General features: G+C 45.7%; 7 protein-coding genes across 9 annotated transcripts; 4 read left to right on the top strand and 3 right to left on the bottom strand.

The window, feature by feature from the left end:
* Positions 1–8,014: 8,014 nt before the first annotated feature.
* Positions 8,015–23,240, bottom strand: OTOL1 (otolin 1). The gene is made up of 5 exons (XM_039713760.1): positions 23,093–23,240; positions 11,967–12,275; positions 10,008–10,097; positions 9,115–9,186; positions 8,015–8,910 (listed from the first exon to the last, which is right to left on the bottom strand). Exons 1-5 carry the CDS (start codon positions 23,238–23,240, stop codon positions 8,015–8,017), a joined length of 1,515 nt encoding a protein of 504 aa, XP_039569694.1.
* Positions 23,241–23,306: 66 nt separating this feature from the next.
* SPTSSB (serine palmitoyltransferase small subunit B) lies at positions 23,307–32,763 on the top strand. Of its 2 annotated transcripts, none has more exons than XM_039713938.1 (2): positions 23,307–23,455; positions 30,847–32,763. In XM_039713938.1, exon 2 carries the CDS (start codon positions 30,875–30,877, stop codon positions 31,109–31,111), a length of 237 nt encoding a protein of 78 aa, XP_039569872.1. In that variant the 5' UTR covers positions 23,307–23,455; positions 30,847–30,874; the 3' UTR covers positions 31,112–32,763. The 2 variants fall into 2 exon arrangements, with proteins under 2 accessions (XP_039569872.1, XP_039569871.1); XM_039713937.1 differs by lacking the exon at positions 23,307–23,455 and adding an exon at positions 23,845–23,976.
* A 10,212-nt stretch (positions 32,764–42,975) lies between these two features.
* NMD3 (NMD3 ribosome export adaptor) lies at positions 42,976–50,578 on the top strand. The gene is made up of 16 exons (XM_039713819.1): positions 42,976–43,059; positions 43,146–43,280; positions 43,808–43,904; positions 44,538–44,618; positions 44,853–44,981; positions 45,485–45,575; positions 45,711–45,789; positions 46,068–46,164; positions 46,375–46,492; positions 47,018–47,163; positions 47,685–47,797; positions 48,434–48,506; positions 48,964–49,070; positions 49,324–49,394; positions 49,816–49,945; positions 50,089–50,578. Exons 1-16 carry the CDS (start codon positions 43,016–43,018, stop codon positions 50,090–50,092), a joined length of 1,515 nt encoding a protein of 504 aa, XP_039569753.1. The 5' UTR covers positions 42,976–43,015; the 3' UTR covers positions 50,093–50,578.
* A 5,348-nt stretch (positions 50,579–55,926) lies between these two features.
* LOC120504386 (serine palmitoyltransferase small subunit B-like) lies at positions 55,927–58,474 on the bottom strand. 2 transcript variants are annotated; one of them, XM_039713821.1, is made up of 2 exons: positions 58,357–58,474; positions 55,927–56,501 (listed from the first exon to the last, which is right to left on the bottom strand). In XM_039713821.1, exon 2 carries the CDS (start codon positions 56,482–56,484, stop codon positions 56,242–56,244), a length of 243 nt encoding a protein of 80 aa, XP_039569755.1. In that variant the 5' UTR covers positions 56,485–56,501; positions 58,357–58,474; the 3' UTR covers positions 55,927–56,241. The 2 variants fall into 2 exon arrangements, with proteins under 2 accessions (XP_039569755.1, XP_039569756.1); XM_039713822.1 differs by lacking the exon at positions 58,357–58,474 and adding an exon at positions 57,617–57,727.
* Positions 58,475–72,711: 14,237 nt separating this feature from the next.
* On the top strand, positions 72,712–125,620 carry PPM1L (protein phosphatase, Mg2+/Mn2+ dependent 1L). Its single transcript, XM_039713420.1, has 4 exons — positions 72,712–73,189; positions 116,978–117,152; positions 123,243–123,404; positions 124,097–125,620. The coding sequence occupies exons 1-4, from the start codon at positions 72,791–72,793 to the stop codon at positions 124,444–124,446; spliced, it is 1,086 nt and encodes a 361-aa protein (XP_039569354.1). The 5' UTR covers positions 72,712–72,790; the 3' UTR covers positions 124,447–125,620.
* Positions 125,621–129,662: 4,042 nt separating this feature from the next.
* On the bottom strand, positions 129,663–135,314 carry B3GALNT1 (beta-1,3-N-acetylgalactosaminyltransferase 1 (globoside blood group)). The gene is made up of 3 exons (XM_039713421.1): positions 135,111–135,314; positions 134,380–134,571; positions 129,663–132,518 (listed from the first exon to the last, which is right to left on the bottom strand). Exon 3 carries the CDS (start codon positions 132,456–132,458, stop codon positions 131,472–131,474), a length of 987 nt encoding a protein of 328 aa, XP_039569355.1. The 5' UTR covers positions 132,459–132,518; positions 134,380–134,571; positions 135,111–135,314; the 3' UTR covers positions 129,663–131,471.
* Positions 135,315–137,974: 2,660 nt separating this feature from the next.
* On the top strand, positions 137,975–139,821 carry ARL14 (ADP ribosylation factor like GTPase 14). Its single transcript, XM_039713614.1, has one exon. It carries the CDS (start codon positions 138,120–138,122, stop codon positions 138,699–138,701), a length of 582 nt encoding a protein of 193 aa, XP_039569548.1. The 5' UTR covers positions 137,975–138,119; the 3' UTR covers positions 138,702–139,821.
* Positions 139,822–140,699: the final 878 nt, after the last annotated feature.

The following is a 140,699-nucleotide window of genomic DNA, read 5'->3' as shown; positions in this document are numbered from 1 at the left end:
GCTGGAAGTTGTGCTCAGCTCCAGCTCTAAAGCCGAATTCAGGGATGAGAGTTGGGATTGGTGATGCCAAAAGGATTTCAGAGGTGCCTACAGCACAGGGCTGCATCCGGGGGCAAATTCATCCTCCCTGAGCTTCCCTGGAGCCTGAAAAATCAGGATTAAAGCCTCTCTGGAGCCAGAGGGATGAATCCCACCAGGAAGAGAGGAGGAGCTGAACAAACTCAGGGTCACAACCAGATCCCAAGGGCACCACCCCAAATCCACGGGGCTGCTCCGCTTCCTGCCAAAATCCCCACCAAAAACCTCTGGGGAGGCACACCCACACCAGGGGGAGATGCACAGCAGCTCCTCCAGGAAAAAATGCCCACCCCACTTCACTCACAATTTCCCAGGGGATTTTGGGAGCATAAATTCCCAATCTGCTCTTTTCCACCCCTTCAGAAGGTTTGGCACGAAGGAATTCCTGCTTCATTCACTCCTCAGCGACCTCCTACCAGCACACATCAGGAATTCTGCTTAAGGAGCTTAAAATATTGTGACTTTCTGCACAGTTTTTGTGGCATTTTTGTGTCCGCAGCTGGATCTGGAATATCCAACCCACCCCTCAACTCCACAGCTCCAAAGGTTCATTGCTGTGGCTGGTCCCTCAAATATTTTTATTCCAATTCCCCTCACACAGCTTAATGTTATTTCCATATTTTTGTCATGGGAGGAGGGTTTGTAAATAATTGTAAATAATAAATTTATTGTTTATAAGTCCATTGTAAATAATAAATTTATGAAATTCTTCATAAACCCAAGTTGCCAATCTACCAGCAAAGCCTTGCAGCTTGCCAGAATTTCCCTGAATTCCTTGTCAAATAAATTAGGGATGGAGGTTTGGGGGACTCTCACCTGTACAGGAAACCCTCATTTAAAAGCTCAAATTGAATTTTACAGCAAAAAGAGCAGAGCTCATCATAAAGATTCAGTTCTAAAGGATTTAAGTGACACCAATTCCCTCTGCCCTAAAATCACCTGGTCTTTGAGAGATGAGGATTAAATTCTATCAAACCTCCACCTGAGGGATGAAGAAAAATCTTCATTTTATTCTTTATTTCAAATAAATATTATTTATTTAAACATTTTTGAGGTTATGCTTGACTGAAGTATTAGGAGTTAAACCCCCAGTTTAGAGCTTTTTGGGGCCCCAACTCCAACCCAAAATCCAGATTCTAAACAGATTTTGTTATTCCTTCAGCTTCTCAGCTGGGAAACTGCACAAGACACAGAAGGAATTTAGATCCAGAACTATGTAGGAAACGTGATAAATTCATATATTAATAACCATTTTAATGTTGATAATTTGCATATTAATTTGTCCAAAAGAGCTTCCAAAGTCCTGTTTACATCTGGAAAAAGAAATAACCTGGCTATGGAGTAGAGGCCTCAGTCTGTAAAATGGATTTGAGAGCCCTGACTCGGTAACCACAACAACCCTGCTCTTCCAAAGGACTCCCAAATCTCCTATTTTTCCCCCAAAAAAGTTGCTCCAGAGCAAAAGAGGCACCTGGGAGGCACCAGCACCTGCAAAAAATATGTTTTCCTCTTTCTGCAGGTGTTAAAGGGGAAGCAGGAGCCTCTCTCTCACTGCAAACCCTCTGGATTTATTGAGGATTTGGGTTCCAGGAAGCCTCATGAACTTTTTTTCTCTTTTTAAGGAACACCTCTAATTGTCTACCACTAATTTGCCAGCAAAAAATCAATTGCAGGTGGAGATAACAGCATTTGGCTGCCTAATTAATTGATGAGAACCACAAATCAGGGAGGTGGCCAAGCTTCTGTTCCATTTACAGTTTCTCTGCCTGCTCATTATACACGTGTGGAGGCACCAAAAATGGGGGAATTTCAGATTTTTGGTTGGTTTTATTAGCTCCAGAGTACCCCATGTGGTCACAGACTTCTTGGGATTACTGAAACTGGAGAATAATTCCCATATTCCATTAATTCACATATTTCAAGCTGAGGTTTTTGCTGCAGCTCTCTGCACCCAGACCTCTCAGTGTGGACACGGATTCTCAGTGATAAAATAACATTTAAACCAAAATAAACACACTGAGAGCCCCCAGTAAAACATGAGCCACCCCACTGTGGGCCCAAGTTTGGCCTTTCTAAGGCATCAAATCCTAAAGGGACCTTCCCTAAGTGGAAGGGACAGGCTGGGAGTATCCCCCCATCCCAAAATCCAGGAGCCCAGCTCTGAGGGGACACAAAGAGCCTGAGGATGGGGACAAAGCGGCTCCTGAGCAGGTTCACAACCCATCCCTCCCACCCTATGGAAACAACAATCCATCCCTCCCCCCCTATGGGAACAATCCAGCCATCCACCCATCCCACCCTATGGAAACAACAATCCATCCCTCCCACCCTATGGGAACAATCCAGCCATCCACCCATCCCACCCTATGGAAACAACAATCCATCCATCCACCACATCCTATGGAAATAACAATCCATCCATCCATCCCAGCCTATGGAAACAGCAATCCATCCCTCCCAGCCTATGGAAACGACTCATCCTTCCATCCACCCTACCCTATGGAAACAACAATCCATCCATCCACCACATCCTATGGAAATAACAATCCATCCATCCATCCCAGCCTATGGAAACAACAATCCACCAGAAAACCACCCTAATTTCCTATTTTTCAACCCGGCCTATGGAAAACCCATCCCAGCCCCAAGGCCGGCTCCTCCCAGCAGCGGCCTATGGAAACAACAATCCATCCATCCCACCCTATGGAAAACCCATCCCAGCCCCAAATCCTGTGCCCAGCCCCAAGGCCGGCTCCTCCCAGCAGCGCTCCTCTCGATTTCCCGAGGAATTTCCGTGCGAATTCCCGGCTCCCGCTCGGTTCGCAGCGCCACATTGCCATCTGCTGTCCCTGCTGCGTCCCCAAAACCCGCGGGGAGCGGATCCCGGCCGGGCTGAGCCGCTCCGAGCTCCAACAGCTCCCCGAGCCGGCACTTGGCAAACGGGTTTGAAGGTTTTAATTAATTAATTTTAATTAATTAATTAATTGAGCTACAAGAGAGGCGCTCCGTGCAGCACCAGAGCCGCTCCATCACTCCCCGCTCAGAGGGAAAACCCAGGAATGGTTTGGGGTGAGGGAAGGACAGGGAGGGGTCACAGGCAGGGCAGAGTCCACGTGGGGAAGTTAAATTATCACCAGAGTTGGGCGATGAGAAATAAAATAAATCTTTGAAACACTTTCATCCCATTCCTCCCTTCTTTCCGGGCTCAGCCTCACTCCCAACAGAGGGATCAGGGAATGGGGGCTGCAGTCAGCTCATCCCAGCTTTTCCCTCCTTCCTCCTCAGGGAGAGGGCTCCTCACTCCTCCTGCTTCTTCCCAGGGATCACCCAGAGCTGATCCATCAGGGAGAGAATTCCCAAGGGATCCCAGCCTCTGCCCTTCCCTGTGGGGGCCTCCCAGGGCAGCAGAAGGATTTGTGCTCCTCCATGGACTGGATTCCAAAGGGGATCCAAAGGGATCTCAGCTCCTGCCTCTCCTGCACCAGCTTCAGGGGCTGCTGCTCCCGCAGGTTCACACTCCTCTCTGCAGCTCCCGTGTTTTCCCCCCAAAATTCCCGAAACCTTTATCCCAGACACTCAGCCTCATCCAACAACAGGACATGCAGGATCCATCCTGGATCCAGTGCCATTGGCTCCATAGGACTCAAGGGAAAATTCTGGCAGAGAAGCCCCTGTAGTCCCCCCACTCCCAAATCCTTGCCCCACAAGGACACAGTTGGATGGAGAGTCCCAAAAATAACTCGGGAATTAATCCTGGCACATCAGTGAGCTGTGCATGGCTGCAGCACTGCTCACACAGCTCCTTCAGCTCAGCCCCAGCACCATCAACCACAGCCCTGCAGCTCACAACATCTTATTTTACCAGCCACACGCCCAACACGAGTTTTGAAGTGGCTCCTGGGGTGCTGCACTGAGTTCTCTGCACGGATTCACCCTCCTGCTGAAACCCTGCAAGCACAGCCCAGCACCTCTGCTGCAAACACCCTGCACAGCTCTCCCTGAAAAACCTGCAGAAAAGTCCATCAAACACAGGTTTAAGGTGGGATGAAGCCAGCTGGAACCTGGGTCTTAATGATTGTGGGGGGAAATATTCTTGTAAAATATTAAAAAATATTAAAATATTTTAAATATATTAAAATAAATATATTTAATAAAATATTTTAGTATATTTTAAAATACTTTTGAAAATATTCTTGTAAAATCCCACCGAGTTCCCTAGGCATGGAAAGTGAGGGGGGGAAATTCTTCCCCAGGAGCACCAACAGGAACACAGGGAAAACAAGGCATGGGGCTGTCCTTGCTAATCCAGGCCTAACCTGCAGCCTGCTCCACAGACATTAATCCTCCCTGCAGCTCCCAGCACCAGCTCAGGAGGGAGCAAACAGATGGACAATGACTTATCATTGGAGAGACTTGGATCAGCAAGTTAGAAATTCAGATTTCGACAGGAAAAGCAAGTTAGTCATCCAAACAAATGGATATGCCCTGGGGAGATGAAAAATCTGGATAGAAATTGAGCTAAAATAAAACCTCAAGAGAAATAAAGGCTGTGAGTTTGCAGAGGGGAGAAATAAAGTGAATATGAGGAGAAAAGAGCCACACAAAGCACAAACAACTCTGTTAAAAATGCTCTTTTTTTGTTTGTGGGGCCGCATTTATAACACAAGGAAATAAAGACTGATCTTACAGGCACTGAGTGGATTTGTCTCTGTGACATCTAGGGCCATGTATTTGTGTTTCTCCCAATATTTTACTGTTTCCTGGCTCCAAATGCTGCAGAGGAAAACTGAGGCTGCCGAGCTGTCAGCTGGGATAGGATACTCAGGATAAATTCCAGTTCAGGATTTTGGATCAAAATTATTGTGGGTGGGAGCTCAGAAAAGAACTTTCCTGAAGCAACTCCTCCAAAATATTCCAGGGGGAGCAGCCATACCAAGGCAAGGATGGTGTGGGTGAGCTCATCACCCCTCTCTGGGGACTTTGGGGGGCATTCCAGGTGGGAGAGCTCAGGAACAGCAGGGGCACCTCCTGATCCCTCTGCCAGATCCACAATCTGCAAATCCCAGCGAGCTGGAGGCTCCTTCAGCAGCAGCACAAAGGGATGAGGTGTGCTGGGATTCACCTTTCAGAGGGAAAACTGGGGAAAAAGCAGGACAGGGAAATTGAGAATTCCCAGCAGGAGCCTCTCTGGCATCTGGGTTACACCTGGCTGCTAAACTGATCCCAGCCCTGCTTCCAGCCCCTTGGGAAATCTCAATTTGTTGCCGTTTCCCACCTCCCTGGACAGGCACAGCATCCAGCCCAAAACCCACCCCAGAACCATTAAAGCAGCAAAGAGCTAAAGCTTTATCTTCAGGTATTCCCACCTGGAAGGTGTTAATACTCATGTTAATGTTTGTGAATTCAATAATTTAAAGCAATCAATGTTTCCTCTGGCAAGGAAGATGGATGCACCAGATGCAAAGATGCACCAGAAATTCCCCCATAGCTGCTTCTAAGACAGAAGTAAATGAGTGTTTTAACATCTAGAAAAGCCACACTTACATTGATCTTTCATCAAAAAAAAAAAAAAAACCAGAAAACCACCCAAGAGCTGCTTTTTCAATCTCCCCTCTCCCAGACCTTTACCTGAGGCTCAAGCAGACCCCACACCCCAATTCCTTCACAAAGAAAATAAAAAGAAAACCTCTTTTCAAATTATCTCCTAAAACCACTCAGGAGCAAATCCTTCTCATTTCCACATTAAATCTTGGCCTGGTGCAGACACTTGTGGCCTGAAAGCCTTTCAAGGAATATTGGTGAAACTCCAGTTTCCACAAGACCATGGCAGAGCTTTTCCTGGGAACAAACACCAGTGGCTCCACCTGGAGAACACCCTAGACATTCCCTATTAAGCAACATTTTACAAACTATTAGAAAACTAGCAGTGCTCACACCATAATCCACTTTAATTCCCATCAAAAGGTGGTTTTCCTCCTTTCAAAAGGGAAAGCCTCTCAGCAGCCAAGCAGCTGCAAGCAAAGCCACAGAATTCCATAAAAACCAAGGCACATTTCAGCTGAAATGTAGAAACTTGGATTCTGATATTGTATTTGCAACCCTGGTCTAAATCAATTAAATCCATCCATTTTCATCCAAATGAAAGTAAAGCAGAACCAGGGGCTTACCTGGGAATGGAAACCCAGGATGGAAGGAGCAGGAGCTGAGCAAGGATCCAGCCTTTGAGCAACCAAGAGCAATTTCCTGATCCCAAATAAATACAGAATTCCCACCTGGCCCATATCACCCTTTAATTAACCCCCTCAGGCTGCACAGGAGGGGTTTGTTCTGGGGCAAGCACAGCTCAGATGGGATATTCCTGATGACAACAGTGGCTTGGGGACACAGAACCCCTGGAAAAACCCAGGGCAGGAAGCACAGGGGGACACCAAGCTCTGCTGCTGATGTTCCTCTGGCTCAGAAACCCAGTCCTGCCCCTAAAATCACAGAATTAAGTGCTAACCTGTGGAACATTTGATTAAAAACATGGAAAACACCACAAAAATAGGTGTTTTTATGGGTTTGGAATAATTTTTCATAATTACTGACAAGAGCTGCTGGCCTGATTAGAACCCTGAACATTTATTTTCTTCCACCAGTGTCAAAATGCTTCACTGCAGCCTGAAGAGGGGACAGTTTTACCAAACAAAATAAAAGCAGAAGTGAAAGGGAATAAATATTTTGACATTTTTTTTTAACAGGGCTGTATCATGAGACAAAGCACATCCTCAGTCAATCCACTGTCATCCTGCCACAGCACAAAAAAATGAGGAAAAACAGCTCAAAATGAGGGATTTTTAAAATATACTTCAATATTTTTAAGGTGGAAACCAGCTTGGATTAAGGTTTTCTGGTCAAATGATCACTGTGAGGCTTTTTAAACATTCCCACAAATCCTCTGAGCCATCACAACACCTCAAGGGAGTTCCAAAGTCTGTTCTTGGCTGCTTCCACCTCCTCCTCCTCCTCCCAGCAGGCCAAAGATGATCCCACAGCATCAGAGGCTCAGAAACTGCTGGTCTGAGTGGACCAATAAAGACAAATATTCATCTCTCAGCTATGTTTTAAAGTTTCAGATTTATTTTTTGTTTAAGAACAAGATTTAAGAGAGTTTTTTACACTGATCTAATACTCTTTTAGACAATTTTTTATATAATTCATGTCCAAAACTAAAGCACTAAATAATACTGATTCAAGGAAAAAAAGAGCTTTAAATCTTTTCAGGTGATTTCAAGGAGCCTACTGCTCATGTTCCCATCTGGCTGATCCCAAGCATTAGGTGAGGATGATCCCAAGGATGATCCCACAGCATCAGAGGCTCAGAACCTGGTGGTCTGAGTAGGCCAATAAAATAAAATATTCACGTCTCAGCTACTTTTGAAAGTTTCAGATTTATTTTTGTTTAAGAACAATATTTAGGAGGGTTTTTATACTGATCTGATATTCTTTTAGACCAAGACTAAAGCACTAAATAATACTGATTCAAGGAAAAAAAGAGCTTTAAATCTTTTCAGGTCATTTCAAGGAACCTACTGCTCGTGTTCCCATCTGGCTGAGCGCTACAAATCAAACCCTGGCATTTTATCAAAATCAGAGGTGATCAGAACTGATTCCTAGAGGGAGCTTGTGCCATGCAAGGACTGCAGGAGCTGGGGAGGAGTTTAATTCCATGATTTGAATATTCTAATTACAAACTGTGCTGGGAAATGCCCTTCCCGTGCTGGTCCTGTTGGTGCTTGGACAACAGGCAAAGGATGTGTGACTTCTTCAAACTAATCCAGGCCTTGCAAATATCAACATTGTTGTTAAAACCTCCCAAAAATAACATCTAAACCAAAGTGCTGCCCTTTTCTCCTCTCACACCCAGAGGGAAAAGATGTTCCTCAGGGTTATAAACTCACAGAAGAACCTCAAAACCATCGGGGTACAGCAGGAACCCCGTGAAGACGCTGTCGTCCTCCGCGCCAGCGTAGAGCCCGTTCCAGTCCTTCCCAACCTCCAGCCACACTTGGTCACCCACCCTCAGCTTGAGGATGGTCAGGAAGGAGGCCTGGTCGATGTCCTGGCCGTAGAGGGTGTCCCTGGCCTTGGCCACCCTCCTGCTGCTGGCCACGAGGCTGAGGCGCGCGGGGCGGCCGCGCACGGTGACGTGGTAGGAGAAGACGTAGGCGCCGGGCACGCTGCAGTTGAACTTGCCCGTGGCGGGGTCGTAATCGTGGCGCTCGTCGAACCACACGCGGTCAAACCTGATGGGCACGTTGGGAGGAGGGAAGGGCCGCGACAGCGCCGCGCTGAAGGCCGAGCGCGGCGCCTTGGGGACGTCGCCGCGGGCGCCCTTGGGCCCGCGGGAGCCTTTCCTGCCCGGGGCGCCGCGGCCGCCCTTGGCGCCGGCGTCGCCCTTGGGCCCGCTGGGGCCCGCCGTGCCCGCGGGGCCCAGGTCCCCTTTGTCACCCTTGCGGCCCTGCTCGCCCTTCTCTCCCTGTTTGCCAGCCGCCCCCCGCATGCCCTCGGTGCCCGTGTCGCCTTTGTTGCCCTTCTCCCCCTTGGTGCCACCTTCCCCTCTGTCCCCCTTGGCCCCTCGGCCCCCCGGCTCCCCACAGTATCCTTTTTCCCCCGTGTCCCCTTTTTCTCCCTTGTCCCCCTGTTCTCCGCCCGCTCCCGGCTCTCCAGGATCGCCCCTGTCCCCTTTGTCTCCTTTGGTGCCATTGTCACAGGTGTCCCCTTTAGCCCCCTTTTGTCCCTTCAGCCCGGGGAAGCCGTAGCTGCCCTTATTGCCTTTAGCTCCAGCTTCACCTAGGGGGAAAAAAGAAGATCAAAACCAATAAAAAAGAAGATTAAAACCAATAAAAAAGAAGATCAAAACAAATAAAAAACAAAGATTAAATCCAATGAAACTGGATTGCTCTGGAGATGGAAGGACTATCCAAAGGGGTTGGTCCTTCCATGCTGCTGTAAAACCCAGAAAGGTCAGAGCAATCCTGGATTTTCCACACCTACCTTGCAGCCCAGGTTTCCCTGGATAACCGGGGCTTCCGCTCGCTCCTCGCTCCCCTTGCTCCCCTTTTCCTCCTAGGACAGTCCAGCATTGATTAATTACTTAAATTAATGGGTGCTGGTGCGTGCAGCACAGCAGACATCACACCCCGCTGGGACCATCTGCGTGTGGCCCTCACTTCATTGATAAAACAGACGTGAGCAAGGTGGGTTTTGAGGAAACACCTTCAGGAGCCTCAGCTGGCTCACTTTGAGATTTCTGCCCCTCTGCAAGGCAGCTGCTGCTGTTTCATGAAAGGTGGAGAAGGTGACAGCTCTGCATCCCTCATTCCAGGCTGGCCGAAAAGCTTTTTCCAGGAGAAATCACTCCCTAAGGGTCTGCAGGGACTGAACAGCACCAGGCTCTGCTGCTGGGGCCCTGGGTGATTCTCCAGAGGCAGCAGCAGGATCCTGCCAGGATAAAGCTGCTCCAGGCCCCGGATGAAGGGCAGGGTTTCCTTTCAGGAATACTGATGGATAATGACTGCTCAGCATCTTAACTGAAGTTCTTTTGCCTGAGAGATTGGAATTGAAATGCAGATTTTACACCTGCACACAAATTCCATGGTGGCTTTTTCCTACTTCTGTCCTTCACCCAAAGCAAACTGAACCCAGATTTCAAACTCCTGTTCAGAACAAGAATTTTTGAGTGAGATCTTTATGAGCAGCTGCTCCTGTTCCACCTGAACAAACACTGCCACCACCTGAGTTCCTGTCCCTGCACTGATGCCAGCTAAACCTCTCCAGGGCTCTATCCCTATCAGAAATCTTCTTTTGCTTTGAAAAATATGAGGGGTTTTAAAATAATTTTGTGGTATTTTATGAGGACAGCAGGATTTTCCGTTAGTCTGGTTTACCTCTTTCTCCTTTAGATCCTTTTGGACCTTGAGGGCCAGGAGTTCCCGGCAGCCCGGGCAGCCCAGCATCTCCCTTCTCCCCCTTGGGACCTGTAAAATCAACAAAATTATCTCAGTAACTCCAAGGTTTAACTTATAAATAACATTTTCATCAATACCTGAGCAATGTGGTATTGAGGAGTGTATATTCCATCACCTTGGGAAGAGCTGCTTGTTTTATTTGACATCATCAAATCTCACAGCTTTGCCTTTCACTCTGGGCCGTAGTTAAAGATTTTTTAAAACCAACTTTGAGCTGCCTCAGAGCCACAGGAGCTCAGAGGTTCACAAAACATCAGAAATTAATCTGTCTTTAATATCTGAGCACATCCAAGGAGCCGCCAGAGCTTTGGAATTGTCCCTTTCCTTAAGGAGAATTAATTCTGCAAATATAGAAGGGGAACCTGAGGGCCCCACACTGCAGAAAGGAGGGATTGAAATACTTTCCCTTTTCCATCCCCCTGGGAATCCAGAGATTCCCAGTGCCTGTCTGGGAGCATGCTATGGCACCTTCAATCACCACAAGGACTTTCCCATCAAGAGGTGAGAGATCAGACTCCCTTTACAGCCACCACAATGTCCATGAGCCAACCTTTCCCAAGCCATGGGAAGTGAAAATCCTTGGAGTGCATTGGATTAAAGGAGAATTATTTCATTATTCTCCCACCTTTCCTCAGATGAATAGCACCTTTCTCCAATATTAGTGCTATTAAAGTGGACTTTTGCAGGCTAATGCACTATTCATTAGAGCAGGAGCACAATTAGGTGTTCTGTGAATTTGCATTTTAGCCGCAGAAAGAAGACACAAAGTGTATTTTATTAAATATTTAGGTCCTTTGTAGAGAGCTGCTTCTTGTGCCTCATTTGTTTATTTTTAAAATTGAACCCAATTTTTTTTTTTTAATTTCCTATTTTTCAATGGGGAAAAAAATAAAAAAATAAAAATTAAAGAAACCTTCAGTAAAGATGCAAAATTGCTTGAAGGTAGTTTTGGGGGTCATAAAGCCATGGTTGAAGTGAATGTGGAATTAAAGATGTGAATCCAAGGGGCTCAGGGCAGGGACAGAGAATTGAGGACCGTGGCCTCCTGCCAGCAGGGATTTGGGATAGTCCCAAAGGAATTCCCACTCACACTGCTGGTTTGTAACTTCCAGGATGTCGCTGACATTCACTTTTCTGCTCTGGATTTGCACAAATCCAGATCACATCCCACATTTCATAGAATTACAGAATCACAGAATATCCTGTGCTGGAAGGGATCCACCAGGATCACCCAGCCCAGCCCCTGGCCCTGCCCAGAAACCCCAAATTCCCACCCTGGGCATCCCTGGCAGCGCTGTCCCAACACTCCTGGAGCTCTGGCAGGTTTGGGAACGTGCCCATCCATTCCCAGGGGAGCCTGGGCAGTGCCCAGCACCCTCTGGGGGAAGAGCCTTTCCCTAAAATCCTAATATCCACCCCAAACCTGCCCTGGAACAGCTCCAGCCCTTCCCTGGCTCCTGTCCCAGTCAGGGGAGCAGCGATTGGAGCTGCCCCTTGGGAGAGCTGAGGCAAAAGATTTAGGGGTTAAAGAGAGCTTGATTAGGGGTAACTGAAATCGGAGCTGCCCCTTGGGAAGAGCTGAGTTAGGGGTTAAAGAGAGCTTGATTAGGGGTAACTGACTCTACAATGTATATCACTTCACATTGACTGTGCTTGCAGAAGGCAGATGAGAGAATGCAAGGCTGTTGTGATGGGAAAGAGAAGAAGAATGCAGGGCTGCTGGGATAAGGAGCCCTAAACCAGCCAAAACCACCCAGCATCAGAGCTGCTGATCGCCGAGATCTCCCCCATGAGCTGCACAAACCCTGCCAAATGATTTCCCAAGGGAAAAGCCGCTGGATTTGGCGTTTCCAGCCCAGCAGAGAGGGCTCAGCACACCTGGGGGTCCCTGCAGGCCCGGCTGGCCCCGAGGCCCCACCACGGGCGGGCAGCAGTCGCAGCAGTTGAAGAAGAACTCGGCCGAGTCCAGCGTGGAGTTCTCCAAGGGGAAAAGCGTGGGGAATTCCGCTCTGCCCGGCGCTGCTGGGAATGGGATTTTCCCGGGGACTGACGGGGGAGCTGCCGGCGGCTGGGAAGGTTTGGGCTTGGTGTAGAGCACGGCCGGGGTCACCTTCAGCGCCGCCAGCGCGGGGACAGCGAGCGCCAGCAGCAGCGGGACGGGCCGCGGGCAGCCCGGCATGGCAGCAGCTGTGGGAGACACGGACAGGCGGTGAAACCTCCCTCTGGATCATCCCTGTGCCTCAGGTCTCTTTACACAGAGCAGCAGGCACAAGTTTCCCAAGGATTTTTCCTGGGGTAGGCAGTGAGAACCTCAGAGAAGAAGAGAAAACAATTCTGAGCTCTGTTCACTGTTTTTGCACATGCGGAATGTGTTATGGAGATTGTATACCCAAAGTGATTTGGTTAATTGGACATTGAAAGTTGTTTTGAGTGATTAGCCAATCACTCAAACTGTGTCCTGGCTGTCTCAGACAGTCACGGGTTTTTCTTTAGTATCTTTTAGTATCGTATATTTTAGTATCGTGTCGTATCGTATCGTATCGTGTCGTCTCTAGTGTTGGGGTATTAGTTGGTTCTTTTGGGTTTGGATTGAAGGTATTTGAGATGGTAGCTTGTGTTTGATCGTATCGTCTCGTATCGTCTCGTCTCGTCTCTAGTGTTGGGGTATTAGTTGTTGGTTCTTTTGGGTTTGGATTGAAGGTATTTGAGATGGTAGCTTGTGTTTGGATTTAAGTGTTTATTATTTTTTATTAGTAAAACAGTTTTACTACTGTGAGTTTGGTAGTTTTTTTATTAGAAGGCACAAAATGGTTAAGAATTTTTCGTTACAAAGTCTTTTAAGACTAAAGTATTTAATTAAGAACTGACACTTGGATTATTTTTTTCTTTTAACTAAATAATTGATCTCAAAGACCCCGCAATATGGACTTTTCTGTTTAATTCCAAAATGCCACCCAAACCCATGAAGAAGAAGGAAGAAGAAGCATGAAGAAGAAACCCAGGACAACACCCTGTGGCCTCCATCTTGCTTCCATCCACAACATATTAAAAATCCTAAACCCTAAATTTCTCACCAAGGGATACACCTACACTACTCTCTATAATCTATTTCCCACTTTTGTGGATTCTAGTCCATCTTGAAGTCTAGGAAACTTTCTCCATGAATGAGGGTCAAAGTCAGTGCTGCCCTGGGGGTCAGGGCACCCCAGAGCAGACAGAGAAATATTCCCTGTGCCCTGGGTTCCACACTTTAGTTATAATATAGTAACCCCCCTTTGGTCCTGGAAGGATTTAGAGAGAATTCCATAACAATTTCAGAGTCCAACACAACTACACAGAATAAAAAGCTTTTCTCTAAGAGAAAAAATGGAAACAAAATGAAACATCAAGTTTTCCAAACTCAGGTACTTTGGAATGAAAAGTATCAAGTGCACCAAAATCTTTATAATCTTTATTTTTTTCCTTTATTTCTGCCTGATTTTCTGGATTTTCTAGTGTAACCTTTCACATCTGCTCTTTTTGTTTTTCAAGTGTTGATTCAGCTGAGCCAGGGAGAAAGGACAAAGGCAGAAGGCCCCGATTTTTCCTATAGGCCAGGTACTGCCTCTCAGGTGACCGTCACAAAAAGCACTTTTGTTTCTTTTTTAAAGCCAGGTCCCCCTGTAAATGCAGATGGAACAGAGCCCCTTTCTTGCTGGAGCTGAAACCCAACCTTCCTGAGGAGCCACAGAATTCCACAGCATGGGAAAGCTCCAGGAGAGACCCCCCCACCCTGTCAGCCAGAGGGCAAGAGGAGATCCAGCTCCACACCCGGCATTTGGGGCTGCAGCAGGACCTTTCCATCTTTAACAACTCCCTTTTAGATGAAAGAGTGGGGTTTTTGGTTTTTTTTCCCTCACCATTTTCAAGCAAAATGAAATCATTTAATGGAAAATCGATTCCCCACATAAAACCCCCAGTGGTCACTGCTGGACATTGGAATCTGTTGAGGATTTTAGAATTTAGCACTGACCCCCAAGAGAACACTGCATTTGACCTGAGGCTGTAGATAAAACTTCTAAAATTAAATGATAAAACTAAGGTTATAAATGTGTGGTTTAAATAAAAGTGTCTAAGATCACATAGTAAAAAAACTTAAAGTTTTAGAATATAATAATATATATATATAACAAGATGAAAATTTTAAAGCAGAAGCAAATCCTTGTTCTTCACCTTCTTCTTCATTTATTTAAGTAGTATTGTATAATTAAATAAAAAATCCACATTACAAGCCACAAGTAGCTAGTTATTAAATTAAAAATAAAAATAATTTGTGTCATTTCTTAATTAAACAGTTTATCCTTAAAAAAATATAAAAAGAAAGATACAACTCCATTTTTAATTTTTTAGAGTAAAATACTATAAAACTCACAATTTGTGAAACTATAATCTAAATAATAAAACTAATAAACACCTAAATCCAAACAAAAAACACCATCTCACACATTTTATGTCAACCCTAACAAAAAATAAAATAAAACTCAGCAGTTTCTCCACTGGGACCATTCAATCCATTAGGATAAATTATCTCTTTTCTCTGTGTTTAATTAGAACGGGATTCCACAGCCAGATTTTGCTCCAAGGCTGGGATTTTTTCCCTTACCATGAAGAGTTTTCCTGGGAAGTTGGTGTGGAGGGAGATGCTCAGCACGGGCAGGCAGGGAGCAGCCAGAGCCTGCAGCTGCAGCCACACAGAAAAAGGAGGAAAAAAAAGAGAAAAAGCACAAAAAGGATCATCTGGAAAAAGGGGGAAAAAAAACAATTTCTCCCTTTGAACAATATCCTCACCGCAGCACTGAGTTTATATCCCAGTGCATCCTGAAGCAGCTGGAGATAAGTAAATAAACCCATTATTTACACACCACACCCCCAGGGATTTCAGGGATTTAATAACTTTATGGGGAAATCCTAAATCAGCTCTCAAATCCAAACCATTCCTGAGGAAAACTCACAAAACCACCACAAGCCCCAAACCCAGCCACTCTCCAGTCCGAAGCCAGATTGATTGATTGCTGTCAAACACTGCAAAAGCATAATTAATAAGCAAATTACACCTCAGCACCCTGAAAAAATTAAATCCTCGGAGCAAGGAATCACTAAACTTTTCATTTTAATGGGCAAGACTGTTCCTATATTAATTATTCTTAAATAATTATTAGGATTTCTTTTTTACATGCCAGCATATAGGAACAAGAAGATCTTTAAGGTCTCTTCCAACCCAAACCAGTCTCTGATTCTAAATAAATGCACTTAAATAAAACTGAAATTTTGAGTTTCTTCATTGCATTAATTCACCATCACTGAATATAAAATCATTCATTGGAATCCCCCCACTAAAATTATAATTAACAGAACACAAAATAGGAAGAATTAAGCTTTGCTGCAGTGCCATATAATTCATAAATTAATCCACATTTAATTGGTTCTGAATATCTACTAATTATTAACATATTTCCCATAATAAAATGGTAATAATACACTTTTTTGTGTGTGTGTGCTCTCTAAAATTCTAGACATTCCATTTCACAACAGGAATTTAACCCAAATTCATCAGTTTAAAATATCAGGGAGATGACTGCACTCTGTCTTATTTAATTATTTCTAGTTCTTAGATGTGTGAGGAAAGAAAAACCCTAATCCCCATGCAGTTATACATTGATTATAGACAGGAATTTTTCTGCAGACAAATCCTATTATCTTAAATTCTACGACTCTCTCCTACCTTATAAACAGTCCTGCTCCCAGGAGGACCCCCCCTCCATGGCACCTGGAAAAAGGGAATTTATTTTGGGAGAGAATCAGTTTTATTTTGTCCCAACTGCTGCTGTGGCCAATGAGAGCCTGCAGGAGGGACAGGGGGGATTGGCAAAGTCCCTGCAAGGAGTGAGGGGACACTGAAATCCCAGAAATCCAACCCTGGCATTGGCAAAATCCCCTGCAAGGAGCACAGGGACACTGAAATCCCAGAAATCCAACCCTTCCCTCAAACCCTGGGATGCTGCTGGGATGTTCTGGCTCTACCCCAAAGATTTTTAGGGATTTTAGGGATGCTCCTCTTTTATCTCATTGGGTACCACCAGACTCAGCAGGAATTTGTCTGGACAGTTTTGAGGAGAGTTTTGACATTTGAGGACTCAAAGGAGAAGGAATTTTTCCATTTATTTTTGCAAGGTCCATTTATTTCTGCAGTGGAGTTTGTCCATTTATTTCTGCAAGGTGCATGTTTCACTCTGTATTTAAAATGCAGATTTTTGGCATCACAATCCCCTCCCTGAGCTGGGAGTGTGGAAAGGGGTAAAGGGAAAATAAAAAAGCTCTATGGGATCATGATGGCAACACATGCTAAGTTCCCTTTACTAAGAGCAAATTTGCATGGTAATCTGCTTTTTTTTTTTTTTCCCCCTAAATGATCAAATTGTGAATTAAATGCTTGAGAGAAATGAACCTGTAAACTAACGAGAAAATAATCTGTGGGTTTTGCCTTTCTAGTTGTTCTATTTTCAGCTTAAATTTAGGGATGGAGGGGATTAATTTGTGATGAGAACTTTAAATACTGCATGGAGTAAAAATTATTTCATTTACATAGCAAAAGAGCAATGGTTCATGTAGGATTTTAAATGCTTGACTAGACAAAATACATGGAAAAATAGAAAATACATACTAGAGAAAATATCCCCCTCCATAGGGATTTCCATTGGAATCAGAGGAATAAAATGATCTCTCTGTAAATTCAGTCTCGTTACATTTGCTGTTACTAAAATTCAGATATCAGGGGGAAGATGAGATGGGGAAAACCTGCATCAGTGTGTGCCAGGGCATCCCACAACCCCTGCACCAAATGTTGGTCCAAATCCCCTAAATCTGCAGGTGCACCTTAATAGGGATTTATTGCTCTTTAAATTTACTGGCTAGGAGATCCAAAAGCTTCTGTTTCCCCAAAATAACCATTTGGGGAGTTATTTGAGAACCTCCAGGAGTCAATCCCTCTGAGAGTCCCAAAATGCAGATTTAGAGCACCAGAAACATGCAGTTATTTATGGGAGGCACCAGAATTACAGCTCAGGAATTATTCTGGGCTCACCTCCCACACCGGGGCTGGGTTTTGGAGCCTTTTGGGATGTAAAACATATTCCCCCAGGTGTTACCCCAAACCCTGCCCCAGGATTTCCTTTGTCGGGAGGTCTGGGCTGAGAAAAGCATCCATTGTCTCCTCTGGAAACTGGAGCCAGCCAAAGGGAAAAGGGATAAAATTCCCTGGCTCCCCTTTTCACCGAGGGGTCCCTTTGTGAGGCGGCCCCGGGATGTCATGGACACCCTTTTGTTCCTGGGAATGTTGTTTTCCTTCTGTGTTTGGGAAACAAAACCGTCCTCAAGAGCCCTGGCTTTGCTTTTTGGGGTTGTTGCCCTCCTTGTGGCCAGTGCCAGATTCCAGGGAAAATGAGCGGCTGGGAAAGAATGAGGGGGGCTGGAATTCCAGGCTGGAGGTTCCTCTGGGGCAGGGCTGCCATTCCCTCCCCCAGCCCCAGCAAAGCCTCTGGAATCATCACTTAATCCTGGCAAATCCATTCAGCATCAGCATTTTATGAGAAACAGGGCTCGGAGATTTAATTCAGGAGAGGATCCTGCCCCGTTCCTGTGGCACAGAGTCCCTTTGCAGGGGATTTCAGCCTAGCAGGTGTTGCAACACTCCTTGGGAATAAGGAAATGGAAAGCTCTGGTTTCCTTTCACCCAAATTCTTCTTGGGTCTGGCTAATCTGGGCTGTGTAATAAAATCCAGGGCAGAGTGCTGCAGCACCTTCAAACCACAGCAGGAAGCAAAAATCTGGGAATAAAACTGTCTGTGTGCTGGACTCAAAGAATGCGGGGGGTTATGGTATTTAGGGAATTAAAAAGTAAAGGAGAGTGAAAATTTTATTTTTTCTGATCTACAAACTCGCTGCAAGGGCTCTGGATCTGCACTAAAATCTGAGAGAAGATTCCCACTGATTTCTGTGGAAGAGATGCCTAAAACCCTCCACCTGCTCTGCAACTCACCCAGAAGCAGCAAAATATCTCCAAAAAATAAACAGACGGATGTATAAGAGTAATAAATTATAAATAATTGTAAAATATATTGTATTTGTACATCTCCTGACTCAAATCATTGAATATCCTGAGCTGGAGCAGATCATTAAAGTCCAACTGCTGGCTCTGCACAGGACATCCCACCAAGAATCCCACCAGGATTAGGCCAGGAACAGAGTGACTTCATTTCCATCTCTTATTTTTTATTTCCATCTCTTATTTTTTATTTCCATTTCTTATTTTTCATTTCCAGCTCTCATTTTTCCCTTGGAAAGGGAGAGGGAACAAAAAGTGCAGAGCTGGGAAGGATTCCCCCAGTTCCATGGAGGTGACAGCTGTGCCAGATGTCACCTGGTGCTGGAATGGGGGACAGCAGAGGGGGTTCCAGGCTGGCAGGTGGAGCTGGGGAGGAGCAGGGATGGGAGGGCAGGAGTGGGATGGAGAAGGAAAACCCAGGAGGTTTTAGGAAAATTTAGAAATTGCTGCTCCAGGTGAGGCTCGGCACAAGAGGGAGCTCCAGGAGCTCCCAACAGCTCGGCCAGGGACGGGTTTGCAGCTGAAGTACAAAAATCAGGGAATATCCCGGCTGGAATGGCCCCACAGGCATCATGCAGTCCAGTTCCTGGACAGGACACCCGAACAATCCCACCCTGCCCTAAGAATTAATGACACACACACCCCGAGCCACCCTGATCCAAGCAGGACAAGCACAAAGCTCAAAAACAAATATTTTCCCAGGATAACTTCCCAAAATGGAATTTTTTTGAACACAAAAATCAAGTTTCTGAGACCTGCACTGCTTGAAACTGTTTTCTTTGGGAGCAGTAACGTATATAGGGGAAAACACAACAAAAAAAAACCCCAGATATGGGAAGAATTCCTCATTTTAAGGCAATTTCCTGTGGAGATTTGATGTTAGAATGAGTAGGATTGGTCTCAAAGCCTTCTCCAGGTGAAAATCTTCTCCAGCCACAGGGTGGGATGTGTTCAATGGGTGATCCCTCCCAGAACAGCTGGATTTTCCTCTGGAACACTTGGGAACCCAGGCATTCCCAGCCCTGGGGTGGGGATCCCCACCTGGTATCCCCGTGAGGGTGGCAGTATGGGCACGCTGGGATCTGCAGGTCAAGAACAAATCCCAGTTATCCCAGTTATCCCAGTTATCCCAGCAGATCAGACACTTTGCTCATCCAGAGCCCAGCCTGGCTGGAGCAGTTTAACATTGGCCAAGGGGCACAGCAGGAAGCAGAGATGTGAAAATGTGACTCACCCAGCACTGGAGATCCTGCCCAGCCCTTGTTCTGATTATTCCTTTACCTTCTAATTACTTGTTCCTGATCCCAGAATTCCACCCAGCCGCTCCCCCAGCTGGGTGCAGGCCAATTAACCCAGAACATTAATTGATATTGATTTATTGATATTGAGGAGAACAAGGCCGCTGATAAATAATCCCAATTCCCATAAAACAGAATTTCTCAGAAGGAGCCACAGGACTTTGGCACAAGGAAAATCACAGCACAAGGGAGGGTCAGACCCAGTGTCCCACGGAGCAGTGCCACCAGCCCCCAAAACAGGAGCTGTGGTGGCACACACGTGGAGAGATGATCACCCACAAAGGGCTGTCACCACACCCCACGGGGCTGATGGCTTTATCCAGCCTGCCCTGTCATTAGATAAAAGGGTTGTTCTCTAATTTGTCAGGAGAGGTGGCTGTGGACAGGATCACCACACGCCAAATTAGTTGGGAACACAATTAGCAACACAATCACCTCAGGTTTAGCCGGAGCATCACCCCAGCCCAGAATATTCTTCAGACTCTGCCAGATTTCCTTGCTTACCCTGGAAGTTTCCATTAATCGAGGTGGCCTCACCTGCCAGCCAAAATCCGAACAGACACATCCGGATCTCTCACTGCTGGAAAATGAAGAGTTCGGGTTGTTGCTTTGCTGGGTTTGCAGGAGCATCCTCAAGTCTGCTGAGGTAGGAGGCTTAGATCAGATTTTAGGGAGGAATTCCTCCCTGTGAAGGTGGGGAGGGTGCCCAGAGCAGCTGGGGCTGCCCCTGGACCCCTGGCAGTGCCCAAGGCCAGGCTGGGCAGGGCTTGGAGCAGCCTGGGACAGTGGGAGGTGTCCCTGCCATGGCAGGGGTGGAATGAGATGATTTTAAGGTCCCTTCCAACCCAAACCATTCTGGGATTATATGAAATTGGATTTTCTGTGAAATCCCCTGGTGATCCAGGCTGGGAAGAGTCTGGCCTGTTGTGAAGTGTTCCTGCAGGGCTGGGACAGCCCAAAGGCTCAGGAAACACTCCCAGACTCTACAAATGCCATGCTGGCCTTTGTGGCAGGGCAGGGATTTTATTCCTGTCTCCAGGGGCTGAGCTGGATGTTTCCTGCAGCAGCCAAAGCCACGCTGGAATCCCCAGCAATAATTAACACAAATCCCCAGGGGCCAGACCAGAAAGGGATCAGATCTTCCAGAGCAGTAGCCCCTGGGGAGACAAGGAAACAAACTCCTGTATTTTTATCTACTTTATGCAGGTAATTTGGTCTGATTTTCACCATGACAAGCACAAGGCTTTTAGGGGAGGCTGAGGTTCAAGCAGGTCTGGAGCAGGAGGATGGTAACCCTGAGGAATTAAATGTGGTTGTGTTCCTCATCTTTTATTAAATGTGGTTGTGTTCCTCATCTTTTATTTTATAGGCCTGATTTTAAGGAACTGGGAGGTTTTGGGGCTCCTTTGCTTGGTGCAGAAGGATCAGCCTACAGCAAGGATTAGGTTTAAAAATAAATTTATTTATCCACATGAAGTATCTCCTTTTCAAACCTTTCTCTAATAGAAAAGTTAATTCAAAAGTTAATTCTTCATCTCCTTTTTTTTTCCCCTGTTTTGTTAATTTGCTTTTCATTCCTTGCAGGGGACAAGCCAGAGGCTTCTCCTGAGTCAGGGAAGGAAGCAGCAGGAGCAGGAAGCTCAGGAGGAAGCAGAGCCTATCAGCAGCAGGGCCTGATAAATCAAACCACAGCCTCCTTTCGCTTAAACCCTGTCCTACTTCTGAGAACAGAGCTGTTCATCCTGAATTCAGGCAGTTCTGGCTCGGGAGGTTCTTCCCTCTGGAAACACCAGCAGGGCCTGGCAGGGCCCCTCAGCCCTGTCCTGTCTCAAGGCAAACAAAACTCCACTATCCGAAAATCTGAAATTTATTGTGAGGCAAATCCTTCTCCGTTTGATAAGCCAGAGCGTGCCAAAGGCAAACTGAGGCATTTATAAGCACGGAACCTTCCTCTGCAGCCACTGCTGAGTTCACCTGGGGGTGAAGGGAATGGAGCCCAGGAGAGGCTGAGGGAGCCGGGAAGGGAATGGAGCCCCGGGAGAGGCTGAGGGAGCTGGGAAGGGGCTCAGCCTGGAGAAAAGGGGGATGGGGGGGCCCTTGTGGCTCTGCACAGCTCCTGCCAGGAGGGGACAGCCGGGGGGTCGGGCTCTGCTCCCAAGGATGAGGGAACAGCCTCAGGTTGAGGCTCAATTTGGATTTTGAGAATAATTGCTTCCTGGAAAGGGCTGTCCAGCCCTGGCACAGCTGCCCAAGTCCCCTGGTCTTAGGAACCTCCAGGGACTATTGGAGTCCCCATCCCTGGAGGGATTTAAAAGCTGTGGGGATGTGGCATTTGGGGACAGGGTTTAGTGGTGGCTTTGGGAACACTTGGACTCAATGGTCTTGGAGGTCTTTTCCAAGCAAAATTATTCCAAGGTTCAGGGATTCTGTGCCCATCAGAAGCAGGGCAGCAGCAGCTCATCAGGGTACTAAGGAGACTGTGGGACAGCTTTTTGTAAATTCCTCTCTGGAAAGTTCAGCCCCTGGAATAAATACCTGAAATTAAACTGGTGTGTGGAGCTGATGCCTCAGGTTTAGCTTTTATAGTTTTCACATTCTGTGGTGCCCTGGTAACCCAAAATGCTTTTGCCAGGATTTTTAGGGGACTGGGTGACACCCACCCACCCATCGCTGGCAAAACTACTCTGGCCATTCCAAGCTCTGCCTGCTCAGGGATTTCAGCACCCCGAGTCGTGCCCAGACACAACACAGAGCTCCGGGACAGGCAGAGCCCTGCTCCGGGCTAGAAAGGGACACAACCATCTGTAAATTTTGAACAAACCCTTTGTACGTGATTATTTTAATATCAAAGGCTAAGCAAGCATCAGTTCCACAGTCAACATCCATAAAAATAGCAGCGGCAGAAAGAGGCACTGCTGGGTTGGGAATGAAAGCGTCACATCCTGATGGCCCCTTTGTCACCTGCGCAGCCCTGTTTGTGTAAGCGCCTTTTAAAGGTGCTCGCCGTGGAAAGAGCAGTTTTAAAGCATCGTTAAAACGTGTTCAAACAGGAAAAGAACAGCTTTAACCCCAGCTGTTACATCTGGCCCTGAAAAGGTTCGCATTCCTTTGTGGTCGGAAGGCACCGGTGGGTGCCAGAACAGCGACGTTTTGTTTGGTGAGGGAGATCGTGCCTGGAATCCGGCTGCTCCAGGGGAAAATCGGGGAAAAAGCACTTCTGACGCTTTTATTCCTCACTTAAACTGCAAAGTTATACTCTGAAGTAGATGTTTGGGAGCGAGCAGGACACTACATTAAGCTTCTTTATCTCTGGGACAGAATAAACTACACAAAGCTGAGCCTCATGATTGGCGGGGTCCTGCTGTATTCCACGGGATTTCAGATCAAGTCTTGCCAATTCCTGTCCATCCCTGTCTCTCCTTTCTGCAGACCCCTCACCTGACACCTGGGGGTACCTGATCAGTGTGAAATCACCCCAAACCCCCTCTCCTCCCGCTGGAACACCGCGCTGCCGCTCCGGCTCCTTCCCACTTGGAGCCGGGATGCTCGCAGGCACCTGCCGGCACCCTTGGCAGGATAACCGCGCTGCAGGGGTGTCTGTCGCGATGGAGGGGTGCCATATGAAGGGTGTCTGTCGTGATAGAGGGCTGCGATAAGAAGCCGCTCTGTGCGGGGCAGCTCTGGCGCATCCCGCAGCGCGGCCGCCGAGCGCATGACGCCAGCGCCGGGAAAAGCCAGGGAAACACGGCGCTCCGGGGAAACAGCTGGCGTCCCGGAGGTGCCAGCCAGCTCCATCCCACGGGTTTCCCCGAGCCCGGCTCCGCCGCTCCTCCTCCCCCGCTCCCCGGCGCCGCCAGCCCCAGCGCCGCGGCTGCGGCAGCGGGCGGGGCGGAGGGACCGGCCGGGACCGCGGGGACAGCGGGCGGGAGGTGAGCAGGGGGAGGAGGGAGGAGGAGGAGGGAGGGAGGAAGGGAGGGGGGAAAGGTGGGGATTTAAGCGCGGGTAGCGCCGGGCTGGGGAGCTGCGGTGCGCGGAGCGGAGGTGAGGGAGGCGCGGGGCCGCGGCGCGCCGCATCCCGGTGTTCTGCATCCCGGTGTTCTGCATCCCTGTGCGCTGCATCCCGGTGTTCTGCAGCTCGGTGAGCTGCAGCCCGGTGCCCTGCATCCCGGTGCCCTGCATCCCGGTGTTCTGCATCCCGGTGAGCTGCAGCCCGGTGAGCTGCATCCCGGTGTTCTGCATCCCGGTGTTCCCGCAGCCCGGTGCGCTGCATCCCGGTGCTCCCGAAGCCTGGTGCACTGCATCCCCGTGTTCCCGCACCCGGAGCTCCCGGTGCCGGCGCTCATCCCCCGCCCAGCTCGGCTGGCCCAAGGGCATCGCGGCGGAGGCGCGTCCCGGAGCATCCCCAGCCCGGGGCCGGTGACCTTGGCGACGGCGAGTCCCCGGCGGCTCGGTAAGCGGCGGGGGAAGGCCCGGGGTTCTGCGGGGCTGGCAGCCGCAGGAGCCCGGGGGTTGCTGCGCTGTGCCTCCCTCGGGGGAGCTGGCGGCGCTCCTGCCGCACCTGCAGCACCAGCGAGGGCTCCGCGCTTTGGGGCGTCCCTGCCCGCGGCAGGGGTGCAGCGACAGGAGCTTCACGGTCCCTTCCAAGCCGGACCATTCTGTGACTTGTTGCTGCAGCCCTGCAGTCGGGGATTTATTTCCCGGTGGCAGGAAGATGGTTTGCCTCGGGGATTCCCCAAAAGCGAGTCGAGCACCCCGGAGCGGGAAGGTCGCGCTGGGTGGGGGGGATGGAGGAGGCTGTGCTGCTCGCACCGCTCTGCTGGGAACGCTCCTCGCCGGCAGATTTGTCCTCTCTTGTTTTCTAAGAGTTGCTGGTGGTTGCTTTCAGTGGGAAGCAGGTGCAATCCTGCCTTCCCCGTTGGATGAATGCTGGATAATATGGAGGAGAATCCCTGCAATAAATGCTCAGGCTCTGCTTAGTCAGCACGAGGCACTTTGAGGGATTTTGATGTGGATTTTAAATGCTTTAGGAATTGAGATGCTGGGTTTTCTTTCTCTGATGAATATCACAGGTATGGTACAAATAACTGCAATTCCAGGAGTGCTTGGAGTGATTTCTGGTGCAGGTTTGGTGGGGAGAAAAGCAGGGAAGCTGTGCATGGAGCATGGATGTTATTCCAAGATCCCAGCTGGAATGGAAGATGCTGAAATGCTGTCTGGGGAGCAGCCTGGGCCCATGGCAGTGCTTGTGCCATCCCGCTGTGCCCAAAAAGCCCCACAGCACCAGGACACAGCTCCACTGGCTGGGAGGCAGCCAGGGCTCTGCTCTGGGTCCTGCCAAGCCACATTTTATGGAGCTTTTCATTTGTTTTATGGGTTTTGTGTGTCCAAACCTGTTTGCTCACAGCCAGGAAGTGCCTGCAAAGGAAGCTGTTCCTCAAAGCATAGATGGGGTTAAATCTGTGAAAAAACTGCATCTCCCTTTTTATTTCTTATCTGTTGCAAGCATCTCAGTCCATTTTTGCTTTTCCCCTCTGGAGCAGTCACTGGAGTGATGCAACTCTGCTTCCTTTAATGAGATCTGAGGGAGATGCACTTGCACAAGAGTTTGGTCCCACTAATACCTGTCATAGCTGTGACAATATTCACTTCCTCATGTTGCACACTACCCAGGCTGTTACTTTCAGCTGCCTCAGAAATGACTCAGAGCAAAGCAAAGAAGTCTGAATAAAATAAGGGCCACAACTGAAAGTCAACCTTATTTTAGAGCCCAGACATCTCAGTTATTTTGTTGGTAGATTGATGTGTTTACACAACCTCTTGAACTTGGAAGGCTTCGAAAGATGTAGATGATGTCCCAAATCTCACAAGGAACTGAGGTTTGTCAGCAGGAGCAAATGCAAAACCCCTCTGAGATATTCCTGGAACAGCTCTTTGAGAACTCTCGATTTTTAAGTGTTTGCAATCTAAACCTGGTGCTGGTCTCTAGTCCCAAATTTGAGGTTTTGGTTGGGAATAGTTCTGTTCAAAACCCTGTTCCTAAACTATATTTACACTCAAAAGAGAAGGGAAGGTTTCCCTTCCCCTGGGATTCAATTTGCCATTTTCCCATCTTCTCTGGCAGAGCTGCTCACCTGTTCTGCCCCACGGTACAAATCCTGGCACAGGGGGAGGGCCCAGAGCACAAACCAAGCCCAGGCCAGGAAAGCTGGAAAGGAAAGGATCTGTACCTAAACTGCAAGGAGCAGCTGGTTATGTAAGGAAACCACTGAGGAAACTTCAGGGGAGGGAAGAACAGGAAAATTGTTGAAAAATTAATTTAGCCTTGGAAGAAAATGGGACAGAGCTGCTCCAGGAATGTTGTTGTTACAGAGAAGCTGCATCTTCTCCTTTCCCTGTGCCTGAGTAAGGAGGGGATTGGGCACTGATCAACCAGCCAGGCTGCAAAGACAGGGGCAGCTCAGTTATTTAGAGCTGTGCCTTTGCTGGGAGCAGCCTCCAGCTGTCAGGGGCAGGTAAGGCATGAAATCAGCCCAAACTTCAGCTGCCTTCAGCTGCTGGGCTGGTGCTGAATGCTGAGAAGCTTCTCTCCAAAGGAGACCCCTGTGGCTGCTGCAGAGCAACCTCTGCTTTCCTGAGGGTCAAAAATTTCTGGATCTCACTTGAAAGGACTTTTCCACATGGTTGTAGGTCACCATAAACTCCATCTGTGTACACATCTCAACTGGAGGAGAAAATTCAGCGACGCTCTGGCTGTTGTCCTGTGCAGCTGGCAAGGCAGGCCGACAGGAATCCTCTGCTCCAGGCAGAGATGCAGCAGAATTCCAGCACCAAAGCCCAGTTTGGGAGCCCAGAATTGCTGCAGGAGGAGCACACACACAGATCAGGGTCCAGCTGGAGACGAGGAAGTCGGCTCAGACTTTGTGCAGGCGTGGCACTGCCACTCGAGGAGGGGTCTGAGGTTCCCAGAGGTAACAGGAAGTTTTCCTGGACAGGGAGAGCTCCTGGGCTTGCTGTGCATTATGTAACATTTGAAAGAACCAAAATAGCACCTGTGTGCTGCCACTGAGGCCAGCAGGAAGGAAGTTGGGGTTAAAGGTGAGGAAGATGCTGGAATTCACTCTCCTGAGCCAGGTAAGAGAGAAACAGGGCTGAAAACAGCATTGCTCTTCCTGCCTTAGCCCTTCCACTCCTGGAAGATTTTATTTCCAGCAAACCCCACAGGCTCAGCCAAGCCGTGCTCACCCACATGCAGAATGGCTGAGTCATGTGCAGCACCAACATTTCCCCAGCTCAGACCCTCATCCTGGCGCTGCAGGACATATGGAAGGGATCTGCATTTCCTGGAGCTCTCTAATGGATGGCCAAGGGTGCTGAGGGAGAGAAACCAGGGCTGCTTCACTCTGCTGTGCACTCCAGAATTCCAGGATATTAGCAGGACAAACCCATTGAACACAGTGAAGTTACAAATAGGAACAGGTCCACATCAATAACTTGCAGATAGGATTTCTAGTCCAATCCCAAGGAGGTGGTCGCCCTTTAGGAGCTAAAATCCAAAATTATTTACAGATCAGACAACTTGAAATTCAGTCTGGCACTTTGCCTGGCTGCACCTGCTACATGTGGGTGCTCAGGGCTGTGGGACTGGAGCCCGCTCAGGGACTCGTGGAAGGATTTTATTTAAGCTCCAGCATGAGAGGATTGCCTCAGGATGCACTTTTAGCCAATTGAATATTTGTATTTTGGGGATGGATTGATAGTTTGCTGCTTTTACTTCTCATCTCATCCCTACTTTCCATTCAAAGCAGCAGAGGTCACCTGTTGAATGATCATGAGGCCATTTCCAGCTCCAGGCTTTGTTTTTCCCCACTCCAGATGAACTTTTCCTGAACATATGTTGGAAACCCTTTTTCTCTGGATGTGTAACTCGGCCAATTCCTCCTGCTGAGGGCATCAAGTGTTTTTCAAGCATTCTTTGCAAACCAGTCTCTCCCAGTTCCCCCACAAGAATGTTTCTTTCCACAGGAATTTCCCAGCAGGAGCTGTCCAGCCACGGGTCAGAGTTGCAGATTGAAAATGTGACCAAAATTCCCCAAATCCCAGCTGCTCAAAGCAGAAATTACATATTAAAGGACCTAACACTGGCATCTTCTAACTCCCAACTAGCTCTGACTCTGGAAAATAAGATCATTAATAAAGAAATTTGGGAGATTAAGCATGCTCTGAAATGAAACCTTGATATTTGGATGATGATTTATCTTTTCAGCTGCCCTAATCAGAGACATGTGTCAACAAGCAAGAAAATCAGGCAGCCACTTAAAACACTAAAAGCTGCTTTACAGGTTTCTCTTCTCGCATTTTTTTTTCTCTTGGAGGTGCAAGTGCTGAAAATAATCTGAATATTGCTTAACAGGAGCTGAATTCTCTTCATTTCACTCATAGCTGGCTGTAACAGCCCCGTGGCCTCTAAACAGGAAAGCATTTCCCCAGCACCTCCAAATGTTTCAATCCAAATTTGTAGACAAATGAATGTTGAGTTAAAATTGCATAAGAACAAATTATCTCCTGCTCTGGAATAGTGGGAACTGATGAGTGAATAACTCAGGGCCCTTTCAAGTGGGAGTGCCAGCTGGAATGGAATAAAACACAGACATGGAAGTGAAGCCTCTCTAGGACGAATCCTGTTTAAAATACAGATTTAATTTAGCCTCTGAAGTTTGCCTAGTAATCTGCTATTCCCTTTGATTGCTGCTACAATTAATTTGGGTGGCAAAGCTGCCACAGACCTCTGGAGGTGTGGAGATTTGGGGCTACTCCTTATTCCTCATAATGGGCCCAGAGGGATGCAAATTGTCCCTTCCCCAAGGGATCTGTGTGACAATGCCACCGGGGAGCCTTGTCTCTCATTGCCTCAGCAGCTGCTTTCAAATGGCTTTTCCCCCTTCCTCTCCTGTGTTTTCCTTTATAAATTATGCAGCTGGAGTTGTGTTATCCCTGCACAGCTCCCTGCTCTCGCGCTGCATGAAATGCAGGGGAAGTGTGTCAGTGGTGAGGGCACAGACTGTAATTTGCTTTTGCCTTTTACTTATCTCAACCTCCAGCATTCATTAGGAGACCACAGAGCACAAAGGCAGCTGTGTTCCTCCTGGAATTCCAGAGTGCCTGGGGATGGAATTACTGCCGTGCACTGAGAGCTGGGAGAACCAGAGAAAGCCAGGCTGTGCTGGGGCTGCGGGGAAATGCAATCCCCAGGCTGGAAAAAAGGTGCCAAGGGCTTCGGTTAAATCCAAAGGGCTGCTCATCATTTTAACTGCCTCATCCTTTATTCATGTGGCTCTCCGAGGGGTGATGGTGAGGCTGCAGCCTGGAATATCAGTAAAATCAGCCTGGGGGATGTTTTTCCTGCCTGTGGCTGTCCTTAAGCAGCTCTGGATGGAGATGAACAGGAATGTGAGCAGCTCTGGTCACTCAAACACCCCCAGCAGTGCTCCTGCCTTGCAGCTTCTCCAGGCAGGGGTTGCGATCAGCAGGGATTTACCCACGGAAGGGATGAGTTTAACCAGCACAGCCCTAACCCCAGTGTAAATCCCATAATCCTGGAGAGTGTGAGGGGGCTCTTCTCCTCCTCCTTCTCCTTCTCCTTCTCCTTCTCCTTCTCCTCCTCCCCACTGTTCAGGAAAGGGTTTCCCCCCTCAGTGGACAGCGCTGCTCTTTTTGCAGAAAGTCTGAACAGAAACAATTTTGGCTCCCAGGGAGTCGCACTTTGCCAGCTGGGCCACTTTCACTGAAGGCTCTGCAATATTTCCAAGCCTTTAAGGGCCTCTCTCTCTCTCTGGAGTTCTGCCTTCCAATAAATTATCTGAAAGGAATCAGCTTCCATTCATGCCTGGCCAGGGAGCAGCGGTGCCTTTCTCCCCAGCCTGAACCCCTGCAAGAAAAGCTGCTCACAGAGACAGCCACTGCTGCATTTGAAATGTTGATCTGTCCCCCAAAACTGTTGTAGGAGCTTTCTCAGTCTAGGAAATATGGGAAGATGGAAGTGAAGGAAATGCTTTGGGAGAATTAAGGGGGAAAACTTCCCTTTGGTAAGTCCCACATCTCCCCAGAACAGAGCAGGAGAACACTGAATATTGGAATATTTTTGACCTATATCAGTGGTCCATCCCTATTTTAATCTTGGGCTGCAAATTTCCCAGTGCTGCTTTAGGATCTGTTGCTTTGAGGGCCGGCAAAGTTCTGCTGCCCCAAACTCACTGTGAACACCACACTGCAGGGATGTGATGTGGCCAAGCCTCTCTGGCCTGGCATTTTAGGCAGCACAAGTGTAGAGGAAATGGGACATTGGGAGGTTTTCCAGCAGGGACTTGGATCCCTATGGGTTCATCTGCTTGGAATATCCTTAAACCCCAAAATAACAGAATCCCTCTGCAAAACCTTCAGCACTTTCTTATCATTCTGTTTTCTCTAAATAGATGCTTTTAGCCTGCATTTAAAGATTGTTTCCAATGCCAAAAAGCACATTTAACAATGAACAGTGGAAGCAAACCCTATTTCCTATTTAATTCCTGCTCAGCCATTCTCTTTCCCAAGTAGAACCGGGAACAATGAATGCATAAAGGCATTACCCAAGAGCAAAATCTTTCCTAGACTTGTAATTTCCATTAAATATTCTTTTAATCTGTAATGTTTTTCATTTCTTTGGAATGAGCTGCAAAAAAATCCTTCTGCAATCAGAGATTACTTTTTTCTCCCTTTCTCTTTTGTAACCTGGTTTTCTTTGTTCCCAACAATTGCAGAGCAATAAAAACGATTATCAAAAGTAAGCAGAGAAGTTTTTACAGGGCAGTTGTTTTAATCTTATCTTTATTCTGGGGCATACATGGAACTTACGGAACATTTCTGGAATTTATGGAACATTTCTGGAAGCTGGCCCAAAGCCTTTCTTTTTAAATGCCTATTTCCCTGATTTCCACAGGGAATGGATAGGAAAACACACTTGGGATGTGGAAATTGGTAGAGTCACAGGAAGATTTGGGTTGGAAGGGAGTTTAATGACCCAGTCCCACACCTGTCATGGGCAAGGACACCTTCCACTATCCCAGCTCGCTTCAGCCTGGCTTGGACGCTTTTCAGGGATGGATCAGCTTTTCTGGGAAGTGGGAATACCCAGCTGATGCATCTCCAATAACTGAGCAGCAGCTGCAGAATCCAACAGCTCCCTTTGGTTCAGGGGAGCTGGTGGCACCGACACCTCAGAGAAGGAGTTTGTGTAGTGGTTCCACAGGACACCCCCGCTGTAATCCCAATTTCCCTGTCATTCCAGGTGCCCTCCAACCCCCCTGGAGCTGAAGATGGACGTGAAGAGGGTGAAGGACTACCTGTACTGGCTGTACTACCAGTACCAGCTGGTGACGTGCAGCTACGTGCTGGAGCCCTGGGAGCAGTCCATGTTCCACACCATCACGGTCACCGTGCTGGCCATGGTGGTGTACACCGCCTACGTCTTCGTGCCCATCCACGTCCGCCTGGCCCTGCAGTTCTTCTCCCAGATCTTCGGGCCCCAGCCCGAGAGCGCCGTGCTGAACTGAGCCGGGCCCAGCAGGGCCCAGCAGCTCTGTGAAATGGTTCACAAATGGTTCGCGTTGAGGTTTGGCTCTTAGGAAAACCCTGCTTGCTTCACCTGCGGGGCTGGAGAGCAGAGCGAGGCACCGAGCCCTGTCCCGTGAACACTCTGGGAATGGCACACAGCTCCTGGAATGGCACAGGATCCACGCAGCTCCCACCTCCAGCAGCAAACCCCATTTCCTGTTTCATTCTTGCTCAGCCAGTCTCTTTCCCAGTGCTGCTTTAGGATCTGTTGCTTTGAGGGACAGCAAAGCTCTGCTGCCCCAAACTCACTGTGAACACCACACTGCAGGGATGTGATGTGGCCAAGCCTCTCTGGCCTGGCATTTTAGGCAGCACAAGTGTAGAGGAAAATGGGACATTGGGAGGGTTTCCAGCAGGGAAATCTGATGAATTCCCTATGGACTGATCTGCTTGGAACGTCCTTAAACCCCAAAATAATGGAATCCTTCTGTAAAACCTTCAGCACTTTCTTATCATTCTGTTTTCTCTAAATAGATGCTTTTAGCCTGCATTTAAAGATTGTTTCCAATGCCAAAAAGCACATTTAACAATGAACAGTGGAAGCAAACCCTATTTCCTATTTAATTCCTGCTCAGCCATTCTCTTTCCCAAGTAGAACCGGGAACAATGAATGCATAAAGGCATTACCCAAGAGCAAAATCTTTCCTAGACTTGTAATTTCCATTAAATATTCTTTTAATCTGTAATGTTTTTCATTTCTTTGGAAATGAGCGGCATCCAACCACTCTGGCAGAGGCTCTTTTGGTGGCTCCTCACACCCAAAGTTCTACCAACACAGTGCAGGGGCCAGGTTAGAGGAGACAAAAAATGAGGATCTCCAGCAGGATTGGAGTGATGGTGTCTGGCTGGTTGGTGACTTCCAGGCTTCAATGGATGGGAGAGGAACTTGGAAGAAAAAGCAACAGAAGGATGAACTCAAATCCATCTTTTTTCACGCCTAAGTTCCTGCGTCTGGGTTCAGATGGTCTAACATATTTTCTTTTTGGAAAAAAATTCTCCACCTCATCTTGCAGTTCAATGAGGATGACAGGAAGAAGCAGCCCTGCTCTGTCTCAGTGCCCTCCTGCCTTCTTTGATGAAAATCAAAATCTTTTCTTGCTGCTCCCACTCACCAAGGTAGCAAAGTGCAAATCAGCACCAGGCAAAGAGGATCCAGAGTGGAAATAATATTTTAATACCTGCAGGGAAGGCTTAGAGAGATCTCCTTTACAAAGAAGAAATTAGATTTATTACCATTGCCTGTGGGGAGGTTGTGGAACAATGGGAGGTTTGTTTGGTTTTCACTCTACACAAATCAAACGTGGGTGCCAAATCATAAATTACAGCTGCACTCTGCACGTCTCTACCAGCTGATGCTCCCGTTAGTAGAAGTGAGAGGAGCAAAATGTAAATAGCTTTCAAATGATGTTTGCACAGTTCTAGATTAAAAAGAAAACCCTCTCAACTCCTTTCTCAAGCTGCAGTGGGCTCCTGCATGCTTCAGAGCACACATTTGTTTGGAAACGAAGACATGTGGTGAAGGTTGCCCAGATCTGAACATGTGTATGCAGTTTTTTCAGCCAAAAAATAAAATTTTATTCTTCAGAAACGACCTCTGGCTGCGTGACTCAGCTCTTCTGTTTTCCACTCATTCATAAATATTCTGGATGTGTGTGGGCCAGGCTGGCACTGTGGCAGAAGGATTATTTTGTGGTGAATGTTTTGGGGCGAGGTTTGAGAATCCTTTAAATGGATCTGGGGTGAACTCCAGCCCAAGAGCTCTCCTGTTTCTGGAGGGAAAAAACCCTCTGATCTGCTTCAAATTAAGGCATTAACAAATACCTGAATGTGCTGAGGGCTCAGCTGGGAGCTTTGGGCTCCAACAGGAGCTGTCCTGACAGTTTATCACAGTTGGGAACCTGCAAACATGAGGTGCCAAGCTGTAATCACACTTTGAGTAATGAACACAGCACTGGAGGAGATGAAAAATGGCAAAATCTGTGACAATTCCTCTTGAAAGTGTCTGTAAAATAGACTAAAAGTTCTAATCCCAACACTGGAGGTGAAAAGTGAGAGTATTTACTTGGCAAGTTGGTATAAATTCTATCTCCAAGTGGGTTTAAACTCTATCTGCAAAGATTGTGCTCATCTAGAAAACATGATGGTGTCAGTGCCAGGCACCTCCTCATCAGTCCTGTTCCCATTGATTTTTATTTCCTTCAAGAGTGGATTTCTTCCCCATGACGTCAAACCCAACTTTCAGAGCACAAGGAAAAGGTTTTTCCAGGAATGCAAAGGTTGGGGCTCCTATCTCCAGGAGCACACACCCGATGGAATATTGCTCTTTAAACATTTCATTTGGCAAACAGAACATGGAGAGGACTTTGTTCAGGATTTCCATGGCCCTCCCATGGTGGGATCCATGCAAAGCACTTTTCTTCCTTATTGTGCCTGTTCCCTGTGTTTGGCTTTGGGAGGTGCAGGAAGTGGCAGGGAAACAGCAGCAGGTGTTTTTGGGAGGGTCCCTGCAGTTTTAACCAAGTAAAAACCTCTTTTTTTGTGTGTGAATTCTTCACCTTCTTTACTAAATTTTAAAGGGTTTAGGCAAGAAGTATTTACTAGGAAGGAAAGAAGCTGCTGAAAACAATCTCTGCTAAAAAGCTTTTGAGATTTCCCCAGCTCTTTTCACTTCTCCTTGCATCCCAAAAAGCTGGGATAACTCTCCCAATGTAGTATTCCAAACCACTGGGTTCCAGCAGGAGACTTCAAAGGATTTCTGGCACTCAGCAGGGAACAGAAGCATTTTTTTTCCCCAGCTGAAAGAGAGAGGAGGTGAGATAACACTTTTGACAGCTTGAGACCACATCACAGCTTAGGAAACTCTTCCACATCTGAAATCCTTTTCCCTGGACAAAAAAAACACCCATTCCTGGACAATGGGAAGAGATTTCCACGGGATCCCAGCTGCACATGAAGGTGGGAGGGTGGAATTTTGGAGCTCCCAGTAACACCAGTATGCCCAGTACGTGGGTGACAGCTCTCTTGGGAGGGTTATGATGCCAGACTCTTTATAAAAGTCTCTTTTCTCCTGCTCCATTATAGTTCCATGTTAATTGTAGTTAATTGCTTCACTGGGCTAATTGTAGCACAGCAGCTGGAAACGTTCACACCAAAAATAATCCAAATAAAAAGAGCAAACAGAACCAATAATCCAGCAGTGAAAAAGGGAACAAAAGCAGAACAGGAGATGATCCAGCTCCAGCTGCACTGACCCTGAAAGTACAAATGCCCCATTAATTTAAGGAATGAGAAATGTTGGGGCTCAGCTGGCCAGCACCATACACCTCTTGTTTAAAACCCATTTTCTTAATTTCATCTCATCAGAATTCTCATTTATCCTGCCATAAAGGTTTCCTGCCCAATTTCATGGATCACCTCCCAAACCCATTACCGAGGGCCACAACACACCGGACCATGAACATCCAGAACCTTCCTCCCAAGGCCCCTGAGGGCAGCTTTTACCCAAAACTCTCAAAAACAGCTTCCCAAGGACCTTTTCCTTAGTGCTGCTCCCCAGGGAACCCAGGGATCAGGATCACCACCGGTGCCCCTGCACGTCTGAGTGTCCCATTTACTCAGAATTCCAGGGAAAATTCCTGTGCTTGTGGAATTTTGAAATCTTAAACAAGTTGGGGTTTTTTTGTTTTGTTTTTGCTTTTTTGGTTTGTTTGTTGTTGTTGTTGTTTTCTGATTTTTGATATTTTTTTTTTAAGGTTTTCTCATAATTGTGATTCTGCCATAATCTAAAATTCTTACTTTGGATGCTCCAGTTCTAAATTTAATTCCCTAATTACTTGGAAGTTAGGGAAAAAAATTCACACAACTATTTAAGCCATGGTAAAAGAAGCCCAGCAGGTGTAGGAGAGTCAGCAGAACCACACTAAGAGCAAATTACAGTCGTGCAGCACCAGTGAGAGCCAAAACTGGGACAATTCTCCCAGATGAATTGCTGCACCCCAGGGCACAGACATGGACAAGTGGCCACGTGCCAGGCTGAGCACTGAAATTAAAGCAGAACAGGCAGATTTGCAAATGAAATATTACAGAACATGGAATAATTAACTTTCTCTTAATCACACACAATGATCAATATTCATGCAGCAACAGCAGCCCTGTCCTCTCGCCCTTACCCAAATAATTTCAGTTATTTTTCTCTCAAACACCAAACAACAGCTGAATATCCTGAAATCCCACCATGAACTGAAAAACTGGGAGGTCAGGAGCAAAGCCAGACTCAAAGTGCAGATTCTCAGATCCAACATCAAACCACCCAAAGCAGCCCTGCTGCAAACTTGTCGTGGTCAAGGGAGTCAAGGAGCTGAAGCTAATGAAATGTTCAGGGGAAATAATCTCAGGAAATTGAGAATTCAGGGTTTGTGAGCTGACAAAGGAGGGCTGATGCCTCCTGAGGTGCTCCAAGGGCTGGATCTGAGCTTGTCCCACAACTCCACCAGGAACAGATAAAAGGACAGGGGCTCCTCTTGACTCTGTCCTCACATGCAGCGAGGAAAACCCAGCCTGCACCAAACAAAGCCCCTTGCTTCAAAGCACCATCAACTTTGTCCTTCACATTCCTCCCAATAAGCAATCTTTTGTCTGAATTTGAGGAGCCCAAATCCTGAGAATATCTCCAGGCAACTTCCATGGGAACTCCCTGGCTGGAAGGCTCTGATTCACGGGTGGAGGTCAGAATTAGCTCCGAGAATTCCCACTTGTCATCATCCCTGCCTGCCCCACCCTTATTTCAGCAGTTGCTCCATCAGAACAGGTAAGAGTTGATAAACTCTGCTGATCCTGGGGTTTCAGGACAGCCAGGACATCCAGGGCCTCCTATTTATTGGAATAAGGAGGTCCAAGCTCAAAATAGGCTATGGAAATTGTTTTATGTGGCCTGATGTAAGTTAGAGCCCTCCTCAACCAACACACATTAGTCTGGGTTTAAAAGTGAAATTAAAACCATGCACCCTCTGCATCAAAATAAGAATCTCAGTGCTGGAATATGCCCAGGCAAGAGGAAAAAATCAGGAAACAGGACAAAAAGGAGAGGGCAAATATCCACGTGACATTAAATAGGGTAAATCTGGCAAATGCATATTAAAAAAACCCAAAAAAACAGATTCTGCTTTTCTTACAATGACTGAGCAAAGAGGGAGGAAATGAAGGTAAATTGTGGCAGGGTCAGGAATAGATCCATTGGCAGCCAGGCTGCTGTTCCCGTTATTTTCTCTGGCAGCTCCTATCTTTGCTTTGTAATCATGGAGCAAATCAGAAATCTCTCTTTATTTCAAGGTCGTACTCAAGGATGAGTTACACTCTGTGAATTTTTTGGAGCTTCAGGCACTTAAAAGAAAAAAGAACAGGGGGAGAAAATGCAGGTAAAATGTTCATTATGGGGAATTTGACACGAAACAAGTGAAGCCGGGCTCAGGATAAAGCAGCTGGCATGGAAAGGGCTGGGATGGGATTGCAGCACCCTAATTAAAGATGGGGAGCAACAGCCTCGCCCATGAGGCTGGCAGAGGAAAGGGCTTCCAGCAGCTCCTTGCATTTCCCACAGCCACAAATTGCACAAGAGAGAAGCTCACTGAGGCAGTAATTATCTGCCAAATGCACAGAGATTGAGTGATTTATAAAGGAACAGCTCAAAAAAAGATGCTGTAAACTAATTCGGCACGTCCAGCTCTGGACATGATGGTGCCTCGCTCAGGGGAAGTTTGGGACACGTTTTGTATTTCACTCCAGGTAAATAATGCATCCCAAGAAGTTTTCTCCACACATTTTTGATTTCCCTTTCCAATATTTCTCCCCATGTGAGAATTAAAGGTGAAATCAAGTGGAATCAGACTGGTACTGAGGGGTGGGTACCTACACCCAGCAGTCCGTGCTGCCTCAGCCTTGGTGTGGAGACACATCAAAAAATTCCAAGTGCTTCCCGTGCCCAAACCTTCCACAGCTGGCTACAGGTGCCTCATGAGCTATCCAATAATCTGACGTAATTGGTATCCAAATTTTGGCTAGTCTTGATATCCAAAAGCTCTTTCTTATCATAGATGTATTTTAGTGGCACCACCAAAATACCTCACAACCCCACACCCAGTTCAGCATCAAAACTGGATTTTGGGGAGAAATCCTTCCCTGGAAGGGTGGGGAGGGCCTGGCACAGGGTGCCCAGAAAAAGGGTGGCTGATCCATCCCTGGAAGTGTCCAGGGCCAGGCTGGACAGGGCTGGGATCAACTGGGACAGTGGGAGGTGTCCCCACGGCAGGGGTGGCACTGGGTGCGCTTTAAGGCCCCTTCCAACCCAAACCATTCCTCTCCAATCCTCTCCATCCATGCCAGGAGCTGGGCACTGGAACAGCCCCTCGCAGCAGCCCTGGCTCCGTGGCCTCTTTTCCCCGAGAAATCTTCAACTGCCGAATGAGCATCGCTGGGATCATCTTTCATATAAATGCAGATACTGCTAAATAAATAATGAGCTGCAGCAGCGGGATCAGCTGGGGAAGTTTCCACTCCCTTGGCCGTGCAGCGAGTCCTGGTTTTGCAATGTTCTGGCTGAGCAGCACCTGCACAAACACCTTTTCCCAGGGATGTGTCAGCACTCCGTGTCGTGCTGTGCCAGCGAGGTGGGAGCGGTGGGGAAGGATCCAGCCCACGACAATTGCGACATCTCCCCCCCTAGGAGTTTATCTCCCTGGGTAATTGTAACATGCAAATGCCATCAGAGAGGACTGGAGCAAGCAAAAAGAAATAATGAATAGTTAAGAAGAAGGAGTTAATTGTCATTTAGCAAATTTCATTTATTTCAGCACATCTTAGGTTGCCACTGGGAAAATGCTTTATGTTAAAATGCCCCAGTGGTCTGGTGAAGCCCTGGGTGGACAGAGTGTCCCTGTCCTCCTCCTCCTCCCACTCCTCCTCCTTTTTCCATGTGTTCCTTCCCTGACTGTTTAAGAAATCTTCATTCACTGAACTGTATTTTTGGCATTTTCCCTGTTTTTTTTCCTCCAGCCAGACAGAGGCAAGAAAAGTCAGGAAAGTGAATCCGGAAATGTCAGCTCACTCCATAATTTTTATGTGCAGCTTTTGAGCAGGAATAATGTCCAAAATACTTTTATCTGCATATCGTTCTTCTCACGGTCTCTCATCAGAGGACTCAGAGTGAAAAATACACTCATTTTCCTGATCACAGAATTACAGAATCACTGTGGTTGGAAAAGATCTCCAAGATCATCAAGACCGACCTTTAACCCACTAAACCATGTCCCAAAGTGCTGTTTGAACACTTCCAGGGATGTGACTCCACCACTACCCTGGGGAGTCCATTCCAATGCTTGACCACTCCTTCAGTGAAGGACTTCTTCCTGATCTCCAGCTTGAACCTCTCCTGATGTCCACTCTTGTCCTCTCCCAGCAGCTCTCAGCTCACCCCACCCCTCACCAGGATTCCTTTAATGGGATGAGATGTTTTAGCTGGCACACGGAAGATTACCAAAGGCAAGTGGAAAGCAAACAGCTCCTGTACAATCATCCTCAGGTCCCTCTTGTGTTCTGATGAGCAAATATTTACCTTTTTAAAACAATTATTTCTTAGTCTGGGGTTCATGCCTAGTGCAGCCTAGTAACAAACACACCAGGACTAAAGCAACACCTCCTGGCTCCTGTCCCTGCTTTGCCTTAAAGTGAAACCTTTGCCGTGGCTGTTCGTGGTTATCAAGGATGGATAAGCCATGATGTTTGAGTGATCACAATTTCACAGAATCACAGAATCCCAGAATGGTTTGGGTTGGAAGGCAAATTAAATCTCATTCCATCCCATGGGCAGGGACATCTTCCACTGTCCCAGGCTGCTCCAGCCCCAGTGTCCAACCTGGCCTTGGGCACTGCCAGGGATCCAGGGGCAGCCACAGCTGCTCTGGGCACCCTGTGCCAGGGCCTCGGAGGGAACAATTTCCCCCTCATATCTAATCTAAACCTGCTTTCATTAACCTGGGATGTCTCCTTGTTCGAGCAGCTCAATACGGTTTGGGTTATTTTGGTTTATAAAGCTACAAAGGAAAATCCCACTGCTTGTAAGCCCACAACAGGCACAGCAGGAGTTTTTTAAAGGTTCCAGGGATTTAGGAAGCAGGGGGTGCTGTTTGTTCCCCTGACTGCACAAAGCCAACAGCTCTGCCTCTGAGCATCCAGCTATTCCCAGCTGCCTCAGCAGGGCTGGGAGTTTTCCCCCTCTCTGACACAGGGCAGCACTTCCAGAGGTGTCCCTGAACTGCATCCAACGTGTTGGACGTGCAAGTTTCACACACACATGAAAAGAAAGCCAACCCACGGGTATTTGTGCCGTGACAACGCTCATTAAAGCTGGTGATGCAACACAGTTTCACCTCCATCAGCTGAGACTGGAATGTCACAATATCCCCATCCCTGTCACAAAGCTATTTTAAAGGAGCTCTTCTGGCTCCTTTTGCTCCTGCCTTGAAGTTCAGCAGTGATAATGCTGGTGTAAATTGGATTGCTAATTGGATTCCTCACAAGAACTGAAGAAACAGGCAAGAACTGGAAAATAACTGGAGCATTATCCCAGTACATTTAGTGCAGGTGAACACACAGCAAGCAGCCCCTGGAAGTGCTGTGTCCCAGGGGAATCAGGGAATGTTATTCCTCCCGTTCAGACCACAGAGGACACGTTGAAGCAGCAGCCCTTGCTGAAATTACCAGTTTGCAACCTCCCAGCTGCAATCCATGATGAAAATCAAGGAGATCCCTGCTTTCCAAAGGAATAGACCTCTTGGAGATGCCTGATTCCAAACTGGGAGATAGATCCTGGCTTGGAATAAATGTGGGAGTTGCCACCTCACACCAGGGCAGGCACAATCTGTTCCTGCCCAAGAATGTCTCCAGTGGCACTGGGAGCTGAAACAGCTCCTGTAAAAGGCCCTGCCTTTAATTCCCCTCTCTGAATCCTGGTGACTCTTTGTTAATTCCCCTCTCTGAATCCTGGCTACCCTTCTTTGTTAATTCCTCTCTCTGAATCCTGGTGACTCTTCTTTGTTAATTCCCCTCTCCTAATCCTGGTGACTCCTCTGTTGTCAGAATGGAAACTGCTCAACTTCTCTAAATCGTGGCTTCCTGCAATAGGAAGAGGAGCAAAATTGTTGCTCTGTTGTTATTTCCCCTCTCTGAATCCTGGTGACTCCTTGGTTGTTAATTCCCCTCTCTGAATCCTGGAAATTCCTCTGTTGTCATAATGGAAACTGCTCAACTTCTCTAAATCGTGGCTTCCTGCAATAGGAAGAGGAGCAAAATTGTTGGGAATGTGTGAACACTTGTGAGAAATAGATTTGTAAAGAATTCTAGAATAGATTTGTGAAGAAATACAGACTGGGTGTCTCCAGGATCCTCCTCAGAACTAAATTGGGCACCAGAAGGGTGATTTATTGTTATTGCACAGCCCTTCCCATGCTTCCATCTGGACACTGTTACTAAAATCCTACAGTTAAAGGAGGATGTTTTTATTGCTTGTGACGTGGAGGTGCTGTGCACACTGCTCTGAATCCCCAGTTTATATGGGAGTGAATAGGAAAAAATAAGTGTAAAACATTTTTTGGTTCTGTTCTTAAATTCCTGGAGTTTTACACTGAAATGAGCACAGGTAATGAAAACAGCAGCCCAGAACAAACCCTCCTTGGGGAGGTCAGAGCAGCTCCTCAGGAGGAGAAGTCCAGGAGGTGATGGAGCACCTCCTTTCCTGGATCCAGTGAATGTGAGGGAACAGTGACCTCAGGTGTCTGTTCAATTAATCACAGGGATATTCCCCGTGAATTTACCATTCCGTTGGACATTCCCACTGAAAATGAAGCTGCTGGGAGCTCTTGTCACTGGCACAGTCTCCTGGTTTTTCTGGCCTTGGCACTTGAGCTTTCCCAAAAACACCTACAGGGATTTTCTCGAGGGCCCAGCCACCTGCAAAAAAAGCCTGAGAGCAAATCTATATTGAAACCTGGTTTAAAATAGTGTGAAATTTTTAAGTTTTACATATATTTAAATATATGTGTGTGCTCGCTGTCCTGGCCTATGACACAATTCCTTTAAATGCTGTGAAAGAATATGGCAGTAGAGGCAGAAAACGTCCTTATAAAATCAATAGAACACTTAATATTCACTGAAAATCACGTAAGAAATAAGTACAAACTGATATGGCTTTCACTAGGAGTGAGATTCAGGCTGCTTTGCTTTTTGCTTCATTTTGTGCAAGAATATAAAATCCTTCAGAAGTGGTTGTAACACAGTTTAAAATACAAATTTTCCATGGAAGCCAGGTAACCAGAGCTTGCAGAGACAACACAAAGTACCTTGATGAGTACAAAGAACCCAGTTCTGATATTCACAGAGGCTGTGCCTCGAGCTGAGGTGGGATTTGCTGTATTAGCACCAAAATTAGGTGGAGAAAATAAATCTGCAGCTGAAAATAAATCTGCAACTGAAACTCTTCCAGCATAATCAGGATTCAATTCTCCTCCCAGTGACTTCAAAGATGTGGCTTCCACAAAGGACAGGCTTTGTCCTTCCCCTCTCCCAACGCCACTCCCCAAATGCCAGCCTGGAAGTGTTTTATTTCCTAAATCAAACATTGAGTGATTCATCAGAGCTTCAAAGCAAAAACTATGTAACACCCGTTGTGTAGCAGAGGTTCTGAAACAAAACTTCAGAGCAGGGAAACTTTTTTTTTTAAATTGTGGGGTTTTTTTCATTGTTTTAATAATATGGTCCAGTGAGTCTCTAGAGAGGTCTGCAGAGAAACTTAATTTCAAAGGAGGAGAAGTAACTGTGTGAACACAAGCAGCACACTAAAGAAAAATGTGTCAAAGAATTATAAACATGGCAGACAGCTTGACAAGCTGTGATTTTCAGTCCTCGAGTGAAAGAACTCTTCATTTCCATCAGGATGTTACCACATTAAATAAATCCCACACAACGTGTTGATGCAATTCAGCTTTATTTTTCTCCAGCATAACCTGCAGGAAACAAATGCTGATCCACAAACAAACCTTGGTGTCACAGAATCATCAAATCACAGAATGCTCTGGGATAGAAACGACCTTAAAGATCATTTAATTCTCACCCCTTGCCACAGCGGTTCCTCCTCTCCACAGGGTGCTTGTGGTACATCACAAACGGAATACAAAGTGAACAGACAGCATAGGCTTCTCCTTGTAAATGAAAATATAATTTAATGCCTAATTAATGAATTGTAACAGCGTACGTCCCTCACGGTTCCCGCCTGCTCCATGGCTCCCTCACAGCCCTTTCCGGGCTCCCTCAGGGCTCCTCCATGGCCCCCTCACGGCTCCCTCACCGCTTCCCCTGCCTCTCCATGGCCCCTCACGGCCCTTTCTGGACTGCCTCACGGCTCCTCCATGGCTCCCTCATGCTTCTCCGTGGCGCCTCCATCACGGCGCCCTCACGGTTCCCTCAGAGCTCCCGCCCGCCTCTCCACAGTCCCCTAACAGCCCTTAACACGCTCCCTCTCGGTTCAGCCATGATCCCCTCACGGCTCCCTCACCGCTTCCCCCGCCTCTCCATGGCCCCTCACGGCCCTTTCCGGGCTCCCTCAGGGCTCCCCCACAGCCCCCTCACGATCCCCGCCTGCCTCTCCACGGCTCCTCCCGCACCTCTCCGCGTTCCCGACAGTTCCCGCCTGCCTCTCCGCGTCCCCCTCGCTCCACCCTCCCCGGGCCGGGCTGGGCTGGCCCCGCCGTCTCCTCCCCTTCCTCTGCCGGCCGGAAAGCGCCGCGTGTTCCGCAGCCATGGAGTACCTGCCGGCGCCCGCGGCCCCGGCGCAGGGACACATGTGAGCGGTGGCGGGGGGACCGGCGTTCCCGCTGGCTCTGACCGTGACCGTGACTAACTGTGCTTCTCTCTGTCCCCGTGTCCCAGCCTGTGCTGCCAGTGCGGCGTCCCCATCCCGCCCAACCCGGCCAACATGTGCGTGGGCTGCCTGCGGGCCCAGGTGGACATCACCGAGGGCATCCCCAAGCAGGGCACGGTGCACTTCTGCAAGCAGTGCGAGAGGTGAGGAGCCGCGAAATCGCGGGGGATGGCAGCAAAATGCCCTCGGAATGCATCGGTCTCGGGATTTAGCGAGGTAAAAGCACACGGGTTTGGTGAGGAGGAGCTCAGCCTGGAGAAAAGGAGGCTCAGGGGGAACCTTTGGCTCTGCACAATTCCTGACAAGAGGGGACAGCCAGGGAAGAGTTAGTTTGGATATTGGGAAAAGTTTTTCATGGAAAGGGATGTCCAGCCTGGCACAGCTGCCCAGGGCACTGGTGAAATCCCCATCCCTGGAGGGGTTTAAAAGCCCTGTGGATGTGACGTTTGGGGACGTAAATTATATTTAGTGGAGGCTTTGGCAGTGCTTGGCGAACGAGCCCAGTCCCCTTAGCCACTTTGCCATGATATTCTTTGATTCTAAAAGTTGTATTGGTGTTACTGCATTGGTGTTACTAAACTGAAAGCTCTGGAAGTAGCTGCTCATCCTTGGAGTGATTTAAGGTGCTCAAGCAGCTTTAACTTGCTGTGAAATGCTGCCTGCATCCCAGGTACCTCCAGCCTCCAGGAACCTGGATCCAGTGTGCCCTGGAATCGAGAGAGCTCCTGGCTTTGTGTCTGAAGAAAATCAAAGCTTCCCTGAGCAAGGTGAGAAGCTGATCCTGCTGGGGTTTCACAGCCTGGCCACAATTGTTGCTGTAGAGATGGGAGCTGAGCAGAATGAACTGAGGGAAGTCAATGTGGTTTTAATGTACTTAATTTCAGAAGTTTTTGCGCATTTGAGAAATTATTTATGCAATATTCTTTCTCACTGGCTTATATGAAAAAGGGTTGCAGAGGTCTGTATATAGATTAACTCAAATTCACATGTTTCAGTTGAATAAAGCATCCCTTAGGCGAGGGATGATGATGTGGTTTTAATGTACCTTAATTTCCGAGTTTTTTTCACATTTGAGAAATTGTGCAATATTTATTCTCACTGATTTATGATGATATGAAAAAGGATTGCAGAGGTCTGTATATAGATTAACTCAAATTCACACGTTTCAGTTGAATAAAGCATCCCTTAGGTTCAGAATATTATTAGAGGGAAGGACCTGAGATTGAACATCTTGTTTTTATGCCAATCATCCTCCAAGTTCTAGCTAAGCACTATTAAATGGATTTTGGATATTAATATATCTATTTTTAATTAAGATTATTCACTTCATTGCTATAGACCGTTTGTGTTTGTAGAGTTAGGCTTGGTTTTACTGAGCTCTTGTGCTTCCCCACGGGCAGGTCCGGCTGATTGATGCAGGATTCATTTGGACAGAACCACATTCCAAGAGGCTCAAGCTCAAATTGACTGTTCAGAAAGAGGTAACTGGAACATAACCTTCTCCCTTTGGCTTTTAAAAAGCTTTCGTGGCAAACAACAGGATTTTTAAATTATTATTTTTCTTAAGATTAAATTTCATCCTGCCTAAATTTTGTCACTAAAGTGCCATTCATCAGAATGAAGAAAGTTATTGTCTGCTCCAGTAAAGATGGGAAAATACTGCAGTTATTTGTGACCCAAACAGAACTTAAACCTTGAACACTTTGGTTTTGCAGGTGATAAATGGGGCAGTTCTGCAGCAGGTGTTTGTGGTGGAGTACGTTGTTCAGTCTCAGATGTGTGAAGACTGTCACAGGATTGAAGCCAAGGATTTCTGGAAAGCTGTGGTGCAAGTCAGGCAGAAGGTAGAGGCAAACTGAATTTTTATTTGATCGTGGCAGAACAACCAGGCAAAGAATTGGGTGATTTTCTGGATTTCTCAGACAAAAATGTACTCACACTTAGGCACAGGGATGTGTTTTATGTTCAAGGTTATTGAATTTTTTCTTACTCAGTGTAGAAAACCTTTCTGCTGTCCAGTGTTAAAATTCTTTAAAATGATGCTGGCAGGAGGATCTTGTGTGCATAACTAAATACCCTCCTGTATTTTAAGGCAGTTTGGAAACAGTGGGATAAATACTTAATTTTTCTTTAAAGGAAATAGATTTCTCTAGCAACCAGTTACACAAAAATGAGAAATGGAAGCTTTCAATAATTTGGTATAAGTAGAGCACTCTGAAATCTTTGTTTACTTGGATGTTCTTTCTGTAGGTGATCACTTCCTATAAATGTTTATTCTTCAGAGATCCTGGTTTGTCCTGGATGCTTCTTAAATAATCTTGATGCTTTTGTGTTTGTTTGGCTTTAGACTGTGCACAAGAAGACTTTTTACTATTTGGAGCAGCTGATTTTGAAGCACAGGCTCCATCAAAACACACTAAGAATCAAGGAAATCCACGGTGAGTGGGTCTGGAGGCAGAATAACCCGGATTTATGATGGATGTTTTCATGTGTGTGTGCTGGGAGCTGTGTAGAGAAAAGCTTATTAATTATATTTGATAGAATAGAAATAGATTTGTTTCTTTGCTTTTCAGATGGCCTGGATTTTTATTACTCTTCCAAGCAACATGCCCAGAAGATGGTGGACTTCCTTCAGTGTACAGTTCCATCCAGGTACAGCTCTCCTGTCCATTGCCTTGAGCACTCAGAACTTTGGGGAACTGTCTTAAATCCTTCCTTTTAAAAGAATTTTGTAAGGGCAAGTGAAAGGAATCTGTATTTTAATCAAAACAGACTAAATCCCTTCTACAAAAGCCCTGTATTTTCCACTTAGCCATGGTAAAATTTACCTCTGTTTCCTTAATATTTGTGATGCAGACACTTTGTTCCAAGGATCTCCTGTTCCAGGTGTGTCTCTTGTTTCCTGAGAACTCTGTTTTTGTGTTTTACAGATCCAAATCATCCCAGCGTTTGATCTCCCACGACATTCACAGTAATGTCTACAACTACAAAAGCACTTTCTCTGTGGAAATTGTTCCCATATGCAAGGTAGCTTCCCTCTGCTTCACCTTTAGGGTGTTGTGGGAAGAGCTGGCATTTGGAGATTGTAGGGTTTGGGGGGTAGGGAGGGATCCACACAGGAAATGCAGAAGTTACTGGGGCTAGAAAAATAAAACCACAAAGTTTAAAATTGTATTTCAGAAGATTTGGTTGAAAATTGAGGAAATGGGAATGTCAGTTGTTTGTGTTGGTTTGCAGGACAACGTTGTGTGTCTGTCACCCAAGCTGGCCCAGAGTCTGGGGAACATGAGCCAGATCTGTGTGTGCATCAGAGTGACCAGCACCATCCACCTCATCGACCCCAGAACTCTGCAGAGTGAGTTTGGGTTTTCCTCAGCCCCTGATTGTTCTGCTGGCACAATTACTGTGGGTTTCTTTCCACAAAATCTTGGCTCTTTGGACCTTACTGTTGTTAAATTTGTCTGTACAGTAGAAATTTCGTAATGAGCTGAGAGTTCTCCTAGCTTGATTCCCATAGGATCCTGGGCAGAATGTGCAGGCTCAGTTTGAGCTCCTGGATGTTCTGAGCATTTACTTGTGTCAGCTTTATTCCCCTGCAATTAGATGGCATCTGGATTAAATTTTCAGCCACTTCAGTACCAGAAATTCTGTGCTTTGCTTGATGTGTGCTGGTGCGCCTGGGCAGCAGAATCCCTCTAAAAGGATGGATCCAGGAATAATTCCTTTGAGTAAAGTCTGGCACAGATCAGCTGCTCCTGCAGCAATGTGGGTCATGTCCTAAATAACTGTTACAGAGATGAACAGAACGTGTCTGGCAGTTCCCTTCATTTTGGCTAATGGGTTTTTTTAACAAGAAATTCTCCCCCTGATGATTTTGCAGTTGCTGAAATTGATGGGAACACCTACTGGCGCCACCCCTTCAACAGCCTGTTCCACCCCAAGCAGCTGGAGGAGTTCATCATCATGGACATCAACAGGGTCAATGAGAGGAAAAAAGGTGCTGGGGCAGGGGCTCGGTCAAACAAGGTGAGAATGTCTCTGTTTCATTCATGTTTTGGGCCTTGTGCTCAGCTGAATTCATGATCTGGGTCTGCCTGGCACAGTCAGGCTGGGCTCTTCTGGGTCTTGCCACTGGCAGAAGCTTTCCTTGGGACCATTTGGTTTGGAAATGGCACAGGCAGGATGTGAATTCCACTTCCAGGAATTCTGCTTGCAGAGTTTAAACTCTGCTTGTTAGTGGGGATAGAAATATTAATTTTGCAGCTTTAATGACTGAATGGGTTTTGTTGAAGAATTTCTTTTTAATCAGAATTAATGGATCTTCTCAGTTAAAAGCTAAAATATTTATAGAAATAGACTTTGGGAATTCGTGGGAGTTGCCATGTCCATTTCCTTACTTTTATGGAATGAGAAATGAGAAGTAGCAGGGGATACATTGGATATGTGATGCAGAAACACAAGATTAATGACAAGTGGAGTTTAAATCAGTGCAGATGTTGGGGTTAAGCTGGGTTTGGTTAAGAAATGTTTATTTTTCTCTCCCAAAGCACACTCTGGCTGAAGCCTGGGTCAGGAAAACCTCGGAGCTGGACACAGATCACCAATATTTCTGCTGCACTCACCTGGGGCACATCCTGAGTCCTGGGGACCTGGTCTTGGGGTCTGTTCTTCTTCTCTGAAACTTCTGTTGAATGATTATTTAATGACTGAATTCATGTGCTAGCAAGAAAGTGTTGAACTGTTCTGAATTCAAAATGAAGGCAGCAAAAGGGGTGGAATCATCCTGGTCCTAATCCAGGAAATCTGTTTTCTAGAAGGAGTTTTCATGTAAAATTTGTTAGAAATAAGAGAGCTGATTGCCTTCAGAGTGCAGCTTGGAATCACAGTTTAGCCACAAATAAATGGGAAGTATTTTTAAAACTCCAATTAATTATTTATTTGCTAATTAATATCATATACAGTGATAACAAATGTTAATTCTTTGTAGGATTAGGCAAATAAAGTGATGCTTACAAAGGTTTAAACATGAATGTTGTGAGCCCAGCAGAACTTCAGTGGATGTTGCAGTTTGGATTCCAGAGGTTGGGAAGTGCCAGCAGAACAGGATTTGGGAACAGCAGCTGCTCAGACTTAGGAGAGCTGGACAATTACCTGGATTTTTATTCATTTCCCTTCCTCTGGAAATATTTCTGTTCCTTAGGAGCTGCACCTTACACTGAGCTGCCCTTTAGCACAAACATGATGCATTGAGGTTGGGTTTTTATAAAGCACAATAAAACCCCTGTTTCTATTTTAGCTTTGACTTGGCCAACTGCAACCTAAATGATGAATTTGCCAACAAGATGAACCCCCAGCATATTCCTGACGTGGTAAGAAAATCCCTTTCTCTGTCCAAAGTTCCCTCCATCACCCAAGCCAGGAGGGAATGTGATTTTATAATGAGCAGTGCCTGAAGCAAGAGAGGATATTAACACTGAAATTTGAGCATCATTTGATTTTGAAGGATTATTTCCTTAAATATTTTAGTGATAGTTAAGTTATACATTTATTGTTGGGTTTTTTCCAATTGCCATGGTCAGATAATACATTAATTGTTGGTTTTATTCCAATTACCAATCACTGGCTGCTGAAATAATAACTCCAGTGTGTGCCTGTCCCTTCAGGACCACTTCCCAAGTGTTTGCAAACATTTGAACCAACAAGCTCCCTGTAAATTCAATATAACACTGCTGCGTGCCAGTCCCGCTGGTTCTAGATGCCCAAATGTGGATTTGGGTGCTGGTTTGGGATTTTGGGAGGTGGAAAAAGGAGCTGCTTTCCCTGCAGGTGCTGATCAAGAAGAGCTACGACCGCTCCAGGCGGCAGCGCCGCAGGAACTGGAAGCTGAAGGAGCTGGAGAGGGACAGGGAAGCCTCAGACACAGATGATGAAAGGTTCAGTATCTGCTCTCCTTGTTCAGTGACAAAGCAGCTTCTAAATAACCCCAGCTGAGAGGAAAAAAGGAGAAAATGGGAGATAAATGAGTTGGGAATTAATAGGTGAGGGTAGAAGAGCGGCGAGAATGAGCTGGAAATGTGGGGATGCTCTCAGGTCTGCTGGAGTTTTGTTTCTCTGATTTTACTTTGTTGCATGAATTTCCATAAATCCAAAGGAACAGGGATTAAATACATCCCACATCTTTTACAGACAATACCAGGACTTCCTGGAAGATCTGGAAGAGGATGAGAACATAAGGAAAAATGTCAACATTTACAGAAGTAAGCCCTTTCTAACTCCTTCAGTGGGTGTAATTAAATCATGTTTGAGGCAAAACAGTTTTACTGGAATTCTCTGTTTGCATTCTCCAAACTCTTCATGCCTGGAGAAATGCTGTAAAGTATTTCACAGATGTGTTTCCCCTGATGGGTTTTGTTTCCTTGCCTTTAAGTGAAAGAGAAGTTTCCTCTTGTACCCAAAATCTCTGCTGGGTGAAGGATTTGATACAGAATTCAATTTTTTTCCATGAGGGGACTGTTGAGTTTTTAGGAGGAATTTTTGGGTTTTTGTTTTGTGGTTGGTTGGTTTTTTGGTGTTGTTGGTTTCATTTTTTCCCCCATTTTCCCTTGGGGTTGCTCTGGTGTTTTGGGGTTTGTTTTCTTTGCTTAGCTGTTTCTTTGGGGGGTTTCTTTGTGTTTTTAGATGCAGATATTCCAGTGGAGAGTGACACAGATGATGATGGAGCTCCACGGATCAGCCTGGCTGAAATGCTGGAAGATCTCCACATTTCCCAGGACGCCACTGGAGGGGAGGGAGCAGAAATGCTGACAGAGTAAGGACAGTGCCTTACATCCAAGAAATATTCCCTTGGGGAGGAAAACCTCCCCAGACCATAATTAACCACCACAAGGCCAGGAAAAGTGACAGAACTCCCACTGCACCCCAAAATAATGGCCTGGAATTCATATTTTACAGATGATATTCCAGAGAATCAGCAATTAAAGTTCAATTTCGGGTGGAAGCATTGCAATATAAATTCCACAAGTTCCTCCCATCCCTGAGGGATCTTTCCATGCAATTTCTGCAGTGGAGAAAATAAGGAAGGATGTCCAGAGGGAAAGATTTTATTCCAGTTTGCTGGATTTTAGGTAGAGTCCCTACCTACTGTTACAGCTTTAATTTCTCACATGGGGAAGGTTTTCCCCATTTTTTGGCACAATGGTTTGAAGCCTTTTATGATACTGGTAGATTATTCCATATATCCATATTTGAGGAAGCTCAAGACTAATTTCTGTTCCCTCACACGAAGAAAACTTCCCTGCAAAGCCCTTGATCAGAAAGATTGTAAAATCCTGTGGAGTGTGATGAGTATTGAACTCTATCCCATGTCTGGATCAGTGGATTAAAAGCAACATGCTCAGCAATTAATTAATAAACCAGCTATAAAGGATTAAAAACCTCTCAAGATACTTTAATTCATCATTTTTTAGTTCATTTTCAAATCCAGTTGCACTGTCCAAAGAGGACGAAATAATGAACTCCCTGTTGGTGGCAGGTGATGGGGGAGTAATAAAATCTGGGTTTCAACTCTGCTGTTTTCATCAATCCTTTTCCTCCTCCCTGTTTCCCTTGCTGGAGTCTCTCAGGAATGTTGGATATTTGCTGTGCTGTCTCATCCTGTTTATCCCTGGAGATCTCCCTCTTCCTTTCCCCCCTTCCTTGCTCTGCTGCCAGCCTGGAAAAGCTTTCATGGGTTTTTCAGCAGGAGATCTTGTGCTGCTGAAGCCTTGACTCCAAGGATTGCCTGGGTTTGTGGGGTTTGTTTGGCTGGGGCAGCTCCCCACAACCAAAGTTGGGTCTCTTTGTAGGTTCCCAAGTTTCCAGTGCCCCTTTGGGAGCTCAGAGGGGTTATGGGAGTGTCCAACAAATTAAATATTTGCCAGTATTTTCACTGCCACTGGAGCTAACAAAGGCATTCATTGTCATGGATAAAAGTTGCCACTTGCCCTGCAGCTCTTCCTGAAAATCTGTGAGTTAAGCCACAAAAAGCTCCTTTTATACAACAGAAATCCTTCAGGATTTAAAGTCAGACCTGCTCAATGATGCATTTCCACCCAGATGTTGATGAATTTTGAGTTGGAAGTCATGGGAGAAGCTGTGCAGAACTTTGGAATTATGTTTTGCTCACAGAAAATGGTGAAAAAATGTGTTGTATAAGTCAGACCTTAGAGCACAAAAGCTGGATAATTGAGGGAAAAATGAACAGAAAAAGGGGATTGGGGTGTGCAAACATTCATTTTTGATTTATTTTTCCCTAGATAAAAGTTTTGTGTGTTGATGACGAAAAGCTTAAGGTGATCATTTCACCTTTAACTGCTTTAAAAACCTGTTAGTGGATGGCCTGATGTAACTCCAGGGGTCCCAAGTTTTCCCAGATGGAAATTGCTGAGGTGAAATATTGATGGGAAAACACTTTTAACCCCGGGCCAGGTGCCTGAGCTTGGCTGCACTCCAGGGACAGCTCCTGGGCCAATTTTGGGAGCTTGCAAGCCGAGGAACTGAGACACTGATCTGGTGGGGACTTCAACAAAATCCGTGTTATTTCAGTGTCTTACTCTTGGAAGCAGCTTAAAATAGGGAATTCTGGAGGATTATTGTGTCAGGAAGTTTAACATAAAAAGTTAGACAAGGAGACAGATTCCTTCTGTTGGATTTTTGGGATTTGGAATCATTTCACTGGAGTGCCAGTGGGAAGAATCTGGCTCCATTTCCACCCTGGGACTGACAGAGATGGATCCATTCCCATCTATTCCCGTTCTCCATGGAAAAATCAGGATGTGCCTGTGCTGAAGGTGAGAGCCCACCTGGTGTCACTGTTCCTGCATGCCCAGGAGCTGCTCCCTGCTCCGAGGAAAAGGGGCTGAAAACTCAGCAAAAACTCGTGATGCCCGTGCAGTTCTTGGTATTTCAATTCAAAATAACACCAAGCTAAAGGAAAATGAGACAAAAACTGCTTGGAACTTTGTGTTGGAGGGTTTAATGTCAGCAAACTGCTCCTCCTGCAGACTGATCTCAACTCAGGGCCTTTTGTTTCAGCTGCACCTCCCAGAGCAGGTGAAAGGAGTGGTGGCAATTGGAAATCCAGAGGCATTTGGGAATGTTTCCTGGAGCTCGTTCCAGGACATAATCATGCAACAAAGAATTTTGTCGCTGTCAGAATCTCTTATTTCCTCCAAAATACAAGATATGAACCTGGTTAAGCCAAGTCAGAAAGAGAAAATGAAGTTTAAAACTTGTCCGGGTTTCAGTTCCAAAGAAAACCAAAGCCTGATGGTGAAGCAAGAAACTGAAGGGATTTTGTGCAATTTAAATATTCACCTTCCTAAAATGAAAGCATTTGGGATGACACAAATCCCCAACAAGGACTGAAAAGCCTTGAAAGCCAATTTTAAACTCATCTCTGGTCAGTGAGATTTGTGAGATGGAAGGAAACTCCTGAAGCTGTGAAATATTTGGTGCTGTTTGCACATCCTGCTGAGAATTTGTGCTCTGAGGATGGTGCTTCACACCTTGATCCCTGGAAAAAATTCCTGGAAAAATATCAAAGTAAATCCTATTTCATATGACATCTCTGCTCTGTACTGGAAATGTCAGCAGTAGAGGTAGGAGCAGTTCCTGTCTTGGGGAGACTGGAACTCAACTGTTGCATGAAGCAGTTTCAGCTGAGCAGGGAATTCAGCAGAAACTTTCAGCCAGGCAGGACAGAGGAATTTCAGGTCAGCTCTGGAAAAGCAAACAGATCTGCAGAAACTCCCCCCTGCTCTGAGCAATCCCTGCAAGATGGAAATGGCCCGTGGGATGCAGAGGCCAGGAAGTGCTGACAGGTTCATTCTGCAAGCAGGATTTTCAGGTCAGGTAATGGAGAGCAAAGATAAGAACTGCAATTACACGTGGCTGGAAAGAAAGCAAAGTGCAGCTGTTGGAGTGCAAAACAATGACAGTAACAAGGAGTAAGAATTACCTTAGAAAGTTTCTAAAAACTGAAGTGACCAGCAGCAGAGGGGCTGAAATTCCACATGGACAGAAACATCTTTAGTGCCTTGAGGGAGTGTAAAGTCTTTGGGTCAATAAAATTAAAGTTTAATGGGAGATAAGGTGTGAAAGTCCTGCAATAAAATCACTCCTAAGGAGGATGCTGGGAATCCAGCTGGATGTTCTGGCTGGAAACATCAAAGGTCTCCTGGTGAGCAGCACGGCTCCATGGGAATCCAGCTGGATGTTCTGGCTGGAAACATCAAAGGTCTCCTGGTGAGCAGCACGAGCAGTTTGATTTTAGCAGCTGGTTCTTGTTCTGTTCTTTAGTTTCACTCTGGTGAAGCAGTGTGGGTTAAGTTGTGCAGTTTGAATATTTCCTTTTCACATGGCAGGGATCTGAAAGGTGCTGAATGTTACCCTTGCATTCCTTCATGCCAGGACAGAAACTTCCCTGGGACAGAGCCAGCTGAGCTTGGCGTGCTCAGGGAAGGGTGTGCAGGGAATATTCCATTTCCCATTCCTCTTGGAACGCTTCCTGCTCCAGCCATGCATTCATTCATTCATTTAGGTTTGGATCATTGAGCATCAGGTGGGAAAAACTCAGTGTTGTGGCCACTCAGAGCAGCCTGTGGAGCTGCTTGGAAAAATCTGGAGAAACGTGGAAAGAGCCTGTTCCACCCCAAGAATCCCAGCCTGGGCATCCCTGGAGTGGTGCCCAATCTCTCCTGGAGCTCCAGCAGCCTTGGGCCATTCCCTGGGGAGGCTGGGCACTGCGCAGCACCCTCGGGGGGAAGAAGCTTTCCCTGCTCTCCACCCTACACCTCCCTGGCCCAGCTCAGCCTGATCCTGATCCCATTCCCAGCCAAGCCTGACCTGACAAATCCAGACCCCTCAGGCTCCCGGTGCTCCAGCAGGAACCTGCCCAGGCAGTGCTGGGAACTGAAATGGGATGAAATGTTTTCAATCCTGGAGGCTTGGGACAGGCAGGGAAAAGGGGGTGATGAGGACAATGAATCAGGAACTCTGGGGAGCTCCAGCTGCCACTTGGCCCCTTGTTTCCTCTGCTGGATTTTGGTGCTCTCCTGGCTCTGTCCCGTTCCTCCAGCCCAGCTGGGATCTGGGGATGGGAGCAGAGCCCCACGCCAATCCCATCCTAATCCTACCCTGTTGTGAAAGAGACACCAGGCACTGGAGGCAGCCCCAAACCCCACGTGGGAAAGAGCAGCAGTAACACACCCAGAGCAAAGGTCCTGCTCCTCCCGCCTGCTGTGGGATCCCTGAGTGCCCAGAAATGCTCAGGATGTCCTTGTGGAGTCCTGCTGGAGCTGAGGCTGCCCTGCTCCTGCCCTGGGCTCACTCCCAGGCACATCTTGAGCAATATTTATTTACACAGTCTTGAGAAATACAGATTTTGTACCTGTAATGCAAAGTACTGCCTGTATTTCTCTGTATTAGGGACTGACAGGCTGGGAAAAAAATCAGTCTCCAAGTATAGTCTAATGATTGATATAATTAAAATATTGTGTGCTCCCTCTTGTTCCTAAACATCAGTAAATACAAATTATATTGATAAATATCAGTAAATATAACATACAGGATAAGCATGAAAGCAAATCTACACTAATCACTACTTCAACCATTATATTACTTGAATAAAGCATCCCATTGGATCCAAATTCAAAAGTATTGATTTTTCTTTTTTTTTTAACAAACTTAGAGACACTTGGGCATTGTTCAATGGGAGCTTGAGCACAGCTATCCTCATTTTCCCAGAGAAATTATTTTCATCTCCTGCCTTATTTCCCCATAATTATAAACTGGGAAAGCAGCTGAGGTGACAAATGACATAATTGATGTCTTCACTTTGTTTTGTCGCCTCCTGTCACCAAGCCTCATTCCCTAATTCCCTGGATTGCCACCTACAGCAACAACCCATCCTCTGGAAGGAGAGGACATCCCAAGAGCTTGGAAAAAGTCCCAAAACTCACCTCAGTGTGGGTGGAAAATGTGGATTTGTGTCACCCTGTGTGTCCTGCTCTGCTCCCTTCATCTCCTGAGGATTCCAAACCCCGACTCTCATTGCCAAGCTCATCCCAGAGCAGCTCCTGCCCACTGCAGGGAGCTGGCAGCACAGGAATCTGATGGTTTGAAGGCTAAAAACTCTTGGAATTTGGAACAAAATAGTCCCAGCCAAATCCAGCGTGTTATTTACAGCTCAGGAGTTTGTGGTTCAGGCACTGCTCAACAGGGAGAGTGTGAAAGGTGAAAAGGAGGGATTAAAGGGTTACGAAAAAAGGAGACATTGTATTTTTACATTTTTAAGGGGTTTATTTTCAGCTGAAACCCTATCACAAGTGAACCTGTAGTGTTACATTCTCTATATGATGCACGTGATTTACTCATCTTCTAATGTAAACCAAAAATTATGTTTTTATAAAGCCCAAGAATCTGAGAATTTCATCAGAAATTTTCAGAGCAGCACATCCTCACATGAATCAGTGGCATTGTTTGCATCATGATAACGAGCCAGCCAAGTAATTCATTGTATAAAACAATCAAGGAGACTGAATAAATCATGAAATCATTCCATAAAAACACAGCAAGCTCAGGGAAGCAGCTCCCACTCGTCCAGGATTTTTGTGTGCACGTCTCTTCTGGCAGACAAAAACAAATTCTGTCTCATTTCTCAGATGAAAACTTCCCATGTCCAAGCAGCTTTCCCTGGAATAACAGAACAAACTCATGCTGTCTCATTTCTCCAGGTGAAAACTTCCCATGTCCAAGCAGCTTTCCCTAGAATAACAAAATCTTCAGGGGGGTTGTTCCTTCCCCCTAGGATAACAAAATCTGCAGGGGGGGTTGTTCCTTTCCCCTTGGAATAACAAATTCTTCAGGAGAGTTGTTCCTGTCCCAATCCCAGCTCTGTAATTCCAGTGGGTCATTAAAATTGAAAGCTCTTGAAGAATCAAATAGTAAAAACATGGATTGATTGGAGCAAAAACAATTTGCTATCAGAGCAAAACACAGAGAATAAAGCAGAGTTTGCTGCTCCTGGACAAAAATGGGATAAGGAAACTCTTTGATGCTGAGGTTTTACTTCACCACAGAAAGAGCATTTTCCCGTGGGTTTCCCAGGAAGCTGCAGAGGAGCTGGAAGGCCGAGCTGGCGTGGAAAGCCAGGCAGACGTAGGTGGTGTAGAGCAGCAGCCCCAGCATGGCCAGGTTGAAGGAGTAGAAGAGCACCTTCTCCCAGGGCTCCATCAGGTAACTGCAGGTGATCAGCTCGAACTGGCAGAAGAGCCAGTACAGGTAACTCGGGGTGCTCTTCACATCCATCCCTGTCCCAGAGCTCCCTGTGGGATGAAGAGTGGGGGATCACGGAAAGGGGAACCTGGAAATGGGAACCTCACCTTGCACCTGAAAAATGGGGGATCATGGAAATGGGAACCTGGAAATGGGAACCTCACCTTGCACCTGAAAAGTTGGAGATCACAGAAATGGGAACCTGGAAATGAGAACCTCATGTTGTTCCTGAAGGGTGGGGGATCACAGAAATGGGAACCTCAGGTTGCACCTGAAAAATGGGGGATCCTGCAAATGGGAACCTCACATTGCTCCTGAAGGATGGGGGATCATGGAAATGGAAACCTGGAAATGGGAACCTCACGTTGTTCCTGAAGGGTGGGGGATCACAGAAATGGGAACCTGGAAATGAGAACCTCATGTTGTTCCTGAAGGGTTGGGGATCACAGAAATGGGAACCTGGAAATGAGAACCTCATGTTGTTCCTGAAGGATGGGGGATCATGGAAATGGAAACCTGGAAATGGGAACCTCACGTTGTTCCTGAAGGATGGGGGATCATGGAAATGGGATCATGGAAATGGGAATCTTGAAATGGGAACCTCACATTGTTCCTGAAGGAAGAAGGATCATGGAAATGGGAACCTGGAAATGGGAACCTCATGTAGCACCTGAAGGATGGGGGAATCACAAAAATGGGAAGCTCACGTTGCACCTGAAGGATGGGGGAATAATGGAAATGGGAACCTTGAAATGGGAACCTCACGTGGTTCCTGAAGGATGGGGGATCATGGAAATGGGATCATGGAAATGGGAACTTCACCTTGCACCTGAAGGATGGGGGATCATGGAAAGGGGAACCTGGAAATGGGAACCTCACATTGCTCCTGAAGGGTGGGTGATCATGGAAATGGGAACCTGGAAACGGGAACCTCACGTTGCACCAGCCTCACCAAGGAGGCTCCCTGGGAGATATTTCATCCACGAGCTGTGGCAATTCCATTCCCCAGGCCAAGATCTGCCAGAATTTCACCTTGCACTGGGTTACTCAAGGCTCTGTTGGAGCAGCTTAATTAAAACTCCCATTAAACCCTCTCTCCTTCCTCCTCCTCCTCCTTCCCACCTGTGGATTTCTACACAGAATTTGCTACAAGGCTGATTCCTACCACTGCAGACTGGATTTTATGTCTCGTGCTCCAGTTCCAGGTACAAACTGAGAGCATGGAGAACTCCACACAAACAGAATTCCAATAAAAGGAAACTACATCCAGGTTACCCAGCTTTTTCTGCAGTAGGGATTGAATTGATCTGTTGCCAGAATGAAGAAAATATTATATATAATATATGAAAATGTAAAATAATAATTACAATAAATTTCTTTTAAAGAAGAAATAAATCAATGGTAGTAGTTACTGAGTGTTGCATTATGGCACCAGCAGGACACAGAACTGGAGAGGAAAAGGGAAAGCAGGACTGTTTCAGTTATTGAAACTTTCTGTCCTTTGGTGAATAAGAGGAAACAAACCAAAAACTCTGATTTCCCACTTTTTAATTGGGAAGTAAAGAAATCCTGGTGGTGTGGAAAGAAATGTATCCCTCAGAAATTACATGCCATTAACTCCATAGCCCCAAACAGAGTGGGGTTTTACCCTAAAAAAGCCACTTCCCAGAGATTTTAGTGACATTTGGCTTCCATATCTCCCCCACCTCTTTTCTTCCTGCCAGGTGAGCGAAACAAATGCCTCTGTAGTTTGAAATATTAACAATTACTTGTGGCAATATCCTCATTAACCATCCCATTTCTGCCCTTACACACAGTTTTTACTAAATCAGGTGGCACCTGAGCCTCTTCCCACCAAATGCATCACTTTGAGGAAAAATTGGGGTTATAAAAAGCAGAACTCACCTGTGCCCCAACACGGCCGGGCAGGGGATGCTGTGGAGCCTGGCAGGGAGCAGCTGCTGTGTGGACGGAGAGGCAGAGCCCAGGAGCTCTGATCCTCAATTAGAGAGCGTGTCCTCCACTCCCCGCCCTCCTCCTCAGCTGCTGAAATCTCCTCTGGCCACAGGACTCCGATTTATGCAATAATTCATGCTCTGTCTGCACCACGCTCAGGACACAGCACCTGGCTCTTGGAGCTGAGCCCAAGCTCAAGGACTCTGCAGGGAGGAGCACACCAGGCAAAAAAATATTTACAGTTAATGCCTTCCTGATTTCAAACCTCCCAAAACACCTCTGCCCCTGTGGGGCTTTGAGCTCCTGCAAGGGGCAATTTAATGTCTACACAGAATTACGGGGTTAAGCAGCCACAAAAATGTGGCACAGGAAGGTCTGAAGTGAAGCCACCACCTTCTTTTGCAACCTCTGATCAGAATCATTTTCAAACAGCTCCAAATCTCTGCATCTCCCAAAGCTCATCCAGAAACCCCAGGGTGGAGGGAATTTGGGGACAAGGAAAAGAGGGTGAGTTTTCCTCAGAAAAGCTGCAAAATAAGAGCAGGCCACAAATGCTGGAGGCATTTTAATGATCTAATTGGGCAAGTAAACGAGGCAGGAATCTGCATAATAGATGGTGTTCTAAACTATCTGCCTGCAGCCAGATCATTTCCAAATATGAATCAGCTTCGCATGGGGACGATGTGCCACAAGCCATGTCTGAGCCTCACCTTCCCTCCCATCCCAAACACAGCCTGAGCTCACCTGCCAGCAAACCCTGCCCTACTCCCTCAACCTTCTGCTTTTCCCCCTCATCTTTTCCAACAAAATCAACTTTTCTGTTTAAGAACTGGAACTTTTCTGGTTAAGAAAAGGAAAAATAAAATATGGTTTAGGTCCTGCTACTCTAGCTAAGCTAGCAGCATCTGACTATCAGCTTCTCACAGAATCCTGGGATGGTTTGTGTGGAAGTGATGCCTCAGGTTTGAGCTTTTCTATATTTCATGGTTCCAACAGCTGGCCCATCAACAGAGGATGTCCCCCTGGAGTTATGAGGGATGGGCCATGGAAGAGATGAAGAACATTTCTCCACCTGGTTTCAACAGCTGGTGTAGAATAGACAGCTCTGGTTCCATCCTGCACTGCAGCCTAAGACAAGGACACCCCACAGAAACTGGATAAGGAATTTCTGACTCGATCAGGAATTAATCTGGGCTGCACTGCTGGGGCTGACTTGCTGCTGTTTGGGATGCAAATCCCAGAGTTTAATTAGGGCATTGCTGCCTGCCTCAGTCACCCCATTTCCCACAGCTCCCCACACCCGCCAGACCAGTCCAGGAGCTTCCTCAGCTCTGCACCAAGACAGGTCATTAACCAAGTGAGAGCATGGAGCTGGGATCTGCAAAAGCACAGGGATGTGCATGGAATATGCAAGGAATTGGCCCAGAGGATGGGACACAGCCTATTTCAGCTCGAGGGTGACACTGACAGTGTCACCAATGAGTGTCCCATAAAAGTTGGCCAGGGAATTAGGGCAGCTGTGAAACCCAGAACTGCCCCGAAGGCTTTCAAATAAAGATCCCCTTTCCTATTACCTCCTTACTAAAATTATCTCAAGTTTCATTTCCAGGTTGGAGAAAAGGCAACACCTGCTCAGCTGGGCTCTGCTTTCTCCGAACTGGCACCAATATTTATTCCCCTCCGTTCTTCCCCCATGCTGCCCGGGCTGGGGCATCACTCACCTGATACCTGCTCTGCTGTCAGGGGCAAAATAAATTAACTGGGAAGGAAAAGCTGCCTAAAACAGGTTGAAATTCAGAATGGCACAGATACAAAGCCCAGTCCCACCCTGGGACTAGGAGCTGATTAAACTGGGAATTCTTGAGACCAAGTTCTGACCATGCTGTTCTCTAATTTCTAGGATCATTCTGGATTTTTACTTTAAATCAGGGATGATACCACCCTTGCTATCTTGCAGATCTTCAGAACACATTGTACAAGAACTGACTGAAGCAGTAAGAAAGAAAATTTATTTGCTTCTAGTAAAAATATAGCAGCATTTTTATAACAGCTTTACACCTGTAGTGGAAATATTTGTAGTCCTAACAAGCACAGGTCTGTCAAACGCTATGGGAGATTTTATTAACAGGATTTTAAAGAAAATGAAGTACATTTGGAAGTGTTCAAGGCCAGGTTGGAACAGCCTGGGATAATGGAAGTGTCCCTGCCCATGGCATGGGGTGGAAGTGGATGAGCTGTAAGGTCTCTTCAACCCAAACCAGTCTGGGATTCTATTTTGTGATTCTCCACCAGATCATTCATTCAAAGAATGAACTGGAATATTGAAAGACTGTTCTTCCTGTCATTCATCCGCAGAAAATTCCTTCAGAACACCCTGCTAAAAGTGACAGCCCAGGATGGGAATCAGGGATTTTCCACTGCTCAGGGATCTCACATTCCTTCTCCCTGCCATTGCCTCTTGTTCCCTCTCCTGCCCTCATTCACCTTGGAAGTTATCAACAGTGGGAACAAACACGCTCCATCCCTTCTCCAGGATTTCAGCTGCCTGGTTCCATCCCCAGAAGTGCTCCATCCTTTTTCCAGGAGGATTCAGCTGCCTGACTCCATCCCCAGCACCGAGGGAACCCCAAAGCTGCCACAAAACCCAGCCCAGCTGCAGCAGAGACTGGAAGGGCTCTTTAGAGAGCAGCAAGGAATTTTAATTCCCTGCAGCACGAAACCTTCCTCCAGCTCATGCTGGGATCACGGAATGGTGCACAGGGCCTGGAATGTGCAAAGGAACATTCCAGCAGGGAATCATCAAAAGGACATTTGGGGGTTAATAATAATATAAATACAAAATAATAACGGGGTGTGCTGGCTTCCCTCTCCCAGCTGTGTCAACAACCACGGGCAAGAGCTGAGGATCCACCTGGGCAGTGCAGAAAATGCCTCTGGGAGATAAATCAGCACAGAGTGAGGGCCAGGGAGCTTGTTTTAGGAGGAAAGACAGGGAATTGAAATTTGGGCTTTTTAGGAAAATATTCAGTGATTTTTGAATCAGCTCAGTGATTTTTTTTTAGCCCCCAAAGTGGCCACATCAGCCTGCCTGTATTTATCTCAAACTTGTCTTAAAACAGTATTTATCAATGTCATCAGAATGAACTATTCCTGAGCTTATTTAAACTAAATTTTCTTGTATCTCCCTGCTTTTAAAATTCTGTTTGGATCCCTGGTGCTTTGTAACTCTGAGGAAGCAGAAAATTCCATGGAGCTGCAGAAGGAAAATGGGGTGTAGGTGATGGATAATAATGGGGAGGTTGCCAGAAGTTTCTCTCCCACTGAGGAATCAGCCCATGGGGGAGGCTAAAATACACAGAAATACATCATTTGCTAAACTATTTTATATTTCTTGCTCTCCACACCCCACAAATTTGGAACGTTCAGCTGTTTTCAGTCAGCTCTGGCCATGCTTGGTGGGAACACCTCTCAGAAAAATGGATCTACCTTCTCTTTTATTTATCTACCTTCTCTTTTATTTCTGGGTGACAAAATTGATTAATTGAGAATGAGATTTTTGAGGCAGATTTTTTTAAAATCTTGATTAAAAAATTCTTGATTTTTCTTGCAGAATTTTCTTAATCTTGATGTATTTTCTTGTAGAAAGCAAATCTTCTGCATTTCTGCCCTGCCAACATAATCAGCACTGCTGCTGCTTTATTCATATTATTTTGACAGAGCTTCAGACCTTTCCCTGGATATGAATCCTCTTTATTTAGATATTTCTTTTACACATGTCCTAGTTTTTCTGGGGCTGTGGTCCAGAGAAATAAACAGGAATTTCTTTCTTCTTCTTGTAAGAAACAGGAATTTCTTTTCAGTGTAATAGTGGGTATTTCTTCTGTGGGGAAATTTTCCTGGTCGGGTATTTATTCCCATAAAATCCTGCTTTGTGTGAAGTTTCCCAGGTTTTATTGCTGTCTTCTGGAAACTCTTTCACACTTTGCAAAACAGAGGTTTCTGTTGTGCAGATTTATTTGCAATGGCATCAAGCACTCCCAGAGGGGAGTTATTTCTCTCCACACAGCTAAAATGTGGATTTTTTGTTAAATATGATGCAGTTATTTGGTAAATTAATTAATAAGAACTGGAATTTTGCGGTTTTAATCTTTGTTCTGCCTCGGCCCCCTCAGAGCTGCCACAGGGATAATTTTTAACATTTCTTTTCTTTCTCCCCCTTTATATCCTCTTCTTATTAAGAGCCATTTGTCACTGTGGAATTTTCAGAATTTTAGTGTAGATGTAAAAATATCTTCTTTTGTACATATCCATCTTTATGATTAATAACAGACTGGCCTAAAAAGAGCAATTCCTTTCAGAATTATGAAAGGCTTTCATCCCATCTCCTCATCCGATCTGAAACGAGGACATTTTCACTCCTGGAAAAAATAAATGAGGTGTTGCCACTCCTCTAAATCTAAATCTGATCTCCCAGGCTCATTAAATCACCAGAGAGGGGTGGAGATTTCCTGGAAAACGCAGCCCTAGTGATCAAGTGATGGATAACTTCAGCTCAGGGCTAAACCTCACCTCAGGACAGAGAACTGCAGCAGCCAGATTTTACTTCTTTATTTTATTTACTGCCAGCCTCTCCAGTGGAACTCTCCCAGATGTTGAGTCTCAACTTCTTTTTTGCCAGGGTTGGGATTAAATGTGTGAGCACCACAGAAAGTCTGGAATTCTCAGCAGCCAGAGTTCCAGCACCCTGGCAAACCTTTCCCACCAGGAATTCATACCCAGAGCAGAGCTTTTGGATCCTCAGGGATTTATGAACCACAATCAAATCCATTTTTAATCCTTCCCTCACACACACAACACTTTTATGGCCTTAAACCATAAAAATGGGCTCTGCCACTCCACAGGGACTGATTTTTCCAAGACTTCACAGAGTTGCTATTAAACCCATTTTGTGTTCCATAAATTTTTATATCCAGCATTCCTCCCTGGCTTGCTTTCCTGTCAGAGGAACCTGCTGGATTTTATTTTCAAGAGAAATCCAATATTTTCAGCCACGTTTTCCTCGTGCCAGGTGTAACCCTGGAGAGCCTCTGTGAAATATTGTTTGATGGGGAGAGAAAATAAAGCCCATTTTAATAAAAAAGAGAAAAAATATCCATAGTTTGTCTCATTGCTACCTAAATGTGGAGATCTTCCTCTGCCTGTCTTCATATGCAGACTCCAACTTAAAATGAAGGATATTTATCAAAATAATCTTAATTTTCTGGGGAAAGGGAGAGCTTTGAGTACACAAAATTGTCCATTTTAGCCAAAATTCTTCCACAGATTCATGTATTAGGCCAAGATTTGGATGTGATTGAATGATCTTGATGTTCTTGCAAATGATTTTTATTTAAAAGAGGGCCAAGAAACAGTTATCCACCAAAAAATACCAAAATCAAAACAAACAAAAAAAAGGTAATTTTCAAATGTTTCAGCAAAAAATTAGGGTTTTTATGAAAGCCCTAAAACCAATGTAAGTGATTCCTGAAGCAGATATTTATAGCAACTTTAAATCTTCTACACCCTCTTAAAATAGTCCTAAAGATCTAAATTAAAGAGCAATCCCAGGCCTATTTTAAAACTAAATCCTGAGGCTGTCAGGAGGCAGAGTGGGGTTAAGGAGTTATGTGGGAACAGTGAGAAAGCAGAGAGCAGCAGCCTCTGAAATTCTGGCACTGAGGAAAAACCCAAGATATTTACACCTTTACACCATGTTCTTTTACAACTTGGATAGAGTTAAACACACCAAAATACAGCTCAAGGGGGAAATTACACTATTTATCCTTTAAACACACAGCTATGAATGTGATTAAATAATGGAGCAAATTGCTGTCAAAATATATTCTGTGAGAAGAGCTGGTATTGAACAGAGATGCAGGAGTGTGGAAAGAATTATTAAATTGGATTTTTTTTTTTTAATTTATGCACTGGGCTGTACACATTCCACATCCCTCCCAACCAGCCCCACTGATTCCCCACATTCCCAGGAATCCAGAATTGTGTGGAGGAGGACACAGGCTGAAGGTCACTGGGGCTATTTCTGTGCTGAAATATTTCCAGAGCAGGGTCTCAGTTAAAAACCTTTCCATTTCAGATTGCTCAGCAGAACTTGGCTGTTTGGAAAAAGCCATTTTAAGCCCCAGCACTTCATTAAATGTCTCTTGGTACCAGAGAGGAATAAGTGAACCTTAAGGAAGTAATAGAGCAGCTTGAGAAATGGCAACTTTTTCAAATCTGCATTATTCCACCCCAATGTAATTTAGCCAATGTTTAAAATTTATTTTCATTTAAAATGAGGCTTTCTTGCTCCTTCAGAGAGGTTCTGTCTGACTGATGTTTTTTTTTATTGCCCCTTCTGCCTCGATATTTGTCCCTGTAAGACTTCTCAGACATTTAAGAACCCTTTTTATTGGGGTCAGAGGCCTTTCTGAGCTGCCATCAAATTCCCTGGACAAGGACTCTTGAATTTCCTCACATCTTCCCAGCTCCTGACTCCAAACTGTTTGGGAGGGAGCTCTTTGTGGTGACTCAGAGATGAAGGTCACACAAGGCAACATTTACTGCCACTGCTGCAGCTCCAGCTCCTGCATTTCATCTTCTCCCTCCACCCCAGCACTGCAGATGCTCCTGAGAGTGAGAAACTTGGGAAGATAAAGAAAAATACCCTAAATTCTTACAAATTATATGTAATAGCTACTAGAGGAACAGAATATTTGTGCATTAGGTGTCAGTTGTATTCATTTCTCTCATAGTATTCATTTATCTTTTTTCTCTTATGTATTCATTTCTCTTCTCTTTTATTCATTTCTTTTTAATTTCCAATATTTAGTTCTTTTCCCCATGGTTCTGCTGTTCCATGTGTGACTGAAGCAACTCTTGCTGAAGGGAACACTTGAAAAAACACTGAAGGAGTGGGGTCTTCTTTCTCAGGCTGCAAATCCATCTCCCTCCACTTCCAAAGACTTCTGTGAGCCAAGAATTCTACGAATTTTCAGCTCTAGACAGACCAGATAAAGAAAAACAGTCGAAGAAAGATGGGTGAATCTGCAAGCACTCCCCAGATCCTGCACATTATGCTGTGTTTTGCTTTTCTGTCCTCACATACATCAAGTCAGGAATTAATTCCTGTTGCTCCTGCTTGGGAACATAACCATCAGAACCCAAATTTTGGCTGCTGGCCCAGCTCCTTTCACAGAAGTGCCTCAGCCACCTCCTGTTCCGTTACAAATCCACAGCAGCACGTATTTGTTACACACAAAGTGCTGTTCCTTAATGCTCAGCCAAGCTGGGAAATTGTTTCTTGACTCCTTTGCTTTTCCCATTACAGCGAGGAGCAGAAAGGAGAAACTGCTCCATGTGCACGCCGTTCTCTGGTTTTGCTTCCAAAGCCCAGGATTAATTCTCTCATTAAGGTGTTTCTGCTCAGTTGAGCTCCCTGTCCTCAGGCACATTTCTTATGCTCAGAAGTTGAAGTAGAAAAGAATCCTTCCCTGTGAGAGTGGGGAGGGTCTGAAATGGAATTCCCAGAGAAGCTGTGGCTGCCCCTGGAATCCCTGGGAATGTCCAAGGCCAGGCTGGACAGGGCTTGGAGCACCCGGGATAGTGTGAGGTGTCTGGGTGGGCTTGGGGGTCCCTTCATCCCAAACCATTCTGGGATTTTGTGGCAGCCTGTGGAGGAAGGGCTGTGCTCTTCCTGCTGTCACTTCTGGTGACACAGGAGAGAGGGGTTGGTGCTCCTTTCTGTAGCAGGTCAAGTCTGGACACCCTGAGCCACGCCAGCACCAGGATGGGATGGGAGGAACCAGGGGGAAAAAGGGAATTCAGGGAATGGGATGGGAGCAGAGCCTTCCCCTCCTCGGGACACAGGGAAATCCTGGATCACCCCTCCAGCAAACAGCAGCACCTCCATGTACTGCAGAGCTTTCCTCCCTGGCTCCTGGGGACCATGAGACCCCCGAGCATCTCCAGCCTCTGTGGTGCAGAGTCTCCTCAGCTTTGGGATGGGGAACAGGGTGGGACACGCTTGGATTCCAGAGGTGGCTGGGTCCCAAAGCGCTGCTGCTGTGCAATGGAACTGCAGCCCCAGAGAGTGAGGGGGTGAACCACTGAGGGGACATCGACCACCCTGAGGGGACATCGACCACCCTGAGGGGACATCGACCACCCTGAGGGGACATCAACCACCCTGAGGGGACATCGACCACCCTGAGGGGAACTAACCACCCTGAGGGGACATCGACCACCCTGAGGGGAACTAACCACCCTGAGGGGACATCAACCACCCTGAGGGGACATTAACCACCCTGAGGGGCACTAACTACCCTGAGGAGCATTAACCACCCTGAGGGGACATTAACCACTCTGAGGAGACATTAACCACACCCCAGGACAGCTCCACCTTTTCCCCACTGCCAATCCCCCTCATCCCAGCTCTTGGGAGGTGTTTGGAAGGGCAGGGATGGGATCCAGGCCAGGGCAGGATCCCCTCTGCTGCAAACCCCTCACTGCTCTAAGCCCAGCCCAGAGCTGGGCTGGGTTTGACACTCAGCAGGTTGCAGAGATGGACAAAGAGCCTGGTTCCTGCTTTCTGTGGTTTTTTCCACAGAATTCACAGAATCACCAGGTTGGAAGAGACCTTCAAGATCATAGAGTCCAACCCATGCCCTAACACCTCAACTAAACCATGGTATCGAGTGCCATACCCAGTCTTTTTTTAAACACTTTTTAGGAAGCAAAAACTGATTCTGCCAGCCAGGAAAAGTGCAAATCCCTGCTCCTTATTTGTGGGGCATTACTCATGGATTGGGAATGGGCTGCTGGGAGCCAGAGCCCCGGGCTCAGGAGCTGCTGGTGTCAGCAGCTGATCAGGTTGCTGCTTGTGTGTCCTCACCTCCCTTATTAAGTGAACTTGAGGTGATTTTCTCTCCACATCCCAGGTTTCCTGGTTGTTCTGGAGAATCCCAGCTCTCCACAGTGACCAGAATTGGTAATAAGGCAAAAAAAGCATGAGGCACAGCATGAGCAGTGGACTCACAACGCAGCAAGAAGCTTTCCCTCTGTATTTTAAAGTTTCATTTACTTGGCAGAGTTGCTCTCCTAACTTCCAATTTAAACGGGAAGGTCAGCACAGAACAATGTTTTTGGAGAAGTCACGAGCTATAAATAAATCCCTTCATCCAGCAGATAAACAGCAGAGGGATCAGTGGAATTACATCCCAGCCCTTCCACTGCTCCTCCTTTTTTTGTTCCTTCTCCACCAGCTGAAGGAGCTGCCAGTCATTCCCCCCTTCCCAAACAGAAACTGGGAATGTGGCACGTTCTGGGAGCTGGGAATGCTGAAAGCACTGAGGCAGGCAGGGAGGAAGAGTGGGTTTAGGTTCATCTTGCTCCCACCAGTTTTTTCCACTTGCAGAAAGGAGCTGGAAGCAGCAGCAGGGAAGCCCACAGATGTTTGAAGCTCATTGCTGCATCTGGTGGCAGCTTCTGGTGCCTCAGGAGATCGAGGAGTGATGTGGGAATTGGAAATTCAAGCAAAGTCATGAAATTAAACAGCAGTCAGACGATTCCCCCCGTTCAATCCCAGCTCCAATGCAGCAAATCTGCATCCTGAGGAAGCAGATGGTGCTGTGGATGCAGATCTCACCACGTGGGGAGGAGGAGAGACAATTCTGACAGCTGAAGGCACCAGCCCAGGCAGCTATTTTGGGCCAAAGCATGCCATTCCCATCACACCCAACATATTGCCCAGGAGAAGCCATTCTACTGATGCCTAAGGTTTTAGCTTTATATTTTTCACATTCTGTGCTGCTTTAGTGTGCAGTTCTGAGCTTCACATCAGGGCATGGTGAGCTCTCTGCACAGAGCAGGGACACAAAACAATTCCTGCTCCAGCTGGGCACCAAGGACAAATGATCCCAATCTCAGCCCAGGAGCACAAAGCCCGTGGGCTGCAGAGAGAAAAACAAGCAGGGTGGGACTGCAGGGGCTGCAGTGGGATTGGACACTGAACTGCAATGTGCACATGGAGCAGAGCTGAGCCCAGGGAGAGACCCCGGCAGCGCTCGTGCATTTTGGGGCCATTTGGGTTCATCCTGGGGGCAGCCCTGGCTGGGCTCTGGTGCTTATTCATCTGCCTTGCCTGAGGAAATCTAATTTAACCCAGAGCTGATTTGTCTCAATCCTGCCTCAGAAGGCTTCACTTTCTGGGTTTTATGAAGAATTTGGTAAAAGGAAGGCATCAGGGCTGGAATGAACCTCCGGAATAGCCAAGGCACTTAGTGAAATCTGGATTTTAAACTCTGCAGTCAGCTGAGGGCACAGCTAATTTTAGTCTCAGAGAAGTCACCAAAAAAGGCACCTGTAACCTCAGCTCCCCCCTCACCTCTGCTTTGGGACAAGCCTGGCCTAAGGATTTAATCCTGAATTTAAGCCTGTCATGTTCTGCATCCAAAAAATGCCTCAGAATGAAAATGTGAGGCATTCAAATGTATAAATCAATTTTGCAGCCCTTTGCTTAATGCAAATTAAACAGTCTGCACCACAGACATGAAACAGCTGCTAAACAGAGTAAAAATTAATGAAGAAGAAAATGAAGATTGCTTTGCTGCTGCTTTTTTATCAATTTGTGCCCAGATCTGAGGACGGTTTGTGAGAACGCTGCCAGTTTGCAGAGCGATTCCAGATTGCTGGGCTCCTATTTCCATTTTCCTGGCGTGTCCTGGAGTTCTCTGGGAAAGTGGGGAGTTTGTGAGGCATTAACCCCCCAGCAGTGCTCCACAAACACTCCCTGGAGCCTGCGCTCTGCAGCAGTGCTGCTGGGTAAACCAAAGATCACCTCGGGGAGCAGCTCTTGCTGTCAGGAGCATTTTCAGCCTCACCTGCTGGGTGTTCTGGTGGTTCCTCGGTCATTTCCCAATTTTCAGGGAGTTCACACCTGGAAAATGAGTGGGAAAATCTGTTTGGAATCATCTCTGTCTCTCAAAAGATGTCATGCCCTGGAGAGGTGGACTCCAGTATTTTGGGGCTCGTGCTGCCACCAGGCAAAGACTCCCAGTGACTTCAGTGCCCAAATTTTTGTGCCAGCTCCAGAACTGGGGTAATTCAAGGCTCTGTAAGTTGGCAAACCCCAGAATTTTCTTCTGAAATACATCCCAGGCTAAACTTTTCCATGAAATTAACATTGGCATCTTTCCTCGATTGTACCACCAGGTAGTTTGGCTCTGATATTCAAAGTCAGTAAGAAGATGTAAAAGTTAATAAACAACATCCCGTAGTTTACTTGGGAAATGAGATAAGGTTTTGTTTTATTAAAATAATGTTAATTCCTGGTATAATTTACATCTTATAAAATGAAAAAAATTATATTTAAAATGAAAATTCTATATTTATAATCAAGAATTATATTCCCTGAGTAAGGCAGGTGTGGTATTTCCACCCCAGGCACCTGCAGGTATTTAACCCGGATGTCTTAATTTTTATAATTTATATATAATAATTTCACTGCTAATTTATAACTTCATTATTATATATAATAATTTCACAATAGTGAAATGCATATATTTCATTGTATATGTTATATATATTTAATTGTATATATTCTATATAATAAACATAATAATTTCACACACTGCACTGTGTTTTGGTGCATGCCATTCCACGGCAGAATAATGTGTTTAGTAAAAGATATTAAAACATCATTCAGAAATCTCCCTGAGCCTTTCCTTCCACAGACACCAAGGTCACTTGATGGTTCTGGGAAACAAATAAAAATCAGATTTTACACTTGAAGATGTCCTGGGATTGAGAATGCTGGAAAAGAGAAAGGAGCAACTTGTGTGGAAAATTGCTGTTTGCATTTCACATCTGCAAATGTTCCTCTTCGGGGGAGATGCAGAACAGGAGTGCTGGGATGAGACTTCTCAGGGGGAGGCAGAATTTCCCTGCAATTCCCCGTGTTTGCTGCGAGGTGAAATCCTGGCAATAACATCAGGAAATGTCGTTTATATCAACAGAGATGAAAGCGCTGCCAGGAGAGCTCAGGCTCGTTTACTGTTACCCAAACTGATGCACAGAGCAGGTTCTGAGATTGCCACCGAGTTATTCCTCTGGAGAGCTGTGTCACCCTGAATATCCCAAAATCAACTTTTACACCTATCTGGAAAGGAAAGCACAAGTTTTATTGCATTGCTTTGCAGTCCTGACATGAAAAACTCCACTTTTACAGCTGTTATTATTGGTGCTGATTCTTCTATTCTGATTTTGTATGTCAGCAGAGGAAAGAGAGGTGAATCCACAGGTTTGGGGGAATATTTTGCTGTAATATTTTCTAATCTTCAACTAGTCACATTATTGTGCACATCTGATTTATTACAATGGAAGTATTTAAACCTGAAAATCCTGAGAAAACCTCTTAACTGGGCAGCAGAATTCAGCAAACAGCAACAGCAACATCCCCCAAATTTTAGCATCCCAAGAATATTATAGAACAGATACCCTCCAGATTTTGGGAGTACTTTTACAAGGAAAATCCAGCAAATTAAATGTTGTAATGATTTTTGGCGACCCATCAGTGTTGTGTCCTCACTGCTCATCCCCAGGGTGAAATAATGGTAAATTCAGTTTGCAACTGCAGGAAATTAAAGTTTTTCACTGTTGTTATTTTTATTTAAGTTCTCTTTGTAAGTACATTCACAAAATGAGGCTTCTTCCAGTCAGAACTATTGAATTTTATTTCATACAAGCAAGAAGTGACTATGATAAAAACGCTGGTATTATTCAGGCTAGCAGATAGGGAGAGTTTCTCCATTATCTCACTCTCTATTTTCATTCTGGGTACCACAAAAATTGCCTAGAAAAGCTGAATACTGCTCTGGGAAAATTGGGAAGATAATTCCCAAGTTTATTCTGTTTATAACCCACAACTCCTGTGTACGTGAATTCCCGTTTGCAGTATCAGATTATTTGTTTCTGTAGCCAAAATATAAAAACAAATGATGCCCTGATGGTTTCGCGCTACGGGCGAGCAGGAGGAGGAGCTGTTGAGCAAGGAATGCTTTTCCCAGTTTTCCAAGCGGATAATTCTCTAGTTTATTCACAAACCTGGCTCAGAAATCGCTTTTCATTCCTCTCACAAGGGACCAAAAACTAAAATTAAATAGCAGCTGATACCCCGAATATTGGTGAGGTTTTTGTTGCTGATTATTTTGAAATAATCTGCGAGTGCTGAAGTTCTGCTTCGCCCCTGGGAAGAGCTGCTGGAGTGCAGAACGAGCCCTGAAATTGGGAATTTTTGGCACAAGCCACTGGGCTGGCTCAATAATTATTATGTTTTTATCTTCTTGTTTTGTTTGTGTTAGGGTTGGGATTAAAGTGTTTGAGATGTATTTTGTGTTTGGTCTTGGATGTTTATTATTTCTTATCTGTATTACAGTTTTATAGGTTGTGAGTGCTGTGGTGTCTTATCAATAAGTTAAGTCTTTTAAGGATAAACTGTCTAATTGAGAAATGACACAAATTTTCCCCAACAAAACGCTACCTTGACAAACGCTACTCTCGGTTTAGTAACCGACAAGATCCTGGTTTGTTTCGGTTTTGACTGCGAGCTTGTGAGGGGACCTGGGCAACACACGAGGGTGAATTTCATCCTTTAGAAGAATCCCAGCACGGCTTGTGCTGGAAGGGGCTTTAAGGGGCATCTATCCTATGGGCAGGGACACTTCTCACTATCCCAGGTTGCTCCAACAACACTTTGATTAAATAACTTTGATTAAATAACTTTGATTAAATAATTCTTAATTAGACTTTTAAATAATTTTGATTAAATTTTTTATTAAGAATAATTTTAGTTTGATTAAAATCACTTTGAATAAATAATTTTAATTACATTTTGATTAAGTAATTTTGATTTTAAGGTTTTTTTTTTATTAAAATTACTTTGATTAAATAATTTTTTTCATTTTCCTAGCTCTTTTCCTGGCCTCTCCCAGCCTACAACTCCCAGCATGCCCCACACGCCGCCCTCACCGCCGCGCTCCCGCGGGGGCTGCCGGGATTTGTAGTTCGGCGGCGCGGCGGGGGCGGCGGCCGGGACGCTCCGCCCGGGTGGAAGGAGGGCGGGCCGGCGGCGGGCGCGGGGGGCACGGGACGCAGGTACCGCGGGCGGCCCTGGCAGCCTCCTCCCGGCCCGAGCCGCGGCACAAGCGGCGATCAGCAGCCATCCGGCGGCGCAGCGCTCGGCGCATCCATCGGCGGGCCCGCGCCCTCGGCCGAGCATGCACTGAGCGAGCGGCGCCGGGCTCGGAGCCGCCCCGCTGCATGGTGTGCGGAGACACGGTCGCGATAATAAATGATAGAGGATACAATGACTTTGCTGTCTCTGCTGGGTCGGATCATGCGTTACTTCTTGCTCAGACCGGAGACCCTGTTCTTGCTGTGCATCAGCCTGGCACTGTGGAGTTACTTCTTCCACACGGATGAGGTGAAAACCATTGTTAAGTCCAGCAGGGATGCGGTGAAGATGGTGAAGGGCAAGGTGGCCGAGATCATGCAGAATGACAGGCTCGGGGGTTTAGACGTGCTGGACGCTGAGTTCTCCAAGACCTGGGAGTTCAAGAGCCACAACGTGGCTGTCTACTCCATCCAAGGCCGCAGGGATCACATGGAGGACAGGTTCGAAGTAATCACCGACCTGGTGAACAAGACTCACCCCTCCATCTTCGGGATATTTGATGGGCACGGAGGAGAGGCAAGTGCTCAGCTGGAAAAAAAACCAATAATACAACAACACCAAAAAAAAAGGGGGGTGTGGGAGGGAGGATGGTCCAAGGCATGTGTTCTCACCCACCAGGTTTGTGTGGTTGTCTTGTACATTGTGGGGAGGGGATTTCCTTGCTTTTTGGAGGGGGGTGGATGTCTGTAAAAAAGGGCTGTGTAATCCTCCCTTGCCTTTATCCCTCCTTACCCCTTCCGGGCTCAGCACGGCACAAATGTGCCTCTACCCCCTTTGCCCTCTGCAGTAGTAGAGGTTCAATTGAAGGAAAGGCTGCTGGAGGTGGCTCTGACGTGCGTGGAATAAGGATGATGAGCACAAACTCCCCGGAGTCATCTTTTGTTACAGCCAAGTGTGGTGTGATGTGATTTTGGCAGCGGGCTGCCTTCTCCCCCGGCCACAGCCGGCAGAGGTGAAACAGCAGCGCTGCTGGAGGATGCTGAAGTGTGTGTGTGTGTAAAATGTGCTTGGGGTGATTCCCTGTCCAGGGAGGAGCGCGGTGTTTGGGAATTGTGTGGAGTTCGTGCCATGGAAGCGCGCTGTCCCTGTCCCTGCCCTGCTGGCATGGTGGCACTCGCCGCCGGGCCGGGCAGGCTGAGCATGGGGATATTCCGTGGGCTGCGGATGACAAATGTTGGAGCTGCAGCTTCCTCTCTGCCTTTTAGGATGTGGTGCTGCCACGCAGCTCTTGGTGTGGCACAAGGCACGCGTTTCGTAACTGTGGGAAGGACGAGGAGTTTGTCCTTGTGTGGCAGAGCTGGGTGTGAGGGAACCTGCTGGGCTGAGGGGCAGAAATGTTGGGCATTTTCTGTGAGAGAGGCTGTTCCTCCTGCTGCTCCCCCGGATCCAAGAGTCCAGATCCTTCCTGGAAAAGCTCTGGCAGTGCCCAGACACTCACGGGGCACAGGGGTGGCAGCTGCTGCCCTGCGAAACCTGGAAGGGCTCCTGGAAAATCCAGGCCGTGGACTCGGCATCGGGAACCGCTGCCAGGCTCGGGAAGGGACCTGGGCTCTCCTCGCAGTGTCACCTGTTTTTCACCCTTTAAATTAACACAACTTCTTTGGGTATTGAGGATTGTCAGCTTCATGCTGAGCCCTGTTTTGGGGTATTCTGTCTGATTTCAGGTGGGGCACAGCAGTGCCAGCTCCTCCTGGCGTTCTCAGGCCGATTCCCTGGGCTTTGGAGGAGCGTGAGTGGCAATGTCCGTGGAACACGGGTGACAGTGTCTGTGGAACACGGGTGACAATGTCCATGGAACACGGGTGGCAGTGTCCTTGGAGCATGGATGACAATGTCCATGGAACACGGGTGACATTATCCGTGGAACACGGGTGACAATGTCCATGGAGCATGGGTGGCAGTGTCCGTGGAACATGGGTGGCAGTGTCCGTGGAGCACGAGTGACAATGTCCATGGAACACGGGTGACAATGTCTGTGGAACCTGGGTGACAGTGTTTATGGAACACAGGTGGCAATGTCCGTGGAACACGGGTGACAATGTCCATGGAGCACAGGTGGCAGTGTCCATGGAACACGGGTGGAAATGTCCGTGGAACACGGGTGACAATGTCCATGGAACATGGGTGGCAATGTCCATGGAACATGGGTGGCAGTGTTTATGGAACACAGGTGGTACTGTCCGTGGAACATGGGTGGCAGTGTCCATGGAACACGGGTGACAATGTCCATGGAGCACAGGTGGCAGTGTCCATGGAACACGGGTGGAAATGTCCGTGGAACACGAGTGACAATGTTTATGGAACACGAGTGGCAATGTCCGTGGAACACGGGTGGTAATGTCCCTGTGTCCCAAAGCATTCCCAGCTTTTCCCGGAGGAACAGGAGCCCTGAGCAGTTCACTGGGGCCATCTGGCTCTTTTGTGCCCGGGAGGAAGGTGCCGGGGCTCTGCCTTTGTGCGAGCCGAGTTTCCTTGTGGGAACCGAGCAGCCCAAACAATTGGGGATGTATCTGAGTGGTGTTTTTAAACAGAGTATTCCGAGGCTGTGGGATCCAGGGTGAAAGGGGGATCTGATTTCTTTCATTAATTTTGTAGCTTGCCCTGCACGAGATGGCAAGCTGAGGGTATTAAATAACCCCCAACTAACACAGGGAATGTTGGCATTTAGCTAATGTGCCCCGTGGATATTGCCTGCTTTGTTGGGCATCTTGAAATTCCATCCGTGGCATGCATTTATGTGGGATCCGTGGAAAACTCACTGGCCTTTTGTATTCTGCTTCCTCAGAACTTGTTCTGATGGATTCAGTGGCAAAGTACAGGGAGGTTTTTAATTTTGAAAGGTTCAGCAGAACTCTCCACAGATCTTTCTAAATTTAGTGGTTTATAAATGTATCCGTCTCGCATCTGTTATTCATAATGGAATCCTAAGTGTTCTTCATGGCCTTTACTCCTACAAAAATAAGTTGAGGACCTAATTAGTTTCAAGATTTAAATTTTAGGTAAAACTGTTTCAGAAGAACATGAGCTGCGTGCTGTGCATACAGCAAAAATATATATATATATAATGTGGAACGGGGTTTATTCTAAGCAGGTTTTGTAATTTTGAGTAGAAAACAAGGGAGAAGAAAAAAAAATTATGCTCTTATTTAATCCCTAGTACATAATAATACATTTCAAGTCTCTATTTGAATGAGGGGTTTGTATGTCTTCATTTATTTTAATTTTTTTTAAAAATCAAATACTCTGTGAAACACTTATCTGCGCACGTAGCGAAGCCTTTGTGAAGGTTAAATTTTCCATATGGACTCCCATTACATTTCTTTATGTATATTTAAATAAAGAACAGCTGATCCCTGGGGTTACATGTGAAACAAACTGTTGTATATGGGGAGAAATTTGGTTTTCCAAACAGCCCATACCAGAAATGAGATGCCAGATTAATTATTTCCGGCTACATGGAAGGGAGCCTGTCTCCATTAATTACTCCCTGCCATATCCCATTGAAGTGGAAGGATGGAGGAGCATGATTCAAGCAGCTTCAATTACTGTGCACTGCTAATTTATGAAGATTTCTGAGCTTTCATATCCCAAACATTTTGCATAAATTCGACTTTTCTCTTATGTCATTTCCTCTTCCAGCTTCCAGTTTTAGCCTGGGTAGGTTGGCAGACATTGCTTTGGATTTTGTGGGTGGCTTGAGAAAGGAGTAAGCAAAAATACTTATTAATGCTCTGGTTTGCTGCAGTAACTTCTGAAAGGCAAGAATATTTCAGAGAGAAAATTGGATGTGGGGTGTGTAATGCAATGTTTTATTAAAGCTTAGTTTCTTGGAGAAACTTCTTTTATTAAAGGTTAGTTTCTTGGAGATATAATGGTGATGATGATGATGATGATGATAATAATAATGATGCAGAGCAGGTAGAGGTCAAAGAAGACCTTTCTAGATCTTCCTTTCATCCTTCTAGATTTAGAAAGAATAAAGAAGAGTTGCTGCCTGTTGTCTCACTGAATGACTTTGGCCAAAGGATCACCCTTCAAGGTGATTGAACTTATAAAAGAACAAATTTTATTTTCTTTCATCAGCTTATTTTTAAGGTTTAAAAATTGCTTGAATGGTTTTTTTTCCTTGTCCTTTTTCCTTTATTTAGGAATTTTGGGGCTGTCCAGGTTGGAAGATGGAGCAGTATCAAACTCCACAAATGACCAAATAACAAATGATGAGCTGGGAAGCTGAGCAGAGGGAAGGCTGGCTGCTTAATGAGAATGATTTCCCTATTTTAACTACCATTTACTCTCAAATATTTAAGGTTTAAGCACGCAGTTTAATGAGATCTCAGCATTAGACAAGGGCAAAATAGCTCAGCTCCCATCTGCAGTTTTACAGTTATGGCTCTGCTGTAAATCATTGGTTTTTTCCTAACCCTGTGGGGTGAAGGTTTTAAAAATAATTATGGTAATAGATAGTACCTTTCCCTGCCTGGGCTTGTTTGCAGTTGTAAACGGATGTGGGAAATTACAGCTCAGTAACTGTCTCATAAAAAATGTCTCTTTTTATTTCCCTCCACCTCCCGAACGGGGACATGGCAAGACTTGTCCCTCATGATGTGGAGCTGTGGCTAAGAGCTTTTTCTGCCTGGAATAATTGGGTTCTGGAGCTGCTGAGCCAGTGTTTTAGGATGGAAAACACACCTTTTTATTTTTATTTGTTTTTCCCAGCACAGGGAAAGGCTGGGGAGCAGGAATGGGGAAGGAGAGAACGGTGTGGAAGTGGCTCCGTGGGGCTCAGGACCTCGATATCAGCAGCCCCAAGTGCTGGCAGAAGTGTCTGGTTACTGATTAACTAAGAAAGACACAAAAAAAAAAAAAGAAAAGGAAAAAAGGGAAAGGTCAGAAGATAATGGTGGAGAGTCCTGAGGAGCCTCGTGTGAGGCTGTGGAAACGGGAATGCTGAGGTGAGGCCTGGAGGAGAGGGCACTGTGCCAGCTGTGTTTGAATCAACCTGCTGTGCATTCCCATCCAGCTCTCTGATCCTGACTGCAGAAGGTGTTTGTGCTGTGCTGAAAGAGGAGAAAGCTGCCAATTTCACAATTTTAGTTCATTTTTTGGTGGTTTTTTAATCTGCTAATTCTCATTCCAGCCCCATCCCTGTGATGCTGAACTACTTAAGCAATCTCAGCAATGAAAATTTTTCTATCAGGCTTTTGAGTCAAGGCCGTTCAGGATTGATGGCTTGGGATTTTATAAAAGGTAGGAATAAATCAAACAAAGGCTTTGGAGTTTCTCTGGATGTTACAGCCCAGTTGTAAGGAGAAGTCTTTGAGGCTTTGCAGTTTTTAAACAGAAACTGCCAGCATGGTTTTCCTTTTATAGTAATTTCCTTTGGTTTCTAATCTAGAATCCAGTGCAGTGTGCCCAAATCTTTGAATAAATATTTACGTAGGTGAGGTCATGTTGATAGGCAAGTCCCAAATCTGCTTATGAATTCCCCTCCAGTGGCCTAAAACACAAGTCAGAAATGATCTACAGGAACATTCCTGTCATTTTGTTTAGTTTATCTAAGTTTTATTCTTGCACACCATGCCCTAGGATTATGATTTTCACCCTACAACACCATGCTGATTCGATTTAGGGTTAAACTCTCCGCTCATTTGCTGTACAGAAATTGATTAAAATGCTGTAAAAAGCTGTAATTGGAGGGAGGAACTTTAAATGCTGCCATTCAGGGCTGTATCATTGGGTGTAGGATTGAGCCTTTTTTCAATTTTGATAAAAATCAAGAACTTGATTAATTTTTAATGTATTTTGCCAGCTTTGTTTTAATCGGTGTTTCCCTGTCTGGGCTCTCAGGCTGCCAACAGATTGCCACTGGTTTAATGAAATCAATTTTGATTATGAGATGCTTTCAGATTATGAAAGTCATTGAAGTTTTCCCCATGAACTTGAGGAACTCAAGACTCCTCCATGGGACGTGTTCCTGTTGGGAGTTGCTGTGGATGGGGAGGAAACAATCTTGGAGCAGTGGGATTTTAATAATTTCTGTTCCATAGCTCAGGAGTTTGGATATTTTTGTGTTTAATAGAGTGAGAGAGAAAAAAATCACATCTTCTGTCATGTGGGTTAGTTAAACCAGCAGATTGCTCTGCCTCCAGTGTGGTGTTTCCAGCAGCTCTTTTGGAGCAGAGTAGGATTTCTCCTCCCCCCCTTTTTGCTAGAAACCCAAATATTTACGGTGTAAATTGTGCCTTAAAACTGTGATTTGGCTTCTGGCAGTTTCACTTCTGAAACAATCTCCTGGCACGTGGTTGCTGTGTTTTGCTGCTGGCTGGTTTCTGCTGGTGGCTGCAGTTTCCTGCAGCAGTTTTGGCACTCTGGGGATGTCCCATGCTCATGGCAGGATTCCCGTGCTCTGCTTTTGGCACTTCTCAATTTTTTTCTTCATTTTCTCAGGACTTTTCAGCTCTGCCCCTCTTCATCTGGGGTTTTGTGTCTTCCTCAGCACGCAGGTATTGCCTGCACTGAAGTGAAATTCCACCTGTCCTCAGCCCCAGGAGCCTTTGGACACGTTGATCTGCTCAGAAAGGAGAGGATCGTGCTGTGAGATCAGCCAGTTTTTGGGATCCAGCCCTGGAAGTGTCCAAAGGCAGGGTTTGGAGCATCCTGCTCTAGTGGGAGGTGTCCCTGCCCATGGGATGAGATGGGCTTTAGGATCCCTTCCACCCCAAACCATTGTAGGAAAGGCAACCCAGAGGTACCTGGCACTCATTTTTCTTAGGTCTCAAGGTTCAGGTCTTGCTCTTCCCTCACAGCATAGAAGCCTTGACAGATCTGGGAAAAGGAACAAAATGCTCGTGTGCTCCTCCTGTTTTCAATCTCTGCCCTTGCAGGGAGACTTCCCAAACCTAATTTAAGGGCAGCAGCTGCTCTAATTATGCACAGAAAGTCACACGCCTCTTGCTCCAATTTTTCACTGCAATATTTGGTGAATTCTCCAAGTTTCAGTGAAGTCAGCACCCTTTGGGCCCTACTGCACCCCCTGCTCTGTGTCCCACACAGACTCCTCACCCCATTCCTCATCCCTGCCGGTCCTGTGGCACACTGCTGTCCCTCATCCCACAACCCCTCAGGGAATGCTGTGTCCCAAGGAGCTGTGCCCATTCCAGCCCTCCTGGGATGGATTGTGTGCTGTAAAACAGAGTTTGGAACTCCAGGTTCCCTTTGGCTGCTCTGCTGCTGCTCAGGTTCCCCAGATCCCAGCCCAGCTGGCCAGACCAGTTCCTCTGGCTCAACCCCAGCCCAGGAGTTCTCCCATGGAGGAGAAGGTCATGAACATTTAATGACCCTTTTCCTTTATGAGCCTGTAGAGTTTCACTTCACCCAGAAGGTCAGGAAACAGCAAAGGCTGCAGATAAGGCAATCCCAAAAGGAAGTTTTCATCCTGACAGAAATGTCCCTGCTGGATCTCCAGGCTGTTGTCATTTGTGTGTAAAATCAGGAGTTGTAACAAGCTGCAGATTTTTTTTCTTTCTTTTGGGCTGTTTTATCTGCGTTTACTCCTGTTTTTTAGCTGGTGTTTAACACTTCAATGTTAAACACTGGTGGTTTTATTAAAGCAGTTTAAAGCTCGTGCCAAAAGTAGGTTTCATTTGAAAGCAGCGTAGCTTTGAAAAAATGCAAATTTCATTACAGTTTACAAGAGAAAAAAGGTTTGCAGGCGCCAGGATACTGACAAATACTCAGGGTAAGTAAGACTGGTGAGAATGGTAAATTTTAACTGAAATAACTGCTCATTCACACCGTGAAATTGATGTTTATATGGCAAATACAGCTTGGACCAGATCAGGCCTGATCCAGGAAGGATCAAGGGAAATATTTTGGTCCCGCTAAAAACCAGAAAGAACAGAAGGTCATTGTTAAGAGCAGGCTCTCAGGTCTGGAGTGGTTTGCCATCAAATAATGTGGATGGAGGAGAAATCCGCCTTTCTTTCTGCTCCTGTGGAAAAGCCATCCCAGAAAAGCAGCTGGTGGTGGATACACGGAGCTGGGATCTTGGGATTGGGGTGTTGGGAGAGGGGACAGGGGGAAAGAGGGGTGGTGAGAAAAGGGGACAAAGGGAGGGAAGGATGAGAGGAAGAAGGAATGAGCAGAGTGGACAAAGGAAAAGAGGGGTGAGCAGAGTGGACAAAGGGAGAGAGAGATGAGCAAAGTGGGCAAGGGGAAGGAAGAAGGAATGAGCAGAGTGGACAAAGGAAAAGAGGGGTGAGCAGAGTGGACAAAGGGAGGAAGGGATGAGCAAAGGGGACAAGGGCAGGGAGGAAGGAGTGTCACTCTTTGGGTTAAGCCCATCACCAAGCCCCGAGAGCAGCGTGGCAGCACAAAGGACTGTCCTGCTGCTCCTACAAACTGCCTGTGGTGCTGGAACATCTCCTGCTCTCATCATCTGCGACCTTGCCTGCTCCCCAGCTGTGGCAGCAGCTGACATCTCCAGCCACACAATCACAGGACGTGTTTTCACTGCCAAGCCACATCGCAATTAGCCACGGCTCCTCGTGTGGGCAAACCTCAAAGCTCCCCTGGAGAAATGAGCTCTTATTTGCATTTACTTTCAGCACCAAAATGTTATCCCTTGCAAATTTGCTCATTGTCATAAGTGTTGATAAAGCCTTTTTTATTTTTTTTCCCCTCCGAATCCCCTTCAGGGGTAAACATTTGATTTTATTAAGTTCTGTTATAATAGCTGAAGCTGTCATACAGCACTGCTTTCAATCAATATGCTTTTTAATGTGATAAATCTCTTTACTTTTTCATTCTCTTCCCGAAAGAAAACTGCTGGAGGGTGTGAAATATTTCTTCTGAGGGAAAGTGTGTGGCCCATAATACAGCTCTGCGCTGTGCCACTTCTTTAAACTTCATTTTAAATGGGAATGTGATTTATTTCCAGGTAATGTCTGCATGCACTGCATTTTCCCTGGAATGTGTGCTCCCTCCAGACAAACACTGAGGCATTGAAATATCTGATTGTGGTTGGCATGAAATAAAATCTCTGTCCAAGGCTGTGTGCTTCAGGAATGAAGTGTGGGAGTAGGAGGAAGGGGAGAAGGAACATGCTTGTCTCTTTAGTGCTCTTCATGTTTATACCCCTGAGCTTTCATCTGCTTTGCTGCTTTGCAGAGTGAATGGGTTTTTTCTGATTTTTATAGCTTTATTTTTTATTCCTCAAATGGTTTTGGAGATGTCTAGGACATTATGTAGGATGTAGAAGGTGCTTTTCGTGTTGGGTTTTTTTAACGTGGCATATATGTGACGTGCTTCCCGTGGTTTTATTTCTGCTGGGAAGCAGGGAAGTGGGGCAACAGTCTGGATAATCCCACCAAGCAAAACTAATTTTTCATTGGATATTTATTCCTAATTACCTGAAGTTTGGCTGTTCATTGTTGTGGGAGAAAAGGGGAACCACAGCTGAAGAGTGGCCCTTTGTTGGTGTGGAAATAAAGGGGAATCAGACCAGGAGAAGTAGGAAAAACCAGTCTCCAGCTCCCAAGGAGGAGAGAAGCAGCAGCCCTGGGAAGGAGACAATTCCAGTTCCCCAGAGTGGAGTTAACAGGGATGTGCACTTCGGTGGGAGATGCCAAACTGGTGGAATCCATCCAATTCCTGAGGGGCTGGATTTATGTGTGAGGTGATTCCTGGGTCAGGATGATCCTGGTTTTATTTGGTACCGGATTTGTTTTAGGTGATTACTGTGCCAGGATGATCCTGATCTTATTTGGTGCTGGATTTGTTTTAGGTGATTACTGTGCCAGGATGATCCTGGTTTTATTTGGTGCTGGATTTGTCTTAGATGATTCCTGGCTCAGGATGATCCTGGTTTTATTTGGCGCTGAATTAGTTTTAGATTATTACTGTGCCAGGATGATCCTGATCTTATTTGGTGCTGGATTTGTTTTAGGTGATTCCTGGCTCAGGAGGATCCTGGTTCACCCTCAAAGCTGGATTTGTTTTAGGTGATTCCTGGCTCAGGATGATCCTGGTTCTATGTGGTACCAGATTTGTTTTAGGTGATTCCTGGCTCACATGATCCTGGTTTTCCCTCGGTGCAGGCTGGGGGAAGCAGCAAGCCCCCTGTTTTGGCAGCACTCCTTTGTGGCTCTCCCAAAAGCCCTTCCAGTGCTGTAACCCCGGGTGTTTTGGGCACTAAACTTTGCCCTCTTTGTTCCTGCCACATCTCTGCCTTGCTGGCACAAATTCCAGCCGCTGTTGCTCGGGACAGAGGGAACAAAGAGTGGCAGCAGCTGCCTGCTCCATGGTGCCCGTGCCAGGTGGCATCACCCAGCAGAGGAGAGCCCCAGGCAGCCCCCAGAAATATTCACGTAGTGCTGCTTCATCTGCAGAGAATTCGGGGTGACACACCCTCGTTTTCCTGAATGTTTGATGCTCTCATAGAAGAACCATCCCTGGAGTTTGACTTTTCGAAAGCCTCAGGACTGCAGTCACAGGAGTGGTTTGGGAGTGAAGCAATGACGGAATTCTCAGAGGATGAGCGTTGCATGAAAGATTTGTAATCCTTGGCAATTAGGAAATTGTTGCTGAGGTTAATGAGGATATTATTTTTAACTTTGAGGGCAGGAGTAATCTCCTGCCTCCGGGATAGAATTATTTCAATCAGTGCTTTAAATAAGCACTTTCTGGATGGTTTAAATTGACAAACATTTAAATCATCAACCTGAATTCTTTTTTAGCTGTTATCTACCCTGATATATTCACATTATTTTTTATTTTGCATTGAGGCAGAATGGTATTTACTATCAGCGTTTAATTGTGTGAGGTTGGGTTTTTTCCGTGTTTTGTTTTTGTTTTTTTGGGTTTTTTTTTGTGGATATCATTGCTGTAAATAAAAGCAGAATGAAAAGCTAAATGGGAAGCCAAATACTGTGATGAGATCAGGAACCTTCTCCTCAGACTCCATTTATAACTGGAATTAGAGACAGACAATAATTCGAGATAATTCTGCTCGAGGTAACCCATCTTCAAAGAGAATGATGGCAAAATAATCAATTATTTTTAAAAACCACTTTTTTTCCCCTGCTTTTAGAAGAAACTCCTAGGAGCTGGTTCCCACTTCAATAACTATTTTTCTTTAACCTTCAGAGGCAAATATATGCTGTTTACATCTATAATTCTAATTGATTATCATATTAGGGTGATAGAATATATTCTCAGGCTTTGAGAAATACATTTTGTTAATAGTTTTATTTTTAAGCAATTAGAAAAATAAAGCAGCTTGTGTTCCTTTCTAGTGTTGTATCACAGCTCTGGGCAGTAGCTGCACACGGGGTCAGGCTGCAGCACCGCGTGTGATGAGTAGGAAAAATACTCCAAATAAATTTAAGGAATCCCTTGGGATGTACTGGAGCACTCCAGGCTTTTGAGCTGCCCGAGCTGGAGTTTGTGTGCTCTGAAGTGTCCCTGTAAACATTCCACTGAGAGCTGAACTGCCACGGCAGAAGGGCCAAGGAAAGCGTTTCCAGCTGCAGATGCAAGGAGCTGTCTCAAGTGCAGGCTTTAAAAGCCTTTTTGGCACAGTGGTGTCCATCTTATTAAGGAAAAACCCGTCAGGGAGGGAAGATGGTGTGGATGAGGAGTACGAGAGGCTGTAACCTCAAACCTATTTTAGAAAAGAGATATTTTTACTGGAATGTTTTGTTGCAGAGTTTCCCAGCACCTCCAGTTGACAGGAGAGCTAAATACAATTCCAGTGGCAAACACCATTCAATTGAGACTTTTTTTTTAATACACAAATTGAAAACTTTGCAGTTTTTTCTGTCTGAGTGGCTTTAATTGACCTCCCCGGGCCTCTGATTCAAAGTCTCTCAGAAGTGAGTCACAAAAACATGTAATACCTCTGTGAACAGGTGTTTCCAGCTCATTTTACAGGCTCCAGTTCCTGCTAATGTCTCTTGGCTGCTCTCATACAAGCCAGGAACACAAATCAAAATAGAAATTTGTAGCCCCTCTCTTGTTTTCTCCCAGAGGCAACTGCTCCCTTTTTTTTTCTTTTTTTTTTTGTGAGACTCCCCGTGTCCCTTCTGTTATTTAATGTGACACCAGCACCTTCCTGCTGGGCTTTGCAGTCCCAGCTTCTTTGTTTAATGGGATTATTAAGAAATTAATGGCACCTAAGACAGGCCAGCACCAATTCTCATACCAGATCGTGGATCTGGGTGGTTTTTTCACACCAAAATGAGAAACCCTGGTTTGAACCTGGGCCAAACTGAGCTCTTGGTTTGAGGTGCATTTTGGTTTGAAACAGAGGTTTTGGTTCAAAAAGTGATGTAAATAGCCAGGCAGGGGTGGGGAAGTGGGGCTTTGTTATCCCTGCCTTCCTCTTTTATTTGCAGAATTTATGGCATTGTGGGACACCACAAAAAGAGCTTGACTTCTTCATTTATCAAAAAATGAACTGAAGGTCTCAGCAGCCCAAAGGGAGCTTTGGGGGAAAGTTTAAAAAACAACAGTGAAACAAGTAAAGTCTCTTCCTTTCTAGAGGTGTGGTGGTTTCAGGGCACCCAGAAGTGAATTAACCCCAGAACTTCTCTTCCCTCTGAGAACATCACCCCTGTGCTCACCTGTTCCTCGGGAAAAGGACTTGGTGTTCCCTCTCCCTGCCAGCAGGAGCCTTTCCATGCAGGCAGCATTTGAAAATTCGGAATAATTTGCCCTCTCTGGAGCAGCACAAAGGAGAATGTGCAAGAAATGAAAGTGTTGCCTTCGGCTGAAGGCTGCAGGTGCTGCAGGGGGGTTCCTGGGGCTGCACTCTTTCTTCTCTCTCATTTTCTGCTGTTGGGACTTAAAAACATGCCCTGGAAAAACTAAAACTCTCCTGGAAGCTTTTGATCCAAGAGCCAAGCTCCTCAGAGAATGGGGATGTGGGCAGTGTGCTCTGATTTAAATAAGGAAAAAAATGTTAAATTAGGGAACATAACAGGGTTTATTCTTCTGATAAAAATGCCCCAGATCGAGTTAAGTGGGTTTTTTTGGTTTTCTCTTTCAAAGTTACCTTAATAAAACATTTAAAGCCTCCTGATCTGTCTTGAATTAAAGTTGTGTGTTGCAAGAAAACTGCTCTTAGCAGTGAGGGGCATTTCAAGGTGACCAGGGACGAGTTGGGAACAATAAAAAGAAATTAAATTAATTACATTGTGGGTGAGCTTGCCTGTGTTTTATCCTCCCTCTGTACAGCCACGTGAGGAGAGGAAATCAAATGAAGACAGCTGAACAGGATTTTATTATTGCCTAAAGCTTAGACAACTCCACACCACAGGAAAGAACCTACAGGCATTATTTTTGTGCTGCAAGAATTGGAAAAAAAAAAAAAAAGGTAATGAATGGTCAAAAGCAGCAAATATGTAAATATTTTGTAGGGAGAAGTAATTAGTGGTAGGAATGAGCTCACACTCAGCCCTGGGCTGCCAGAGCATCTCAGTTCCCCAAGAATCAGTTGGAAAACACATCAGAGGTGCCTTTTTTCCTGCACTCATTAAGCTGCTCCAGCCAGGGGTGGCATTATTGAAATGTCAGGGTTCAAGAGCCTGCCAGGAAAGCGTTCAGGGCAGGGAAATGCATCCAGACACTCCAGCAAAGCTTTTTGTGCTCCCGTGCCTCTGCAGGTGGCCCCGTCCTGGAGCTCAGCTCCCATCCCTGTTCCCTGGGGATCTGTGGGAGCAGCGAGTGCAGCTGATAAAGGGGAATTGTCACTGTGCCCTGCCCTTCTGCACGGGGTGCAAGGCCAGTGCTGGCTTCACTCCCCCAGGGGTGACTGATAATTGTCAATATTGTCAATATCCCAGGCCATTTCAGCCTCTTGGAGTCAGTAAATATTTTAATTCAATCATTTTCAGGCCACAGAGTATATTCTCAGGCTTTGAAAAAAAATTTTTGTTAATAGTTTTACTTTTAAACAACTTTTTTTTTTCCTTTAAAGGCAACTTCTTTGCCTTTTTGTGTTGTCACAAGGGTCAGGCTGCAGCACTGCATGTGATGAGTAGAAAAATACTCCAAATAAATTTAGGGAATCTCTTGGGACGTATTGGAGCACTCCAGGCCTTTTAGCTGCCCAAGCTGGAGTTTGTGTATTCAGAAGTGTGCGTGTAAACATTCACTCTTTCAGGTGTGATGAATTTCAATATCTGAGGCAGTTTGAACTTCCTGGAGTTAGTCAACTTTTAAATTAGATCTTATCTGCATCAGCTGGCTGAGAGTGGAGCTGTTGTAGATCTCAGCTGGATTCCAGAGGGGCCAAAGTCAGGCTGGGCTGAAGTGCCAGGTGCATTCCTTGGATACCTGGCACTGGAAATGGGCCTTTCTGATCCCTGCCTTCCTCTTTTATTTGCAGAATTTATGGCAATAAGGGACAGCACAAAAAGAGCTTGACTTCTCCATTTATCAAAAGTAAACTGAAGAGCTCAGCAGTCCAAAGGAGGTTTGAGGGAAAGTGTAAAAAACAAGAGTGAAACAAGTTAAGCCTTTCCTTTCCTTTCCTTTCCTTTCCTTTCCTTTCCTTTAACCAAAATCAATCCATTTGTTAACTGAATTTTGATAAAGATAAGAATATCTGGGTTAAATTCTGCTCTGTGTGAGAGATTTCAGTACTAATTACTCATTCTGTGGGTATTAGGTTTTCTTATTTTACATGCAGCTTTTTAAATCCTTATGTCTCAAAAAAACCCGAATTCTAGATGGAATTGAACAATCTGGATTTAGATGGTTTTGAAGCATGAGCAGGGAAGTTTGCAAAGCACTGTCTCTGCATTTCCTCAGTTAGCAGTGCATTTTTCTGGACGAGGAATTAGCACAGAAATTCATTTCATGAATGAAGCGTGGGGTTCAGAAGCATTTGTGGGTCACGGTGTGGGTGTGAACAGCAGCAGCCCGGGCTCCAAAATGCTCCTGCTCTGCTGTAAAAGCAGCTTGGTTTTTTACCCTGAAAATGCATTTATTAGAGGTTTATGGACAGCTGAGAGGGGTCATCTTTAAAGTAAAACCAGTTCTTACTTCTGGATTGTTTCAGAAATAACCTCAGCAATCTGGGCTGGTGGAATGAGGTGATCTTTGAGGTCCTTCCTAACCCAAACTGTTGTAGGATCAGTGATTTTTCATTTATTTATTTATTGTTATAGGTATGCAAACCGATGTTTGTCCTCCAATCCTTGCTGTGCCAAGGCAGCTGCAGGTGGGAGAGCTTCTTGGGAGCAACTTTTTGCTCCCATTTTGTAAAGATTACTTGAAACTTTGCCTTAAAATTGAAATTCATCCATTTTTCAAACTGCCCATCCAGGGAAAAAAGTGTAGGTTTATCTTGGGTGAATAATGCATGGCTCCCTGGATGTGATCCTGGTGCTGCTTCCCTTGCAGGGCATTGATCTGGATGAGATGGAAACAGAACCTGGAGACCAAAAAAAACCCAAAATTCAGCCAGGATGTGAGGAGAGCAAAGAGAGGCTGGGGCTGAGCTGGATCCACTTCATCCCGGCTGGTTTTTGGGATGTCCAGCACTGCTGCCTGTCCTCTCCTGGTTCTCCCAGCTGGAGTTTGCAGCCCTTGCTTGGCTGACAGAACTGGAGTGGAATGACAACAATTTCTGATGTCAGGGAACGCCCTGGAACCTCTTCAGAGCCTGCTGACCTCGTGGGTGTCAGTGCAGCAAAACAAAAACATGGGGGAAATACGGGGGAAAACCCAGCTAAACAAAGCTTGGTGCCTTATGGAAGAAAAAGTGGAGATTTCTGTGGCAAAAATTAAAAATGCTCCAAGGAAACGTTGTGATATTTCCCCAGCGACAAGAGGTCCCACTGAAAAATTTGAATTTATCAGAGCCAAATGTCAGGGGTTGAAATCAAAACCATGTAGGAGATGAAGCATCTGTGGGCAGTGTTGGTGTTCAGGTCTGTTAGTCGAGAGGGGCTGGAAGGTTTGTTATTTTCAATTTGTTTATTTTTATTTTAAATTGCTCCAAGTGGATTGGCACATGAGGGGCTGAGCTTTGTGATGTTCCTGCCTCCAAAATGGGGTGGTGATCCCAAAACCTCCCCTTTGATCCTTCCTGGGCAAACCACAGCTTGCTTCCCAAATATTCTGAGTAGCTGTTGTAAACACGGGCCTTTAAAACCATTTTTGTATTGCTGGATTTATTAGCCCCCATCTGGAATTAATCCTGTTTTAAGATACAAATTCTCTTCAGAGAAATAATGCAGTTTAATTTTTAAAACGTGGAGGTGATGATATTCATTTTATACTCATTTTATACTCACTTTATACTCATTGTTTACTCATTTCATACTCATTTTTTTGTCATACTCTGATTATTTGATCTCCCTCAATCTCAATAAATAACAGGGGTCTCTTGTAGTGCTTTGGGGTTGTTTGAGGTAATGACCATCCTGTGGCAAATACTGATTGCAGAGCTCAGTGCACATTTCCTTTTTGAAAAGTTAACCTTTGAAAAACTTGCAATTATTTCCACACTGAAGGAAGGTGGAAAAGAAGAGAAAATTCTGCTGAAGTCTAAAGGCTGTTCATCTGTAAGAACTGCAGGTTTTCAGTCTCAGTTTGATTCTTACTTACTGTACCAAAACCATGCTGTTATTACTATTTTATGTTTCTGAACTTAAAATTCTTATTATTTTAGTTTATTATTTTTAATAATAATAATAGTAGTTATTATTACTATTTTAAATTCCTTAACCACTCTGTAGAAATCATGCAGATGAAACATTTTCTTTAATTTTTAATTTTTAATTTAATTTTTCTCTTTTCAACTGAGCAGCTGTGTTGCATGCAAACATCTCACTCCAGGACCCATGGAAATACACTTTTTGGGAATGACCATCACAGCTGTGATACAAACTGGAGCAACTTCCTATCAGAGCAAGAGTGCCTGCAAATTAATTTTTTTTTTTTTTTAAATATAGAAATGAAAACAACCTGAAACAAAAGCCCTGTGTAATTTGATAATATTTTGACTGGACAAGCAGTTTCCTTCAGCCCTCAACAGTCCAATATAAACAAAAGAGCAGAATTGCTGTTCCAGGAGGTGTCTGCAGCAGGATCTCCTTGGGATGAGCTCTTGCTCCTTGTTTTTCCTGGCAGAATTAATGGGATGTTATTCCTTTTTTTCTTTTTTTTTTTTTTTTTTGCTTTCTCCTAGATAAAAACCTTCGTGGTTTTGTGCAGCCCTCATCCTCTGGTGGTAAAGGGAGAAAATTCCCATATTCTGGGAGCACCTCCAGTGCCCTGAGTGTGACAACACATCCCAGTGATGGTCACAAATAATCCCTCCCTTGGGCTGTCTTGCCAGGGACAAAATATCCTTTATGGTGCATAAAACCCACTTGGTATTCTTAAATATGCATGAAATTAAATAGATATTTGTCCCAAGGCAGGGTTTTTGTACAGAGAAATAAATGCTTTGCTAGAGATGCTCCTTGCTTTCCCTGCTGTGGAGAAAACCTGCAGCAGGAATGTTGGACATTAGTTTAAAAAAAGTTAATATGTGTGAATTAATAGAAATATTTAGTTAAATATTTATAATTAATAATATTAATTAATATAAATATTAGTTAAAAGATAATATGTCTGAATTAATAGAAATATTAGTTAAATATTTATAGTTAATAATATTAATTAATATAAATATTGGTTAAAAGATAATATGTCTGAATTTTGGAGTTAGAACATTTGAAACAGGAAAACTTCAGCACGGGCTGTGGTGGATTTTTGGGGGAGTGAGTTGTAGTTTGTTTCTTTAAAAAGAAGGGAAATGGTGGAGAAGCATTTCAGAACAGGACAAGTGGAAAATCCCTGAGTGCAGGGGGTGACCCCAGCCCAGGATATTCCAGGTATCACCAGGAAATCTGCCCCATTTGTGGGTTTTGCTTCCTCCACTGTGCCAAAAACAAAAAACAAAAAGGGAGCTGGCATTCCTAATTCCACAGTTCCCCTGGGGGCTGCCCTAATAAAAACCCAGCAGGGCAGGCTGGAAATGAGGTTGGTTTGTGCAGGGGGGTTGGCACTGCCTCTTCAAGTCAAAAAAACTCTGTGGTTTGGGGGTTTGCTCTTGATTTTGGGCTGCTTTGTCAGGGGAAACAAGCACAGAAAACCCCTGGATGGTATTCCCTGCTGACCCTTCCCCGTGTTTATTTTGTTGGCTCTGGGTGAGGTTTGAGTTCTGGGAAGCTGTGGGAGAACCAATGGATCCTTCAGCAGCTCCAAGAGGTTTTTGAACAGCAGAATTCGTCCATAATATCCTGGGAAAGGCTCTGTTTGGTGGGCAGGAGGCAGGGTGGGTAACTCAGGTGGTGTTTGAGCTCTGAAATATTTTTTTCTTTTCCTTTCCAACCCTTTCGCTGCCTCCAAGGATTATTTTAGCTCCTCCAGCCTTGGTTTTCCAGGTGCTCCCTGCTGACCTTTTTCTGTATTTATTTGGTTGGATCTGGATGAGGTCTGGGCATTGCTGGTGGGTCTGAATTCTGGGAAGCTCCAGAGGGGTGGAGAAGATTTTAAACAGCAGAATTCATCCATAATATCCTGGGAAAGGCTCTGACTGGTGGGCAGGAGGCAGGACGGGTAACTCAGGTGGTGTTTGAGCTCTGAAATATTTTTTTCTTTTCCTTTCCAACCCTTTTCCTTCCTTTTTCTCCCCTTCTCTTCCCGTCCATTTCTTGTCCTGAATGCACCCCACTTTGTGGATCCACATTTCCTGCTGCCATCCCTGTTCCTGCTGAATTCTTCTGTTCTCTTTGTGTTTCCACATTCCCTCTCCAAAAACTGAAGGAATTAACTGCCTGGGGATAAATACTCCCAGCTAACATGAATATTAAATAAATAGGATGATGAGATTAGTCCCATTTGATGTATTATCAAAAGTTTGTTTGTCCTTTTTGTAATCCTGCAAATGAATGACATCAACCCTTCTCCCTCCATGGCTTTGCTTTTGTGATAAACTCTGCAGGAGAATATGGAAATAATTTGAAAAAAAAAAAGGCATTCTGGAACAATTCTTGTCTTAAAAACTCTCAGCTTTGCAGAGTTTTAAAGCTAATGAAAGTTGTAAAAACTTTCAGTCTGTTTTCAGTCTCACGTGGAGGATCCCAAATCCTGCTTGGCATGGTGGGCTTCCTTCTTTCCCTTGATTTATCCAATTCGCTGCACACTGCTTTAATTCTGGGGCCTGAAATGGAAAGAAATATATTTATTTATTTCAGGCCACACTTCTTATTTTATGTAAAATTTAAGCACAATTTTTGGTAGGCAGTTTTCAGTTTATGTTGTTTATTTATATGTTCTGCTTTTGTTTTGCTGTTTGGGTTTGGTTTTTTTGTTGTTGTTGTTTTTTTGGGGGGTTTTTTTGGTAGATTTTTTTTATGGCTGTTGAGGCATTTAAGATTTTTTTTAATGGCTGAAAATTTGTCTGACAAGAGCTGCTGTGAATAACTTCCAGAAGCAGCCAAAGTTACAGCCCTGAGCCTGTTGCAGTGATGTTCAGGGAGCAAAACATGCAGTTTTTCTGATAAATACAGTCACTTTTAATTAGCCAGCCTTAATGAACGGCAACTCAGCTTTTCATTTACAAATTGCCAGGGCAGAGCATGTGGGGTTTGGTGGAATAATTGTGGCTTTCAGCAGGAAAGAAGAAATGAGGAGAAAATGGCTTTTTGAGCCTGTTCCTATGGAAGGGCTGTGGCAAACAGCAGCAGTGTTAAAACTCCTTTTTGTGCATCTGTTCTATAAACATCCCCTTCTTGAATAATCTGATTTATTAATGCTCACCGAGTGCTTGAAGGCTCAGTGGTGCTGAAGAGATGGCACTTGGGTATTGCTCTCCTCAATAAAATCCTGAATTTGGATTCTTTTGTTTGCCATCCCTCCAGACAAGATTCCCTGGGCACTTGGGATTTTTTGTGGGATTTTTTGGCTGTTCAGTGTGGCAGGGAGTGATGTCCCCAGGTCAGGTGGATGTGCCTGGAGCCTGGTGGGTGACACAGCGCTGCAGGGAATTTGCACTATTTATAGAGTGGTTTTGGAGCCAGAAAGTTCTGGTTTAAAAGATACCATTCCGTGAGTTTTCTCTTTTTCCTGCCTGGCTTCACAGGGAGGGAGAGGAAGGAAGGAGCCTTTGGGCAATTAGCTGTGATTTAAACCCTGACTTTTCTGAGTTATCAGGTGAGGAATTCAGCAGAGTTTCAGTTTAAAAAGGCTCTTTTTTCCAAAAAAAGATGAAATCAGTGGTGGTGGCACTGCCTGGCACATTTTTAACCCTTCACTCCAACCTCACCCTCAGAAACTGCCAAGGTCCATATGCAAGGAAAACTCCTTGTTTTGATGAACTTGAATCAAATAGGTGCCCAGGCTCATTTCTAACCCGTTTAAATCAGTTTTTCAAAGATATTTTGTCTATCCTGACCCAAAACAATTCTCTAGTGTTTATACAACTGCAAAGGAATAAGGTCTGCATCTGGAATTTGTATTTGTCTGGCTAGTTTGGTTGGAGCTTAGTGAAATAATGTGTTTATCCCTGCTGGTTTTGGGGCAGTCTGGGACACAAACCCATTTTGGAAGTGCTGCTGGCAGCTCCTCCTGCTCTGCTCAGCTCTCAGCTCAATCCCCCCATCCCTCCTGGGGCCAGGAGTGTCCCACTCTCCCTGGATTCAGGGTTTTATCATTGGCAGGGTGAATATCTGAGTTACGAGTGGAAAACACTCCCTTGGGATCTCCAGGAACACCAATGTCAAGTGTTGTATCAATGGGAGAAAATTATCCTGAAAAACAAATTACTTGGCATCAAAACGAGGCAGGCCTGGCTTTTTTTGGGGCAGAATTTCCCCCAGCTCCTCTGTCTCTGTCCAAAGTGCAGACTCTGTGGTCTCAGCTTTAAAAGGCTCCTCAGCTTCCCTCAACCAAGGAATTATTCATAGCAGAATGTACACCAGAGCTATTTTTAGAATGTGCAGTCTCCAGATTATTCATTTTATATTTACTTGGGGATTTGGATTCTGTTTCATGCTGGGGAGCACGGAGTTAAAAAACCCTGTTAAAATATAAAATACCCTGTTTAAAAACCCTGTCAAAATATAAAATACCCTGTTAAAACACCCTGAGCTCTCAGAGGGAGGGAGGCAGCAAACCCTGGGCCTTGAGGGGTGCTTGGTGCATTATTGGAAGAGGCTTTGGTCTCCTTAATTAATTTTCTGCTCATTACAGGAAAGAGAGACAACCTTAAGTGAAACACCAGCTCCACAGGAGGCACTGCCAGTGGATAGACACATCCCCACTGCCTTTATCCCGTGTTAAAAGCAGAAATGCCATGTTTGCAAAGAGATTTTGAGCAGAATTGGGCCCTGGATGTGTAATTTGTGTTTTCACACAGGGTAAATGGCTGCTGTCCAATATTTTTTGGTCTCTGCATCCTTTTCTCAGAGCATGGGGTTGCTGATGGTGTTGTGTTGAACACTCAGAGAAGAAATCCACCTTGCACAATCACCCCTCAGAGTGGGCTTTTCTTACCAGCAAAGAATAAAAACCTGCATTTTGCAGTTTCAGGAAGAAAAACCTGCATTTTTCTGCCACAGAGATGCTCTCCCCACACATGGCAGCTCTGCACCAACCCCAAACCCACTTTTGTACAAGCCTTTAAATGGCACCGAGGAGGAACCCAAGCAAAGCCTAGAAAATATGGGGAAAAAACTTTAAAGTGAAAAAAAAAACCACTTTAAAGGGTTATTTAGTCTGAAATAGCTGCAGAGGAGTCACTGGAGTGTTCCCTCCGTGCTTGGCCATTAATATTTATCTTGGAGGAGCTGAGGAGGCAGAAAGGGAAATGCTTTGGTGCTGCTCCATTAGGCTGGAGGGGAGACAGGAGATCACTGGAGGTGCTCACTGACCCTGCATGATGTATTTCCTGCAGTAATAGGAATATATTCCTATTTTTGGGGCTCCTGAGGGAAGCTTTTGTGTTAATGGCTTTTCCTGGGTTAGAGCTGGGACCTGTCAGCCTTCCCGGGCAGGCCTTGGGAGGGCAAGGCTGGAAAAAGAAAATGGGAAAAGGGAGATGGAAAAAAAGGAGATGGAAAAAAAGGAGATGGAAAAAAAGGAGATGGAAAAAAGGAGATGGAAAAAAAAAGGAGATGGGAAAAAGGAGCAGGAAAAAAATGAGCTGAAAGTTTCTTCCCAGGCCCAAAAGCCCCCCAGGGTCAGAAATCCACCCCTGAGTTAAATCTCTGGAGGAATTTGGTCTTGAGCGAGCCCAGAGTTGGTTTCTAGGCTGTTCTGAATTTGCAGCTGGAGCTGTTTCTTTGCAGAGCACTGGTGTGGGTCTGTGCAGAGCCAGCTTTTCTCCAGGAGCTGGTTCCTAAAAGGAAACAGAAATTCCTTTCCCCGGCTCCAACATCCTGACAAAATCATGAAATGGTGCCAGTGATGCCAGCAACATCAAATAATGCCCAGTGATGACCTTGACACAGAGGGTGCCCTGCTCTGTGGGGTTTTCTTGGGATTACTATTTCCAGTTCCTGTTTTCCCTGGAATTCTGTCACAAGACATAAAAATAAAACACACCTTGCGTTCACAGCTGAGGTGTGACTCCCTGCAGAAGCCCAAAATGCAGTCATTTATTAAAGGTGCTTTGAGGAGGTGCTCCCAAAACCAGAGTTTGGAATATCTGTCCTTTATCTCTCGTGTTTTGCAGGAAAATCCGTCTTGTCAGCTTGGCTGTGCTGTATTATGGCACTAAACTGAAAATATTGATATGTAGGGATCCTTGCAGTTGTGTGCCTGGAGAGCAGCTGCAACACCACGGGCAGCAGAGTCCTGCTGAGAATTAAAAATCACACAAGTGTTTTGAACTCTCCAGACTCCACTGCAATCACTGTGGCCTGATAATTATTTGAGTTTTCTTGTTCATTCTTTATGAGCAGCTGCAGAGACTCCTGTAGTACATGTATATATATATATGTGCATGTGTATATATAGATATATAAATGTGAGTGTATATATATAACAATCTGTGTATATCTATAAAAATGTATATATATAAATGATATATATACATTTTATATCTGCATTTTAATATATTTATAATTATACAGATGTTTCTATACTTCTCTTATAGAAGATTATATATATAATATATAATTATATCTATTTTTATATAAAATATATTTTTCTTTTATATAAATTAAAATATTTTTCTTACACATAATAAAATATAAAAATATATAATATATAATATATATATTTTTTTATTATTTATATATATCTGTGTGTATGTGGATAGATGATAGATAGATAGATAGATAGATAGATAGATAGATAGATAGATAGAAAGAAAGAAAGAAATATGTTGGGGTTTGACCCTCTGTGGCAGAAATACCAAATTTTGGCTCAGGGGCTGCCTGGATATGTGGAAATTGGATGTAATACATTAATTTTAAGTCAGTAAATTTCCCCTTTCCCTTGAATCATCCCATCCCGTTCCTTCTTGCCCTCCTTCCTGTGGTGTCCCTGTGAGGGAGGGCAGCTCTTATTCCCTTTTTTCCCAGAATTTTCTTCCTCCTGGTTCTCTCCTCTCCCTGTGCAGACACTTCCCTGCCCCAGCATTTCTCCCTGGCAGGGAACACCCCTTTGCTGGCTCAAGATTATTCATTTGATGTTGACTTGGGGACACTTCCTGGCAGTTTTCAGGCTGGGATCCAGCACAGCAGCTCTGACACTTCGTGTTCAGCAGGAACCTGCCCTTGGGTGCCATTAACAGTGTCATTTGAAATTCCTAATAATCAGCCTGACAGCTTCCCCGGAACAGGAGCTGCTGCTGCTCAGTGTGCCTCAGATCCCAGAGTGGGAGGAAGCTACGGAGGGTTTAAACTTCCCCAAAAGTGCCTTTCAGGGGGTGGGTTTTGCCCTTGCTCTCAGCAAACCATCAGCTCTGCACTGGGAGCTGTCCCTGGGAGTGCAATCCTGCTTTGCCACAGGAGTGCCAGGGTGGGATTGGGATGGTGGCGCCTGGAGAGGGTACCTGGAACAGAATTAAAGGAATAAAGCAGGGATTTATTAAAATACCTCAAAGGATGGCCCTTGCGCAGCACAAGAGCCTGGGCAGAGCTGCACCCAAGACAGACCCAAGATGGGCTCTGAGTCACAAGTTCTCACCCTTTTATAAGTTCTGGTCCGTTTCCCTGTTGGGTTCACTGTCCAATTCCAGCCCCAGGTTCTGCACTCCCACCCGCCCAGGTTGCCCTCCTCCCCCCCCTGCTGTTTGCCCTTTTGGGTGTCCTTGGTTCTGGGCTGGAAAAGGATTGTTCTGTGTGCCTGAGCTGAGAGGAGAGCTGCTGGCACTGCGTGTGGAGTTCAGAGTTACACATGTACTGTTACAATGCAGCACAGAACCTGGAAAACACAAAAGTTACAAACTAAGGCATCAGTAGGACAGAGCTGGTTTTGGCTGTAGGAAAATGGTCATTCCAGTTGGATTTGTTGGAATTCACCTTGGCCCCAGCTCTTGGTACTTGGGCTGTTCAGGGAGTGGCCCCCAAGTTGTGTGCACACATTTTTCCTGCCCTGCACAAGTCCAGGATTGTTGTAGGTCCATCCCATCCTTTCTCCTGGCGTGGTTTCCCCAGGTGAGGTGGATTCCTGTTTGGGCAGGAGTTGTTTGCTCTGCATGGCTGAATGGGCTCCAAGTGTTCCTCTGTCTCCTGTGAGAGGGTGAAGGGGAAAGCAGCTCACCCTGAGGGCTGAGTTTTGAGTTTCCCCTTCAGTTTGGGGGGATTTGGGGAGTAAAAGCTGCTCAGGGATGATGGAAAGCCTGGCTGTGAACAGCTTGCCTTTTATTGCAATTTATTGTTGCGTTTTCCCTCAGTAATTATTTTCTGTGGTGGCCCCACATCAGCACAGTAAAGCCAAGCACCAGGATTCTGGAGCTGATTTAATTTGTGTGGGTATTTTGAACAGCAGCATCATCAACCCCAGTGCCAGGCTTGCCCTGATAAAGAATTTATGAAAACAGATCATGTTACTGCAGATTTACCAGGGAGCTGATTTTGTGTACACAAGGTTTGTCACTTTTATATCCTGTCCCAACTCCAGCAGCTGTGTTTAAGTCCATTATTTTGGTCTTGAAAAGCAAAATATAAATACAAATGGCCTTGTGTAGATGAAAGCTCATCAGTGCTCACTGTTCCTCTGGGTCCCATCACAGACATAAATCCTTCCAGTTCCTGCATCACCCCCAAAAATGGGCAAAATGCTGCAAATTCTTCTTCTCCAAGTGATGCTGGCAGCATCAGGAATAAATGTTGTTCCTGGCATAACAAACCCTGGCTTCCCTGTGCCACTTCCAGGCTTCAGATTGGCACCAAGGGCTACAGAGCACCAAGTCCCCAAAATACTCCACAACTCCTACTCCAAACCAAACCCTCTCCTTTTTCACTCCACTGCCATGTCAGAAACAACAAAGCAGCCAGGAGGAGGGAGAGCACTTCCCTGCATTTCCCTCCCAGCTTTTCTGGCAAGGGCTGCACATCATTTATCTTTAAACACTTTTGCTCTGCTCTGAGTTGCCTTTGGAGTTCAAAGAGACGACAGCTTTGGGGAGAGGAATTTTGTTGCAGTGTGTGTAAAGCAAGAAGGTGTTTGTGTAGTACTAGCCTGGCGCTGGAGAGGCTGGATTTATTATTTATGTCTGTGTTACAATACAGATAGACAGAGGATGTGTTTATTAGAGCTGGTGTTGTTCACAGGGAGGTAAATCCAGCAATATTCCGAGGGCTGCTGCCCTCAGTGAGGTGCAGGCAGCTTTAATGAGATTTTTGATGGCATTAATGTGGTCAGGGATCCTGGGAGCAGCATCAGCTTCCTGTCACAAACATTTTCACTGGTCACTGCTGGAGCCACCGCGTCCCCAAACGCTGCTCTGGGGGCTCGTGCATGGAGAGCTGGAGAAATCCACATTTTTGGCAGGAAAACCCCAAACCAGCAGCTTCACCTGTGCTGGTTTTGTCGTCCCTGGAGCAGCAGCAGTTTCAGGGTGCAGAGGGAAGGGCCATGAGCAGGAGTGGGGCTCTGGATCCATGCCTGGAACCACAGCCAGACCTCTCCTTCTGCTTTTCTCTTGCTCCATCTCCAGAGGGATTTTACAGAGGGAAAAAGTTCATCATCTCTGATTTTTAAACATTGCATTGCAGGGCAGCACTGGAGGAGCAGCAGGTTCCAGTGGCAAAAGGTGCAAGTTGTTCTTGTCTTCCTGAAAGGAATAAATGGGAGGTCTTCCTTCATCCAGGAAATCCAGGGATTTCTAGTTCATTCATTTATTATTAACATCTAGGAATGGTGCTCAAATCTTCCAAAATGCTCAATTCTGGATTGATACATGGCTTTGCATTCACATCTGAAGGAAAAAATTATATCTGAAATTCAAATCTTAACTCTGTCCCAGTGTCCTGAGATCTCTGCTGAGGTTTTCGTTTGGGTTCTGGAATCTGTTTCTAAAATATTTGAGCCGTTATAAATTCAGGGAGAAAATCCTGACGTGTGAGTTCCATGTCAGCAGCAATTTGGGCACTTTTGTCAGGAATAAAACCCCCCTGATTAATGAGTTTTAAGCATTGCATGTTATGTGCTCAGTAAACTCTGCAACTGCAGAGGTGAAGGCGCTCACAATTGTACTGAGAGTGAGAAAATGCCCTTTAATTTTTGCTTTAAATGATTGAAGAATTAGAAGAGCAGAGTTAACATTCTTAAGGCTGCAATCCCCTAAATTTAAAAGTGGAGTTAAGTTTCTGCTCTTTGCAGTGTGTCCCACACTTCCCCCACACTCATTCTGTGCTGTTCACACTATTAGATTTCAGTTGTAGGGGTTTTTCTTTTTAAAGATGCTAATTTTGCATTAACAGAAGGGAAAAAAATCCTTCCAGCTGATTGAATTGAAATGCATGGTCGTGATTTCTTCTTGGCTCTGTGCTCAGGGTGAAGCTCCTGAGGACAGGGATGGGTCAGAGCTGTGCCCCTGGGAGGGAATCTCTCCTCAGACATTCCCAAATCACAGTTTATTTCCCTGTTTTCCCTGGGATTCAGCCTTCAGGTGTGCCAGGAGAGCCAACAGCAGCGCCAAGCTTTGCCTGCAGTCACAAATGAATTCAGCCAAGCAGTTTGTGTTGGGCTTTCCTCAGTCCCAGGGATTTAATTCCCGTTCCCTCTGCTCCACACAACTGAACTGGCCTCCATGCCAACACCAGTCCCACTGTTGCTGATTCCCTTGTTGATGGAGTGGAGAGGAAATCCTAAATGCCAGCTGCTTGTGGGGCCTGCTGATTCCCTTTGGTATTAACCCATCTTTGATGGAGTGGAGAGGAAATCCTAAATGCCAGCTGCTTGTGGGGCTGCCTGCTGCAAGCACGGAGGGTGGGGTGGCTCTTTAGGGCAGCATCCCTGGGATGGCCAGGAGCTGGGATCTTCATCATCACCATCACCATCATCACTAGAATCATCATCATCACCATCACCAGAATCATCACCAGCATCATCACCATCATCACCATCACTACCAACCATGAGGAGCCTCCTTAGCCCCAAACTTCAGCTCCTCCTCAAGGTTTCCATCTCCTAAGCATCTCCAGGAGCTCAGAATGAAGCAGCTCTTTGGTTTAAGCATGAATTTATCCATTTTTCTGCAGCCTGCTCATTAAATTTTAACTGCTGCGGTCTTTTCCAGAGGAGCAGGATTTTCCCTTTGCTGGGATAAATGACTGCTCTCTGGAGATGCTGGGGCTGTGGGGTGTTGAAGGGTGGTGTTGCACAGGTTCTAAAGCTGGCAAACACCATTATATTTATTGAATTAACCTCTGAACTTGCTTGAGAATAGCTCAAAACACCCAGCACAGAGCAGACAGCTTTTTTTTGGTTTATAGCCACAGTTTGGGTACAATTTACTTCATTTGTCATCTTCTGTAATTATTTTTCTAATGCTGCATCTACTGCAGGGACAATATGTGAATTTGAATAAGCTGTGAAAAGCTGCTCATGAGGGGAATAACAATTTAGAAGCGTGGAGGTAGTTACTTACACTCATTCATTTCTTTTTAATGGAGTTTCTTTATCCTCTTTATTCTCAGCCTTTATTATTAATAATGCTGTGGCTTGTCCCCAGACGCTGCAGGGGGTGTGAGTTAAGTGTTATTGGGAGGGCAATTCCTTTCTATTAACCTGAATTAGCTAAAATGGTGTCAGATCACCAGGCAGGAACTGGAGCTGCTCACCTGAGCAGCAGAGCTGAAATGAGGAGCAAACCTCTGCAGGGGGCTGTGAGAGAATGGAGAGTCTGGCAATAAAGTGCTTTAAAGGTGGAGCCACCACCCCTGGAGTGTCCAGAAAAGGTGAGGATGTGGCACTGGAGGATGTGCTTTAGTGGTGACTGGGGTGGTGCTGAGCTGGACTCAATGGCCTTAAAGATCTTCCCCAAATTTAAGGATTTTCCGATGAATTTGACCCATCCTGGTCAGTTTCTGGTGTGTTATTGGATCATTCCCTGCTCATCTTCCAGCCTTTTAAACTCTGGGAGGGGTGGTGTGCAGGAGGCTCCACATCTGACAGGGAGATGGTTTTAAACTGGAAAGGGAAAGGTTTGGATTAGGAAAAAATCCTTCCCTGGGAATGTCCCAGGCCAGCCTGGACAGGGCTTGGAGCAGCCTGGGACAGTGCAGGGTCCCTGCCCCTGGAATGGGATTTAATGTCACCTCCCAGTGTTCCTTGGAGCAGCCTGGGACATGGATGGGGTCCCTGTCCCTGGAATGGGATTTAAGGTCCCTGCAGTGTTCCTGGGAGCAGCCTGGGACATGGATGGGGTCCCTGTCCCTGGAATGGGATTTAAGGTCCCTGCAGTGTTCCTGGGAGCAGCCTGGGACACTGCAGGGTCCCTGCCCCTGGAATGGGGTGGGGTTTGGGATCCTTTCCCCCCAGCACTTTGTGACTCCATGGTTCTGCTCCCCTTGTCTCCCAGCAGACCTGCAGAGCCCAGGTTTTTGGGCAGACCTTTGGTTTCATCCTCCTTTTCCCTGGCTGGGAGGTTCTGTCGGGAGCTCGGAGCCCAGCCCAGCTTTCCCTTCCTGCTGTCCTCCTCCTGCTGCTCCTGAGCTCCTCCTGCCCTTCTGCTGCTGAGCCAGGCTGTTCTCCCTGCTCCTGCTCCTGGCACTGCTTCCCTCTGCTCTCCCAGGCTCTGACCTTCACAACTGCACCAGATGCCTTTTCTTCTGTAACTCATAAATCACTTCCTATTCTTTTATCAGGTTTTTTTCCCCCTCATCTCTTTTTTTGCCAAGTGCAGGGCTTTATTTTCCAGCTGTCAGCACTTATTTAAAGGGTACCAGTGTCACTCCCCCTGCAATGCTGCCAGCTGGGGACAGAACTTCCTTATCACCTGCTCATCTCCTCCTGAAGTATCTCTCTACACAGATTTATCCCCATTTATGAGGATCTCTCATCTCAGGTTCTTTATTTAGCAGAAACTCAACAATTCTTGTGTTGCTGTGACCTACAGGAGTTTTGTTTTATATTTGGATTTTACAGATCTCGTTCTTCATGGAGGAGAGACCAGGTTGGTCTCTCCTTCTCTCATTTCTCCTTGAAATAAGATTTAAAAGCATTTATCCAGAGGGATGTTCCCTGCAGGAATCTGCACTCTGAGCAGATCACAGCTGGGTGACTCTCTCTCCCCATCTCTCCTGTTTTCCCACTGAGGAATTATGTGATTTCCATGGAGGAATTATGTGTTTTGTTCTTTTCCCCAGTAAAGAACATTTCCTCAGTCTCACAGGACTGAGCTGCACTCCTCCTCAGTCAGGGGCTTTGGGCAAATTCGCTGACTGTTCTGTTTCTGCACATTCCCAAACCCTTGTGGCTGCACTAAAAGGAAAACAAAGGAATTCTGTCAATGCCATTCACTAAATTTGATTTTCCTTTCCGTCCCTTTCACCTCATGCTGTGTATTGGAAATGTGGAACGTGCAATGCAATTAAGACACAACACAGTTCATTAAAACCCACAACAAAGCTCTGGATTTTGGGATTGACTCACAGGAGCATCTTGGAGCAATCCCAAGTTTCAGCCCAGCCCACAACACCCTTTGGAGATGTTCTTGGACAGCACCACACCAAGTGGTGATGATGAAAAGCTTTCATGGCACAAATCTCCTGCTGGCTAAATACAGAATTAGGAGGGCTCTTCCTAAAATCTGGCAAGTCTCTGCCTGGAAAATGAGCGGAGATTGGGATTTAGTGGGAAAAGAAAAAGCTGGGAAAAATCCCTCATGGACTGCTCGAGGGTGAGGAGCAGCAGAGGTGGCACTGAGGGATTATTCACATGGAATTTAGCCCGTCCAAGGGCAATCCTTTATTTTGGGTGTGATGTCAGTGCCATGGGAACGTGGTGGGAAGGAGCAGGGCTGTGCCTGAGGAGGATAATTGGTGTCAAATCAAGTTGGTCTCGATCTGTGTGGGAAAACCGCGTGGCCAAGGAGAATTTTGGGACAGAAGTGTGGCCACGGGGCTCCCTTGGTGTTTTATCAGGTCACATCCCTGTTTTTCTGTGTCCCTTCTCCTCCCAAACCGCCTGCATTTTAACAATTCTTGGGTTTTTAATCATTTGCCACTCGTTTTTCCCATTTTCTACCAGCATTCCCCTGCTGGATGTGTTCAGGCTCTGTTGCCCAAGGTCCATCCCTGTCTCCGGGTGTTTGTTGGATCTTGATGGGACTGGGATGTGAAAATCTACCCCAGGCTGGATTCTGGACCAGGAATCTCCACGGCCTGAATGTTATCCCGGTTTTTATCCTGGCAGCTTCCAGGCAAAGCCTGTGGTTTGCACATCAGGACACAATAATTCCATTTTCAAATGCAGAATTCACAAACATCCTGTCCACTCATGTGGTGACACCGCTTCCAAAAATGCCTCCTGAAATAATCCTGGAAGGGACACATCAAAGAGGGACCTTGGCAAAATTTCCCCCAGAAATAAACCTGCAAACAAAGCCCTGGCGAGGATGTTGGAATTAATCACATTTTGTGTTGTTTCCTTGAGAAAAGATCTGTGAACTTCAAGGTTTGTTATCTATTTATAAAGCATTTTCTCTCTCAGTGGTTTCACTACAGTGGATTTTAATTTGATTTATGGGTTATGGTTAAGGTAGGCTGGCTTTTCCCTCAGTTCCACATCTGTGTACAGGCAGTGGTGAAAAATTAATTAAATTATGCTGCCCATACTGATTACACTGTTCCCTAGAATGGGATACCACCAGGAATAGGATGCTCCAAGCACTTTATTTAGAAATTATATATAAATTATCTACATGCATTACAACCATAGCACATCGTGTTCTCTACAGGAAAATGAGAATTTTTTCCCTCTATTTATTGAGGTTTAGGAATCTATCAGATATCCTGTTCTGCTCACACCATTGCTCTGGAGCTTCCTTCCATTTTCCTTCACTTCCAAGGAATTTTTGAATCATGGCCACTCCATTTTTTCCCAGGAAACCTCCATGCAAGCTGATTTAAATACTCATGTCCTTGGTTTTGTCTTTCTGTGACCTGGTGGAGCTCTTTAATCCTGCAGAACGAGGCCAACCAGGAATAAACCTCCAAGTTTTACCCTGCCACATCCAATGGTGCCACCCAGACTTCAGGCAGGCCAAAACATTCTATTTTTAAACCCAAAATAATGCTTTGAAGTACTTATTCCATCCAGAAAAGGCACTGGGATCAGCACAAACTCTATTTTATTTATGCCTGAGGTACTAAATAGAGGTTTTTGCTCAGAGACAGGCAGAGATTTAGGCCTGGAAATGGGAATACTTTGATTTTTTTCTCCTGCTTAGCCATGCCTTGGCTAAAGGATTTTTTAGTTTCTTCGCTGGTTTCTTGCAAATGAAAAAATGGTGCCACAAAGCTCCCACTGACATTTGAATTGTGAATTGTGAATTGTGAATTGTTCTTGGTATTAATGCAGATTTCAGCTGGTCAGATTGCCAGCTGTCAGCACATCTGGTTGATTTATATTCCTTTATTTTATATACACAATATATATTGGATATTGTGTATATTACATACATATTATATAATTTAGAATAGGTAATATAAAATATATAAAATATAAATATACTATAATATATTCTCCATGGGATTTTTCCCCAGTTCTTGGTGGGATTTATCCCAAATTCCTGGTGGGATTTATCCTGAATTCCCCGTGGGATTTATCCCAAATTCCCTGTGGGATTTATCCCAAATTCCCTGTGGGATTTATCCCCAATTCCCTGTGGGATTTATCCCGAGTTCCCTGTGGGATTTCCAGCTCGTGGCATTTTCTGTGTGAATACTCAGACAAATTGCATGGAAATGATTTTATTTATTAGATGCCTTTCAAGGCTAAATGCCTGTTAGTCCTTGCAGAAAGGAGTAAGCTGCAGGTTATTTTGGCAATATTTGGTGAGAGAAAAACAGATTTTTCTCATAATTGATTTGACTGTAAAAAACCACGACGTTAAATCACCAAGAGTTGTTGTTTGAGTGGGTTCCTAGCTCGGTTTCTAAGAGAAAATCTGATTATTTCTTGGCCACCTACCTATGAAAACATTTTAACAGCTTTTTTGCTTGACCCTGTAGTTATGTATTTTATTTTAAATAATTCCTGTGAGCACTGAGAAAGGCCAAAGAAAAAACCACAGGAATCAGCAGGAAAAAGCATTTTCTCTCAAGCACATCCTCCTGGTGCATGTAAAGTACAATTTAAAAAGATTTTAAGGAGTTTTATTCCACCTCAGTTATACCCCCTAAATGAAGTGCTCAGAGTTTGTTTTTTAGGCCCAGCTGAGCTTCACTGTTTTATTTATTTTCTGTTTATTTAATATATTAAAGAACCACAGAATCACTTAGGTTGGAAAAGACCTTTAAGATCATCAAGCCAAATAATACTCAGCAGATCATAAAGCCCCAAAATCTACAAAATACACTTTAATATTCAAAATTCATGGTGCAAAAATAGCACAGTGAGAACCAGAGGTTGGGTAGCAGTGTTTGGGCTCTGCTGGAAAGTTGAGGCCTTAAATTCAAAGTTTTTAAGGACTTTTAAGGAGAATAAAATGAGGTTCTGTAAGAAAGGATGCAAATAACTGGGATTGGGGGAGGAATGGGAGTGGGAAGGCTGTGCAGAGAGGCCAGGGGCAAAAGCACAGCAATGAGAATAAAAATAGCAGGATAAAGATCATTCTGGTACCAAAAAATAGCCTGTAGCTCCTCGTGTGCATGTGAAAGGGGAATGGTGACCAAAATAACCTCCATGGAAAAGAACTCCTGGATGTTTCCCCAGCAGCTCTCCAGAAAATCTGTGTACGGATGGGAGTGAGGAAACATCTCTTTCTATCCATAAAACCCAGAGAAACTCCTTTTTGATTTCTTCATTTGATTGCTGGGGTTAAATATTTCATTTTTCAGGTTGTTTAATCTGCAGGTCTTTAAAAATATAACATGCCCTAATTGTAGCCAATGAAAACATTCATTGCATAATTTTGTGTTTGGATTCATTCAGCCTCTGATTTCCACCTGATTTCCAGGCAGCAGAGTTTATTGCAGAGCTTTAGAAAACCAGATTAGAATATTATTTTAAGTGTCAGGAAGCATCAAGCATTTTATCATGATTTCTTGCAGTCGTTGCTCTTGCAAATTTGATTTCCCACTTCACTAAAATCCACTTTAGGAAAATAGTGCAGCCACGTGTGGGGAAAGGGAGTTTATGGGCTCCAAAACTGGGATAAGGAGTTCAGAAATAGCCCTGATTCAATTTCCCTGGGCTTTTTGCTCGTGTGTTTTGTTCTGGTGGAGCCTCTTAGGTGGGAAATGAAATTAAATGTTTCCTTTAAAGCAGGATTTTCACCTCCCAGAGCAGCACATTCATTTGCTCCCAGGTTTTCCTCCTGGGATATTTTTGGGTTGGTAGAGGAGAATCAGCAGCTCCTTAAGGTGAGGCTCACTCTCACTGTTTATTTTGCAGGGGATTTTCTCCTGACTAGAATGGGATGGAATTAAAATAGCCAAGATCCAATCCCAAAGCCAACAAGGCAAAATAATCTGATTTTGAGCTGCTGAGCTGGCACCAACTCCTGGGCAGGGATCAGCTCCAGGCTTTTCCTGGGGCTTTGCAGCTGGAAAAGCCACCTGGAGCTCCCAGTTCCTTCCTGAGCCCACCTGGAGCTCCTGTCAGCCCTCACCCCAACCAAGGGGCTTCTCCCAAAAAATGGATTTCATTCCTGTCAGGGCACCCAGGATTTGCCAGCAGGAACCTCCCAGATGCTGGAGCAGCAGCAGGAACATCTCAAGCCATGATTTCCCTTCTCCTTGGGGAAATGGGAGTGGTTTTCATGGAACTGGAGGCTGGTGTAAGGGTTTGGACTCTCCAGAAGGGCCATGGATGAGGCTTGGGAGGTTTTCATGTTTAGCACCTCTCCTTTTTTTTGGCCTCTTAGCAAAGCTCATCCTTAAAGGTGTCTCCCAAATCTCCCTTTCCTTTAACTTCCCTTAAATCTCCCAAAATTCCCTTTCCTTCCTCTCCCAAACTTCCCTCTCCTTTAACTTTCCCCAAATCTCCCAAAATTCCCTTTCCTTTCACAAGCTCCTTGGTGCTCAGCCTTCCCTTTTGTCCCTTTTCCTTCTTCCAGCCTTTCTCCCTCAGAAATGCCATTATTTGCCTGTACCATCCTGTTGGCTCCAAAATAAGTTTCTCACTCTTCTGCACACCAGGTTTTTCCCCCCCTCAACATTTCCTGCTGGTATTTTATTTGTCTCGATTTAGATGAGTTTCTATCACACCCACAAGATTCCCAAATCCTCTTTTTACCCTTTTTTTGCTCAGTGTTGGCAGCATTTCTTTGAACCTCAACGATTCCTTCAGATGTTGTTTTCTCATTCCCTGTTTGTGTCCCGCCGTCGGTCGTCAGGAAACAAACCCACTTTTTTTGGGGTGGAAAGCTGCAATTCCACGCTTTCCTGCCCAAAATTATTCTCTCACATTTTTTCGTCCCGATCTCTCGAGACACTTCAAGCTGTTGAGATTTTTTTTTTTTTTTTCCATTCCGCTCTTCACTGGTTTCACCACAGTTCATCCCTTTAGTGTTTACTTGCTCCAAGGGTTGCTGGGAATAAATCTGGATTTATTATTTAAATGTATTTATTCCAGCAGCCGGGATCAGGCAGTGCCTGGAGGGAAGGGGCTGTGGAGGTGGATTTAAAAGCAGCTGCACCTGGAGGTGATGTGCTGGAAGGTTTAGACATGGTTTAGTGATCAGGTGTGGTAAACTGGGCTCAGGCAGAGATAACAGCTTGGATACATCGTTCTGAGAATAATCCTGGAGTTCTGGGGGATGAGAGGATGGAAGATTTGGAGTGATGCTCCCACTGCTTCATCTGGAGATGTTCCAGAGAAGCTGCCTGGCTTGGGTTGGAGTTTCAAGATTGGGAAGTCAACAGCTGGGAGTGGGGCTCAGCCATGACCCTTGCCTTGGACAACTGTTAGGGAACTGTCTGGAAAATTATATGGAAAAACTGTCTGGAAAATGATGGAAAATCTGGTGGAGTGGGATTATTTCTGTGGAGATGATCCCGGTGGAATTATGGGCAGCAGGGGGAGGAATCCCCACAGAGCTGAGGGATGCAGTGAGGGAGCAGCACCAAAGAGCCCAGGGACTTTGGGGAGAAATATTAATGATTTTGGGAGATAATAAATCAGTGCCTGAGTGGCAGCAGAACATTGATTTGCTAGCAGCTGTTTTTCTGGGAAATAAACCTGATCTCCCCAGCTGCCACCTCAGAGGCTGTCAGAGACCTGGCTCAGGACTTGTTCACCACCACGGCAGGAAAGCCCAACCAGCCCCTGGGATATCTTGGGTTTCTCTGAATTTCAAATTTGTTTTTCTTCTGAAACCTTGGCTCAGGTTTGCTTAAATTTCTGTTTAAACTCCTGGAAGTGCAAGGTTGAATATTTTTGGGAACGTTGCCAGAGTATGAGGCTGTGTGAGTTGCTTTGCTCCACGCTCCCAATAAAAGGTATTTGCTTTTTGTTGTCTCAAGGCTTGCCATGAAATCTGAAAACTCCAGGCTGTGTCACTTTAATATACAAACACTCCAAGCAATACAAAAGCCTTAAAATCAAAGCTGTGCTGTTATCTCTTCAGAGCAGGAGCTTTTTTCAAGGAGCTTCTAATGCAGGAGCAGAATCACTTCCAGTTGCTGCTTTGAAGTTTTTTATAGTGTGCTATCATGGACCTTTAATCCCTGCTGGGGCTGCTCTTAAAAATAGGAGGAAATTGCAAAGTGAAGCAGTAAAGGGAAAGAAACAGCTTGGACATTTATTCAGCCTCCCTTGGGAGAGGGCTGGTGCTGTCCCCGTGAGAGGGAACCTGGTCACTTGGAATGGCCCTGTCTGGGTGCACTGCGGCCTGGCCAGGAATAAAGAGATAAAAAGGTGTGATAAAAGGTATAAAATCTGCTCAGTTATGGCTACAACACTCTGATGTCACCCAGAGGGTCGGTGCTGGGGGTCTCAGCTCACTGTTTATTCCCCTTTTCCCCCTCAGCTGCTTAATTCCCTGTTCAGCCCCCCATTCTCCATCCGTTCAGAGATGAAAATAGCTGGGAACCTCCTTGACCTTCTGCTTTGATAATGAGTGCAATTAATAGTCCTAACAAGCTGGAGAAACATTATGACTATGTACCATCTTATTTAATTAAACTGTGTTTCAGGAGAATTTCCTTTAAATGCCCACTTATATGGCCATTTAAAGGAAAATATTTCCCTGGTGTTGAATCACTGGGGTTGGAAGAGATTTCCAAGACCATCGAGTCCAACCTGTGCCTGATCTCCTCCTTGTCACCAGCCCAGAGCACTGAGTGCCACCTCCAGAGAACTGGTCTCATCTTTCCTTTTCCTGATCATTCCACTTCACTCACTGTTCTCCTTCCATCAGTATCTATTCTTTTTTCCTACATCTGCCTCCTCCCTCCTTGTTTTCCCATCTTTTGGAATGAACTGCTCAAGGGCTTGAGGAATATGAACAAAAACCCCTCCAGACCATTCCCTGCTCCCCACTGCCTTTGGGCTCAACACTCAGAGATGTTCTGATCCCAAAAATCCTTTTTGTATTCTTTCACAAGTACATTTGTAGAGGGAAGAAGGAATAACATCCAGGCACTGGTGTTTGTCCTGGCTGGGGCCTGATTTATGTCCCTCCTGCTCTCCAGGGTGCAGCTCTCAGAGTTTGTGTTGTGAAATGCCTCCAGAAAAGGAGCAGGCTTTGGGAACTATTTATGGATTCCAATTGGCTGCTGTTCTATTTAATGAAGTCCCTGTCTTTGAGCCTCTGCCATTTAATTAAGTGCTTTATATAATTACTCTGTGACATCAATTCTGTCCACTCTGGAAGGTTTGTCTGTTCTTCCTGAAGGAGGTGTTTGGTCCTGCAGCTCGGGAGGAGAAGCTGAATTCCACGGCAGTCACTCTGTAGCAGGGTGGGATCTTGAAATCCATCCTTTTTTTCCTGGTCATTGGTGTCCCTGAAATTTCTCTGATTCCTCCTGTTTTTAGGAAAAGGAGCTGTGTCACTACAACCAAAGCATCTCTTCCCTCAGAGCCTTCACATCCTCACCTCTCTCAGCTCATCAAAGTTTCCTTTTCTGAAAAAAAAAAACTTTTAAAATAAATTTTCCCCTTTATTTATTGTCTCTTGAACCCTCAGCGACTCTCTCAGTTCTCAAATTCCAGGTATAACAAGCAGGGTTTTCCATGAACAATTCCCCAGTCAATCATTATTACCCCACTATTTATACACCTCGGCATTCCAGGAGCCTTTTAAGCACTAAGTTGTGCCACAATCTCGTGTTTCAGCTGCTTATCACCCACATGATCCCAAAAATCTCTTTTCCTGGCAGCCTGCTGTTCCAGGAGAGGACACAAAAGTTTGATTTATTCCGGATTAGTTTTGCAGGGACCAGGAATGTGGCCTGTCCAAGTGTTTTCCTGACTGGGAAATGGGAAATAATTGGGATTTCATGGATCACACCTGTGTCCCTGCAGTGTCACTGAAGGTAAAAAAATACCTGCTGGGCACAGGGAGAGCAGAATTTATCATTTTTCCATCCCAGCTCTTGTTGACTTCCTTGCTCCAGCCTTTCCTGGCTGCCTCCAGCTCATTTTTCGGGTCAATACAGTGGATTTTTCAAACCCAAAGGGAGGGGAGGACCTCAGAAAATAACCATAATTACATTTAAGCAGAGCTCATCGAATCCGCAGTTGTTCCCCTCAGAATTTTTAATTCCTGAAGGGAAGTGGGATTGCACCTTTTCCCTGTTAACTCTTTGTGTGCAGGGTTTGTCCCTGCTGTGGAAGGGACAGGGCCAAGTCCCGGTGGTGCCTCCATTCCTGGGTCCCTCTGGGATGAGCCCTGAGGCTCCCCAAAAGGTTTTATCTCATCTCATCTCCTCCTCAAAGCTTTGGGAGGAACACGAGGCTAATTATTAATGGGATTTCTTCGTAGAGAACTTTTTAAGGTCAGACTTCAACAGAAGCTCGAGGATTGCTCCCAGCATTGGATTTATCTTGTGTAGGAAAAGCCTTATCAGGGCCCCAAGGGACAACATCCCCTGCTCCAGGAGCTTTCCTGCTTCCCTCAGGGGGTTTCTAGCTGGGGAAGGCAAAATGATAATGTTTTATACATTAACACTCTGCCGTTATTTGAGAATTCTGTGTGTTTGCTGCTTGCTGAGCTTTGGGGTTGTGCTGGGTGGAATTACAGAGATATTCCACTTGGAGGTGCTGGGAAGAGTGGGAGACAGGTTTGCGAGCACTGCTGAAATTCTGAGCAGGTGAAAACAGATTTTTTGGGGTTTTTTTTGTCTCCTAACTCACCCAGACTGAATCTTGCCCTCCTTGGTTTCTGCTTGGCACAAAGTGAAGTCTCTAAATCAGGAGAGACCATTTAGGCTGAAATATTCCACTGCTCTCCCTCGGTGCCGGGAGGGAGAGAACAATGGCAGAGAAAGATGAATGCTTCTTGCTCTTTAATTGACTCTAATGGGCTATAAATACATTTTTTCCCTCAACTACAGGAGCAGAATGAAAGGCTTCTGGTAAAACTGGTTTTTCACTTAAAAAAACCCTGCTCTTTGGAAAAGCTTCTGCACAGAGACACCTGTGGAAATCCCCTGGAGTAGTTTTAAGGCGTTTTAATTCCTAATAAAAGCTTTCAGTTCAGGGGCTGTGTTGATGCAGGGTTACAGAGTTGGAAATGTCATTTCGACTTGAGTCATTTTGCAAACCTCCTTTTATTTTTTTACCTTCAGTGCTGAACTTGATGAGCTCAGTGAAATCCAAAATGCAGCATTTTGCTGTATCAAAAAACGAGCAGTTCAACACCTGTGTAAATGCAGAGGGTTTATGACACTCTGAGCATTATTTTTAGGGTTATTGCTCTTCCTCTCTCTTCTGCCTGTTTATGCCAATGTAAAAAATGACCCCTTTTGCTTAGATTTGATTACAGGGATATAAAAAATAGTTCAGTTAATCCCGCTTGGGTGAAATGCTCCTGGCTGGCCTTCAAATGCAATCCCTGCTCACAAAATTTAGGAAAAAAAATTTAATTTGGGACCTGGGTTTTTCTACATTGTTACCTGGTGATGGCCAAGTCTTTTCAGGCATTTAAATCCTTTTTTTTACAGACCTTCATTCCATATTCAGCTCATCTCCGTTAATAGTTCCACCCAATTAGCATCAAAATCAGGTGAAATCTTGACATCCCTAATTTTTTTTAGCACTTCAATCACACCCATTTTGCTTTGTGCCATAACTAAACCGAGACCTTTGGAAAACTCAAATATTAGACATGAAGGTCTTTTCCTCGTGGTGTTTGCCAGAATTTTTGTGGGACCCATCCCCCCTAAAGCAGCTCCAGCTCCCCGCGTGGCAGAGCTGCCAGGACTTGTACCAAGCACCTGCTCTGGGCCTCATTTGCACTTCCATTTCCCCACTAATCCTGATTTTTCTCCTAAAATAGACTTTCTAATTAAGATTCAGGGTTTGTGTACAGTTTAAATGCTGATGCTTTTCTTTTTGCTGCAGGATTACTCTCATTACTCATTATATTCTTAATTTTGGGGGGGTGTGTGTGGTTGTCAAATGTTCAGGGTGGGATAACCCAGCCCAGCTGGGGTTTGATATTTCCATATCAGATGTGGGAAATTTGGTGACTCCGCAGCCTCTCAGGGCACCCTGTTTGACCAGAAAAAAAACCTTTTTATTTAAGTTTCAATGGAATTTTCTGCATTTCAGTCTGTGCCCATTGAGGATAAACAGAAATTGTTGACTTGGTGTGTTCACTTGGAAAATTGTCCTGAGACTTCTCCGATCTTTGATGGAATTATCCATAAATAATTGATAAATCCAGAGGAATTGCACTCGTTTGCTGGGGGAGCATCTGCAAATGACTTAATGCACCAAAATTTGGTGCTAAAGGAAAAATTCCCTTGGGAAAGGAACGGGAATTGAAGGCATTGTCCCACAATGAACATTTTAGACCTTTCCTCCCCACCTGTACAAAGGAGCTCCCAGAAAAAGCTAAAAGTGCAAATTTCAGCATCATTTACAAAAGGAAAATTTGCTTTGAATGGGGTTTTTTTCCCATCAGTTAAAAACTGTGGGCAAATTTGGGTTCAGGTTGCTGAAGAATGAGGGATTTCAGCAATTCCTGGTGGGATTTTTATATCGGGGGGGCTTTTTAGTGAGCAGAGAAAAATGGGACTTTTGTGGTTAATAATCTCTGCAAGTATATTTGTAGATATTGTACAATCTATTCTCATTGTAGATATTTTACAATATATTCTCTCCATATGAAATATTAATTTTCCATGGTAGGACGAAATACCCTCAAGTCAATTAAGGTATTAAAGTCAATCCTTTATTTCATTTGCTTCAGACTGGAAAAGCAGATTCCCAGGGGATGCTGGAGTTCCAGTTTTACACAAGTGGCCATGGAATTCTTTCCCGTGGGGTGATGAGGAGGAAAACTGGAAAAATCAAATTCCTGAGAGCTCAGGTGTTCCCCAGGAGCACAAAAATCCCCCCAAAAATCCAAGAGAACAAATCTGTTCTCACGTGAAACAGGAATTCCTGGATTTGGGATAAAATAATCCGTGTGCAATGTGCCTTCTGGCCTTGCTGGGGAAAAACCAGCTCTTCAGATGTCATGGTAATTAATAATTCATTAATTAGCCTGTGCTGGTGTGGGCAGTTCCGTTGGTTTTCCAGGAGAAATTCCCACACGGGATCAGCGTGCAGGAACGTGGAACACGACCCCAGGGATATTTTGGGATTGCAATTTAAGCTCTGATTGACTTCAGAAAATGAAATATAAGCCCAGGAAGAGCCTGGAGCTGAAATGGGGGGACTTCTGCTCACTCCCAAACCTGGAATAAAACAACTTTATTATCACTTATTTATATTTTTTTTTACTTGAAAACTGGAGCACAGAGCCCTTGCTGCTGTGTCAGGGAGGGAAAGCTGAAAAAAAACCAAATTAAAGCTGAAAAAACCCAAATTAAAGCTGGTAAATTAATTACCAAATCACATTTCTGTGCCAGAAAAAGGGAATTTCTGTTCCCTGTCCCAGGGGGTAATCCCAGGGGGTGCTGGAAATCAGGAGTCAGCCCTGCAGCTGATCCCAGAGGTTCTCAGAGGTTACTCCAGCCTTACTCCAGCTTTCCACAGCTCCACCGTCAGCCCAACCGTGCCCCCTTGTGTCAATTCCCTCCGCTCCAATCCCCAGCAGGGAATTAAAGGAATTTTTGGGGTTTGTGTATATCAATATTTGTGGCCTGGTGATTCCACTCTGTGCTTTCAAATGTTTTAAAAAAAAAACAAAACAGATTGAGTTTGATTCTGCTCTGCCACGTGGTGCTTTAAAATTTAGAATAAACACATTAAATTTTATGTCACTTTGCCACGCGGTGATTTAAGATTTAGAGCAAACACATTAAATTTGATTTCCCTTTGTCACGTGGCACTTTAAAATTTAGAATAAAAATTTAGAATGAACACATTGAATCTGATTCCGCTCTGTGACTTTGTGCTTTAAAATTTAGAATAAACCTATTAAACTTGATTTCATTTTGCCACATGGTGCTTTAAATTTAGAATAAAAATTTATAATAAACATTTTAAATTTTATTCTACTTTGCCAGTTGGTGCTTTAAAATACAAAATAAAAATTTAGAATAAACACATTAATTTTGATTCCGCTTTGCCAGTTGGTGCTCAAAAATTTAGAACAAAAATTTCGTATAAACACATTTAATTTGATTCCACTTTTCTATGTGGCACTTTAAAATTTAGTATAAAAAAATTAGGACTAAAAATTTAGAATAAACACATTAAATTTGATTCTGCTTTGCCATTTTGTCCTTAAAAATTTAGAATAAATACATTGAATTTGATTTCCCTTTGCCATATGATGCTTTAAAATTTAGTATAAAAAATTTAGAAATAAAAATTCGGAATAAACACATTAAATTTGATTTCACTTTGCCAATTTGTCCTAAAAAATTTAGAATAAAAATTCAGAATAAACACATTAAATTTGATTCTGCTTTGCCAGTTTGTTCTTAAAAATTTAGAACAAAAATTCAGAAAAAACGCATTAATTTTCATTCTGCTTTGCCAGTTTGTCCTTAAAAAATGAGAATAAAAATTCAGAATAATCACATTAAATTTTATTCCACTTTTCCACGTGATGCTTTAAAATTTAGTATAAAATAATTTAGAAATAAAAATTCAGAATAAACACATTAAATTTGATTCTGCTTTGCAAGTTTGTTCTTAAAAATTCAGAATAAACACATTAAATTGGATTAGGCTTTACCAGTTTGTCCTTAAAAATTTAGAATAAAAATTCACAATAAACGCATTATTTTTTATTCCACTTTCCACGTGATGATTTAAAATTTAGTATAAAAAATTTAGAAATAAAAATTCAGAATAAACACATTAAATTTGATTCTGCTTTGCCAGTTTGTCCTTAAAAATTTAGAAATAAAAATTCAGAATAAACACATTAAATTTGATTCTGCTTTGCCAGTTTGTCCTTAAAAATTTAGAAATAAAAATTCAGAATAAACACATTAAATTTGATTCTGCTTTGCCAGTTTGTCCTTAAAAATTTAGAATAAAATTCAGAACAAATTATTTTTAAATTAAATTTTACACATTAAATTTCATTCCCGCTTTTCCACGTGACGCTTTAAAATTTAGAATAAATTTAGCATAAATTTAGCATAAATTTAATACAAACTGTAGTATAAATTTCCAAAGACCCGTGCCGCCGTGGGTGCGCTGTGGGTGCGCAGCTGGGGACTGCGGGGGGATCTGCTCTTAAAAATTTAGAACAAAAATTCAGAAAAAACGCATTAATTTTCATTCTGCTTTGCCAGTTTGTCCTTAAAAAATGAGAATAAAAATTCAGAATAATCACATTAAATTTTATTCCACTTTTCCACGTGATGCTTTAAAATTTAGTATAAAATAATTTAGAAATAAAAATTCAGAATAAACACATTAAATTTGATTCTGCTTTGCAAGTTTGTTCTTAAAAATTCAGAATAAACACATTAAATTGGATTAGGCTTTACCAGTTTGTCCTTAAAAATTTAGAATAAAAATTCACAATAAACGCATTATTTTTTATTCCACTTTCCACGTGATGATTTAAAATTTAGTATAAAAAATTTAGAAATAAAAATTCAGAATAAACACACTAAATTTGATTCTGCTTTGCCAGTTTGTCCTTTTAAAATTTAGAATAAAAATTCAGAATAAACACATTAAATTTGATTTCCCTTTGTCACGTGGCATTTTAAAATTTAGAATAAAAATTCAGAATAAACACATTAAATTGGATTAGGCTTTACCAGTTTGTCCTTAAAAATTTAGAATAAAATTCAGAACAAATTATTTTTAAATTAAATTTTACACATTAAATTTCATTCCCGCTTTTCCACGTGACGCTTTAAAATTTAGTATAAGTTTTAGTATAAATTTAATACAAACTTTAGTATAAATTTCCAAAGACCCGTGCCGCCGTGGGTGCGCTGTGGGTGCGCAGCTGGGGACTGCGGGGGGATCTGCTGGGTGTTAATTAATGTCAATTAACGCCGGGGTTAATTGCCGCGCTCTGTGCCGCAGTCCGCCGCGGAGTACGTGAAGGCGCGGCTGCCCGAGGTGCTGAAGCAGCACCTGCAGGACTACGAGCGCGACAAGGAGAACAGCGTGCTGTCCTACCAGAGCATCCTGGAGCAGCAGATCCTCTCCATCGACAGGGAGATGCTGGAGAAGCTCACCGTGTCCTACGACGAGGCAGGTTCTCAAATGGTTCCTCACAGTTCTCATTTTGCTGTCCCAAAAATGGCTCACTTTCAGTCCTTCCCCAAACCCCTTCAGTTTTCTCCTTGTTTTTGTGAAATGGTTGTTCCTTCACAAGTGGTTCCTCAGAATTCTCATTTTACTGCCCCAAAAAACAGATCATTTCCCCAAACATCTTGAGCTTCTTGTAGAGATGTTTGTTCTTCCTCAACTGATTCCTCATAATTCTCATTTTTCTGCCCCAAAAAATGGCTCATTTTCAGTCATTCCCCAAATCACTTCAGTTTTCTCCTTGCTTTTGTGAAATGGTTGTTCCTTCTCAAGTGGTTCCTCATAATTCTCATTTTACTGCCCCAAAAATGGCTCACTTTCAGTCCTTCCCCAAACCCCTTCAGTTTTCTCCTTGTTTTTTGAAATGGTTGTTCCTTCTCAAGTGGTTCCTCACAATTCGTAATTTCCGCCCCACAAATGCTCGTCTTCAGTCCTTCCCCAAACACCTTGTGCAGGTTGATCTTTTTTCCTTGTCCTGTGAAATGTTTATTCCTACTGAAGTGGTTCCTCATAATTCTCATTTTACTGCCATAAAAATCACTCGTTTCCCCAAACACCTTGAACTTTAGTCCTTGTTTTTGTGAGATGTTTGTTCCTCCTCAAGTGGTTCCTCACAATTCTCATTGTACTGCCCCAAAAAATGGCTCATTTTCAGTCCTTCCCCAAACCCCTTCAGTTTTCTCCTTGTTTTTGTGAAATGGTTGTTCCTTCTCAAGTGGCTCCTCACAATTCTCATTTCACTGCCATAAAAATCACTCATTTCCCCAAACATCTTGAGCTTTAGTCCTCGTTTTTGTGAGGTGTTTGTTCCTCCTCAACTGGTTCCTCACAATTCTCATTGTACTGCCCTAAAAATTGGGTCATTTCCCCAAAGACCTTGAACTTTAGTCCTTGTTTTTGTGAGATGTTTGTTCTTCCTCAACTGATTCCTCATAATTCTCATTTTTCTGCCCCAAAAAATGGCTCATTTTCAGTCATTCCCCAAATCACTTCAGTTTTCTCCTTGCTTTTGTGAAATGGTTGTTCCTTCTCAAGTGGTTCCTCACAATTCGTAATTTCCGCCCCACAAATGCTCGTCTTCAGTCCTTCCCCAAACACCTTGTGCAGGTTGATCTTTTTTCCTTGTCCTGTGAAATGTTTATTCCTACTGAAGTGGTTCCTCATAATTCTCATTTTACTGCCAGCATCCTGGAGCAGCAGATCCTCTCCATCGACAGGGAGATGCTGGAGAAGCTCACCGTGTCCTACGACGAGGCAGGTACGGCTGGGCCACCTCACCATTCTCATTTTGCTGCCCCAAAAATGGGTCATTTTCAGCCCATCCCCAAACCCCTTCAGTCTTTCCCTTGTTTTTGTGAAATGGTTGTTCCTTCTCAAGTGGTTCCTCATAATTCTCATTTTTCTGCCCCAAAAAATGGCTCATTTTCAGTCATTCCCCAAATCACTTCAGTTTTCTCCTTGCTTTTGTGAAATGGTTGTTCCTTCTCAAGTGGTTCCTCATAATTCTCATTTTTCTGCCCCAAAAAATGGCTCATTTTCAGTCATTCCCCAAATCACTTCAGTTTTCTCCTTGCTTTTGTGAAATGGTTGTTCCTTCTCAAGTGGTTCCTCATAATTCTCATTTTTCTGCCCCAAAAAATGGCTCATTTTCAGTCATTCCCCAAATCACTTCAGTTTTCTCCTTGCTTTTGTGAAATGGTTGTTCCTTCTCAAGTGGTTCCTCATAATTCTCATTTTTCTGCCCCAAAAAATGGCTCATTTTCAGTCATTCCCCAAATCACTTCAGTTTTCTCCTTGCTTTTGTGAAATGGTTGTTCCTTCTCAAGTGGTTCCTCAGAATTTTCATTTTACTGCCCCAAAAAACGAATCATTTCCCCAAACACCTTGAACTTTTCTCCTTGTTTTTGTGAGATGTTTGTTCTTCCTCAAGTGGTTCCTCACAATTCGTAATTTCCGCCCCACAAATGCTCGTCTTCAGTCCTTCCCCAAACACCTTGTGCAGGTTGATCTTTTTTCCTTGTCCTGTGAAATGTTTATTCCTACTGAAGTGGTTCCTCATAATTCTCATTTTACTGCCATAAAAATCACTCGTTTCCCCAAACACCTTGAACTTTAGTCCTTGTTTTTGTGAGATGTTTGTTCCTCCTCAAGTGGTTCCTCACAATTCTCATTGTACTGCCCCAAAAAATGGCTCATTTTCAGTCCTTCCCCAAACCCGTTCAGTTTTCTCCTTGTTTTACTGAAATGGTTGCTCCTCCTCAAGTGGCTCCTCATAATTCTCATTTTACTGCCCCAAAAATCACTCGTTTCCCCAAACACCTTGAACTTTAGTCCTTGTTTTTGTAGAGATGTTTGTTTTTCCTCAAGTGGTTCCTCACAATTCTCATTTTGCTGCCCCAAAAATGGCTCACTTTGTTTTTGTGAGATGTTTGTTCCTCCTCAAGTGGTTCCTCACAATTCTCATTGTACTGCCCCAAAAAATGGCTCATTTTCAGTCCTTCCCCAAACCCCTTCAGTTTTCTCCTTGTTTTTGTGAAATGGTTGTTCCTTCTCAAGTGGCTCCTCACAATTCTCATTTCACTGCCATAAAAATCACTCATTTCCCCAAACATCTTGAGCTTTAGTCCTCGTTTTTGTGAGGTGTTTGTTCCTCCTCAACTGGTTCCTCACAATTCTCATTGTACTGCCCTAAAAATTGGGTCATTTCCCCAAAGACCTTGAACTTTAGTCCTTGTTCTTGTAGAGATGTTTGTTCTTCCTCAACTGATTCCTCATAATTCTCATTTTTCTGCCCCAAAAAATGGCTCATTTTCAGTCCTTCCCCAAACCCCTTCAGTCTTTCCCTTGTTTTCCTGATATCTTTGTTCCTCCTCAAGTGGTTCCTCATAATTCTCATTTTACTGCCAAAAAATTGATCATTTTCAGTCCTTCCACAAACCACTTCTGCTTTTCTCACTGTTTTTCTGAAATGTTTGTTCTTCCTGAAGTGGTTCCTCAGAATTCTCATTTTCCTGCTCCAAAGATGGCTTGTGTCCTCAAACTCCTTGTGCAGGTTGAGCTTTTTGTCCTGGTTTTTGTTCCTCCTCAAGTGGTTCCTTAGAATTCTCATTTTTCTGCCGTTTTTTTTTTTTCATTTTCAGTCTTTCCCTTGTTTTTGTGAAATATTTGTTCCTTCTGAAGTGGATCCTTATAATTCTCATTTTACTGCTCCAAAAAATGGCTCATTCTCAGTCCTTCCCCAAACCCCTTGTGCAGGTTCAGCTTTTGTCCTCGTTTTTGTGAAATATTTGTTCCTCCTGAAGTGCTTCCTTAGAATTCTCATTTTTCTGTGCAAAACATTGCTCATTTTCAGTCCTTCCCCAAACCCCTTGAACTCTTGTCCTCATTTTTGTGAAATGTGTTCCTCCTGAAATGATTCCTTAGAATTCCCATTTTTCTGCCCCCAAAAATTGTTCATTTTCAGTCTTCCCCCAAAGCCCTTGCGCAGGTTCAGTTTTTTATCCTCATTTTGGTGAAATATTTGTTTTTCCTGGAGCCAGGCTGGCTGGGACTTGTCCCTCCAGGGTGCTGGGATGCCCAGGAGCTGAGGGGACACTTTGTGCTCTGCTGTTGATGGATCTCCTGGGTCTCTCCATTGGTTTTTGCTCTTTTCTCCTCCACAAATTCCTGATTTTTGGGCATTCCCAGCACTGGGCAGGCACAAAAGCTGATTTTAAACCTGACACGAGGCCATGGGCAGCCAAACCCAGGCAGTTTTGGGGGCTTTTTTAACAGCAAACTCCCAGTTTGCAGATCTGACACTTTTCCTAGCATTTTCTTTTCAAGCAATCAGAAATGCCTTCCAGCTTTTAGATCCTTCTGCAAAATACACCTCGCTCCAGGGGCTTGGCTTGTGGGCTCTCAAGGGCCAGCAGAGGTCAAATGTGGGTGCAGAATATTTCTTTCATCACATATGGCTTGCTTTTAATGATGCATAAAAAAGAAGCTTCAAAATTTGTTGCTTTCTGTCACCTCTGTTGATCTTTTCTCACACAGAATTTCCCAAAATCCTGTAAATTTTTTTTTTCCCTTAGTTTGGTCACTCCAGCTCCTCTCCACTTATTTTCATTTAAAGGAGTTTGTTAGGGAGGAGAAAATGCAGGGAAATTACTGATTCCTGTCAGAAGGAAAAGCAAGCTTTTTCCTTTACGGAAATCTCAGTGTTTGTATGGCAAAAATAAAGATTAAAACTGCTTGAAACACATATCTGGGGACTGATCTCATCCAGCAAAAATCGTGTGGAAATGAGAAGCTCCGTAATAACTGGTTTAGAAAATTCCCAGCAGCACAGCTGTAAATGAAAGCCCGAAATTCCAGCTTCATCAGAGATGAAAACACAGCAGTGCAGCCCCTCATCCTCCTAATTGTGTCCCTTATTTCTGAGAAAGGCAGAAATGGCTCTACCTGCCCTTGGAGCGAGAGCTGATTGTGAGCAAAACACAGAAAATGGGCAGTTAAATATAATTACAGCAGCTGCTGGTGATCCTGGCTGCTCCAGCCCTTGCTGGTGACATTTTCCCTTTTTTTGGCTTTTTTTTCCAGCAAAATCAACTGAATTAGGAACTCCAGCTGCTGGTGGGGTACAAAGAGTGAGGGAAACAATCCTTCAAAATTGGCAAAATAGAAGTGATGGTGGTGAAAGGGGAGAAAATACAATTTTGTCTGGCAGGGGTGATGTGAGGGATCACCCAGAGCCGTCCTGGAGCCCTGCCAGGGTTTCATCTCTGAATAATGATGAGCAGGTGGAATTCCAGCCAGGGAAGCTGCCTCAGGAGGTGCTGGGGGGCTCTCAGTGCTCCCACACTGATTGTGGCTGGCTCTGGTGCACAGGAAGCACTTCCACGTTTTTTCCAGCCAGGAAACCTTTCCCATCCCTTCTGGAAGGAGCATTTTGCACCCCCAGGTAAATCCTTCCTCCTCCCAAAGTGGCTCGAGTTCAGCTGCAGCATTTCCCAGAGTAAAGCTGAAATGCTCTGGCTTTGGCACAATTTTGGGTGTTAATTTGGCCTTTCTGGCAACATCCAGTGTTAGTAAAGTGCAGCCTTGATGGATTCCACATCCCAATGTGGATCTTCCCCTCTTTTTGTGAATCTTTCCCTTCAGGAAATCAATCCATCACAGCTACAAATAAAATGAGTTTGTCTGGAAATAGTCAAGTGCTGGCAAGATTTTTCTGTGAGGTTTGAGTAAGGAAGCTTTAAAAAATGAAAGGAGGTCAAAAGTGACAGATGGGGACAAATCCTCTCCTAATCTGTAAATCCTTTAGTTTAAAAAGTGGCATTCTTGACTAGCTAAGGCGGGGGTAATTTTGTGCAAGAAAATTTTCTCCCAACAAAGCTTTGCTGGCTCTTAATCCCATTCCTTTGATTTACAGTGTCCCTAAACATCTGAGGTGGTCAGTGCCTGATCTGTGACAAATTTTGGTTATTTGAAAGCATTCTGCCATTCAATTCCAATGTTCCAGGGAATTCCAGCCTTGCTGGGAGGTTCTGGAGCTGGTTTTGTCCTGTGGGAAATGTTTTTTTCCTTAATGGATGGCCCTTCTTCCCCAGGAGTCCTGAAAAAATTGAGTTTCATTACTGCACAACAAAAAAAAAGAGATGGAATTCATTTTTCCCTGCTGTCAAGCAGTCCTGGAGATATTGATATTTGGGGATTGCATGCAGAGCCAGGAGCCAGCCCCAGAATGGGTTTTTTAGCTGGTATTGGCTGGGTTTGGGTGAGGGAGCAGGAAGGGGAAGATGGGAACTGGAAAGGAGATGAGAAATGAGAAAATGGAAATATTCCTCCCATTTTAAGGCGGGCTCAGTGCTCAGGGGGTCACAGCTGGGACTTCCCCAGTCTTGGAAGTGTTTCCCACCTCAGCCACCCTGGCATTCCGTGACAGGAACATTTCCCTGCTGATGAGGGATATCCATTTCGTGGCAGAAATACCATTTATTTTCACATCTAAAACCATCCCCTGTGGTTCTGTGCCCCCACCCTGGTGTTGCTGCAGGCACCACGTGTCTGATCGCCCTCCTGTCCGACAAGGAGCTGACCGTGGCCAACGTGGGCGACTCCCGCGGCGTGCTCTGCGACAAGGATGGCAATGCCATCCCCCTGTCCCACGACCACAAGCCCTACCAGCTGAAGGAGAGGAAGAGGATTAAGAGAGCCGGTGAGTTGTTGGAAGGTTCAGCTTTTATCTGTCACTAAAATTGACATTTCCCCTGGGAGAGGGTGGGAAGCGCCCGACCGAGGTATCAGCAGATCAAATCTCCTGTTCTGCACCGAAAATTCCACAGGGCAGAGGTGGCAGCAGATCACATTGGAGTTCAGTGTCCAATCCCACTGCAGCCCCTGCAGTCCCACCCTGCTTGTTTTTCTCTCTGCAGCCCACGGGGTTTGTGCTCCTGGGCTGAGATTGGGATCATTTGTCCTTGGTGCCCAGCTGGAGCAGGAATTGTTTTGTGTCCCTGCTCTGTGCACAGAGCTCACCATGCCCTGATGTGAACCCAGACCCACACACTAAAGCAGTACAGAACCTGAAAAATACAAAAGCTAAAACTTGAGGCATCAGCTGCCACATTCTGAGCTCTGTAACCCCTCAGGATGAAACTTTGGGGGGCATCTGGTGGGAACCAGAAAGCTCCTTGGATGTCCCAAAGAGCTCCTTGGATTCCCGAAGAGCTTCTTGGGTGTTCCAAAGAGCTGCCTGGACGTTCCAAAGAGCAGTTTGGATGTCCCAAAGAGCTGTTTAGATGTTCCAAAGAGCTGCCTGGACATTCCAAAGAGCTGTTTGGATGTTCCAAAGAGCTCCTTGGATGTTCCAAAGAGCTGATTTCAGCTGATTTTGCTGTTTCCCCCCAGGTGGGTTCATCAGCTTCAACGGCTCGTGGCGCGTGCAGGGCATCCTGGCCATGTCGCGCTCGCTGGGCGATTACCCCCTGAAGAACCTGAACGTGGTGATCCCTGACCCCGACATCCTGAGCTTTGACCTGGACAAACTGCAGCCAGAGTTCATGATCCTGGCCTCGGACGGGCTGTGGGACGCCTTCAGCAACGAGGAGGCCGTGCGGTTCATCAAGGAGCGCCTGGACGAGCCGCACTTCGGGGCCAAGAGCATCGTGCTGCAGTCCTTCTACAGAGGCTGCCCCGACAACATCACAGTCATGGTGGTGAAGTTCAGGAATAGCAGCAAAGCAGAGGAGCAGCAGTGAGGAGCCCCCGGGCCCGCTCAGGACTCAGAACAGTTTGTCCGTGGTAGGAAGCTCCAGGAACGCCGTGCGGGCTCTCCCGCGGCAGCGGATCTCTCTGGGCTCTGCTCTTGGCTTGACAAAAGGAGCAATACAACAAATCCATGCTGAGCGACCACAAGAATCCAGTTTGTCCCCCGTCCCTGCCCTGTGCCCTCGCTGCTCCTTAGGAAGCGACTGGAACCTCCCGTTTCTCACTTTTCTTTAGGAATCCTGTGAAGGGTTTTGGTTTGGTTCCTCCCCGCTGGGGTGCCAGCCCCAGGCTGGCTCAGGGCAGTGCTGCTGCTTTTCCCTCCTGGGTGCCACTGCTCAGGGGCTGCTCTCATGTTCCTCATCTCTGCGCCCTGCAGTGGTAGGGGTGGGTGGGAGAAGGGTTTGTGACGTGAAGGAGGAAGAGGAGCCAACTCTCAGCCTGCTGCCACTGCTGGCTCTCGCTTTGTTCAGCCTCCCCCCGAAACAAACCCCTGCCAAGCATGTGAGTAGGTAGAGCTCCTGAATTACCACGTTTATTCAGGCTGTGCATTACTCTAGGACAGTTCTTCTAGGCCATATTGTATCCAAACCAACTCGTGGTGAACTTCAGCCAAACCCTGGCAGTTCTGACCCTCCTGGATGGGAGCAGAGCTCAGCTGTGGTAGCAGAATGTCTGTCCTTCACCGAGAATCACCCTGACCTTATTTCTGTGGCATGGACTTGGAAAGTGAAGTGAGAGAAAATGAAATTTCACTGGTGACTGCTGGGAACCTCACCCAAGCAGGGCGTTCCTCAGAGCTACCTAGCTGGGAGTCAAGCCTGTGAAAGACTTCCTTGTACCACTGCAGATGGATTTGTGGTGTTCATCCCAGGGCAGACCCCTCTGGAACGGGCTTTTGGGATGACATGCAAATGCCAGGCAGCATCAATGCACTGTAGAGATGAAAGGTTGTGTTAAATCTAGATTTTCAAAAGTATGTTTAGCTCTAACTTTCAGTATTTAATTGTATTTTGGGATCTGTGACTGCTGTAAGTTGGAATGAGGACAGTTTGGGTTTGCTGCACCTCTGGTACCAGCTGTGTCATGGCAGAGGGACAGGGCAGGCAGGATTTTGGATGGCTCCTTTATCTTTATCCTGCCTTACAGAAGTTCTTGGGATCTCCCTAGAACGTGGTACTGGACAATCTGCTCAAGTCTTGAGGGTGATGGAGGCTGCCTGTGTTTGGGTGCGGAGCTGGGTCAGGGATGTGATGGATTCCCTGTTCCTTGGGAAAGGGCAATATTCCTCATTTCCCAGCTGCCTGGCCCCCCTGCTCACCTGCAGGGGTCTGGGGTGGGGCTGAGCCATGCTGGGGAGGTGCTGAGGGGGTCTTTCAAGGCAAAAAATCAAAGAGCACAAACTTCTGCTCGAGAAGGAATCCCCATCTTTGTCTTGTTCTGTCCCTAGGTCACCTCTCCCCCAACAAACTTCCCTCCTTTAATTTCTCTGGGGATGATTTCAGCCCTTAATTGGCTCTGGTGGTATTTCCAAAACGTGTCTGGGGCCCTGTACTGGTGCTGAACTCCAGGCAGAGCCCCTGAGGAGTGCCCAGCAGGCAGGCAGCCTGTCCTGCCCCTTTCCCAGGGATGGGAGCTCCCTGACCTTGGCTGAGGCGTTCAGGTGAGCAGCCAGCAGGAATTGGTACCAATTGCTGCAGTTGTTCTGGGTAGCTGGGTCAGCCCTTGGGTGGTGATTCCATGGGAATGCTGGATCCTGGGCTGGGGTGGCACAGCAGCAGTGGGGGAGCAGCTCAGTGTGTGGAGTTTGCCTTCCCTGTCCCCTTCAGTGTTCCCCTTGTGCCTTCCCTTTGGAGGGCACAGCTGCCCTGGGGAAAGAGGGATTCCAGCCTGAAGGAGAGGGATGTTTGTGTGCCATGCCCAGGAAAACAGCACACATCCAGCTGGGGTGGGAGCTCCTGGCTGCAGGGAGCATTCCTGAGGGATCCACGAGCTCTGAGCACAGCCCTGGGACAGCCAGGGACACGAGCTGGCAGGAGCTGCAGCCAGGAGGGAGCCCTGGCAGGGCAGCTCTCTCTGGATTCAGGCAAACACAGCAGGGCAGGAGGGGTTTGCAGGTTTGCCTGGAACATTCCACATCATTCCGGGATCATTCCCTGTCCCTCAGGCACATCCCAACCAGCCCTGTGGCTGCAGCTGCAGCAAGAACTGGCTCAGCACCTTCAGCTTGCTCTCCCCTCCCTGGCAGGGCTGTCCTGGCCAGAGCCACCCATGCCACTGATCTCTGCTCAGCCAGGGAATTTTTGCTTTGATTGCTTTGGAAAAGGAGCTTCAGCTGCTTCAGGTCTGAAGAGGAAGGACTGAAGGAGGTGAGAGGCTTTGTGTGGTCTCCCACATCCACGTGCAGTGCCTACCTGTGCTCCCAGCTGGAAGGTTTGGAAGCTTTCCCTCCGAATCGAGGCATTCCCAGCTTTCCAGTGGTGCTGACTTGTGCCAAACTCTGTCGTGACACAGCTGGAGGCTGACAGGGTGAACTCCTTGTACATATTGCTTATGCAACCTGACCAGTGCAGGGCTCTCCCACTGCCTTAACACTCCATCCATCCATCCTCCATCTGGGAAGGGCTGCAGGTGCTGTGCAGGAACATCCCTGTGGCTGTGGCAGCAGGGCTCCAGCCTTCCCGCTGCTCTCCTCCCGAAAACAGGGAGCTGCCTTGGGCACAGCCGGGAGCTCCTCCTGCTCACCCAGCCACGTTTGGTGGCTCCATCCCCCTGGGGACAGCCGGAGCCTCAGGGCACAGGGAGTGGCTGCCAAAGAGCACCTTCAGGTGGCCTGAGGTGACAGATGGACCACGAGGCTGAGCCAGCGCTGGGGAACTGGGCTGCTCCCAAACTGGGCTGTTCCAGGGGCATCCCAGTGCTCTGGAATTGGGCTGTTCCCAAACTGGGCTGTTCCAGGGACATCCCAGTGCTCTGGGATTGGGCTGTTCCCAAACTGGGCTGTTCCAGGGGCATCCCAGTGCTCTGGAATTGGGCTGTTCCCAAATGGGGCTGTTCCAGAGATGTCCCAGCACTCTGGAATTGGGCTGTTCCCAAATTCATCTGTTCCCAGGAATGTCCCAGTGTCAGGAATTCAGCTGTTCCTAGGGATGTCCCAGCTCCGGGGAATTGGGCTGTTCCCAAATTGGGCTGTTCCAGGGACATTCCTGCTCCTAGTGCTCTGGAATTGGGCTGTTCCCAAATTCATCTGTTCCCAGGGATGTCCCAGCTCTGGGGAATTGGGCTGTTCCCAAACTGAGCTGTTCCCAAGTTGGGCTGTTCCCAAGCTGGGCTGCTCCCAGGGATGTCCCAGCTCTGGGGAATTGGGCTGTTCCCAAACTGGGCTGTTCCCAAACTGGGCTGCTCCCAAGTTGGGCTGTTCCCAAGCTGGGCTGCTCCCAGGGATGTCCCAGTCTCTCCCCTGGGATGCTCTGAGGATTCCCTCAGCCTGCAGCAGGGATTGCTGTGGAGTTCATCCATCCCTCGGGTCCTTCCTGGAATTCCTGGCAGGGCTGGAATGTCCCAGCCTGGCCCCAGCTTGGTGGCACCGTGGCTCCTTCTGCTGGCCTGAGGCATTCCCACAAACCCCACAGCAGCCCCCAGGATAAAGGATTTCCACTCCCACTGCTGCTGTTGCAGGGTGAAACCATTTCCAGAGGTGAAATTTAAAATGTTGTGAAGGTTTTGGAATCCAGGAGTCAGAATTGAAGCACTGCATCAGCTTGGCTGCAGAAACACCAACGCCACAGCCTCAAAAAAAAAAAAGGGAATTTTGTGTCTCAGGATACAGACAGCCCTGCTTTAAATAATATGGATTTATTGCTAATGTAGCTGATACTTGTTTTACACAGAGAAGCATTTAGTCAGTGATTATATTACAGAAAAAACACCTCACCAGCCTTTCATCCCCCGAAGCAGGCTTTTAGGCCTCTGAACAAAATTCCAAGTGAGAATGTTCTGCTGGAATTTGGCCACTGCAGAGCCCAGAGCTGCTGCCCCTTGTGCCCAATCTATTCATAAATGGCCTTTCTAAAACCCCCAGAGAAAAAGATCTGTACAGATAATTAATAATGAGCTGAAGTTTCGTTACTTTTATTTTTCCAGTGCTGACTGGACAAGGCTTAGGGGAGCAGGTGGATAAATTTGGATTTTCCTGAGGTAATTTAAAATTCCAGCTGAGTCCAGCTCTGGAGGATAATCTGGGTGCTCTGGGAAGCAAAACCTGGTGGGTGCAGCTGGAGCCTTGCCAGAACCACAAACAGAGGTTTGAGGGCAATTCCTGAGGGGAAAATGTGTGGATTTCCTGGATTTGGGCAGCTCCTGTGCCTGCTCTGCTCAGCCCTGAGGGAGCTGGAATGAGGGGGTTTTTAAGGTCCCTTCCAACCCAAGCCAGTCTGGGATTCTGGGAATGATCTGAGCAATAGGGAACTTTTTAAAACACTTTTTTTCCAAGCATATTTCATGGCCAATCCTGCATTTTTTGAAGCCTGTGGAGTTGCATCCATGGACACAGGCAGCCTCTCTGACACCAACCATCCATAAATGTGAGGCAAAATTTAGGGAAATGTCCCAAACATCCTGTTGCACTGAGCACAGGGAGGGCTGCCCTGCATCTCCTGGAAGATTTCTGGGGAATTTCTTTGTGCCAGGATGCACACAAAGCATTTTAACTCCTCTGAAATAACATCCAGAATGGGAATTTCACCTTAGAACTCACTTCTGCTCCCCACCCAGCAGCAACTTCCAATTATTATTATTATTATTGTTACCATTATTATCATTATTAGGCTTTTCAGGTCAGAAAACCCCACAGTTTTCCTGTCAAAATCACAAATATTTGGAATTCTGATTTAATACAGCTGCATGAGGGGAAAAAAAAAAAAAAACAACAACAACAACCACACTTAGGATTTGGGAAACCTTTAACCTGTGGTTTGTACTTTGTTTTAGTACAATATTCTAGGCAGATGCAATAAAATTTGGCCCCTCCCCTACTTCAATGCCCAGATTATTTTGTATTTTTAAGGTTTTTCACCTTTTGCCAGGCTGCTCACACTAAAAACTTCCCTAAGAATGGCTTTGAGCAGAAACAGGAGCTCAGTTAGGAGTTTTACAGCCTTTTAAGCAATAATAAAGTCAGAATCAAATACAAGCCAGACTTGGAAATGAGTAGGAAAACCAGGAGCAGGGTGGATGTTTTTCCAGTGCTGCTGGCACTGTCAATGACAATTAACTTCAGGTGGCACAAAGAGATCACTGTGTATAAACCTAAGCCTTGGAACCTGTGAGCAGTGTCAGCATTTGGGGCACAAAACCCCGAATTGCTGCAGGTGACAGGAGAATTTCTGGCCATCCTCACCTCCCCAGGACTCTCATTCCTCCCTCACCACGAGCATTCTCTGCTTTATCCATTTTCTGAAGGCAGCAGAGTCATAATTGCATTTTTATTTTGGAAAAAGCAATACAAGCTGTGCTGTAGTATCAATGTTCTTGTGGTAAATAATTTATTTCTGAGCATTTCACACGGCAGGCTTAGAGAAGAACTGAGGGGTTTGGGGTTTGAGATGTGGAAACAATCACAGAACAAGGCAGTTCTTGTACCTGCTCAGAGAACAATCAAATCCCAGCTCCTAAACCCACAGCACAGCTGGAATTTCACCTGGATCTAGGAACACAAGAGCATCATTCCCTCAGTTATGCAATACTGTATTGTCCCAAAAAAAAAAAAAAGCCTTTATTTTTTAAAATCTTTGACCTTTTCACCATCAGAACACTGACATCTGAAATCCCTGTCTGGAGAGTGTTGTCCCCAAGACTTTTTCATCCCTAAAAAGCCACAAGCCCACCCTGAAATCCAGCCCCGGGTGCAGCTGTGGAGCAGAGCCAAGGCCAGCAGTGCCCCTGGGTGCTGGAGGCACTGGGCACCCTCAGCCCTGCTCCTGCAGCCCTGGGCTCTGCCCTGGCACACACTCAGGGTGGGCCAGCCCTGGGAGCGTGGCCAGGACGTCTCCTCAGTCCCTCCCCCGTGTAGTGGATGTGTCCAGGTTAATTCTGTTCATGCAATTGCAAATTCTGTATCGTTGTCCATTAGAAGTGTAAACTACTGAAAACTGGGCCTTGCTGATATGAATAAAGTGATTAAAAAATGGTCTTTACACACAGGGAAGAGTTGGTCTTCTTTAAAGCAGCAATGGGAGGATTTCTTCCTTTTTCCAATTTTCAAACTGGAATCAAAAATCCCATTTAGAACCAGGCATAAATCACAACAGAAATGATTTCCCATCTTCTCCACAGGGTTCCAAAACTCCTGGGATGCATCACACACACTGGGTGGGAGGGATTGATGATCCCAGTGTTTTTGGGATGTCCAAATTGATCGTGAGCTCCACTCCATCTCCCTGCTCTGGGAACACCAGCAGAGACAGCAAAGTCATTCCATTTAATATGCACACACAAAGTGCATCACATCTCCAGCATTTCTCACCAGCTCCTGCAGATCCCACGGGCTGGGAACACTCCTGGAAGGGCTGTGAAGGTGACACATTTAAATAACAAGGTGTGACACTCTCAGGAGGCTTACACAGAAAACAAGGTTGGGTTGGGTTGGATTAAATTCTGTGCTGGGCAGAGAACAAATAAAGGAGAGTGGCAGTAAAACAATAAAAACAATCCAGGCAGCAATTCAGGAAGCATCCTCCAAGCTGCTTTCTTGGCAGGAACACCTTTCCTCAACGGCATTTTGTACATTCCAGAAGATTCAGGGGGAAATCCCAGGGCTGCTCCCAGCACATGGAAAGGCAGCAGAGGGACAGAGCATTCCCAGGCACCCTCTGAGGATACACCCCTGGAAAAGTGCTTTGTGAATCCCTCTTTTTGTTGGAAAGCACTGCAACGCCCTGCAGAAACGCTGCCCCAGCAGTCAGAGTCATCTCTAGAGGCCACTCCTACAGCAAACTGAAGTTTCTAATGAAATCCACAGTCAAAGGCAAGTTTTTGAAGTGTTGGATGACAAATCCTGCCAGAACTGGATCAGTTCATTTGATGTAAGGCCATGAACTGCAATCAAATGTCTGTATTTACAGATATCAAAGTCGATTTTATAGAGAAAGAATTGTTCTGCATCTTCTGGAATGGTGATGTTGACCTTGAGTATATTCAAGCAAATTCCCACATAAACATCCTCAAATTTCAGAGGTTTGACGTGGCCCATCAGCTCGTAAGCCCTCAGAGCCAGTTTTCCATCCAGGATGTATCCCAGGCCGCTGCAGTAGGGAGGATAGAGCTTGAAGGGATACTCCTGGTAGGAGATGTACCTTTTGGGGTCGAAGCCTCTGAAGGCGAAGTTGTCGATGAGGGGGTACCCGGTGAAAACGTTCTCCGAGGAATTCAGCTGCAGCAGGAACTTCACCAGGTTGGGAGTGTTGATGAAGACATCGGTGTCGGTCTTCATGAAGAACCTGGCGTTGGAGCAGAACTCGGAGAACCACTGGAAGGCCATGATGGTCTTCAGGGTGAGGTTGTCATAGGTGTCCATGAAGTCCTGGCGGATGATGTCCCCGTAGAGGATGCTCTCGTCCTCCACCGCCAGCGCTGCCGCCCTGTCCTCCCTCTGCGTGTCCTGCCCCAGCAGGAACAGCGTCAGGATGTGCTGGCCCCACCAGGAGTCCCGGGAGCCCCACGTGGTCCTGATGGCCTGCCTGGCTCTCACGTCGCCGGGGCTGGAAGCCACCAGGATGACCAGGAAGGGGTGGAGGTCGGCGCAGCTGCGGCGCTCGCGCAGCGTGAACGGCCGCGGCTGCCGGTACACGGGCTCGTACTCGAAGAAGTACAGAGGGTTCACGTTATCCAGGCCAGCCCTGGAGGAGAAGGTTATGTACCACATGGTTGTCAGGGAAAACAGCAGCAGCAACAGGAAAATCCATTTCAGGGGTCTCATGCACAAGGCTCTGACCGGGACCGGGATCATGGTCGGGATCTGCTGGTGCCGCTCAGAATCTGTTCCAGGAGTCCTGGAGCATCTTCCTTGCTGAAGAAGAAAGGGGAAAGTGGCATTCAGAGTGCTGTTAGTCAAATATTCCCTTTTCCTTGTGCTGGCTGAAGTGCCAGCTGGGATTGTGCTACGGTACCAGCCAACGCAAGCATTCCTGATCCAGCTGTCACAGCCCTGATCCCAGGGATGGCAGCAGGACATGGAGCCCCTGCCCAGCAGGGATGGCAGAGCAGGACATGGAGCCCCTGCCCAGCAGGGATTGCAGAGCAGGACATGGAGCCCCTGCCCAGCAGGGTTTGCAGGGTTTGCAGGGTTTGCAGGGATGGCAGAGCAGAGCACACAGCCCCTGATCCAGCAGGGTTTGCAGGGTTTGCAGGGTTTGCAGGGATGGCAGAGCAGGGCACACAGCCCCTGATCCAGGGTTTGCAGAGCAGGGCACAGCCCCTGCCCAGCAGGGATTGCAGAGCAGAGCACACAGCCCCTGCCCAGCAGGGTTTGCAGGCCTTGCACTGAAAGCTCGTGGCTTTGACCCTGCAGATCCCCCCCAGCACAGACCTGGTCTCCAGCAGGGATCCTGCTCCAAGGGCTGTGATCCAGGGATCTCAGCACCATGTCTCTGACTCAGCCTCACCCCAAGGACACCACCCAGTGCACCAAACCCAGCAAATGCTCAGGAAATGGATGCTCAGAGCATCAGAACCCTGGTTTTTATGTTAATGATAGAAAAATGGGCAAGACAGCAGAACTAGGAGCAAGTATTTCACTGCCATTAAAGGCCTGAGCAGTGGCTTGTTCTCAGGGGAGGGGGAAGGTGAAAATCAACATCCTTAAATCAAGTGATGTACTAAAGCTGGTTTTGACCAAAATCATGACAGTTTTTACCATTAGCCAGGTAATTTTTGGATTTGAGGCACACAGATCCACAGCAGGCCCTTCCAAACCCCTGTGGAATCTGTGCTGAAGCTGCTGCTCCAATGTCAGCATTAGAGATTCCAATGGATAAATCTTCACAAAATTCAGATTAAAACTAAACCCCCAGGCCTGTACCCTCATGTAGTTTTATTTCCTTAAAACTACACGTGCTCCATCATCTATTTTAGCCATCTTTAAGCCAAAATAACTCCAGTGCCTAACTGTAGGAATTCCAAATGGTTTCTGATGTTTGCAGTAACAATATTTATCCTGCATGAGCACACACAAAGACACAGTCAGGATAATAGAAGGTTTGATTTCACAGCACAATTAATTACTCTTTATCTTCAAAAATCTCACCACAGGGCTCAGAAATGTTTTAGATTTGACAAATAAATCCAGCCCCCAGAACAGCACTCTGGAATCCAGGGGAATTTGATTTTCCAGAGCCCACCTGCCTCGTGTTTCTATGTAGGATCTGATTTTAAATTAATCATCCTTTAAAGGAAGCATTTGGAGAACATTTCACCAACAATGGCCTTAAAACAGATTAAAGCAATTTTAAAGCATTTAAAGAGAATAATTTCTGGCTGATTCCTCTCAAAATCAGCAATTAACTAATAGGAATATTCTCTTTTTATGCATCAACCTGACTTTCAGTGGACAGTAGGAGAAAGAAGAAGATAACCTAGGTTATGTATCAGTGCTTATTGTTTGATTTTAGATCGACAACATTTATTTTGATGATCAACTTTAAAGCATATCAGTGAAAACTGATCCATTTGATCAGTTCTTGGCTGCATCATGGAAAAAAATATTATAAATATTTTGATTTTTATAGGAAGAAAAGCCTGATTTCATGACACTGTGAACAACAAAATTGGAGACAAATCCTGATCTGCTACATAAGGAAAAAATCTGGGGAAATAAACATCAGTTCAGGTCTTTCAGGAAACCCCAGCCACACAGGGAAACGAATCCCCACCTTCTCCTATTTCGAGTGCTCGAAGCAAAGTGAGGCAGGTGAGTCAGCGAGGTCTGAGCACTTCTGCTCGGTCATGGTGCAGGTTCTGCCCTTCCAGCTCCTCCTCCACTTCCAGACTTTGTGCCGGCACTTTCTCCCTTCCAGCTGCGGACGGCAGCTCCTTCCCGGGCATTACTTTTGTTTTCTTCCAGGCTGAGATAGTGGCAAAAGATAAAACTGGTGACTTTTGAAATGAATGTGAGGCAACGCAAGGCTCAGAATGCTTGGCGGGGATTTAGATCCATCTCCACCCAGGTACGGGATTGTGTAATGTGGACGTGCTTCGGCAGGAAAAGGGTGGGAAATTCTCATATTCAATAAAGATTACTAATTATAATAACCAATAGTACAATATGATGATTTAAAAATACTATAATAATAGGTGTATAGGAAAATAATTCCTTTTTAAAGCTACCAGCAGAAATAATTTGGAAATGTACTATTTAAAGCTGGCTTTAGGGCCGGCTTGGACGCAGCCTGGTCTATGGGAGGTGTCCCTGCACTCGGCAGGAGGTGAACGAGTTAATGTTTAATGTCCTTCCAGCCCAAAACCAGCCACCGATTCTACGTTTTTAAACTTAAAACCAATCGAAACTAGAGGCAATTTTACAAGACCCCGCGCTGCGATGCTCTAATGTAACAAAACCTCAAGGTTTTTATTTTTAAAACTTAAAAAAAACACTTTTAAATACCTTTACCGGCTCGCGCTGTCCCTCGTGCCTGCCCCGTCCATCGCTTCTCCCGTCCCGGGCGCCTCTTCCGAGCGGGGAGGGCAGGAGGGGATGGCGGCGGGGCCGCGCCGCCCTCTGCCGAGCCCAGGCACCCATTCCAGCCCTGGCTGGGCTGCCCCGTCCGGCCCGGCAGCGCGGCGGCGCTCGGGGCTCCCGCCCTGCCCCGCCCAGGCTCGCTGCACCCGCGTCCCTGCTCCACATCCCATCCCCATTCCATCCCTATCCCATCTCATCCTGTCCCATCCCATCCCATTCCATCCCCATCCCAATCCATCCCATCCCCATCCCATCCCATCCCATCCCATCCCATCCCATCCCATCCCATCCCATCCCCATCAATCCCATCCCCATCCCATCCATCCCATCCCATTACCGTGTCCCGCTCCGGGCTCGGTGGGAAGGAGCCGCCTCCAGTTCCGCCCCCCGAGCGGCTCCCGCTCCTCCGCGCTCCCCGGCAGCCCGGGCGGGCCCCGGCGGCGTTGCTGCCTCCCCTCCGTGCCCCGTGAGGGTTCGCTGCCTGACCAGCGCGTCCCTGGCTCCGGGATGTCCTGCTGGACCAGCTGGGATGTGCGGGGCTCGCGTTCAGCTCTTCAGGTTGCGAAGGGGTCACAGGGCAGGGCTGGGGCTCGCTTGGTCAGTCTCCGTCTGCTCTGGCTCTGGTTCTGCAGGGGGCTGGAAGGCAGGCTCGGCACGGAGCAAACCCAGAGGTTCTGGACCAAGCCAAGGGGGGTTCCGTGCGCCCCGGCTGCCGGGGGGCTCTGTCCCGAGCTTTGGCCTCGGGAGCAGCAGGGGAATCCTTCCCGGGAGCGGCTCTGCCTCCGGGTGTGGCACGGTCAGAAACCTGCGGAGTCCCGCGCGAATTACCTCGTAAAAAGTCGGGATCTGCTTGATCCCTGCTTTGAAGCTGATGGAGGAAATAACAGCTGTGATCGTAAACATGCAGTGCAGGAGGAGCACCCAGAGGAGAGAACTGGGAGGGGTCTTAGAATCACAGCTGGGGACACACCATCCATCCCTGCCTTGCTCAAGGTATCCATATTTTATTGGAATTGCATCAGGGAATTCTGATCCATTTGACGTGTTAACCCTGTGTTCTACAGTTGGCTGCCTCCCCATCTTTCAATTAATTCATGTCCATTCATTTGTAAAGAAACACAAACACTTTCCTCCCTGGTTTAATACATCCTGACCTGCTCCTGAAAAACCCTACACATAATCCAGCCGTGTAATTAACTATGAAAAACGGGCAGCAGTGAGTGTGTCACTGTCATCTCTCTTTGCCCCCAATTAGTCCCGGTCTAACCCTTTTAGCCTCAAGAGAAACCAGATTATAACTTGTCTGTCAGGGCTGAGGTGGACTTTACGCAACCAGTGTCGTAATTATCGAAATGATTGCTCTATCAGTCAGCAGCTCGTTGCAAGACCTTTACACCTTTTTGCTGATTCTGGACTTTCTGAAGCAAAGAGAAATGGTTTCCTGGGTGTAAGGGCAACTCCTGCAGTGCTCAGGATGTGTCAGAGCAGCCCAATATCAGCAAAATAATCAGTCAATAGGAAGTCATTAATAGCTGACTACATTTTCTATCTCCTCTTGTTTTATTCTGCTACTTGGAGTGGTGGCCAAAAGCAACGATCAAGACTCAGTTATTTCCTCGCTTCTTGACCCTTTCCTGAAGGAAATCTTTATTGGGCAGCCACGGAGTAGAGCAAAATGAAGGTAACAGGAATTTTTAAGGCAAGGCAGCGGGATCTCAGTGATGACCAGACCTCAAACTCTGTATTTAGGCTCCACCTTGTGGGGTGCAGTTAAACTCATTCACCAACAACACAAACAAACTCCCTGAGTTTACAGCCCTGGCAGGAGGAGTCACTGAGGCAGCTGCTTAGAGCAGAGCCCAGTTTTAGTGGAGCTCTCTTAGGGTTTGATTGAGTCCAGGGGCTGGAACTTACATTCGAGACCACCTAAGATCAGTCTGTGGGAGATGAGATGCACTGATAAATCAGCTACCTGCTCATTCTGTGGCTTGCTAAAGTATGGACAAACCTTAAATCTTAAATCTTAAATCTCCCCTCCTCACTGCTTGTGTTCATATCCAGATGCCTTGAGAAGGCTGAGCTGGAACAGAGGCTGGACAGAGTTAAAGGAAGGATTGATTCCAAGGATCTCCTCCATGGATCCCCCTTGGGCAGCACCAGAGCCCAGCCAGGGCTGCCCCCAGGATGAACCCAAATGGTCCCAAAATGCACGAGCGCTGCCGGGGTCTCTCCCTGGGCTCAGCTCTGCTCCATGTGCACATTGCAGTTCAGTGTCCAATCCCACTGCAGCCCCTGCAGTCCCACCCTGCTTGTTTTTCTCTCTGCAGCCACAGGCTTTGTGCTCCTGGGCTGAGATTGGGATCATTTGTCCTTGGTGCCCAGCTGGAGCAGGAATTGTTTTGTGTCCCTGCTCTGTCCACAGAGCTCACCAACACTTAACATGGAGCTCAGAACTGCACACTAAAGCAGCACAGAACCTGAACATAAAATATCAGAATATAAAAGCTAAAGCCTAAGGCATCAATCTCATTTTTCTCCTAGATGGCTGTGGATGCTCAGGGGGATTCTCTCAGAGCCAGGGCCTGGCGGTGATCAGGGACTCCATGGATCAGGCTGCAGGTGCTGGGAACGTGGCTGTTCAAACAAGCTGGCAGGCTGTAACCTTTGTGCCTGTGCCAGTGGGGCCGTGGTTACTCATCCCAGTCCCACCCACAGGCTTGGCACGGAGCTGTGCGCCTTCCGAAGCCTCGTGGCTCCTTATCACCTCGATAAAAGCAGCGTGTGTTTGTGCAGAGCTCTGGCTGCTCCAGAGCTCACGGCTGCCTCTTCTCCCCCTCTGCTGGTGCCTCACCTCAGGACAGGGAAAGGCAGCGACACAAACTGGCCCCAGGGAAGAGGGGGAATATCCCTGGAACAGAGAAGTCCCCGGGATAAATGGGCCTCCAGAATGCCAAGCCCTCAACGAAGGGGGCCAACATCGTGATGCTGGGGCTGGACTCCGCGGGGAAATCCACGCTGCTCTACAAGTTCAGGTATAAAGATGCTTTTATAACAATGCCAACGATTGGCTTCAATGTGGATATGATTGAAGCAGGGAAAGATTTCACGCTGACGTTTTGGGATGTTGGAGGACAGAAGAAAATGAGAGAGGTCTGGAGCAATTTCCTGGAAGACGCCGGCGGGCTGCTGTACGTGGTGGACAGCTCTGACAAGCGGCGGCTCGAGGAGTCCAGGAGGGAATTTGAGCTCATTTTAAAGAATGAATCCATAAAAAATCTGCCTGTGGTCGTGCTGGCGAACAAGCAGGACTTGCCTGGAGCTCTGAACGCCGAGGAGATCACCAGGAAGCTGAAGATGAAGAAGTACTGCAGTGACAGGAACTGGTACGTGCAGCCCTGCTGTGCCATCACGGGAGAGGGGCTGGCAGAAGCTCTCCAGAGGGTGGCCACGTTTGCCAGGCAGTACAAGAAGTCAAAGGAGACTTTCATCACCCTGAAGGAACTCAACTCCTTTTAAGGATTTCTACCATCCACTTCTGGTGACTCTTAACATACTTTGTTGGACAGATTAAATCTGGAAATACTGGATTCTGAAGAACTTTTATACATAAATATTTATAAAGGACTTTGACAATATTAAGTTCTGCAGTTATACCTGATATACTTGATGGGATATCTCATACCTGAGATAGGACTCTGTAGCATTTTATTATTATTTTTTTATTTACTTGGGGTTATTCAAGTTGAACGATGACAAAGGGGCAGTCACGCACATGGAAATAAAATAGGTGAGCAGTGTTTAAGTGGCTTAAATCAAATGAAGATTCAAATCAATTTTTTTCAAGATGTAAACCAGCCAAGCCATTTGGTCAGCAGTGATCAAATGCTGTTTTGTAATAAATGGAATAGATGTGTTTCTTATTTGAAAATAGAGTGGGGTGAGAGCTACAGCTCCAGTTATGTAGAAGAGAATTTGGCTGTTTCTGCATTCTAGAAGCAGTTCCTGCAGGGAGGTGGTGATGAGCAGGACGAGCTCCTCACCCAGCCCCGGGCAGAGCCTGGCTCCAGTGCTGTCCCCAAGGTGCAGCTGTGGCCTCCCACTGTCCCAGAGATGCACGTGCTCCCCTTGTCCCTGCACTGCTACATGCCCTCCTCGCAGGAGATCAGCCAGGGAAGAGCTGCATCCCCTTGGTTTTGTGGTGACTTCCCATCCTGGCCTCTGGAAAAGTCGCGGCAGGGGTCCTCTTGTGCTCCCGTTTTTTTGTTTCAGGATTACACCAAGGAAGTAGGTGGGAAGTAGGAAGTTTACATTTCATTCTTACTAATAAACAGACAGGAATGTCAAGTTATAAAAGGGTGAAGCAGCAATAAAATCACCCAGACATACCTTGTTGTCTCATGCACAGGTTATTCAAAGTCAAAAAACATCAGGTGGGTTTGCTGAAACAGTAAACAAAAGGAAGTTTCGCAATAGTAGCTGTTATTAATACTGAGACTAATTAATTACCAGGAGCTAAATCCTGAGTCATGCCGAGATTCTTGCTAAAAAAATGAGCAAATGTCTGGATTTCTCATTGCCCGCTCTGGTGATTTGGGCTCAATAGAAAATATCATCTTCTGTCCCTAAAAATATCTTTAGAAGTCATTCATGTTGGTTTTCCAAGCCAAACAATTCAATGTTTAAAAAGTGATATTTCATATTGATACATTTATAAATGTTTGCATGTGTATAAGGTGAATTCTCTTATTCCAATCATGTGTCTGTTATAAAGCAGAATGTACTTCTGTGGGCTCAGGACTTCCTCAGGGAGAAACACTCCTGGGAGATTTAATGAGGGTGCACCAAGGTCTCAAATTAGCCAAGAAGCAAGTTCTGAAGGGAGAAATAAAGTCGTAAAATAGACCAGCTCATACAGCTAAAAATGAGAATAAGGTCTCAGGCACACAGGCCCTTCTGCAGGTTATCAAATTACACTAAATGACACTCACATCAACTTGAAAAAATGTTCTACATTATGCGTCAAAGGAAAGGAAGAAACTCAATTCCATTCACTTCACAGAATATCAAGCATTTAAAAATTGCATTTTCCAAGAGCTTGGTTTCCCAGAGAAGTGAAGACAGGCCTGTTACATCTGCCCAAGGAGACCCCAACCTTTTGGAATCATTTTAAAGCTTTAAAAGAAATATCAGTCAGGCTGGCTTGGAGGTGCAGGTTCTCAGAGGAATTAGATGCCTGAAAGTTTAATTAAAAACCTCAGTGAGACAGGGAAAAGCGACCAGCCCTTAAAGGCAAGGCTGCTAAGGCACAAAAAGCTGATCCCCACGGAGACAAACGTTCCACTGACAAGGGACATCAATCCAGAGCCAGGGCTTCTTGGGTTCCTCTGCTCCGGAAGCTGCCGGGGCTTTTCCATCGTGCTTGGATCAGCAGAGCACTCGGGGCTCCCTCAGGATGGGACAGAGATGGAGTGCACTGCTCCAAACCTGGAGCAAAAACCTCCCTGGCACTCAGCA

This window comes from Passer montanus, unplaced genomic scaffold (genome assembly GCF_014805655.1).
Source record: "Passer montanus isolate IOZ18808 unplaced genomic scaffold, ASM1480565v1 scaffold29, whole genome shotgun sequence".
NCBI lineage: Eukaryota > Metazoa > Chordata > Aves > Passeriformes > Passeridae > Passer > Passer montanus.
The sequence above is the reverse complement of the archived record's forward strand: the minus strand, read 5'-3'. Positions and strand labels throughout refer to the sequence as shown.

Coding starts and splice junctions, on each gene's coding strand:
- OTOL1 (XM_039713760.1), bottom strand. CDS start 23,240: ATGCGCTCGGCGGCCGCGCTGCGGGATGCGCCAGAGCTGCCCCGCACA. Junction 10,098..11,966: donor GGGCCTGCAGGGACCCCCAG/GTGTGCTGAGCC, acceptor TTGATTTTACAG/GTCCCAAGGGGGAGAAGGGA. Junction 8,911..9,114: donor AGGGAAACCTGGGCTGCAAG/GTAGGTGTGGAA, acceptor TTTTCCCCCTAG/GTGAAGCTGGAGCTAAAGGC.
- SPTSSB (XM_039713938.1), top strand. CDS start 30,875: ATGGACGTGAAGAGGGTGAAGGACTACCTGTACTGGCTGTACTACCAG.
- NMD3 (XM_039713819.1), top strand. CDS start 43,016: ATGGAGTACCTGCCGGCGCCCGCGGCCCCGGCGCAGGGACACAT. Junction 43,281..43,807: donor TTCTGCAAGCAGTGCGAGAG/GTGAGGAGCCGC, acceptor CCTGCATCCCAG/GTACCTCCAGCCTCCAGGAA. Junction 45,790..46,067: donor CAGTGTACAGTTCCATCCAG/GTACAGCTCTCC, acceptor TGTGTTTTACAG/ATCCAAATCATCCCAGCGTT.
- LOC120504386 (XM_039713821.1), bottom strand. CDS start 56,484: ATGGATGTGAAGAGCACCCCGAGTTACCTGTACTGGCTCTTCTGCCAG.
- PPM1L (XM_039713420.1), top strand. CDS start 72,791: ATGATAGAGGATACAATGACTTTGCTGTCTCTGCTGGGTCGGATCATG. Junction 73,190..116,977: donor TTGATGGGCACGGAGGAGAG/GCAAGTGCTCAG, acceptor TCTGTGCCGCAG/TCCGCCGCGGAGTACGTGAA. Junction 123,405..124,096: donor GAAGAGGATTAAGAGAGCCG/GTGAGTTGTTGG, acceptor GTTTCCCCCCAG/GTGGGTTCATCAGCTTCAAC.
- B3GALNT1 (XM_039713421.1), bottom strand. CDS start 132,458: ATGATCCCGGTCCCGGTCAGAGCCTTGTGCATGAGACCCCTGAAATGG.
- ARL14 (XM_039713614.1), top strand. CDS start 138,120: ATGGGCCTCCAGAATGCCAAGCCCTCAACGAAGGGGGCCAACATCGTG.